Source organism: Triturus cristatus, chromosome 11 (genome assembly GCF_964204655.1).
Source record: "Triturus cristatus chromosome 11, aTriCri1.1, whole genome shotgun sequence".
In the NCBI taxonomy this organism is placed as follows: Eukaryota; Metazoa; Chordata; class Amphibia; order Caudata; family Salamandridae; genus Triturus; species Triturus cristatus.
In genome coordinates, this window is record NC_140594.1 from 686,201,038 (window position 1) to 686,345,216 (window position 144,179).

Consider the following 144,179-nt stretch of genomic DNA (forward strand, 5'->3'; position numbering starts at 1 on the left):
ATAATATTAAACTGAAAACCGGTGTATTGTGGTGAACGTTTGAGTTTTTCTAAGAAGGGTTCTAAGGCAGGAATAAATAAGAGAGGGGAAAGAGGAAAACTCTGCCTAGTCCCCCTAAGAAGCGGTAAATATTTGGATTGGCAACCATTTACCCAAATGGAAGTAGTGGGGGCGGAATATAGCAACTGGACGTATTTAATAATAGGAGGGCTAAAGCCATGCCACTTTAATGCGCCAAAAATAAATTGCCAGTTAACCCTATCAAACGCCTTTTCAGCGTCTAATGTAATAGCAGCAATAGGTGAATCTAGTTTAGAAGCCAGATGGATAATATTAAGAAAGGTTCCTGAATTATCTGTGATAGAAAGTCCTTTGACAAAGCCTGATGAGATCCGGGATTACTTTATTGATGCGGAGCGCATGTAATTTAGCAAAGATTTAAAGTCGGTGTTGATCAAGGAAATGGGCCTATAGTTTTTGCAAAGTGAGGGGTCTTTACCTTTTTTAGGTATTAGACATTGCATTGCCTGAGTGAAAGAACTACGTGAGGCACCAGTGGTGAGAAAATGATTAATTAAGGAGAGTAACTGAGGGATCAAAAATTGTTTAAAATTAAGAAAAAAACGGATGATGAAACCATCAGGTCCCGGTGTTTTGCCTTTGGGCAAAAGGATAAAGTCGTCAATGATTTTCTGTTCTAAGATGGGGGCATTTAAAGATGAGAGATCAGTATGATTCTCAGAGGATTTGGGAATAGTTTGAAAAAAGGATTTCATTTGATCGGGGGAAGGGATGGACACTGGAGTGTAAAGGGAAGTATAATATTCAGTAAAACAATCAAGGATTTGGTGTCAGAAATATGCCTAACTCCAGAATTGTCTGCAATGTCCACAATTTTGGATTTTTGTTTTTTGATTTTAAGATAGTTGGCTAAAGATCTACCTGCCTTATTCCACCCACCATACATCTTGGTATTACATTTGAGGAGATTATTACAAGCAGAATGCCAAGACTGTTTATTATATTGAATCTTTGCTTTGATAAGGTTGGACAATGTATCAGGGCAATTGGTGGTGAAATACTTGTGTTCTAAAGCTTTAATTTGCTTCAGGATGGATGTGGAGTCTAAGAAAGCCTTCTTTTTTTCCAGGTCACAAAATCTATTATGAAGCCCCTGGCAGTAACTTTAAAGGCATCCCAAATAAAAGGCTATTGAGAGGCAGAAGGGAGGTTATGTTGAAAATATTCCTGAGCAAAAGACGTGAACTGTTCAATGAATTGAGATTGTAAAAGGAGTGAATTGTTGAAACGCCATCGCCAGGATGTAGGGGGTATGAAGGAAAATCCATATCTAAAATGACGGGATCTTGATCTGAGATGAGAATGGAGCCAATCTCTCCATTAGTCATGAATTGCAAGACTGGTTGTGTAAGGAAAATATAATCTATGCGAGAGTGAGATCTGTGTACGGGGGAGAAAAAGGAAAATTCTAAGACGTCAGGGTGAGAAATTCTCCAGGTATCAACGAGTCCTCTAGAATTCATAACCTTATGAAAAGTCTTTTGCATCTTGTTAGGGATATATTTCATTTGAGATTTTCGGTCGAGGAAGGGATCCATAAGTTGGTTACAGTCACCACCCACAATCAAATTCTCAGCAGCCTGTGAGGAAAGAAGAGTAGAGAAAACGTTCCAAAAAGATAAGTCAATACCATTGGGGCCATACACATTGCAAAAAGAAAATTTAATGTTAATAACTTTGGTGTTCAAGAACAGCCATCTACCATTAGTGTCTTTGAATTCATTTTGTAGGAGGACATTTAATGACTTATGAAACAGAATATTTACACCATTCTTGTTATTCATAGCCGGGGAGCCACCCATTGTTTGAGCAAAGAAGGCAGATGTTGTATCTTAAGGTGCGATTTTTGTAACAACGCTACATGACATTTCAACTTAGCAAGATGAGACAATACACGCTGTTTTTTAACAGGATTGCGAATACCTTTAACATTCCATGAAACAATACGGAGATCTTTAATCGAGAAAACGTATTAAAAAATAGACGAGAAAAAATATAGCTCTTAAAGAAAAAATGATAAAAAGGATGTATAAGACCATTCAAAAAAGAGATACACAAAAGAGGAGCAGAAACAAAGATAATTGAAAGAGAAACCTGTAAAAACCAATATGGAACAAGGAATATATAAAATGACCAAGAGGAAGGAAAGTAAAGTAATTAGCTTGATGTAATCTCTGAAGTAATGTAAGGAAAGAACAACAGATTACCAAAAAGTAAAGGTAGACAAAAATGAATGGAATGGAATCAAAAACGGGACAGCAAGGGAATAAGGGGGAGAGAGAAATGAAGAGAAAGAGGCAAAAAAAAAGGGGAACTTAATTGCCCTGTAGGAGCTATCAAAGAGAAGATGACAGAAAGCCAAATGACTTTAGTCATAATGAACAACAACAAGGAGAACAGTAATGGGGGGGTGAAAAACAAGACGGCCACTCAAAACGGGGGACGTGGAGAGGAGCAGATTTACTACTATAAAACAGACAAGAAATGAGAGAAGAAATCTAAAGACAAAGTATTGGAGTGTGGCTCAATGGTTAGAGCGGCAGACCCTGAAGCAGAGTTCTGGCCAGGGACCAGGGTTCGATTCCCGCCTCGGCGGGGCTCGGGCTCAATTTCCTCGGACCTGTCTATTCTCGCCTCGGTGCTTCTTCTAATCACGGGCCCCACGCTGCAACTCTGGGCAATAGCTTGCTTAGCCTCCACACCGGCTCCAACAGCGCTAAGGATGCCTGGCTTCACCCTGGGGGTGCCCAGGAGTGGACACTTCACAGGGAAAGCCAGGAGGGGTTCCACAGCGGTATGAGCATCAGCGCCAGGAAACCGCAAAAGGCGACACCGCAAGGTGGCCGTCTGGTGACAGTGCGCTCTATAAGTACCTTGACATTTACATTGACATTTAAACAAATGAAACAAAAGGAAGGGAACTTACCTGACATTAGGGAACAATGCAACGGAGTGAATTATACATAACAAACAAACAGAGAACTCGGGTATAAACATCAGCTTCGAGACTGTACAGGTAAAACCTAAGAAATAGGGGAGAGAACAAACAAGAAAACAGTTAAGGCTTGCTCAGTTTCATAGCTTCTCCCTTATGTATATGGATGAATTTCCGAACTTCAGCTGAGTCCTCAAAGGTAAAAGTCCTGTCCTTATAAGTCACTTTAAAGAACCATGGATGAATAAGGCCATAACGGGCGTTCATGGATCTCAATGTTGGCCTGAGGTCTAGAAATTCCTTTCGAAGGTTAGCGGTTGGCTTTGAGACATCCTGACTGAAAAAAACCTTGTGACCGGACCACAACATCTGTTTGTGCTGTTTAGCAGCATTGAGGATTGCCATGAGGTCCGAATACAGTAGAAAATAAGCAATGATGCCCCTTGGTTTGGTTGCAGAAGATGCGCTCGAAGGGCCTAATCTGTGCGCTCTTTGAATGTTAAGTTCCATGGGTTTTGGCAGACCAACAATTTGCAGAACTTGAGTTTTCAAGAAGGAGATGATGTTCGAGCCTTCAGAACCTTCTGGATTACCATAAATGTGTAGGTTGTTGCCCCTATTATGATTTTCTAAGTCCTCTGTAACCTTCTTAAGTTGAGTAACTTCTTTAGTGAGGATATCGACTTTGGCGGCAACATCCTGTGCATCACTGATTTTTTGTTCCACATCTGAATGTCTTAACTCAAGCCCGGATCATTTATCTTCAATCCGCGGAAGTGGGGCAGTAGTTTCCATCATGAAGGGTCTGATATGGCACAGTTCTTCCATGATGTCCTCTAACATCAGAGGTGATTTCTATGGGGAGAACGGGTCTTTTTTGGCACGATTATTAGTATTAACAGCTGAATCTTTGTGGCCTCCAGCAGCGGACCCAGATGCCCCATGGGACTTACTTGAACTTGGAGAATCCATAGCAGGGCACAAACTATAGCAGGCAAAATGTATTCGTAAGGCACAAATAAATACAAGGTCACAGTCTGTACTGGCTAGTGTAGAGGAATGCCAACAGGCTGTGTGTGAAGAAGGACAAAAAGTTGCTGAATAGCCTTAATGACGTAATGGAGATAAAAGAGAAAAAAAGAAAAAGTCCAATAAAAAGGAGCAAGGTATCATTTAGTGATTACGTCTTGTTAAAAATGACCAAAAATTAGGAAAGTTATACGTTTTTAGACGCGTAGCAGCATAATAACCGATAAAGCAGACAGTTGCGGGAAGGCAAAATGGCAGCCGCAACAAAAACTGAATGAGGCAGAAGAAAAAAGGTGTTGAAAAAAGACCAGAGGTCTAGAAAAAAACTTGTCTCAACATGCAGCAGAGTCTCCGCGGGAGGAATTCATCATTTCCCCCTCGCTCTGAGCCGAAAATCAAGCCCTTCAATGAAAGAGGCTTCTCCGTGTCACGGAGCCGAATCCCGGAGTGGCCATCTTAAATCGCCGCCATCGCACGCCCCGTAAATTCTTTATCCTTTGGGAAGGCTTCTGGGCGGGACAAAATTCCAATCGAGCTTTATAAGCTATTTCAGTGTATATTGGCTCCAATTCTGCATGATCTTTTTTTAGATGTCCAATACTGAGGAATCCCACCTACATCTTGGCAGGAAACGGATATAATAATCTTTCCCAAGAAGGGAAAACTTCCTGAGCTGCCTGGTTTATATCACCCCATCTCTCTGATAAACTCCGATGCTAAGATTTATTCAAAAGCTCTAGCTAACCGGTTGCAGAGGGTCATTGCCAAACTAGTCTCGCTATGGCAACATGGCTTTATCCCAGGTAGGGGAACTGTCGATTATGTAAGGTGGTGATCTCGCTACTGGATATAGCAGAGGCGACTGGGGACAGAATGGCTGTGATCCTCTTAGATGCCGAGAAAGCTTTTCACTGTGTGGCTTGGCAATATCGGCAGGATTCTTTATCGGAGAGGGGGTTCGGCCCGTGACTAATAACAGCTATTCGAGCAATGTACTATAGACCCTTTGCAAGATTGAAGGTGATGGGGAATTGATCATGGGCAATAGAAGTAGCTAGGGGAATGAGACAGGGATGTCCGTGCTCCCCAATTCTTTTCGCCAGATATATGGATCTTTTTATTAACCAGTTGATGCTAAACCCTAGGATCAAACCAATTATAACTAACGGATATGAGACCAAGGTACTGGCCTATGCGGACAACATTGCTATCACTACGTCCGAGCCAGAGATGGCCATTAAGGAAATCGAGAATATGGCAGTAGAATTTGGGAGCAGGTCAGTATATCTGCTTAATAAGGGTAAGACACAGATAATCTTTACAAGTCAATGTACCATTCAAGACCAGCGTCAGACTGAATCAGCAGTATACTTGGGGGTTAGGATAGGTTCTGATCTGGATGCGCTATGGTCAAATAATCTGGACCCAGTGCTGGATGATATAGGCTCAGAGCTAACACGGTTAGATAAAATGCACTTAACAATAGTCGGGAGGGTTAACGTACTTAAAATGAAAGTTTTCCCTAGAGTACTATACTTATTCCGCTCTATTCCATTATGGAGCTACGATCTGATATCACCTGTGCCTCATCGTAACTGGGGTCAGTGATCTATTCAGGTGCACAGTCACTCCTAGTAATTAGAACAAGCATTTTGCAAGGTCTATTTGCCGCCCCATATCACTTCGCCAGGGCCCCATGACCAAAGTATAGGATTTCATGCTCAGCTTCAACTCTGTGCTCCTTCAGTGTCTCCTGGGTCAACAGTTCCATATCTTTGGTGGCCTATTACTTTTCTCCAGGAGCTGTAGCTCAGATTCGAAGCAGGCAATAAAGTAACGGATCAACTTAAGCATGCCTGCACTCTTGGATATTCACATGCCTCAAATTAATGCTTTCCCTGATTTCTATGCAAAAGACCTTATTTCATAACTTAGTGGCCTCAAGTGTCAGCTATAAAATGTTGATGGGGGTGGGATTAGGTAAATACATTGCCACTGGCGAGTAGTTGGATAGAATACAGGGGAGTGTGTCAACAGTTTTAACCTTTTGGAGGAGTGAATAGGATACTAAACGTGTCAAGACGTGAGGACATGTCATGCATAGGAGAATAAAATGTATTTTCAGTGAGTGAAAGGCGGAATGCCCTCCAGATGTCTACAGGATCACAAAGCTGCATTAAGGGCCTGATTACGATGTCATTCGGAAACTCTTCCGACTGAATCTGCTGACCAATTAATTACGATTCTTCCCAACATCGTTCGGTCGGACTCGCATTGAGTTCAATGGGAGCCTGTGTTCCGAACGAGAACACAGGCTGCCATTGAAAAAAGGAGTGATTGGGGAAAACCATGCACCCTGTGACGTGCATCCCTTGGTGCCTGCCACACTGTGCATGGTGGTAAAGAAGGGTCCCATGGGTTGCCCCAGGAGCCCCAACCAGAGGCCTCTGGGTAAAGGGGGCCTGCTATGGGCCCCCAAAGTCATATTCCAACAGCCGTTTTATGTTGGGCAGACCAACTTGGAATGGCTGTCCGAATCGTTCATCGTAATCGCTCGTTCAGAAACCTTGTCCATAGAGCTCTACAAATCGGCTCTGAATGACTTGGCTGTCTGAATACCGTTCGGAACCGATTCAGACAGCCCGAACGGTTTCCTTGCATTGCAATCGGTCGTTCGGAAATGTAACCAATTTGATCCGAAACATAGGTTCCGAATTGGATTTGCCGAATCCGAATCCCATTTGGAGCCTTTCCAATCGACATCGTAATCGTGCCCTAACTGTCTGAATGCTAAACTATCTTGTAATGTAGGTTGTGCCGTCACAGAGTTTCTATTGCTTTCCCATATTGAATGTCGGGTTGAGGTCACCTCCCCAAATCATTGGCCATTCATTGTGTTTGGAGCACAGCCAAAAGGTTTAATGTTCCTCACATAATATGAGATGCACTGCAAATTGATCTTTCACCAAGCCTGCACACATGTGCATGCAAGCACAAGTTATGCAATGCATATTTTACTATCTACTTGTATGTGTGTGTGCGCACAAAAGGTGGAGATTTTCTTTTATTAAGAGTTGTTTTTGAGCATTTGATATGGAGAATCTTCCCTATTGTGTGTTCATTGTTAATGTACCGGTGGCCAGTGATTCTCTTTATGCCAATAGATAGCCAGGTCACTGTTTGTGGCTTTTATAGAACTATCAAAGTGTCATTAGTCTATGACAATACCCACGGAAAAACCTGCAAACACACAGCTAAAGAATAGATAGTTTTCCTAATGTGTTCCTTCGTGGTGAGCATGCAGTAACTTTGGTGTCCCGGAGTGTATCTTCAATGTCATTACATCGTTTCCAGAGTTTCTGCGGCTTTTGCTGTGCAACTATTTTGTACCAGCACTGCGAGTAGGCGTTGCATAGTTACTCTGCAGAATAATGATTAAGCAGCTCCGATGCAATGATAGGTTGTTTTGGATGTGTGCAGTGCAATTACAAGCAAATGGCTATTTTGTGACAACTTCTTGCAATACTAAGCTCAATGAATAGCCCATCAATCATACCCCATGTACTCGTAGTTTAATTACGATATTGTTTATTATTAACTACAAACAAATCACATCTCAAAAACCTTTTAGGACTAAATTATAAACCATGTTTGGATGGCTGAGCACATTTCACTGCAATCTTCCTTTTCCTGGCAGGCTTCGGCCCTCTATGCCCTGTGTACTTAGGCGCGTTGCCACTGTGTTGGCAGGCCGTGCAGCAATCTGTCAGTCAAGCTGCTGGAAAGGGGCGAGGGCTTAGCGGAGCATTACTTCAGAAAACACACCATCCCCACCTCAAACGCGCAGGAGAGAGGATGGTGGTAGATAATCATACAGGGCATGGGACTGCATGCAGTTTTAACTGCTGATTAGCCTTCCTGCCAAGCCTTTCAACATGTTCCATAAATAGACTTTTAATGGAAGTGAGAGAAAAGAGGTGTCTTTAATATTTTCTTAAATTCACTTCCAATACTGAACTGCTGCAGAGAAAATTAATGAGAGAATTTGTGCAAACAATGAAACAGTATTCTCCCTATAATGGATAATTATTCCTTTAGATCTCCTCCCATTCCATTTCTGAAGGTGGCGATTGCCCAAGAGTGCCAATAGTTTTGCTTCTATTCCAGAGCGAGGGGAAATTTGCATGGAGCATGCCACATACAAATCTCCTTCTCATTCACCCTTTCACCCATCCCTACGGCCACTGGAGCAGAGGCAGTGGAGTACCGGCAAGCATCAGAAGAGTCTCTTTGTGGCCCTGTATGTGTTGGCTGTTGTTGCTCTTCTGAAGGTGAGGTGGCTTGCAAAGCCTGCTTGATGTTAGAGTCCTACATCATTAGGCTACCTACATCACTCATGTGGGGATTCTCCATATTTGAGCATTTTAGCCAATAGTAAGTGTACTTCCAGTGGAACTACCATGACACTATGAGGCAATTGGAGTAGGCCAGGATGGAATTTCCATTACGTGGGCGTAGTCTTGCATGATTTAATTAATTTTGCATTACGTTTCCTATGCAAAATTTCTACTATTACAGCGTTACACCACATACGAATTCTAGTGCAAGACCAGGGGAATAACGTGAGCGACTAGAACGTAAATGACTGCTGTTTGTAGCAGTTGTATCTTTAGAGCTATATTTTAGTGCAAAATGTGTCCCCCGCGTCCATTTTGCACCCGGGATGCAATTTATACTTAAATTATAGTGTTAAATGCTGATTTTACATTTTGTGTAATTTTACATGAAATTTCACAAGCTAATCACTTAAATTTCGCACACAACTTGGGAGTCTGGCATATTGTTTTTACTGAGACCACTAAAATGGAGTTTACTCCTTGTAGTACAATTGTTCGGTTGGCTGTACCGCAGGACTCACAGCATTGAAAAATACCTCTTCTCAATGGATAGACCATATAGTACAGATTCAATTCCTTTTTGTAAAGTAACAGGTCTATGAGTGGCATCAGTTGGAAGATGGGCGAGGGTTTTCATGGTTACAGAGCCAGCCACCTTTCAGTTGGGAATGGCCCAACTTTTTTTTAGAATTCTACAGCAGTATATCTCGTACGCATTTACTTTGTTTTGGAACATACTGCAACCATCTTTCCATGCTTATTCTCAATAATGACAACTTTCAAAGAAAATCAAAGCTTAGCATTTTGTTCTATTTTTAAATATAACCTACTCTAGGCATTTGTTGCTCTTTTAATCAGATTGTCTCGCTTTTCTTTGTTCTATTTGGTTTTACTGTAATGGCATTTTCGTTACAGTAGCATAATCCTGCAATATTTCTGGCATTTTACTCTTGATATGTGAAATGCCCCAAATTGCACAATGTTAACTAATTTTACGTTCTTTTAGGGAAAAAACGCTTTTACAGGAGCATGGGAACAACGCAAACGAGCCGAACACGAGGAGCTGCTGTTTGTTCAAAAATACAGTGTTAAATTTGACTTTCCGTTCTTTGAAATTTCACATCATTTTTGTGGAATTTTGCATAAATATGTAAAAGCAAATGTGCAGAATTTCGCACATACCGAAGGAAGTTGGCATATTTGTTTTCACTGACGCCAGTAAAGTGGAGTTTACTGCCTGTAATACCACTTTTCTATTGCCTGAATTGAAGTGCTCACAGCAGTGGGAAATACTTATGGCCTGATTATGACTATAGTGAAGGTGGCGGTCTGTGGACCGTCAGATTAGTGGTCCACCTGTTGTATTACAAGTTTGGTGGTCAGACCCCCACAGGACCGCAGCAACCACTGGAAATCCTGATCCTGAGGCGGTGGCGCAGCGGCTAGAGGCTGCAATATGCTGGTGGTGCTGCAGTGGCATATTACGAGTTTCCTCACCGCATTCCTTTTCATGGTGTGAGCACGCCTTGGAAAGGGTACCGGTGGGATAACTAGGAGGTGCATGCAGGGAGGCACATGGTGTGTCCCCTCTCTTTCTGCACCCCTGTTCCTGCATATGAACAAATGCACAACATGGTGCTTTTTTTCCAGTCACAGGAATGTGCTGCAGTGCTGCACGTCTGTGCCTATCTAAGGCTCTCTTTTGAGCCTTAGAAACGCACTACCGTGGGACCACCGCAGCACACACCACCCGCCAGGATTAAACCCGTAATCCAGTAGACTGACTTTGAGTTTGTAGGTCTTCCTGCAGGGCGCTGGCGTGGCGGTCCACAGTAAGACCGCCAAACTCGCAATCAGGTCCTTATTCTAAATGTATAGGCTATATATTACAGAACCAAAACCCTTTCAGTAAAGTAACAAACAAATGAGTGACATCCTGGGGCCCTTCTGACCACTATGAGTCTTGAAGGACCATTGGAAGTGGTTGGGGTTTTATATATTTGGCTCGAAACAAAGGTAGAGCTAAACCCATTAACAACATTTTTCGATAGACACATAGGCAGTCAGCTTTCACATTGGTAGGGCACACTTTTTTTTAGAATCCTGATGTAGTATATCTCGTTGGGCTTTACTTTGTTTTGGGATACATTGCCACCAAATGTCCATGCAATTTTTAATTGACAACTTAAAAAGAAAGTTTAAGTCTTGCATTTTTTTCTCTTTTTAAATCTTTTCTTGTTTTGGATTATTGCCCTTTCTAGTTGGATTACCTTGTTTTTGTTTGCCGTGTTTTTTTTTTTGCCAGGGTGAAATTTGCGTTATCTGCTTGTTGTGTTAATGCCTAAAAATGTGCAATGTTGCAATATTTTTTTGTCGTTCGTGGAAAAATCCTTTTACTGGAGCACAGGAACAACACAAATGTATTGTGCATTGTTCATTGCATCCCTCAATGAGTCTGTTACATGCCTATTTCCTGAAACCATGGAAATAATAGTTAAAGCTGCTAGAACCGTCAATGACAATTTAAAAAAAATAATTACATTTTGTATCCCACCTGAGACAGCAACCCTATTTGGTTCATTTCATTTATTAATTTCATGATATCACTAACTGAAATTAAACCTTTCATTTCAGATTCAACTAGAGAAATATATATTTATGAGCTTTGATAAACATGCCTCAAAAATGCCAGGCATGCTTCCCTGGTTAGAGCCAAGTCAGGTGTTAATTGTGATGTAGCCAAAGCATTATTTTCAAAGTGCCTAAACATTATACAATTCCCCACTTCTGTTACTTGGCACATTATTTGTCAATATCTGATGTTAAAACTTCTGCGTTTTCCACTAACTACATATATAACATTCAAGTGCCATGTACATTAATAGGAGGCCAGTTTAATTATAATTCAAATAATGCGCATTATGTCAAAGACAATGCTTTAAGTCGTTTCCAAGATTAAAAATACATAAGAAATATCAATGTCTTTCTGGGTTGTTCAATTTATCAAATCGCTGCTCTACCAACTTCTCTGCAAGATAGTTCATGGAGATGAACCATCGCTGCTGTGATCTGTAGCTTACAAATAGCATTCGCCTACCTGTGAAAATGGCAGAAGCTGCCTTGTTCAACAGTGGCGTATATGCCCACTGAAAAACCTCCAAAATCCTCTTGAAAGGTGGAGTAGAAATAAGAGCCGATGCTTTGCCCAGTCAGAAGACAAACACTCTTATTTAGGTTGTCTACTCCCCCTGGATAAAAAACAGTTCATCGAAGTATTACCTTCCCACTGTTAGTCTGATTACATTATCAGTAGCCAATCAGAAAGGTCTAATCAAACACGTCCCTTCTGGTTGGCTGATGACAGACTGTTCAGCTCTTTTTGGTGGGTTTCCCCCACCAATCAGAGCTAGATTTTGTAGCTAAGTCCTCCTGATTGGCTTCTGGGAGCTTATTCACATGTAAGCCTGTCACTGCCTACTCATGGAATCACATGCTGCCTGAAAGAAAAAACATCCCTCTCACCTAGTTGTGGGTGCTGCCAAATACAGGTTTCCGTGCTTTTTTACTTAATGCCCTCTAAGCAGAAGTGAATGCTAAATAGGTGATAATAAAACTGCAAAAGCACGTATTTAACGTGCAGAATTTGGCGCACTGCTTTAAATGGGACCATTTCCCTTACCAGTCCATTAAGTTCATTCATGTTTAATCCATAACTTAACACCTTAAACATCATTTTTGTCCATCTCTTGCTTGTAAATATCACGGAGACAGCGAAATTCCATTTAGATGTTTATTTGAACATTTTCAAATGTGACTGCTTTCCATTCCAGGCTTTTAAACAGCAACACGTGTAATCTAATAAACACCAATGTCAGCCCTGTGTCTGTAACCCAATGCATTTCGAGCCGAAAGCTCTTCGTCAGGGGTTTCTGTAAAATACAACAAGACAAGCTGTACCAACTGCACCAAACAAATATACTGTTAAACATGAGAAATAAAGAGAAAAAACGCTATTAAACCCAAACCCCTAGTGATGTACCATTCAAGACGTAAAATATTGCAATCCCACTCCCACCCCCATAAATCACTAGTTGCCAGCCCGTAATTATCCCTAACGCCATCCCAAGTAAAATGAACATTTCTCTGATATTTCCCAATTGTTTACCTGTAAAACACAAGCCTCTCCTCTTACTCCAACCGTTGTTCCCCTCTCAAACTGTCGAACAGACTGCTCTCTCAAAAAACGCCCTCCCACACCAACCGTTATAACAGAAAAAATGTTCCCCACAGGTGACATCAATTAGCCTCAATTAATCAACCGCATGATTTCATCCCAACTCCCTCCTAATACTCCAACACCCATAATGCACTCACGTAACTACAAGAAAAAAAGAAAAAAAGAAGAAGAAAAAAACCTCCTACCGTTACAACCCTCTATACCATGCTTGATAAGCAAAACCTACTAAAACCCAAACTGAACCCTGTATAAACACACCCACCCTACAAAATACAAGTAATCACAAAAACAAGCTGCTGGTAAAACAAAATACATTGTGAAACAATTCAAATACAGCAATCTCGCGTTGTACACGATGTAACGTCCTTATGCGATCAAGGCGCTCTCTGATGTAAATTCTTCCGGTGTCTCCGATGACAACTTGTTAATCATTATACTCGACCATTAGACTTTGGGGTGCACCCTTCGTTGGGACGGATATATTGTAAACAACAAAGGATTTAAGTGAGAGTGCACTCCTTCCCTTTCGGTTAGTCCTTGATTAATGTATATTCCAGCTTGCGTGCGCACAATTCAATGACCCATCCCAGGTCACTCTTTACAAAGTAAAACTGCAAAAGCACGTATTTAACGTGCAGAATTTGGCGCACTGCTTTAAATGGGACCATTTCCCTTACCAGTCCATTAAGTTCATTCATGTTTAATCCATAACTTAACACCTTAAACATCATTTTTGTCCATCTCTTGCTTGTAAATATCACGGAGACAGCGAAATTCCATTTAGATGTTTATTTGAACATTTTCAAATGTGACTGCTTTCCATTCCAGGCTTTTAAACAGCAACACGTGTAATCTAATAAACACCAATGTCAGCCCTGTGTCTGTAACCCAATGCATTTCGAGCCGAAAGCTCTTCGTCAGGGGTTTCTGTAAAATACAACAAGACAAGCTGTACCAACTGCACCAAACAAATATACTGTTAAACATGAGAAATAAAGAGAAAAAACGCTATTAAACCCAAACCCCTAGTGATGTACCATTCAAGACGTAAAATATTGCAATCCCACTCCCACCCCCATAAATCACTAGTTGCCAGCCCGTAATTATCCCTAACGCCATCCCAAGTAAAATGAACATTTCTCTGATATTTCCCAATTGTTTACCTGTAAAACACAAGCCTCTCCTCTTACTCCAACCGTTGTTCCCCTCTCAAACTGTCGAACAGACTGCTCTCTCAAAAAACGCCCTCCCACACCAACCGTTATAACAGAAAAAATGTTCCCCACAGGTGACATCAATTAGCCTCAATTAATCAACCGCATGATTTCATCCCAACTCCCTCCTAATACTCCAACACCCATAATGCACTCACGTAACTACAAGAAAAAAAGAAAAAAAGAAGAAGAAAAAAACCTCCTACCGTAACAACCATCTATACCATGCTTGATAAGCAAAACCTACTAAAACCCAAACTGAACCCTGTATAAACACACCCACCCTACAAAATACAAGTAATCACAAAAACAAGCTGCTGGTAAAACAAAATACATTGTGAAACAATTCAAATACAGCAATCTCGCGTTGTACACGATGTAACGTCCTTATGCGATCAAGGCGCTCTCTGATGTAAATTCTTCCGGTGTCTCCGATGACAACTTGTTAATCATTATACTCGACCATTAGACTTTGGGGTGCACCCTTCGTTGGGACGGATATATTGTAAACAACAAAGGATTTAAGTGAGAGTGCACTCCTTCCCTTTCGGTTAGTCCTTGATTAATGTATATTCCAGCTTGCGTGCGCACAATTCAATGACCCATCCCAGGTCACTCTTTACAAAGTAAAACTGCAAAAGCACGTATTTAACGTGCAGAATTTGGCGCACTGCTTTAAATGGGACCATTTCCCTTACCAGTCCATTAAGTTCATTCATGTTTAATCCATAACTTAACACCTTAAACATCATTTTTGTCCATCTCTTGCTTGTAAATATCACGGAGACAGCGAAATTCCATTTAGATGTTTATTTGAACATTTTCAAATGTGACTGCTTTCCATTCCAGGCTTTTAAACAGCAACACGTGTAATCTAATAAACACCAATGTCAGCCCTGTGTCTGTAACCCAATGCATTTCGAGCCGAAAGCTCTTCGTCAGGGGTTTCTGTAAAATACAACAAGACAAGCTGTACCAACTGCACCAAACAAATATACTGTTAAACATGAGAAATAAAGAGAAAAAACGCTATTAAACCCAAACCCCTAGTGATGTACCATTCAAGACGTAAAATATTGCAATCCCACTCCCACCCCCATAAATCACTAGTTGCCAGCCCGTAATTATCCCTAACGCCATCCCAAGTAAAATGAACATTTCTCTGATATTTCCCAATTGTTTACCTGTAAAACACAAGCCTCTCCTCTTACTCCAACCGTTGTTCCCCTCTCAAACTGTCGAACAGACTGCTCTCTCAAAAAACGCCCTCCCACACCAACCGTTATAACAGAAAAAATGTTCCCCACAGGTGACATCAATTAGCCTCAATTAATCAACCGCATGATTTCATCCCAACTCCCTCCTAATACTCCAACACCCATAATGCACTCACGTAACTACAAGAAAAAAAGAAAAAAAGAAGAAAAAAACCTCCTACCGTTACAACCCTCTATACCATGCTTGATAAGCAAAACCTACTAAAACCCAAACTGAACCCTGTATAAACACACCCACCCTACAAAATACAAGTAATCACAAAAACAAGCTGCTGGTAAAACAAAATACATTGTGAAACAATTCAAATACAGCAATCTCGCGTTGTACACGATGTAACGTCCTTATGCGATCAAGGCGCTCTCTGATGTAAATTCTTCCGGTGTCTCCGATGACAACTTGTTAATCATTAATCATTATACTCGACCATTAGACTTTGGGGTGCACCCTTCGTTGGGACGGATCTTCTTCTTTTTTTCTTTTTTTCTTGTAGTTACGTGAGTGCATTATGGGTGTTGGAGTATTAGGAGGGAGTTGGGATGAAATCATGCGGTTGATTAATTGAGGCTAATTGATGTCACCTGTGGGGAACATTTTTTCTGTTATAACGGTTGGTGTGGGAGGGCGTTTTTTGAGAGAGCAGTCTGTTCGACAGTTTGAGAGGGGAACAACGGTTGGAGTAAGAGGAGAGGCTTGTGTTTTACAGGTAAACAATTGGGAAATATCAGAGAAATGTTCATTTTACTTGGGATGGCGTTAGGGATAATTACGGGCTGGCAACTAGTGATTTATGGGGGTGGGAGTGGGATTGCAATATTTTACGTCTTGAATGGTACATCACTAGGGGTTTGGGTTTAATAGCGTTTTTTCTCTTTATTTCTCATGTTTAACAGTATATTTGTTTGGTGCAGTTGGTACAGCTTGTCTTGTTGTATTTTACAGAAACCCCTGACGAAGAGCTTTCGGCTCGAAATGCATTGGGTTACAGACACAGGGCTGACATTGGTGTTTATTAGATTACACGTGTTGCTGTTTAAAAGCCTGGAATGGAAAGCAGTCACATTTGAAAATGTTCAAATAAACATCTAAATGGAATTTCGCTGTCTCCGTGATATTTACAAGCAAGAGATGGACAAAAATGATGTTTAAGGTGTTAAGTTATGGATTAAACATGAATGAACTTAATGGACTGGTAAGGGAAATGGTCCCATTTAAAGCAGTGCGCCAAATTCTGCACGTTAAATACGTGCTTTTGCAGTTTTACTTTGTAAAGAGTGACCTGGGATGGGTCATTGAATTGTGCGCACGCAAGCTGGAATATACATTAATCAAGGACTAACCGAAAGGGAAGGAGTGCACTCTCACTTAAATCCTTTTAATCCTTTGTTGTTTACAAAATAGGTGATAATGGCATGGGAATTGGAGTGCACAGAGGTGAAAAATTGATTATCGCTGTGTTATAGATAGCAGAGCTACGGAGGCACCAAACGTCGAGAGGATCACAGTTTGCATGGGTGTTAGAGCTCTATTCACTCAATGGAACGTCACTAGCATGTGTGCAATGAGTCACAGTTTGCAGGGGTTCTCAGGTATTCAATATACAATGGGACATATTTCACAGGATGCAAGGTCATCTAAATATTTAATGAGTCAAAGTTGACATGGATGCTAAAACATCAAAAGTCCATTTCTGTGAACCTGGCTTCAGCCACTTTTAATACTTCTTGAATCTATACTTACCAAAAGTTTGTGCAGATGTAAACTCAGTGCTAAGCAGACCAGTGATAAACTCTGCTCTGCTTGTGGAGGTTACGGAATTCGGGCACTCCGCAGTCCGTGGCAAAGCTCGGAGTTCCTGAATTCCTCCTTCCTGGGAGCAGAGCAGAGTTTTTTTTGCATTTGCGTGCTCGAGATTTGTTTTGGTACTCCACGACAATTTCTGGCCACTAGCAAGCTCGGGTGATACTTTGCACTCACTTGCATGACTTCCGGCCGCGCCGTCGCCCATGTAGTGCCTATCGTAATTGCAAACACACCCCTCAAGCAGCTTTTATGCTCGAGAAGTAGCTGAGAGACTTTTCTAGTGGATTTCTTCACCAACGAGCTGTTGGAGTTGGCTTTTTTTTGAGTGAGAAGCCTTTTTTTTTTTAAATTTATTTTTTGAACTGGAAGGAAGTGCCCCAGAGACTTCAACTTCCTGTTCCTATTCAGCAGGTTCCTCCCAGTGCTTTATCCATCTCCTGGTCACTTTTCATTTGGATTTGGAGTTGGAAGGATTACTCTCCTTGTCTGCTTTATATATACCATTGGATTTAAAGACTTTGTATTTGAGATTTCACAAGTAAGTTAAAAAGACTGGTGTATAAGAGTGTTGTTTGTTTGATTAGGGGAATGCACCAGGATTTATTTGTACTTTTATTTTGAAAATGGAATTGTGGTGGATGGCCTGCAGTTTCAGTAGGGGGCTAATTATTTTTTTGCATGTCATTTTTTGTTGTTTGGAAAAGGAAAATGTGGCACGGCTTAGTACATTTTCTCCACGCTTTTAAATAAATTTGCCATATTAATTTAATTCAGTATGTGGCCTAGTCTGTCAATGGGCCTTCCAACCAGTAGACCCAGTGGTAGTTATGAGTGTATGAAACAGCTTTTCCTGTGGTGTCTGTTGAATTGAAACATCATTTAGGCCATACATGGCATTGGATTAAATTGCAAAATGTGTCTTTTTGGGGGATTTCATGTTTTTTTCTGCAACCAGTTTATAGGTGGGGTAAAATATTTGATGCCTTTGGAGGATGTTTGTTGTCGTAAACATTTTTAGCACAGTTAATTGATGTTTTTGGCAGTGCTGAAGTAATGTTGTTTTCTCCTGTGTTACCATGCCTTCTTTGTCTGGCCAGTGTGTAAGTGTGCTTGCCATAGGCCACCATTTGTCTTTGACCCCCATGCCATGTGGTCAGAGACCATCTTTTGTATAGTCAGTGCCCATTAGCCTGTATGTGTTCTTTGTTTTCCATTGCTCCTGCTTGTTGTTTGACCATGTGGCTGATAGCCATTTTGTCTAGGCAGCCAGAGTGCTTTTGCCTTATGCCTGCATGTGTTCTTTGTTGTGGGCGTGCCTCCTTGCTGGTTGTTGTGACCATGTGCCTGGTGGCTATTTAGTGTAGGCAGCCTGTGTTCTTTTGCCATAGGCCTGCATGTGTTCCTTGTTGTGGCCATACCTCCTTGCTGGTTGTTGTTGGTGTGACCATGTGACTGGTGGCAATTTTGTGAAGGCAGCCAGTGTGCTTTTGCCACAGGCCTGCATGTGTTCTTTTTTGCGACCATGCCTCCTTGCTGGTTGTTGTTGTTCTGATCATGTGGCTGGCTGGAATATTTTTATAGGTAGCCAGTGTGCTTTTGCCTTAGGCCTGAATGTGTTCTTTGTTGTGGCCAAGCCTCCTTGTTTGTTGTTATTGTTATGACCATGTGGCACTGGCTGGCAGCCCTTTTGTGCATCCATCCAGTGTGCCTTTGCCATAGGCTTGCATGAATGGATGAAATATTAGTTTAATAATATGCTTGAGGGTCATTGTACGATGAATATTAATAATATTAATAGGTTTTTCCTCATCCTCCCATATAAACAAACATCTGCAATTACTTATTTTTTCTATTTATAATTTTTATTTTATCTTTTTTATTTTTTATTTCACTTTTTTAGTTTGAATCTTGATCAATTTTCATTTTTATTTTAATATAATTTTTGTATATGTTAATTTGTTGTTAAATTATTTTTTTATTTGTAATTTTCAAAATTTGTTTTCAATATTGATTTTTTGTATTTTATTTTTTTTAATTTAAAGTTTTTTCAGTACATTTTTTCCCCATGTTGCCTCAGTTGATCCCTCATACATCCATCCACCATAGGTGCACAGCCACGCAACTTCATTGGAGACTGTTTTGTTTCCAAATAATTCTTCTGCTGCTGCCTCTCTTTCTCTTAGCGCTCCCTCTGACATGTTGGTAAATGCGTGGGTTCACCCTGGATACAAACTTTCTCCTCGGGTGATTATAACACTCTGGCACACCTCCCAACCTGCTTACGCCTAATCTGCTCACCACTTGTAAAGCCGCTGCGCCGCTTCGAGTCCTCCGACTCGCCGCTCACTGCTGCTGTCCCACATTTGAACACATAGATTTCCGGCGTGCAGGGGGTTACTGCGGTTATCTCCTTTTCAGAGTTCAAATTGATGTAGGCTGAAAATACCGCTCGACCACAAATAGGGAGGGGATCCGTAATGCGAAAGCAGCCTGCTTTCGATATTGAATCCAAAAACCAAGTTCCCCCACCGTGCAAACTCCAATGGAAGGAAAGGGTACAGACTCCTCTTTTCGTGCCAAACTTCTGTTTTATTCTATTTACTGCTCCAGCTTGTTTTGACGCGTTTCGGTCACTGCCGTGACCTTGATCACATAAGGAAGCGTCTACACAGCAAAGTTTAAAATCATTTAATTTCCTGTCACATGGTAGTAACTCGCAGTGAATATGGACAACAGACTATGCACATACATATTTTTTTGCTCATTTCATTGTGTATTATATGTGAATAAATAAGGGTTAACCCTGTTGTTTAAATACATTAATTACCATAAAGTACATTCAAATTGACACTTGTTGCTTATGACATTTTCTATTGTCCACCCTATTGGTGTTGACATTCGCAGTAAACTCAAGATTAAAATAATTCTCATTGATAGTTTTAACAAATTGCTCGGCACTCTCAATGTCACCCTGCCAAATTACAAAGATGTTGTCTATAAAGCGCATCCATTGTATTGCATGCTTGTCCATAAGATCAGAGTGTGTGCTCCTGAGGACCTGCTCCTCCCACCAGCCCACATGAAGACATGCATAGCTGGGAGAGAAGCAGGCCCCCATAGCCACACCCCTGAACTAATGATTATCTATGCATTTTCAAGTTAAAAACCTGGATATATAAATATATATAATATATTTTATTTAGTGCTGCTCTGGTGTTAACAAATGGGACACAGAGTACCATGTAAATGTCATGAATATTGAACATATTGAAACTATTAAGCAGAAATTTGAGACTTCAGTGCTAACAGTAGTTTGCGGATAGTGATCATAAATGTGTTAACATGGAATTCAGTTCTTTGTAGCCTTCCCTTGTTGTTGTGCATAAAAACGTCCCACTTTCTTGATCGAATAATAACCACATATCTCCTTGCTGAAGATAGCCTGGGCGGTGGTGGCGCCCACAAGGTAGACAACCCTCTGCCGTGACACTGGGTTGGGTAAACAAATATGAGAGAAGAAGGAAAAGGAAGGAAATTAAAGAAGAAATGAGGAAGAAGTAAGGGGAAAAATAAACAAAATAGAAAAAGTCACAAAACACCAAAATCCTTACAAAAACACATTAATTACACAAACACAAAGACACACATTAATATACTAAATAACAATGAGGGTAGATAAGTTTGATAGGAGAGGATTAAAAGATTAAAGAGGTATTGAAAATCAGGCCGGTACCATAACAGAGTAGAAAAACAAGATGACCTTGCCCATGTGAATCGCGTGGTGCCATTCACATGTGATTTGAAACACGAGGACGCACATGAGAACTGCATGGTGCTGTCCACGTATGATTTGGAATGTGATGATGCTCTCTGTGGTGCGCATGGCAACGTGAATGGGAACCTGGCAAACTCCACCCACACGTGGAACTCCACGTAGCACTGCAGTGTTTTTTAGCCCCTCCATGTAGCGCAACTCCACAAACTCCACCTGGGCATACTAATTTGTAGCAATGATCAACTTTTCTGAGCTTGAGATTTTTAACCTCTGAATGCTGACTCTCACTCAGCAACAAATTGAGTTATCAGTGAGAAGGGCCATTAATCTGTGCAAAAGAGGGGTTTCTTAAATAGACAATAGCAAACACAGATTTTATGCAAGGGCAGATAAACTAAAGTATCCGGCTATGTGTAAAATGATTATGCCATGTCAAACCAGGTGTAAATATGGGGTAAGCGGTACATAGCAATATATACCTACGTGCAAAAGTGATTTACATGAAATCGCACACCACACACCCTAGTGTGTGTGTTTGCCTGTCAGTATTTATTTTATGGAGTATACCTCGAGGACAAATCCTACACTTGACACTGTTGTTAAATTCAGCATCACAGAGTTTTTGTGCTAGTGCCACTGATGACATCATCAAACTATACAGACCTTTATAAGTTTGGTGCTGCACAATCTTTTTTCCTTAATGTGACACAGTGAAATTACAAATCATGAAGTACTCCTTTGGGTGAACGATAATAAGTCCCTCAGTGCTTTGTATAAAAGATATACATATTGACATAGATTATATATGCCCAAACATATGGAACAGTATTATCATATATATCAAGACACACGCAGACCAACACTATCCATGTGCACAGACCAGTAGACTGACAAGCAACCTAGCACATAGATCTATAAGCATTATGCACACAGACATCATGTGATCATGAGCCACAATGGCCCAAAGTATTTAAAAAAAATGAAGGCCACAGGCATTAATGATCATCAATACCTCCAGTCAGTAAAAATCATCAATGCCCCCAGTTAATCAGTAAACTCAGGCAGAAAGAAATCATCCATGACCTATGGCAGTAATAAAACTCAGAGGCCCAATGCAGTAATGAGTGTCAGTGCCCCTGGCAGTCCTTATCATCAACAGCCCCAGTCACTAATGAACATCAATGAGTCCAGGCAGTAATGAATATGAATGAGATAAGACAGTAATGAGCCCCATTTATGTGGGAGACAAGAACTTCACGTCTATCTGAGGATACTGAGACCACACTTTTTCAAGTTTCTCTTTAGCAAAGAAAAACTGCTGTCTGCATTGCTCACACCTGTGTTGTGCTGCCTTGATAATGGGACATTTGGGGTTGCTTCCTGATAGATTTTTGTGCCTGTCCACCCCACCCCACCCCACCCCAAGATTTATGAGAGGAAGGGATGGATTGTACAATACACCTTCCAAATTAAGAAGAATAAAGTGATGAGTAAACAGTGGCAGGCACACCATGTCTCTAAAAATTAATTTTGCAAAAGTCCTAGGTCTCCTTGAAGCCCAATAACATGAAAAGGAAACTCTTTTGCTGTCCAAACACCTCTTTGTTTCGTAAGTTATTTATCTGGGGTCATTGGGGTGTTGAGCCACTCCTAAAATCATTCTGTTTGTTAAGCCAAACTAACCAGCAGAGTAATGGATTGAAAATTGTACTATTTTAAATTAATATTACTACTGGCCTGGATGACTAAGCAAAATAACAATTTTAGAAGAGGCTCAACACCTCAATGAATGCAAATAAATAGTTAGCAAAATACAAAGAGAACTCAGGGCCCCCGCAGAGTTTGCTCCTTAGTTTACAGCTCTTCAAGGAGGCTCTTGCACTGTTTGACCATCAGTGCCAGAGGAAACATTACAAAGGAAAATCACACCTTTAAACCTCATGTGTGTGGTGTGAATTTGTTTTAAGGTGTGAAAAGTGTATTCTTTTAACTCCATTTCATAACATTAATTAAGTACCAATAATTTAAAAACTCAACACAAAGCACTGGCATCTGTTGTGAAAGGGAAGCGAGAAGGTTGTATTCATACAGTCATACAATCATCCAATCAGCAGTCCTGAACCTAAATCTCTGCTTCTCCACTCGACCAAAATGCCTGATCCATGGTCTGTTGCTATATCTCACTTTGTATCATTGCTGTTGACCATTCAGATTGAGAGCACGTTAAAGTAATTCAATGCACGTTAAAGTCTACGAGCTACAAAAATATCACCTATATGGCTAATCTAAAATAATCTTGTTTCATACTTCTTTATATCAGTGTGTATATCTATATATATATATCTATATATATATATATATATATATATATATATATCAATTCACAAAGGTGCCTGCAGAGGAAAGAGGCCCACAGCGGGTGAGTAATGTCCACAATGGTTTATTCGAGACAGCGATGCACACATCAGCAGACAAGCCCACAAAATAAGTCAATCCAGCCCAACGCGTTTCGTAGTCCATACTTCATCAGGGGTACTGGGCATAAAGTCTAAGACACGGTGAAAATGGCGGCAACTTAAATATCAAACAACCTGCCTCAGTGGGCGTGGCCACAACTGCGGCCCTCTGGTAGTTGTAGTGCCGTCGTGTTGCTACAGTGAGCTCCCAGTCTTAAACTTTAAAATTGTGCCATATTGAACTCCATGTGGAGTGCGGTGCTTTGCTTAGCTGTCATGCATTTGCTGGTTTCCTCGGTAAATGGCATCCGCTCCCTACTCGGTGCCGCTGGTTGACGACACAGCAGGGCTGAACACAGCACGGGGCTCTCCTCCGCGGCTCAGGCAAGCCGCTAAACATCAATTCACAAAGATGCCTGCAGAGGAAAGAGGCCCACAGCGGGTGAGTAATGTCCACAATGGTTTATTCGAGACAGCGATGCACACATCAGCAGACAAGCCCACAAAATAAGTCAATCCAGCCCAACGCGTTTCGTAGTCCATACTTCATCAGGGGTACTGGGCATAAAGTCTAAGACACGGTGAAAATGGCGGCAACTTAAATATCAAACAACCTGCCTCAGTGGGCGTGGCCACAACTGCGGGCCTCTGGTAGTTGTAGTGCCGTTGTGTTGCTACAGTGAGCTCCCAGTCTTAAACTTTAAAATTGTGCCATATTGAACTCCATGTGGAGTGCGGTGCTTTGCTTAGCTGTCATGCATTTGCTGGTTTCCTCGGTAAACGGCATCCGCTCCCTACGCGGTGCCACCGGTTGACGACACAGCAGAGCTGAACACAGCACGGGGCTCTCCTCCGCGGCTCAGGCAAGCCACTAAACATCAATTCACAAAGGTGCCTGCAGAGGAAAGAGGCCCACAGCGGGTGAGTAATGTCCACAATGGTTTATTCGAGACAGCGATGCACACATCAGCAGACAAGCCCACAAAATAAGTCAATCTAGCCCAACGCGTTTCGTAGTCCATACTTCATCAGGGGTACTGGGCATAAAGTCTAAGACACGGTGAAAATGGCGGCAACTTAAATATCAAACAACCTGCCTCAGTGGGCGTGGCCACAGCTGCGGCCCTCTGGTAGTTGTAGTGCCGTCGTGTGTATATATATATATCCACCAAAGTCTTTGGCTGTTCCCGAGCCTCTTTGTTGTGGCGGGCACACGGCAGGGGTAGCCACCCCCACGTATCCACAACAGAGCCACTGTGTCAAACTCCTCGATGCGGGCGAAAGAACAAACAATGGAGCCGTGGCCTCAAATACAAGTGTGTTTATTCGTAAACACTAGGTCCGGCGAGTTTCGGAGTTAACGGCACTCCTTCTTCACGGGCAACAGACTGTGTTACGTTAGAATTATTTAAAGTGCAAGTGCTGGTCATGTGCTATAAACATAAAAGAAATACTTCACATTGTTCATCCTCTTTACTGATAAAGTTCAGACAGTTCAACGTTTGCATAAATGCATGGTGTGCAGATTTCTTGTTCGTAATTTTAACACATGATACAAACATTGTTATTTATATAAATGTGCGGAAAAACGCGTTGCGCTCAACCGCAGCTTTGTAATTAATAGTTTTACGGACTTAAATGCTCAATCGGAATTGTCATCAGAAGTGCAAAACACGTAACTTCTTTTTATAAAACAAGCTGCTTTTTTAGAATGAATGACAGTGCTGGTGCAGAAATGGTATCATCATCAGCTCATATTGTTGCACTTTCAGTAATGTACTGCAGAGATAAACACTTGATAATATCAGACGTCAACATGTGAGATTAACAATTAGATTTCAATATAGAGTTCATAGAGATGCCCAAGTGGGCTGTATCATAGAATATGTAATCATCATCAAAAGAAATCACTGTCAATTTGACATAGCATGATGCTGGACACCTAGTCCTGAAAAACAATCCTTGATGATACTTTGGTAAGTATCAATATGCTCACAATATTAAACGGCCAACATTCAAATCATGATAGCAGCGTGTTTGAAACACAAATATATGGCAGTATCTCAAGATCCGTTCAAAAAAGTCTGCAATCAATTTTCTTTAACCAACTTTGATACGAACGTTTACATTCATGCTTTTCATTACTCCAATATGTCATCTGAAAAAAATTAGATAGAAAGATGTTGGTGTAAGACCATTAAAAACATGAAAAAGTGCATTAACCAAATATATTTAAACTAAACACAAAATCTTAAAAGACAGAATCAGGAGAACAATACCAATAATTAATGTATATTGTAATTTAAAAATGTACAGACATCTCCTCATCAAGGTTTAAACCCACAGGGGCTAGAGTGTTGAATTTAATTATCATTTTTGACTCCAACCTTGTGAGCTCCGCCGTCCTATTGCTACCTCTCGACTTGGATGGAATACAGTCAAGCACAACGAATCTCAGAAGGTTAGGATTCTGATTGTGATACTCATGAAAATGCTGTGGGATCTGATACGATCTATCATTTTTATTGATTGCTCTGTGGTGTTCTAAAACTCTTATCTTGCTTTTGTGGATAGTACTGCCCACATAAAATTTATTATACGGGCATCTTAACGCATAAATCGCATATTCCGTGTTACAATTTACATGTTTTTGTATGACAAAAGGAGCTTGATCACTGCAAAGTTTAATCGATTTGCAATTACTGCTAAATTTGCATGCCTTACATTTATTACACGTAAAGAATCACTTGGTGTCACTTTTTTTGATATTGTCAGGTAACATATTTTTACATAAGACATCACAAAGTGATCTCGGTTTTTTGAAGGTGAGAGATGAATATTCACATACATGTTCTTTAAGGTCATATTCATTTTTCAATATGTCCCAAAACTTTTTAAGGCTTTTTCGTATTTCCCAAGACTGATTATTGAAAGTAGTGATAAACCTTAAAGGTTCTTTTTTCACTATAATCGTATTTTTGTCTGGAAATAACAACTCATCTCTATTCATTTTGTCCACCTTGTCTATAGCCTCTTTGATTAAGGTTTTGCCGTATCCACGTGTCAGGAATCTCTCAGTCATTATAGATTTCTCAGCTGAGTAATTTTCATTGTTGCTACAATTCCTCCTGGCCCTTAAAAGTTCTCCAAAGGGGATACTGCGGATGAGATTTTTAGGATGGCAGCTATTAGCATGCAACAAACTGTTGCCGGCAGTGATCTTCCGGAACAATTTGCTACTAAGTTTTTTATCTTTCACTTCAAGTTGTATGTCCAGGAATTCAATGGTGTTAGTCTTGATAGTACTGGTAAAATGCAAGTTGAGGTCATTCTGGTTGAGAACATCTACAAACTCCAGTGACTGGTCCCTTGTGCCTTTTCAGACACAGAAGATATCGTCTATATATCTCAACCAGGGGACGGCGTGGTCATTGAATAATCTGGTCTTTTTGACTACCTGTTCCTCCCACCAGCCGAGGTACAATCCTGCAAAGCTGGGGTGAAGCAGGTTCCCATAGCCGTTCCTTGGATTTGTTTAAACATTTTATTGTCAAAAAGGAAAAAGTTGTTACTGAGACATAACAAAATCATATCTAATATCATCTCAGTGTGAAAAAGAATTGATAGAGATCTATTTGTGAGAAAAGATCTGCAGGCCAGAATCCCTAATTCCTGTGGGATACAAGTATAGAGACTGCTACCATCCATACTCATCAATAATTAATTGCCATCCCAATCAATATTATTGATGAGTCTAAAAAAATCGCTAGTGTCCTTCACATATGGTGGAAGTGATTGAACGAGTAGCTGCAAAAAATAATCCACATATTTGGATGTATTTTCTAAAAAACAGTCACTTGAGGACACTATAGGTCTCCCTGGTGGTTTCGTGGCATTCTTGTAGATTGTTGGAAGGAGGTAAAGAACCGGATTTTGGATTCTTACAGTGTAGAAATTTAAATTCATCATCGCTTATCAACCCATTGTCCCTCCATCCCGTTTATTGACCGTTTCTGTTACAGCTTTGTTATATTCAGTTTTAGACGAAATCCTGTATCTTGCTTTATCTGACAATTGTTTCCTGCCTTTTTCTAGGTACATGGCAAGTGGCCAAATCAACACATTCCCACTTTGTCGGATTTTTTGATGACTGTGTCAGTGTTATTTTCAAGCTGTCTTATGGCCAATTTTTGGGATTTACTTAAATTGGATGTTACTTTGGTTTTACGTCTAGCCAGTTTTTTAAACTCATTAATCATGCCTTTTTCAAAACAATTGATTGCTTCATTGTTAATTTGTGGTATGAACACCAACTTTGGTCTAAAATTAGTGTTGCTTCCCATTTCCAAATTAATATCAGTGTTGGCTAGATTGACATACTGGTCTTCAGAGTAACCTGTTATGTCTGCTAACTCATGAACTACCTGTAAGGTTTCAGCATCATCAATATTGAGCTTTGATGCTGCCACTGAGACATCAATTTGTTTTTTGCCTTTGCTTGCTGCCAACCATTTCTTAAGTTTCAGTTTTCTGATAAAACCAAAAAGATTGATGCGAGCTTCGATATAGTCAAAATAAGATGTGGGACAAAATGATGATCCTAAAGATAAAATATCAAGTTGATCTTGTGTCAATACATAATCAGAAAGATTTACCACTGTCATATTATTCATTTTTTCTTGGCAAATCGGCCCCTCGTGCGAGTTCCCACTGGACTGTCTGTTGGATTTGTCAATTTTAGTCTGCTTCCTCCTCTGCCGCCTCGACCACGATTTCTTCCTGGACTTGCGCTGTGTACCTGTGTATATATTCTTTCCTTGGCCATCAGCGTATATTCCTTTAAAAAACGTGCTTTTACTGCATTTGGTTCATTCATCACCAAACTTTCAGCATCGTCCATATCAGATGTTATTTCAGTATTTGATGTGGTCGCTCTTTCCTCTGTACTAACTGCAGCTTTGGCCATAGACGGGTCTGTATGTACTTTACCCAACTCAACATGTTTGTTAGTTTCATTACGTGACATCTCAACTTTTTTGCCAAAGGTAAGGATTTGCCCTTTGCTGTAATCAGCTTTGTCTCGCTGAAATTTGCTTAGTTTTTTAGTTTGATTTCGTCTTCATTTTTTTCCAACTTTTAATCCATTTTGGCCATTTCCAAATCGAATTCCTCTTTGTTTACATTTCTTTCAACTCTGCAATGATCTCCTCGCTTTCTTCTGTCAACTTACGACTTTCTTTTTCCGCATATTTTATTAATATTTTGAGCATGTTCATTGAGCATCCATGATTATTAACCATCCACTCTTCAATAATATCGGGATCAGGTTGCTGTAAATTAGGGGTGATGAATATTCTAAGTCCCCTTGGTATCCTGTCACAGTTTACATATTGTTGCAGAGCTGTGGCTTCCCACCACTTAGATTGTTCCTTCTTAAGAACTTTCCAAAGTTTATCCCATAATTTCTTCTTATCAGTAGTAGTATTTACAATGCGTTGTTGTGCATTGTCATCACCTTGAATTTCTAGTATTTTAGTGAACAGCTTCGTCGCTGCTTCACGCTGTCTGTTGTCTCTAGTGTTCGACATGTTAAGTTTTTCTGCTCAGTCAGAGCAGCAACTAACAGCAACAAATTATACTGTTTAAACACAATGTTCACCTCTCTCGAGTACAGCTAAATAATTGCTGTTCGCGGTATTCGTCTGGCGCCTCAATGGTGCGCCAATGTGTGAAGGCAAACCCTCACAAGTCACGGCTTACCTGATTACGAATCGGGAAGCGGTTCCGTCCTCTGACTGCTCCTTTTTCCACTCCTTCGGCTCGAAAAACAGGCAATTCCGGATTACGAGGTTTCCGCCTAAATTCACATGGCGTCAGGGGGCGGGCAAGGGTTTTCAAATTAAATCCACCAAAGTCTTTAGCTGTTCCCGAGCCTCTTTGTTGCGGCGGGCACATGGCAGGGGTAGCCACCCCCATGTATCCACAACATAGCCACTGTGTCAAACTCCTCGATGCGGGCAAAAGAACAAACAATGGAGCCGTGGCCTCAAATACAAGTGTGTTTATTTGTAAACACTAGGTCAGATGCGTTTAGAACTTAATGGCACTCCTTCTTCCCGGGCAACAGACTGTGTTATGTTAGAATGAAACCTAACTGTTAATCTCACATGTTGACATCTGATATTATCAAGTGTTTATCTCTGCAGTACATTACTGAAAGCGCAACAATATGAGCTGATGATGATACCATTTCTGTACCAGCACTGTCATTCATTCTAAAAAAGCAGCTTGTTTTATTTAAAAAAGTTACGTGTTTTGCACTTCTGATGACACTTCTGATTGAGCATTTAAGTCCGTAAAACTATTAATTACAAAGCCGCGGTTGAGCGCAACGCGTTTTTCCGCACATTTATATTAATAACAATGTTTGTATCATGTGTTAAATTACGAACAAGAAATCTGCACACAATGCATTTATGCAAACGTTGAAATGTCTGAACTTTATTAGAAAAGAGGATGAACAATATGAAGTATTTCTTTTATGTTTATAGCACATGACCAGCACTTGCACTTTAAATAACTCTAGCGTAACACAGTCTGTTGCCCATGAAGAAGGAGTGCCGTTAAGTCCTAAATGCGTCGGACCTAGTGTTTACAAATAAACACACTTGTGTTTGAGGCCACTGCTCCATTGTTTGTTCTTTCGCCCGCATCGAGGAGTTTGACACAGTGGCTCTGTTGTGGATACGTGGGGGTGGCTACCCCTGCCGTGTGCCCGCCGCAGCTAAGAGGCTCGGGAACAGCCAAAGACTTTGGTGGATTTAATTTGAAAACCCTTCCCGCCCCCGACGCCATGTGAATTTAGGCGGAAATCTCGTAATCCGGAATTGCCTGTTTTTCAAGCCGAAGGAGTGGAAAAAGGAGCAGTCGGAGGACGGAACCTTTGATCCGCTTCCCGATTCGTAATCAGGTAAGCCGTGACTTGTGAGTGTTTGCCTTCACACATTAGCGCACCATTGGGGATCCAGACGGATACCGCGAACAGCAATTATTTAGCTGTTCTCGAGAGAGGTGAACATTGTGTTTAAACAGTATAATTTTTTGATGTTAGTTGCTGCTCTGACTGAGCAGAAAAACTTAACATGTCGAACACTAGAGACAACAGGAGGCGTGAAGCAGCGACGAAGCTGTTCACTAAAATATTAGAAATTCAAGGTGATGACAATGCACAACAACGCATTGTAAATACTACTACTGATAGGAAGAAATTATGGGATAAACTTTGGAAAGTTCTTAAGAAGGAACAATCTAAGTGGTGGGAAGCCACAGCTCTGCAACAATATGTAGACTGTGACAGGATACCAAGGGGACTTAGAATATTCATCCCCCCTACTTTACAGCAACCTGATCCCAATATGATTGAAGAGTGGATGGTTAATAATCATGGATGCTCAATGAACATTCTCAAAATATTAATAAAATATGTGGAAAAAGAAAGTCGTAAATTGACAGAAGAAAGCGAGGAGATCATTGCAGAGTTGAAAGAAATGTATAACAAAGAGGAATTCGATTTGGAAATGGCCAAAATGGATAAAAAGTTGGAAAATATTGAAGACGAAATCAAGCTAAAAAAACTAAGCAAATTTCAGCGAGACGAAGCTGATTACAGCAAAGGGCAAATCCTTACCTTTGGCAAAAAATTTGAGATGCTACGTAATGAAACTAACAAACTTGTTGAGTTGGGTAAAGTACATACACAACCGTCTATGGCCAAAGCTGGAATTAGTACAGAGGAAAGAGCGACCACATCAAATACTGAAATAACATCTGATATGGACGATGCTGAAAGTTTGGTGATGAATGAACCAAATGCAGTAAAAGCACGTTTTTTAATGGAATACACGCTGATGGCCAAGGAAAGAATAAATACAAAGGCACACAGCGCAAGTCCAGGAAGAAATCGTGGTCGAGGCGGCAGAGGAGGAAGCAGACCAAAATTGACAAATCCAACAGACAGTCCAGTGGGAACTCGCACGAGGGGCCGATTTGCCAAGAAAAAATGAATAATATGATAGTGGTAAATCTTTCTGATTATGTATTGACACAAGATCAACTTGATATTTTATCTTTAGGATTATCATTTTGTCCCACATCTTATTTTGACTATACCGAAGCTCGCATCAATCTATTTGGTTTATCAGAAAACTGAAACTTAAGACATGGTTGGCAGCAAGCAAAGGCAAAAAACAAATTGATGTCTCAGTTGCAGCATCAAAGCTCAATATTGATGATGCTGAAACCTTACAGGTAGTTCATGAGTTAGCAGACATAACAGGTTACTCTGAAGACCCGTATGTCAATCTAGCCAACACTGATATTAATTTGGAAATGGGAGGCAACACTAATTTTTGACCAAAGTTGGTGTTCATACCACAAATTAATAATGAAGCAATAAATTGTTTTGAAAAAGGCATGATTAATCAGTTAAAAAAACTGGCTAGACGTAAAACCAAAGTAACGTCCAATTTAAGTAAATCCCCAAAATTGGCCATAATACAGCTTGAAAATAACACTGACATAGTCATCAAAAAATCCGACAAAGGTGGGAATGTGTTGATTTGGCCCCTTGCCATGTCCCTAGAAGAAGGCAGGGAACAATTGACAGATAAAACAAGATACAGGATTTCGTCTAAAACTGAATATGACAAAGCTGTAACAGAAACGGTCAATAAACTAACGGGATGGAGGGACAATGGGTTGATAAGCGATGATGAATTTAAATTTCTACACTGTAAGAATCCCAAAATTACGGTTCTTTACCTCCTCCCAAAAATCTACAAGAATGCCACAAAACCAGCACGGAGACCTATAGTGTCCTCACATGACAGTTTTTTAGAAAATACATCCAAATATGTGGATTATATTTTGCAGCCACTCATTCAATCACTTCCATCATATGTGAAGGACACTAGCGATTTTTTGAGACTCATCAATAATATTGATTGGGATAGCAATTACTTATTGATGAGTATGGATGTTAGCAGTCTCTATACTTGTATCCCACAGGAATTAGGGATTCGGGCCTGCAGATCTTTTCTCACAAAAATATCTCTATCATTTCTTTTTCACACCGAGATGATATTAGATGTGATTCAGTTATGTCTCAGTAACAACTTTTTCCTTTTTGACAATAAAATGTTTAAACAAATCCATGGAACGGCGATGGGAACCTGCTTTGCCCCCAGCTTTGCAAGATTATACCTCAGCTGGTGGGAGGAGCAGGTAGTCAAAAAGACCAGATTATTCAATGAACACGCTGTCCTCTGGTTAAGATACATAGACAATATCTTCTGTGTCTTGAAAGACACAAGGGACCAGGCAATGGAGTTCGTAGATGTTCTCAACCAGAATAACCTCAACTTGCATTTTACCAGTACTATCGAGACTAACACCATTGAATTCCTGGATTTACAACTTGAAGTGAAAGATAAAAAACGTAGTAGCAAATTGTTCCGGAAGATCACTGCCGGCAACAGTTTGTTGCATGCTAATAGCTGCCATCCTAAAAATCTCATCTGCAGTATCCCCTTTGGAGAAATGTTAAGGGCCAGGAGGAATTGTTGTAACGATGAAAGTTACGCAGCTGAGAAATCTATATTGACTGAGAGATTCCTGGCACGTGGATACGGCAATAACCTTAATCAAAGAGGCTATAGACAAGGTGGACAAAATGAATAGAGATGAGTTGTTATTTCCAGACAAAAATACGATTATAGCGAAAAAAGAACCTTTAAGGTTTGTCACTACTTTCAATAATCAGTCTTGGGAAATACGAAAAAGCCTCAAAAAGTTTTGGGACATATTGAAAAATGAAGATGACCTTAAAGAACATGTAGGTGAATATCCATCTCTCACCTTAAAAAAACAGAGATCACTTTGTGATGTCTTATGTAAAAATATGTTACCTGACAATATCAAAACAAGTGACATCAAGGGATTCTTGACGTGTAACAAATGTAAGGCATGCAAATTTAGCAGTAATTGCAAATCGATTAAACTTTGCAGTGATCGAGCTCCTTTTGTCATACAAAAACATGTCAATTGCAACACGGAATATGCAATTTACACGTTAAGATGCCCTTGTAATACATTTTATGTGGGCAGTACAATCCACAAAAGCAAGACAAGAGTTTTAGAACACCGCAGAGCAATCAATAAAAATGATAGTTGTATCCGATCGCACGGCATTTTAATGAGTATCACAATCACAATCAGAACCCCAACCTTCTGAGATTCGTTGTGGTTTCCCTGCTCTCGCTTCAATGAAGCAAAGCAGTTTGCAATGACAGGGCGGGAGCCGCGAGGCTCCCGCCCTGTGATTGCAAACTACAGTGTCCCGGCGGTGGGCGTTCCCCAGGCCCTATACAAGGCTCCAGGAGGGGGGCCGTGCGGCCCCCCTCCCACATTTTGAAGTTGCACTGGGGGGTCGCGGTCCCCGGGGCTGGGGGGGCCTGAGAGCCCCCACCCAATTTTAAAGAAGCCCCGGGGGTGGCGGTCCCCGGGGCTGCAGGGGGGCCGTGAGCCCCCGCCTATATTATGTTAGAACCCCGGGGGTGGCGGTCCCCGGGGCAGTGTGGGGGGGGATTGGGCTCCCCCACACTATTTTTAGGTCTCGGCTAGCGTAGGCTGTGCAGACATGCAAAGTCTCCCTGGCGAGATTTTATGTTTTTGGGTAGCTTTCACTAGCGGGGTTTAAGTCCCGCCCCTCTTTTCCATTGGCTGCGTCACCGTTTATTCTAAACGGTGGCCAGCCATTGGAAAAGAGCTTCCAGTGACGTACACTTTTCTCTTTTGGAGCCGTCCCAGTTGGACAGGCTCGTTTGACTTCCTGCTGGCGTAAAAGGTTTCTTATCTTCTTTATGGGGCCAAACACATGGCCCTATAAAGCAAGAAACCTTTTAGCAGGCGAGGCCATCCAAGTGAGATGGCAGAAAAAGGCGATGAAAGCGTCATGGCACTGTAATCCGTGATTTATCTGCAGGGAGTCCTTTTATGCCACTCACAAGCACCTTCATGGCATTTTGTGCCACAACAGTCGTTACTAAACATCTCTAGCTTCCTTGCGTGGAGACAGTACAAGCAATTTCCTGGCATTTAAGATCCGCAGAGCCGTGTTTTTTGTCTCGCAGTTTTATATAGCTCGAATTCAACCTGAAGGTATCAGGGCGCTTTACAGGAGCACCAGCTGTTCCAGACGGGCACATCCATGTTTTGTTAGACGCGGGGAGATGAAGTGATTTGCCCAGAATCACAAGAGGTTGAGCCGCAGAGACTCGAACCTGGTTACCCAGCTTCGAGGTCATATGCTCTAACAGTTAGGCCACATCTTAATGAGTCCAGCCTGCAGGGACAGGGGCCCCTGTATTCTTACACTCCAGAGTGTGCCACTACTGGGCGTGTCACTCTTGAGTTTGTCAATCCTGTGTGTCTCTCCTGAGGTTATTACTCCTGGATGTATCACTACTTGGTGTGTCATTACTAAGGGTCTCACTCCTGTGTGTCACTGGGGAGTGGGGGAGAGCAAACAACCCCATAGTGGTCACCATGTTCTATTTGTATATTGATGCTTGTTTAAACCAGAAATGCGCTTGGTGGGCGCTATACCCCGACCTTGTCACGTGAGAGCTTGTGTCTCACTCTTCGTCAACCAGCAGGAAGTGCGTGAATCTTCTGGGAGAGATAGGCACTTATGGAGGGGAGAGAGTGCATCCCCCATGAGCACGAGATTACCTCTGAGGCACGTGACAGTGAGTGCATGTGTGAGGGCGTGTAAGATCTGCAGAGCCGTATTTTTTGTCTTGCAGTTTTATATAGCTCGAACTCGACCCGGAGGTTTCATGGCGCTTTACACGAGCACCAGCTGTTCCAGATGGGCACATCCATGTTTTGTTAGGTGTGGGGAGATTAAGTGATTTACCCAGAATCACAAGAGGTTGAGCCGCAGTGACTTGAACTTGGTTACCAAGCTTCGAGTTCGTACTCTCTAGCCGTTAGGCCACATCGTATTGAGTCTAACCTGCAGGGACAGGGTCCCCTGTACTTACACGCCAGAGCGTGTCACTCCTGGGTGTGTCACTCTTAAGTTTGTCACTCCTGTGTGTCTCTCCTGAGGTTATCACTCCTGGGTGTATCACTACCGGGTGTGTCATTACTGGGTGTGTCATTACTAAGGGTCTCACTCCTGAGTGTGTCACTGGGGCGCAGGGGAGGGCAAACAACCCCGTACTGGTCACTATGTTCTATTTGTATGCCGGTGCGTATTTCATTATGCCCCCGGGATTTGGCCCCCCCGGGGGCAAATTAGCATATTTAGCATGAGAGCCCACGCTGATTTGTTTTTCTATCGGCGGGATGCACGCATCCAGCGCGCATCCTCCCATTTAAAAAAAATTGGAGCCTTGGGGGCAAGCCTAGGGGGTCAGGGTGTTTCTACCCTGCCCCCTTTTCGCATTTTGTGATGTTTTTGGTGGGTTTCTTGTGCCTCGGTTCTACCGAGGCACACGATGGCTGCCAACACTTCCTGATTCAGAGTGTTGCCAGCCAATTAAAATTCAGCTCGTGATCGGGAGGCTGCGCGGATCCTGCGAGGCCATGGATATATATGTACTTTTAACTGTCATTTTCTCTGGAACTACTGAACGGATTTACAACATTTAAGCAAAAGGCATGAGTCTGAACTAAGGACTACCTCTTTGCCAAACTTGGTGTAATTCCGTTCAGCAGTTCGGGCTGTAGCTGCGGCTAAAGGTTCTAAGGGAAATTGCATGGGAAAACGCGTATTAGGACCCCCCTTTTTTCTCGGCCCCCGCTTGACGAATCACCGTGAAACTTTCAGGAGAGGAGCAGACCTGAGCTGGCCAAAAGTTTTGAAAATTTCGTGAAGATTCGTCAATCGGCACCAAAGTTATTCAAAATAGAATGTTGCGGATTTCCTATGGAAAATAGGTCCTAACTATATCTACCTACTGGTGACCGCCAGTAGGTTTGGAGGGTGATCTATAGGCTAAACTGAGAGCATATTTTCTGTAAATTCACATTATCTTTCTCAGTCATGTGAGAATGAAGTCTGACATTCTCAGTAAAACATGTACATCCAACAAGGGCAGAGACTGTCAGTTGATTCCTTTGTGTTCTACTGCAGCTTCCCAGAGTGTTCTAAAGAACAACAAGAGCGCTAACAGTCCAACTTATGACAAACGTATTGCACACCTGAAGCCATCTTGATTGGAATAAAGTGGTAACTCTTAAAACACTTAATTTAAAAAGGAACAAAATGAGGGGGTTCATTTTGCCAAAGAAAGTATGATTAGTGCTGCAGAAAGAAAAATGAGGGCACATTTTGAGTGACTTCTCAAATCCTATTCTATTTCATTAAAAAGTTCTGACATGCAGACTGAAACATGCACTTTCAATACCAGCAGCAGACTTCCCTGGTGAGCAGTAGCTTTACTACAGTGATCTAATGAGCAACTAGAGTGCTAACATTCTGAATTTATGGTAAATGTGTGACACATCTGAATGCCTCCTTGATGGAATTAAAGTAAAAAAATGAAAGTATTTCCTACTGAGGAGACTGTAGTAAATGAGGAAATTAGGAAACTTCATAACAAATAAGTCTCCCAAGATGGCCACCAGAGACAAAAGAGCCCAAATGCAGCACAAATATCACCCAGATGTAGCCCAAGTATAGCCCAATGACAGAATGTTCCAGAGTGTTCTAACGAACAACTAGAGCGCTAACAGTCTTACTTATGACAAAAGTATGGCACACCTGAAGCCATCTTGATTGGAATAAAGTGGTAACACTTGAAACATTTAATTTGCAAAAGAACAAAATGAGGGGATTCATTTTGCCATAGAAATTATGATTAGTGCTGCAGAAAGAAAAAGGGCACATTTTGACTTCTCAAATACTCTTCTATTTCATAAATAAATTCTGACATGCAGACTGAAACATGCAATTTGAATACCAGCAGCAGACTTCCGTGGTTAGCAATAGCTTTACTACAGTGATCTAATCAGCAACTAGAGTGCTAACATTCAGAATTTATGGCAAATGTGTGACACATCTGAATGCCTTCTTGATGGAACCAAAGTAAAAAACTGAAAGTATTTCCTACTGAGGAGACTGCAGTAAATGAGGAAATTAGGAAACTTCATAACAAATAAGTCTCCCAAGATGTCCACCAGAGACAAAAGAGCCCAAATGTAGCCCAAATATCACCCAGATGTAGCCCAAGTATAGCCCAATGACAGAATGTCCCAGAGTGTTCTTAAGAACAACTAGAGTGCTTACTGTCTTACTTATGACAAAAGTATGGCACACCTGAAGCCATCTTGATTGGAATAAACTGGTAACACTTAAAACATTTAATTTAAAAAGGAACGCAATGAGGGGGTTTGTTTTGCCATAGAAATGATGATTAGTGCTGAAGAAAGAAAAATTAGGGCACATTTTCAGTGACTTCTCAAATCCTCTTCTATTACATTAAAAAATTCTGACATGCAGACTGAAACATGCACTTTTCTTACCAGCAGCAGACTTCCGTGGTGAGCAGTAGCTTTACTACAGTGATGGAAAATAGGTCCTAACTATATCTACCTACTGGTGACCGCCAGTAGGTTTGGAAGGTGATCTATAAGCTAAACTGAGATCATATTTTCTGTAAATTCACATTATCTTTCTCAGTCATGTGAGAATGAAGTCTGACATTCTCAGTAAAATATGTACATCCAGCAAGGGCAGAGAATGTCAGTTGATTCCTTTGTGTTCTACTGCAGCTTCCCAGAGTGTTCTAAAGAACAACAAGAGCGCTAACAGTCCAACTTATGACAAACGAATTGCACACCTGAAGCCATTTAGATTGGAATAAAGTGGTAACTCTTAAAACATTTAATTTAAAAAGGAACAAAATGAGGGGGTTCATTTTGCCATAGAAAGTATGATTAGTGCTGCAGAAAGAAAAATGAGGGCACATTTTGAGTGACTTCTCAAATCCCATACTATTTCATTAAAAAGTTCTGACATGCAGACTGAAACATGCACTTTCAGTACCAGCAGCAGACTTCCCTGGTGAGCAGTAGCTTTACTACAGTGATCTAATGAGCAACTAGAGTGCTAACATTCTGAATTTATGGTAAATGTGTGACACATCTGAATGCCTTCTTGATGGAGTTAAAGTAAAAAAATGAAAGTATTTCCTACTGAGGAGACTCTAGTAAATGAGGAAATTAGGAAACTTCATAACAAATAAGTCTCCCAAGATGGCCACCAGAGACAAAAGAGCCCAAATGCAGCACAAAAATCACCCAGATGTAGCCCAAGTATAGCCCAATGACAGAATGTTCCAGAGTGTTCTAACGAACAACTAGAGCGCTAACAGTCTTACTTATGACAAAAGTATGGCACACCTGAAGCCATCTTGATTGGAATAAAGTGGTAATACTTGAAACATTTAATTTGCAAAAGAACAATATGAGGGGGTTCATTTTGCCATAGACATTATGATTAGTGCTGCAGAAAAAAAAATTAGGGCACATTTTGACTTCTCAAATACTCTTCTATTTCATAAATAAATTCTGACATGCAGACTGAAACATGCAATTTGAATACCCGCAGCAGACTTCCGTGGTGAGCAATAGCTTTACTACAGTGATCTAATCAGCAACTAGAGTGCTAACATTCAGAATTTATGGCAAATGTGTGACACATCTGAATGCCTTCTTGATGGAACCAAAGTAAAAAACTGAAAGTATTTCCTACTGAGGAGACTGCAGTAAATGAGGAAATTAGGAAACTTCATAACAAATAAGTCTCCCAAGATGGCCACCAGAGACAAAAGAGCCCAAATGTAGCCCAAATATCACCCAGATGTAGCCCAATTATAGCCTAATGACAGAATGTCCCAGAGTGTTCTTAAGAACAACTAGAGTGCTTACTGTCTTACTTATGACAAAAGTATGGCACACCTGAAGCTATCTTGATTGGAATAAACTGGTAACACTTAAAACATTTAATTTGAAAAGGATCGCAATGAGGGGGTTTGTTTTGCCATAGAAATTATGATTAGTGCTGAAGAAAGAAAAATTAGGGCACATTTTGAGTGACTTCTCAAATCCTCTAATTTCATTAAAAAATTCTGACATGCAGACTGAAACATGCACTTTTAATACCAGCAGCAGACTTCCGTGGTGAGCAGTAGCTTTACTACAGAGATCTAATGAGCAACTAGAGTGCTAACATTCAGAAATTATGGCAAATGTGTGACCTATCTGAATACCTTCTTGATGGAATCAAAGTAAAAAACTGAAAGCATTTTCTACTGAGGAGACTGCAGTAAATGAGGAAATTAGGAAACTTCATAAAAAATAAATCTCCCAAGATGGCCACCACAGACAAAAGAGCCCAAATGCAGCACAAATATCACCCAGATGTAGCCCACATGTAGCCCAATGACAGAAGTGTGCAAAACACTTATTTTTGTGTTTTTGCAGTTTTATATAGTGCAGACTTGTCAGGTATTGGAGTGCTTTACATGACCATTGGTTACTTCACACAAGATCAAATTCATTTGGTTGTAGACATGGGGAGATTAAGTGATTTGACCAGAATCACAGAATGTTGAGCTGAAGCAGAAACTCTAACCTGGTTGCCCAGTTGCAAAGTCTGCAGCTCTGGAAGTAACACCACATCCTCTCCCCTAAGTGCAACATTTAATCAAGTGGTCAACTGGATAAGAAAACATAAAGATAACAAATAATTTAAAAGTGCTTTGTCGCTATTTGAAAACTCAGAAAATATGTCCTCATTTTAGTTTTTTAGAGCACTAACCATAATTTTGATGCAGATAAGACCCTCTCATATATGTAATTTCTAAAGGAAAGGCTCTAGGTATTACAGTTTTGATTACATCAAGATGACGTCAGGCGTTCCACACTTTTGTAATAAATATAGAATGTTAGCAATCTAGTTGTTCATTAGGATTCTGTTGAGAGGCAGAGGCCCGGGGCACGGACTCTGAAAATTGAAGGTAGGTAGGAGGGTGCAGAGGCAACAATTTGACCACACTGGGCAGGCAGGAAGGGCAGTGGCAGCACAACAGACTATGGAGGGCAGTGGAAAGGGGGGCAGGGGCAACAAACCAACAATACAGGCCCGGCAAGAGAGGCTGTGGCAATATATTAGACCATTGTAGGCAGAAGGAAGAGGCAGTGGCAGTGCAACCGTACAATGCCAACAGACCCGATTCAGCCAGGAAACGTCCAATGTTTTTAAGCTCAAATGGGCTTTATTTGATCTGTCTCCTGTCTACAAACTCCTCTTTTTCAATGTAACTCAAAGGGGAAAATCAATACCCCAGTTTTTTTTCAAAATCTCCCTCTTACCAAGTTCAAAATGTTCGCAAGTATGGTACATTGGATCATGGAAGGCAGGAGGAATTGGGGTAGGGACATGGACTCGGATGACAGAGGACAGGAGGGACATGGAGAGGTGCACCAAACTGACCCTACAGGGCAGACATCAGGGTGTGCAGCAGCACAATACACAACAAAGGGCATGCGGGACGGGAGTGCAGCACAACAATCCATAGAAAGCAATAGGGAGGGGACAGGACCATGCACATGGACAACAGAGAGGAAAGAGGCAATGGTAGCTAGCTGACCATAATGGACAGACAGGAGAGAAAGCTGCAGCATAACAGACCATAAAGGGCAGGAGGGATAGATCAGGGGCATTACAATGGAACAGACAAGCCAGGAGGGACGGAATAGGGGTCTGCACAAGGAAACAGAGGGCTGGGGGCAAGGGGGCAGGGCAGGAGCAGCAAGCTGACCATGGAGGTCAGGCAGAATGGTCACTAGAAACAAGACAACCCATGGAGAGCAACAGTGAGACTATGATGGCATACACAGAGACCATGGAGGGAAGGTGGGAGGAGGTCAGGGGCAGCTAGCTGACCACACAGGGAAGGTGGGAGGGGCCGTGGCAGCACAGAAGACCATGCATGGCAAACAGGAGGGTTAGTGGCAGCACAATGGCTATGATGGGCAAGAAGGAGGGTGCAGGGGCACGCACAAAGGACCGTGGAGGATAGAAGGGAGGGTCAGGACCTGGGCACAGACAAGAGAGTTCAGGGGAAGGGGCCTCACAACAGACCACACGGGGCAGGCAGGAGGAGCAGTTGCAGCACAACAGACCAGGGAGGGCAGAAGGGTGTGGCAGTAAAATGGACCATGGAGGACAGGGGGAAGGGGATAGGGGCATGGCATGTGGACAGGTAGGATGGAGGTGGCAGGGACAGGTTACAATCATCTGACAATGCTAGGCAGGTGGGAGGGGAGTGGCATCTCACCAGAACACTCAGAGTAGATAGGAGTGGCAGGTCCATGGAAAATGGTGGGCAAAAAGGATGGAGCAGGGGCATGCACAAAGACATCGGAGGGCAGGGGGGAGGAGAATAGGGGCAGCAAGCTAAGCACAGAGGGTAAGCAGGAGATCAATGATGGGGCATAGAATTGGGTAATGAAGGGCAGGAGGAGTGGACTGGTACATCATGCTAAATGGAGGGCAGTGGCAGCACATCAGACCATGCATGGCAGGAGAGAGGAGGCTAGTCCATGGATTCAGACAACAGAGGATAGGGAGGAGGTGGATGGGACAGCAAGCTAACTGTTCAGAGAAGGTGGGTATTAGGAACTTTATTGTTTTTAAAATGTGTGTCTGTGCGAACTACTTAAAATATGAACAACAGCATAATCTCACTTTTATTCAGGAAGAAGAAGATGTTTGTGACTGTGACTCCAGGCTACCTTGGCAGAAACACCCCCTGACCCTCCACCACCATTGCAAAATATAATGCCCGTGAAAAGGGTAGGTGAACGCAGTGTTATATAGCACATAGTCCTGAGAGCACGATTGAAAATGAAAACTAGATATAGTGTATGGTATAAACTATGCACCAAAAAGTGTTATATAAATTGAACCGGAGCGTGAAATATAATATGCAATACATTGTGCGCAGTGACAGATTCATTGGAGAGCACGAGATAGCACAGGCACTAGCGCGTGCTATGCGATATGCACCTTGGAGTGTAATATGCACAGGGTAGTGTTGTGTAAGCTAACTAGTCTCTAAAGTTTTAATATAAAATATGTGCTGGGGATTGTAACGTTGCATATGCACTGTGACAAAGATATGGATCCCGGATTGTAATATGTATGGCATAGCGCTGTGCGTTATAACATAGGCATCGAGGAAGGCACGTTAGATGGGGCAATATAACCCGTGCGAAGGCAAGTGTGGCATGACATTTTCATAGGGTGGTGTTATAGTGCACATGGGCTAGAGCGTGTCATAGCATACGCACTAGCTGGTGGAATACAACACAGAAGTGTGTGGCACTCGGCGGGCACTGGCGGGTGGAACACAGCATTGGGCTCAGCCAGGAGCGCTCTGTGACTCTCAAGTGAGGTTCGTCTCCTTTCCAGAGAGTAAAATAAAAAGTATTACACATCCGGCGATGGATGAGTGTTTTATTAACCGTGAGGGTGGTTTCTTGCATAGTTTTGGTCGAATTTTTATTGAATCCCCTTTGAATGGCTTGGTGTGCGTGTGTATTAAATGTGCCCGTCAATAGATACCCATGTTTGTATAAATAAACGACAAGGGTGTCTACTTTGAGAGTACCCACCAGCGGGGTTGCCGGGATTAGGCACGGTAGGGCGTCAGACACGTCAGAGCTTCACTAGCGGGGAAAATACATTCCACGCGTATTCATTGTATGCCTTTTAATGAATATCACGCAAATCGTCATGGTGATAGGTACATATGGTTTGTCCAGCATGTCCTAGGTGTTTCTATAAATATATATTTTTTAAAATAATAAAAAACAAAGGCCGGTCCCGGGGGATGGGGTCCCCGGGGCCATAAGTGGCCTGAGGAGGGGGGCAACGCACCCTCATCCTAAATATATATATTTTTTTATAAAGGCCATGACCCGGGGGTTGGGGTCCACGCGGCCCCCTTCCAAATTATATTTTTTCACAAAAATAATTTAGGGGGCAGGCCCTGGGGGATGGGGTCCCCAGGGCCAATATATTAGAAAAAGAAGGGGGGCCACACAGCCCCCTTCTTAAAAAAATAAAATAAATAAAAGACAGACATCACGCCGGAGGCCATGCCCCCTCCTTGCAGCACTCTGAAAACACGCCCCCTGGCCAGTTGTAAGTTGGGGAATTAATTCCCCTTCAATACTGAGGGTCCCTGAGGGCCAACTAGCCCAACAGGTATTTCCAGTATGTGCCAGGGAGCTGCATTGCAGACAGGTGTTCTGAGGCCACGCCCCTTTTTACACCTCTCTGCAATGCAGCTCTGCGCTTACTGGAGATACCTAGTGGGCTAGTTTGACCCTAGGGACCCTTAGGATTCAAGGGGACTTAATCTCTCAACTTAGAACGGCCACAGGGCGTGTTTACACAGTGGTGAAGGGAGGGGACGGGGCCTGAGGTGACGTGTGCAAACACGCCCTGTGGCGCGTTTTAAGAGGTAGTTTTAATCCCCTGCCCTATTATATACTAGGGGCTTACAGAGGAGGTCATGCTATTCACAGGGGGACCCCAACGCATACTGTTCCCTAGTGTATGTAGGTGACTTCGCTGTATTCTGAGTGTCTTTTAACATAGCACTGGCTCTAGGACTGGTTAGTCAGACTCAGTTACCACCAGTATCCGTCTGAAAAAGTTGAGGGTACAGGATGATTTTACAACAAGGCTTCTTTCTGCTCTTCTGTTTGTTCTTTCTGCACGTTATCCTTCTTCCTGCACTTTTCTTCGTCTTTGAGGACTTCTGTTGCTTCTTTCTGCATTTCTTTTTTTTCTTTCTGTGCGTTTTATCTTCTTTCTTCACATGTCCTATCTCTGTAGGCATAGTTAGAAATTAGCATTTAAAAAACCTTTGAAATTCACTGAAAAAACCATAGGTTTCAGGCACGTTATAGTTAGGAATTAGCATTTAAAAAAACCTTAGAAATTCACTGAAAAAAACATAGGTTTCAGGGGCGTTATCGTTAGCTGGACTTTTCACTCGTACAAAACCATTGAAATTCCCCCGTCATAGTTAGTTCCGCTAACTATAACTCGCGGGCCCGCAATGCACTGCTGATGATGTCACATATTACATCACTCATGACAGGGTCAGTGACATCACTCATGACATCACTGATGACATCTTAAATGACAACACTGATGACATCATCCTTGTGATAGAGTGGCAGACCTCCTCTCACCCTAATATAACCATTGATACACACATTCAAAAATAGAAACTAAAATTTTCAAAACAATGGACATACCAATACCAGTTACAACAACCTATTCAGTAATTCTAGGATCCACATACACATCCACTCATTCACCAACAGTCCTATACAGTCACTCATACATGTACTCACTCATCATATGTACTCATACACCTATACATCCTGTTACACAACGCCACTCATCCATAGAGTTACTCACACACATAGTAACTCATGCTAATAAAGAATCAAACATCCATTTATTTGCATATACAGTTATACACACACCATCACACTTACTTCTACAGAAACGTACACATACTTAGTCTTTTCAATCATTTTCCTCTGGCACGGCAAATGGCTTCGCTGTAGGTTGGCAGACAGCGTGTCAAAAGCCGTGGCATGACCAGTTAGACGGGGGACATGTATCATTCCAGAACAGGCTAAATTGAGACCGATTTCGATGGGCTTGTCTGCCTTCCCATCCCTCCCAAACAGGGGGTCTGACTGGCATGACAGAGATTTTTTGGGGATAAAAATAGCTAAGGTCATACATACCAATACCACCACTACCTCCAGTTAGACTACCCTCTCTAGAGGGGAGACTACATACATAGCTGGCAACCCTAGGGTCATCAAAATTAATTATAATGCAGTCCCCCCTAAAATCTTTCGGCCTAGTGCCTAACCAACTAACCCTTCTGACATGGAGAACCTGTCCACCCAATGCACTAGGCAAAGGTCTATTTTCCTTAAGCCAGAATAGTATTTTGTTTCTAAGTTCAAAGTAAGTCTCTTTATATCCTGGTTTAAGGACTGGGACCCCAGCAAGGACTGCCACATAAGGCTGGCAGTCAGGTGGTAAATTAACAGTAGGGACCGGCCCCGCATCCAACTCCATTCCTGGGAGTGTGGTCTGAGTTGTCGTCAAGTCACCAATATTGGCATTGATCGACACAGGACGAATACAATTTATAGGGCTCAATGAGGTCACTGGACAACTACTAGCAGCAACATTTATCTGCACAGACCCTTTTTTATTGGGTAGAACTGGCCTTGGGCTTCTTAGGTCGCACTATGCCATCTGTATTATTCGGCCCTAACTTCCCGGCGGTCCCGGAGATAACCTCACGGTGTACAATGGGAACATTATCCACGACCACACCGGGAGCTGATACGGCTACAGTGGTAGGACCCTGTAGGGATACAAATGACCCCCTGGGTACAAGTTCCCCCCCAAGATCATCATCCCTAGTTCTTGAAAATAATTTTATAAGAGATTTTATGGAGAAAAAATTGTCCAGGGTTGCCTGTTCAAACCTATCTAGCCGCTCTGAGAGCCCCTTAACACTCTCAAAAAGCGGCAACAATAATGAGTTCATCATTTTCTCTAAACCAGAATCATAGGGTGAAGCCTCAACAAGACTAGCCGTCAAGTCAACACAGGAGTTCTGTGCTATGCTACCTTGGGATACCTCCCCTTTCTCCCCCAGTGGGCAACTAATACCCTGCCCCTCTCTCTGTAACCCACCCCCCCTGGCACCTGACCTCCTAAGCTTCTTGTGAAGTTTAGCATGGCAACTTTTGCGTGGGCTAACAGTTCTTTTTCTTTTATTGAGGGCTGGGTTATTTACTGCCAGCGTGGTCAATACTGGCTGAGGAAGGGAGACCCCAATGCTGGGAGTAATGGCAGGAGGGAGCTCGAGAACAGGGGGCTCACTAAGAGGAGGGACTGGTACAGCATTCTCATCATTACGCTGTATGGTGGCTGTTAGATCCTCCAGCTTGTCCAAACTGACCCTTAGAGCCGGCACCCGTGGGTGATCTAGAAGGGGTGAGGCAGCCACCAAAGGATCCAGTGAACGTACTGGGGATGGAACCAACGCCAACGGCCCCAACGAGGACCGTTTGTCAGCAGGAAGCCCCCGAGAAAGGCGCCGCTCTGTCATGGCAATTTCCTTCTCAATTACAGTAACAACACGGGTGATGAACTGGTCCATGGTACCTGCTACACACCCAGGGCCGCCCCCGCCACTCCCTCTCAAACTCTAACCCGAACGGGTAGACATTAACCTGAGCACTCTGAACAAAAAAGTGAAATACACCTATGGACATACAACCTAAATAAAACAATGCAAACCCCACCGGCACAAGATACTTATCAAGGGGGCGGCCCAGCCCAGCCGCCTTCAGCCCCTGACGGCCACAGACGGCCCGCCCTTTGCCCGGGCTTAGCCCGGCGCCACCCGCGCGCGTCCCGCTCCACCGAGGGAGCCTCCTCGAATTTAGCTCCTCCGGGCGCAGAAGTGGGTGTGTTAGGGGGCGGTGACACTGCCGGGGATTGTGGGGGTTGGAGTCTGTTCCCTCCGCACAGCGACCGCAAAGGGCTCCTGTAGCGGCGGCGGAAGGGAGCAACAAGCCCAGACACTGGCGTTCACCCCACACGTCCTGCCAGCAACCAAAGCGTCTCTGCTAATGTCCCAGGTGAGCGCAAAACACACGTGAAAATTCTTAGGTTCAATTGCCACGCTTGCGATGTCTCTGGTGTCTTCTGGTAGTGGCAAGCCAGGGACAGGTGGTGAACAAAGCGATGGGCTGCGGGCTACGGGTCAGGTGAGTGAGACACACCTAGTTGGACTGCTAACCCCCGGTCCGCCCAGGTCTTACCCCAGCTTACAAAGAGAGGTCCCCTGCACCCCCTGCACCCTGCGCCTTGCACTTCCCACTGGAGCTATGCGTGCTCTTTCTTGTACCCCTCACAGGTGGTGTAACGTGGTCTGGCGTGACTCAGCAACAGTAACAGTAATAACTAGTTACAACATGCCTGCTCTTCCTTTCCTGGGGTCAGTGGTCAGCAAGACAACAGAGTCCAAGCGTAGGCGAAGTGGCAGCAAAAGCACAGTAAACGCGGTAAGGCAGTGTTCAGTAAAAACTAGTTCTAGCACGCCTCCTCTCCTTTTTCCTGGGGTCAGTAGTCAGCAAAACAGCAGAGTCCAAGTGTAGGCAAAGTGACGGTAAGACACGGTAGACAGTGTTGAGAGTGGCAATGGCAATGGCAGTGAGAGATGGTAATGGCAGCTGGTTTGGACAGCTGTCCAAGGTGAAAGAAAGCAAGCAAAAAGAAAGCAAAAAAAAAAAGGAAGGCCACACCAGCAATAGGCCGACACCACCAATGCCGCCAACCTCGAGGTCTATCGCCTACCTCCCCCCAGCCTCACGCCTCGCGCCGGCCGGCGCCTTCCTGCAGTCTGCCGTCTGAGCTGCGGGGACCGCTGGGACCGATGGACTGAGAATCGGGAGCCGAAGCCTTTCTCACCAACTCGGCGTTCCACTGCGAATTGCTCCCGCTCCCCCCGCTGCTGCTGCTGCTCGAGAACAAGCCAGAACTGCCAGACTGGCGACGTGCGGTAAGCCAAAAAACCTGGACTGGACTTCAGAATGAGTCTTTTAAACAATCACTTATAGAAACACATACTTATTCATACAGGAACTCTTCCAAACTCTCACATATACTCACTTATATATACCAATAGTCACATATACTAGTTTAAAACATATGTAGTTACTCATAAAGACACAATTGAGACAGTCATTCACTCACTAACACACCCATGCACACACTCATCCACCCATACAGTCCTCCACACATGCTGTCTTCAACACATACAAACAGTGAGTCACTCATTCATGCACCTATGCACTACGTAATACCCCCCACCGAACCATACAGACACTCACACTCATACTCAAAAAACCAACTAATAACCTATATAGACACTCATGTAGCTACTCACCAACCCATGCAGCCACTTATACACAAAGTGACAGACTGATACAGATATATACATATTTATACGTTACTCACTAGGCCATGTATTCACTAAGATACACTTAATCAGTCAGTTATACAATCAATTTTTCAAAAACAAATCATCCATTTAGACACCTATATACCCATTTATTCTTCCATCGACCTTGAGATATACATATATAAAACATATTTAATTTTCAGAAAAACACACATTCACTGGATGATGTCATCAGTGATGTCATCAGTGATGTCATTTGAGATGTCATCAGTGATGTCATCAGTGATGTCACTGACCATGTCATGAGTGATGTAATATGTGACGTCATCAGCAGTGCATTGCGGGCGCGCGAGTTATAGTTAGCTGATCTAACTATAACGGGGGAATTTCAATGGTTTTGTACGAGTGAAAAGTCCAGCTAACTATAACGCCCCTGAAATCCATGGTTGTTTCAGTGAATTTCTAAGAGTTTTTAAATGCTGATTCCTAACTATAACGTACTTGAAACCTATATTTTTTTCAGTGAATATATATATGATGATAGACACGTTTTGGGTAACTTGTGGCAACATTGTCAGAGAATGGGGTTAATCTTGAAGTTTTTAATTAAAAAAAATATTACATCTGATAAACGTTGTTCACTTCAGTCATATAGTTGTATGTTCTTAATTAAGTGATGAAAAATATTATATATTATATGAGACCTTGAAACAACTATAATGAGTCTCTTTAAAGTTACATCAAAGGCAGTGAAGAGTGCTGCTGCTGCAGAGTTAAGATTTTTTTTTTACCCTGAGGGTGACGGCAAAAATGTCTCAGCACCTTCTTTTTAGAACTGCCGGTGCCAACCACCGGCAGGACCCGGGCCACTTAAAGCCCTGAAAATATATATTTACATATTTCATCTTGAAGTTTTTATAATAACATTTGATGCTTGCTTTACAGTTTTGACAGCTCGGCTCATGCTTTGGCTCTCAGAGGCAAGACAGACTAGGGTGACCAACCGTCCGTAAATTTCACGGACTGCCAGTTATTTGGGCATCTTGTCCGTTGTCCATACGGATTTCTTTAACAGATGCCTTTTGTCTGTAATTTTGGGGATGGCAGCAAGCTATGCTGTTCCCCTGAGACAATTGGAGCCAGCTTGCACTTATCTTTCGAACACATGAGGCCTGCAGCAGCCCCTCCCTGACCTTGCTCAGGCTGTGGACTGGCCCATTGTCATTCTGACTGCGACTGATCATCACATAAAGAATGACAATGGGCAAAAGGCGTAGTGAAGCACCTGCTATATCTGCTTAAGTGGGTGTGTCACGGGGTCAGATAAAAGTGTTTCTTGGTCCTTTCTGACTTTCATCTGTGGCTCGCAGCTCAGCATAAGACAGAATAACAAATAAACACAGCAGAATAATCACCGTGATGCAACTGTGGGAAGGGGGCTAACGGGTGCCAAAGTAGCCAAAAGTAGCGACAGAAAGTGAAGTGCATGATTGTGTTACCTAATATAAACTTAATTTGATGTGTACTTATGTTGTCTATTCACTTACTTATGTACTATTGTGCGATCTCCTCTGATGTGTCTGTAAAACATACCTTTTGTCCCTAATTTTTGTCCTGAATTTTGACCTCCTCTCCTGAATTTTTGTCCTGAATTTTGACACTTTGTCCTGAATTTTTACACTCACTGTCCTGAATTTGCGCCTATGCCAGTTGGTCGCCCTAGGAAGACTGACACCTGGTTCGGCTCTCCGCAAGGCTGTTCGTGTCTCCCACACACCCCAGGAATTTGCTTGTAGTAAACACCGCATTGAGGAAGAAATGGACACAAACAAATGAACATTTTGGTTGTTTAAGACCAATTCCGTGCTGGCGTGACCTACATGACGTGCGCCGCGTGATACAACTCCCAAATAAATACACGAACTACGCAAGACGCGTACATACGATCACGCACACAGAAATATACATACAAATAAACGTGATCATGCACGAACAGAAACATATGTACCTATCATACATATTTATAAAAAAAACTATACATCGCCCCATACACACAAAAATTTGAAAAGAATAAAAATAGAAACGGATGCAGTGGCAAACAAGGGTACACAAACACCCACACATTCGAGCAAGGACACTCACAGGAAAAAAAAAACCTGAGTAATTTTGAATTGGTGCATTATTTCCAATAGAAATGATCTTCTTGGAATTGGTTGCGAGGCTCGCCAGAAGCTGCACTTTGTCTGCAGAACGCCTCGCTCGTGGTGGAATTAAATAGCATTATGGGATGTGATACAGTTATTCCTTTTTTCTTTCAATAAAACATAACAATAAACGGAGCTGTGAGAGATCTGGTCAGGGACTGAGGGATCTCGGTTGCTGTAATAAAATCGTGCTGTAGGTTGTAATGTTCCTAAGGCAGCTTGCGGCGCATCATTCTACACTGCAGCTTACATCGAGTGCATCAGTGGGGTTCCCGCCAGGGGACAAGGGATGGGGTGGAGAAAACGAAAATAAATCAGAACCAGGCAGAATTGAAAGGGAGAGGAAAAGAAAGGCCATTATAACCCATGCGTTGTAGATCATAAGTAATGTAAATATCTCTTTCAATCTCTGCAAGGCCCTTATGGATTCCAGGCTCTTGAGCTGCATATTAAAGAAGGAATTGTGTTGATGTCGAATGACGTAGGTTCATGCGCTTGCTCCCCAGGGCAGGCCCCAGGAAGTAGTGTATTCACTTAAGCTGCTGTATCTGAAGCACTCACGTTGAAGTATTGTCTGTGTCTCGAGAGTGATAGGGGGTGAAACTGAGAGCAGGGGTGGAGAGCTCCAAATAATGCACACCACATGCATTGCAAGGCCATCGTCACATTCTTCAAGTCTCCGGGCTGAGAACGGCAAAGGTTGCCTTACGGTATAGGCCACTGCAATGTGAGAATCAAATTGTGCACCAGGAATAACTAATCTATGCGCCAACAAAAGGCACAATTACGTGGTATAATGCGGATAGTGTATTATAACACAAGTACAGTAAATCCACAATCAGGCACAGTACAAAGCGTCAGCTGAATCTCATAATTCCAGACTCCCTGTTCTGGAGTAGAGCCCCAGTTACTGACCAGTAATCTTTATTACCCGTAGTCTATCTCGTCCTTTACTACTGAGGTGATGTTGCCTCACAACAGGAACAAAGGAGGAGTATCCCGAAAGCCAGCCCCACCCACCATACCTTGGGGCCATAAAGGGGGCTAGAACTCTTAACCCCTCCTATATATCTCAGTCTCTTTGTCAAAGGACTGAAAGAAGAGAGGGTACGTGGGATGTAATGACTGTGACAAGGACAAGATGGACTAAGGTTAAGGACGCTTAGCCGCAAGTATCTGGGGCCTTACCCCTATGTCCCTCACCCTCATCCCAGTCATTACAAGTGAGGTATACCAAAGCTAAAGTCCTTTGACCCTATAAAGAACCCACACCTTGAAAATGCAGAGCACAACATCTTTAATAGAAAATAATCAGAATAAATTAAATAAAGAGTACAGAACCAGTACTCATAATGTACTCATAAAGGTGCGTTCAGCACAGCAGTACCAGCTTCAACTGACAATCTGAAACAGAATTAGAATAATAACGCCTCATAAAAGTATGCATTACAGCCTAAGAGGCTGCTGTATACATTTCTTGGATTGATACTCCCTGAAATTCTGCTCAGCATGTGTCTATCCCTCTTCCCTTGATAGGAAGCTCGGAAGCCAAATCCTGCAATGCCAAAAGGATAGCAGACTTGATCCATCTGCTGAGAGTGATGGTCGATGCTCTCTTACCCCTTCCAGATTGTACAAAAATCACAAAAAATAAATCAGTCTTTCAGTTTTGCTGTGGCTTGTCAACATGAATCAGAACAGCCTGTTTAACATCCAGAGGACTCAATAACTGTTTTTCTGCCATAGAAGGAGAAGGAAAGAAAGAAGGTAGAATTCTCTTGAGAACTATTAAAGACAGAATTAACCTTAGGCACAAAAGCTTCATCCCAAGATGGAGAGATATGACTTCTTCCAGGTCTAGTAACCAAAAACACTTAAATAATCTAGTATTCAAAAACTCAATCATAGATAAAGGTTCAGTGAATTCCCTAACAGCTTTGATATCAAACTACTGAGATTTAGGGATCGAGACAGAAAGATTCAAACAAAACCCCTTCAAAACTTTAAGACAGACGAGAATTGACAGACTGGTGCAGATAGATTATGAGAGGAGTACCAAGTACTCCTCTCAAAGGATTTCCAGTGTTTAGAGTAAGCCTTAAAAGTGGAAGGCCTTCAAGAACACTCAATAACCTCCACCAGAGAAAAGGAAAGCCCTTTCTCTAGGAGGTTGGACTGTTCAACGTCCAAACCAACATTGTGAGTTGAAAAATGAAATGGGAAAGGAGAAACTTTGAGAGGAGAAGGAAATATCAGAAGTACCCAGGAGGGCAGAGGTGCCGGGGATTTCAGGAGCAGAAACCACGATCTCTTAGGCCAGTTTGGAACCACCAAGATTAGTTTGCTCCCCTCCAGCAAGAATTTCTGGAGAACCTTCTGGATTAATGGAAAGAGAGGGAAGGCGTAGAGAAGTCGTCTCGGCCACCTGATCACCAAAACGTCCACTCCCCATGCTCCCTCTTCTTGATACCTGGATCAGTATCTGTGAAGTAGGACAGTGCTCTTTGATGCAAATAGAGCCACATAAGGGGTCTTGTAATATCTGCATATCCTTCAAAAAGGTTACTCTGGACAAAGCCAGATCCTGGGATGAGGGAAATTTCCTGCTCAAAGTGTCCGCTGTAAGATAGTCAACCAGTCTGACGTGGACTGCCAGTATATCAAACAAGTTTGTCTTTGCCCACTGTTGGAAGGCGGACCCTGGGGAGTCGGAGAGACCACCCAGAGGGGCCCCCACACTGTACGAAGGAGCCGAGCGCTGCTGAGAAGTCTCCGGGGAGATCCTTCTCCTATCATGCACTAGCACAGTAACACCACCACACCGGACTCAAGGAGGTTGTCTCAAGACGAGCAATTCTTTATCAGCACTTAAAGGTTACGGAATCAATATTTACACAACAGGGATCAAGGGATCCACAAAGTCTCAGTGTCTCTTTAGAAGGGAAGGGGGTAGCGGGACAGTCTTTGGTCGGAGCTTGGTACGAGGGTACCTGGGGCCCAGTTCTTGTCCTCAAGCTGGAGGGCCTCTGGATCTCGGAGGGGTCGAGCCGCGACGGCGTCAGCAGGGCTCTGGCGTTCAGTTCGTGGAGAGCCGCGACCCGGTCAGCGGGGCTCTCAAGATGGTTTCTGCTCAGCTCGAGCCGCGACGTCGTCAGCAGGGCTCCGAGGGAGGGTTCAGCGAGGGTGGGCCGCGGCAACGTCAGCAGGGCCCCGATGTTCCGGGGGGGCTTCAAGGTTTCCGCAAGAAGGAGCCGCGACGCAGTCTGCAGGGCTCGTGGTGGTTTCAAGCAAGAGTTCTTCTCCGTAGGTTCGTCCGCGATTCTATCAGCAGGGCTCTCCACTCCGGGATACAACTGCCGGTCTGTTGCGGGGTCGCCCCAGATATAGGCCTGGGGCCCTTTGATGTCCGGACCCTTGCGCCCGGGGGGCGGAGAGGCCGGGTTGGGAGCGGCCAGACGCCCAGCAGGAGAGGCGCCCGGCCCAGGAGAGATGGAGGTCGATCGCACCTCGGTGTGTGGGGACGGTTGGGGGTCCCATCAATACCGCCCTCCGCCAGGGGCGATGAGGTGTTCTCGTGATACCCCCTGGCCAGTTCTTGGTGCCTCAATGTCTGGGCCTTGCTGGGGCCGAGACCGGGTTGAGCGGGGTCATGCGGGCTGGTGTGCAGGGTCACGTGGCAGGCAACAAAATGGTGGAGCCCCGAGGTGTATGTGACCTCGTGCGGCTCGAACGGGTAGCCCGTGGAGGCCAGGGCGGGGAACGGGCCCAACCCCAGGGAAGTCAGGACCACGCCACGAGGCCGGGTCCAACAGGCGTCCCCCCCAGCCGAAGGCAGGGAGAGTCACCCATCTCCTTGGGGATTCTCCTCGTCAAGGCGGAAGAAGCGGGATAGGCCGTCAGCGTTGGCGTGGTCATTGCCGGGCCGGTGCTCAACAGAAAAGTCCATCCCTTGCAGGGCAATGGACCACCGCAGCAGCTTGGGATTCTCGCCTCTCATTTGCATTAACCACCGCAAGGGCCGGTGGTCGGTCTGGACCCGAAAGTGGGTACCGAAGAGATAGGGCCGGAGCTTCTTAAGGGCCCACATGACTGCGAAGGCCTCGCGCTCGATGGTGCTCCATTGTTGCTCCCGGGGCAGCAGCCGTCGGCTGATGAAGGCCACTGGTCGGTCGAGTCCCATCTCGTCAACCTGAGACAGGACGGCCCCGATCCCATATTCGGAGGCGTCTGTCTGCACGATAAACTCTTTACTGTAGTCAGGGGCCTGGAGCACAGGGGCAGTGCACATCGCTGCCTTGAGAGTCTCGAAAGCTGATTGGCAGCGGAGAGTCCAGTGCACTTTCTTGGGCTGTTTCTTCAAGGTGAGCTCCATGAGAGGCCCAACAATGCTCCCATAGTCCCGGATGAGCCGCCGGTAGTATCCGGTGAGGCCCAGGAAGGCCCGTACAGCGGTCTGGGTAGTGGGGGGTTCCCATGCCTGGATGACATCGACTTTTGGCTGGAGGGGGGCCACCTGACCGCTCCCCACCTGATGACCCAGGTAGGTCACCGATCCTTGGCCGATCTGGCATTTGCTGGCCTTGATCGTGAGCCCGGCCCTTTGGAGGGCGGCCAGGACTGCTTTGAGGTGAACCAGGTGCTCAGCCCAGTGGTTGCTGTACATGGCAATGTCATCCAAATAGGCCGCGCTGAAGGCCTCGAGCCCGGCCAAAACCTTGTTTACGAGTCTCTGAAAGGTGGCCGGGGCGTTCTTCATGCCGAAGGGCATCACCCGAAAGTGGTAATGCCCATCAGGGGTAGAAAAGGCGGATCTTTCTCGGGCGCCGGGGGTGAGCTGGATCTGCCAGTACCCGGCGGTGAGGTCCAGCGTGCTCAGGTAGTGGGCGGACCCCAAGCGGTCGATGAGTTCGTCGGCCCGGGGTATAGGATGGGCGTCCGTCTTGGTCACAGCATTCAGGGCTCGGTAGTCTACACAAAATCGTAACTCCGGGGGCTGGCCTGGTGCTGCGGCCTTCGGTACCAGGACGACAGGGCTGGCCCACGGGCTGTCGGAGGGCTCGATGACCCCGAGGCCCAACATCTTCGCTACTTCTGCCTGGATGCATGCCCGTACTCGGTCGGGTACCCTGTAGGCTCGGTGTCGCACGGGGGGACTGTCCCCGGTGTCGACGTCGTGGACGCACCAGTGGGTCACCCCCGGGGTGAGGGAGAAGAGGGCTGCGTAGTCCTGCAGCAGTTGTTGACAGTCGGCACGCTGTTCCGGGGCCAGGGAGGGGGCGAGTTGGACACCCTTGATGGATCCGTCGTGGACGTCGTTCTGCAAGAGGTCGGGTAGGGGCTCGGAGTCGTCCTCGCCCCCGCGTCGGTCGCCAGCAGTAGGCTCAGTTCGGTCCGGGCAAAGTGGGGTTTGAGCCGGTTAGCGTGTAGAACTCGGAGGGGGTTCCGGGGGGACTCTAGGTCGACTAGGTATGTGACGGGGCTCTTCTTCTCCACCACCTTGAAGGGCCCGGTCCACTTGTCCTGGAGGGCGCAGGGCTCAACAGGGGCCATGACCCAGACTCGCTGACCTGGCTCGAACTCGATTGTAGAGGTGTTCCGATCGTACCACCGCTTCATGTCCTCCTGGCTGGCCTCGAGGTTGGCTTCGGCCATGGCTCGGAACTTGCGGGTCTGGTTTCGTAGGGTCAGGAGGTATCAGTAGACGTCCGGAGGGGCGCCTTGGAGCTTCGTCTCCCAGCCCTCCTTGACCAGGCTGAGGGGTCCGCGGACCGGATGCCCATACAACAGTTCAAACGGGCTGAACCCCAGGGACTTCTGCGGGACCTCCCGATAGGCGAACAGGAGGCAAGGCAGTAGGACATCCCATCTCCGCCGGAGGGGCTCTTCCAGGCCCTGAATCATCCCCTTTAGGGTTCTGTTAAAGCGCTCGACCAGTCCGTTCCCCTGAGGGTGATAGGGGGTGGTGAACTTGTACGTGACCCCGCACTGCTGCCACAGGGACCGCATGTACTTGGAGATGAAGTTTGTGCCCCGGTCGCTCACCACTTCGCGGGGAAATCCCACTCTTGAAAAGATGCCCATTAAGGCCCGGCCCACCACGGGGGCCGTGACAGTTCTCAGCGGGACAGCCTCCGGGTACCTGGTGGCATGGTCCACGAGGAACAGGATGAAGCGGTGGCCCAGGGCGGTCCGGGGGTCCAGGGGCCCCACAATGTCGATCCCGACCCGTTCGAACGGGGTGCTGACGGCTGGAAAGGGCTGGAGGGGGGCCTTGACCCGACCCCCGGTCTTCCCGCTGGCTTGGCAGGTCTGGCAGGACCGGCAGTGGTTGTCCACATCTCTCCGCATCCGGGGCCAGTAGAAGTGGGTCACCAGACGGCTGTAAGTTTTGTCTTGCCCTAGGTGTCCGGCGAGGGGCACGTCATGTGCTAGGTTGAGAAGGAACTCCCGGAAGCGGAGGGGGACCACCAACACGCGGCTGGCCCCGAGCTCTGCCACTTTCTGCTCACTGTACAATAGGCCCTCGGCCCAGTAGACCCAGTGGGTGCCGGTCTTGTCACCGTTGGCTTGTGCGGACGCCTGTTGTCGGACCCCTTCGAGAGAGGGACAGGACTGCTGTTCTTGTTGGAACTGTTCTCGGGTGGGGCCCCCTTCGTGGCGCCATTGGGCAAGTTTGGGTAGGACGCCGAGGGAAGCGATCTCTTCGGGGGAGGGTTCAGTAGGTCCAGTGTCGGTGTCCGCCTCCCCCTCGCTGCAGGCGGGGGGTGGTGCGAGCCCCGCGGGCGGGGCGGAACCGGAGGCCAGGGACGAGCGGGGGGCCTGGGCGGCCATGGACCGGGTGATGGCGCAGGCCCATTCGGATAGTCCCAGCATTCGGAGGTGCTCTCGTCGCTCCACTTGAGCCCAGGGGGAACTCTCTAGGTCGTTCCCCAGGAGGCAGTCCACTGGTGCGTCGTCGCGGACAGTCACTTTTAGTAGGCCTGTCACCCCTCCCCACTCTAAGGGGACCAGGGCCATCTGGCACAGGCTTTCGCTGTTGTCGGCCGTCCGGACGGGGCACAGCACATTGGGTAGGATTTGTTCGGGGGTCACCAGGTGGTAGCGGACAGCGGTGACACTGGCGCCGGTGTCGCGAAGGGCTTCGGCACGTCGTCCATTGATGGTGACCTGCTGTTGGTATTTCTGGGTGTTGCTTGGGATGGGTGTGCGGGGCACCATTTCTCGGCTGCCCAGGCAGACCAGGGACATGGCCGCCGGCTCCCACTCGGTGGTCCCTCGTTCGAGGGGTTCTTCCTCTTCCTCTCCTTCCCCCAGGGCGGCGGCCGCCAGCTGTCGGGGCGGGGGCCCGCCGGCTCCGCTTCTTCGGTTCAGGGGGCAGACCGGATCGCTGGCATAGTGTCCGGTTTGTTGACAGCCGTAGCAGGTTACTGGGGGCCATGGTCCGGTTCTGGCTGGGGTCGCCCCTCTTCAGGCTAGGCTCGGGGAGAGGTGTTGCTGAGGCGGCCCTCGAGGTGGGCTCCGGGGGGCCCCGGCGGGGGGGTCCCGGTTCCGGTTCGGCCCCCCCCCCTCCACCGCGTTGGCGGGGAGGTCCGGTGGGGTTTCTCTGGTACTCCCCCATCGAGTTCCGGGGGACTCGGGTGTTGACCCATCGATCGGCCTCGACGGCAAGTTTTCGGGGGTCGGTCATCTTGCTGTCGAGGAGGTGTTGCCTTAGCTCCACGAAGCAGTTGTTGGAGAGATGTTCCCAAACTATGAGGTCGACCAGCTGCCCGTAGGTGGTGACCTTGCTACCCTTGATCCACCCTTCCAGGGCCCGGCTGAAAAAGTCCACATATTCTACCCAGGTGGTACCAGGGATCTTCTTGCAGTCTCTGAACCGCTGGCGGTACATTTCCGCAGTTAGCCCGTAGCGGGTGAGCAGGGCCTCCTTCATGTGGTCGTAGGAGGTCATCACCTCTTCTGGTAGCTGGAGCAGTGTGTCTCGACCTTCACTAAGGAACCGACCCCACAGGCCGGCACCCCAGTCCTTTCGGGGCACCCGATGGGAGGTCATGGCCATCTCGTATGCTTTGAACCATTGTTGGATGTCGTCATTTTTATAGTACTCCTTGACGACATCTTTAGGGATATGTACCTTGGCTTCGGCAGGCGGTAGGGGGTCTCTATTACTGGGGGTGTCGGTCCCCCCTTTCTTTGCCTTGAGCTCGAGCTCTTTGAGACTTCGCTCGTGCTCAAGGGTCAGTCTCTTTTCTTCCAACTCTCGATGCCGTCTCTTCTCTTCTATTTCCTCTTGTAGCCGTAGCTGCTCTAGGGCCAGTTTCTTTTCCGCTAGCTGGAGTTCGCTGTCCAGCCGCAGTCGTGCGAGCTCTAGTTCGTGGTTCCGGACCTTCTCCCGTTCTCGTATCTCCTCTTCAGAGAGGCCGGTTTCTAGGCTGTTTCTTCCTCCGGTTGCCGGAGTCGGTGCGGTTGATGTGGCCATAGTCAGGGGCAGGGGACCTTCGTCCTGGGAGGGGCCTGCCCCGGCCTCTAGCCAGGTCCTCAGGGCTTTCTGCATCTCCTCTTTGGTACCTAGGCCGGTGGTTGCAATGCCCTTGTCCTTGCAGAATTGTTTCAACTCTTTGTGCGTGTATTCCTCCAACCGTTCGGGCTGGAACTCCGTGGTCGCGTTGTTTTCTTGGGTGCTCATGACTTCCGTTTGTCTGGATGGGTAGCTAGTGGGTTACTGGCTTGTACGTACCGCGTTTGGCTCGGATCCCGTCGCTGGCCACCAAATGTTGGAAGGCGGACCCTGGGGAGTCGGAGAGACCACCCAGAGGGGCCCCCACACTGTATGAAGGAGCCGAGCGCTGCTGAGAAGTCTCCGGGGAGATCCTTCTCCTATCATGCACTAGCACAGTAACACCACCACACCGGACTCAAGGAGGTTGTCTCAAGACGAGCAATTCTTTATCAGCACTTAAAGGTTACGGAATCAATATTTACACAAAAGGGATCAAGGGATCCACAAAGTCTCAGTGTCTCTTTAGAAGGGAAGGGGGTAGCGGGACAGTCTTTGGTCGGAGCTTGGTACGAGGGTACCTGGGGCCCAGTTCTTGTCCTCAAGCTGGAGGGCCTCCGGATCTCGGAGGGGTCGAGCCGCGACGGCGTCAGCAGGGCTCTGGCGTTCAGTTCGTGGAGAGCCGCGACCCGGTCAGCGGGGCTCTCAAGATGGTTTCTGCTCAGCTCGAGCCGCGACGTCGTCAGCAGGGCTCCGAGGGAGGGTTCAGCGAGGTTGGGCCGCGACAGCGTCAGCAGGGCCCCGATGTTCCGGGGGGGCTTCAAGGTTTCCGCAAGAAGGAGCCGCGACGCAGTCTGCAGGGCTCGTGGTGGTTTCAAGCAAGAGTTCTTCTCCGTAGGTTCGTCCGCGATTCTATCAGCAGGGCTCTCCACTCCGGGATACAACTGCCGGTCTGTTGCGGGGTCGCCCCAGATATAGGCCTGGGGCCCTTTGATGTCCGGACCCTTGCGCCCGGGGGGCGGAGAGGCCGGGTTGGGAGCGGCCAGACGCCCAGCAGGAGAGGCGCCCGGCCCAGGAGAGATGGAGGCCAATCGCACCTCGGTGTGTGGGGACGGTTGGGGGTCCCATCGATACCGCCCTCCGCCAGGGGCGATGAGGTGTTCTCGTGATACCCCCTGGCCAGTTCTTGGTGCCTCAATGTCTGGGCCTTGCTGGGGCCGAGACCGGGTTGAGCGGGGTCATGCGGGCTGGTGTGCAGGGTCACGTGGCAGGCAACAAAATGGTGGAGCCCCGAGGTGTATGTGACCTCGTGCGGCTCGAACGGGTAGCCCGTGGAGGCCAGGGCGGGGAACGGGCCCAACCCCAGGGAAGTCAGGACCACGCCACGAGGCCGGGTCCAACACCCACAAACCCAACTGTACAGCCCTCAGATTGAGGCTCCCTAAACGAGTGCTCCCCTGATGATTGATGTAGGAAACTGTGACAGTGTTGTCCGTTTTTACCAGTACATTCTTCTGTACCACACTGTGATAGAACAATTTTACTGCCCTGAAAAGTGCCATGAGTTCCCTCGAATTCAAAGATCTCCATTTTTTTAGAGGAGACCATCTGAACAGGCACGATATGTTCTACAGGGTCGCTCCCCAGCCCAGGGTACTGGTATCCATAACGATCACTACAGAAATCGCTTGATGCATACTCATGCCCTTGGAGAGATTTCCAGTGTTTAACCACCAACTCAAATTGTCCCTGATCTCCTGACCTACAGGAACAAACTAGGTTAGGGGATCTGAAGTTGAAGACCAGTGACTGTTGAGATGCCATAGTAGAGGTTGAAGGTGCAATCTTGCCCACTGAACTGTATGTGCTGATGCATCCGTGTGACTTTGACCTTCTAGCCAAAGACTGGCCAGAGCCTGCTGCCTCACCATGTCATGAAGAACAGACTGAAGGTGAATGATTCTCTCCACTGGGAGAAAAATTCGGGCAAAATCTGTTTGGAATCAAGCTCCTATAAACACAAGGTCCTGAGTCGGGGTCAGTTGGAATTTGGGAAAATTGAGAAGGAGTCCCAGCCAAGACAAAGTCAATGTCGTCTGCTCCCAAAACCTCAGAATCTGATCTCTTAATGCAGCATGGAACTTCCAGTCGTCCAAGTATTGAAAGACCGGAATCCAAAATAAGCAATGATGCACCACCACTGGATTCAACAGTATGCAGATAGGGCGGTGTGTAACAGAAAAATGTAACCTTGCAGAATGATTATGTCTTGCATTTCTTCAATCAGTGTTGATGTGTGCTTTTTGATGGGCCTCCTGAGCCTGTCAAATAATATTCTTAGCTCTCTTTCAAGCCTTAGCCATCTCGAATACCACTGCAGCGTGGTCTCATTGAACATTTCACCTGGACTCTATCTAGATGTTTCTGATCCTTTATGCCCTCTGGGACAATCCTGATGCCTGGCAGTTTCTGCCAATCCTGAGCCTCTGCTTCTACTTTCACGTGCGAATCAAGAATTATCCAGATCATTAGAAAAGTGGACTTCACTGCTGTGCTGTAAAACCAACATCCCACTGAAAGCACCCAGGGTCGGCTTCTGCTATTTACAGCTCAATACAAAACAAATAATATAAAAGATAAATATATAACAAATCTTGGTCCTCTGGGTACTGATGAAGATTCGGTCTTTCAACCTTACCCGTCCTCTTAAGTATATGGTGCAAATCAGCAGCTGGATTTTTCTCCCATAAATTTATCAATGGCTTATTATCCAAATAGTAATAGAATTTACATCATCCCGAGAACACTACATGGCATTAGTTTAAACTTTTTAAGTACCGAAATATCAAGTCCAAAAAACACACTAATCCAGTAACGGTAAGCAAATATGACCAGAACACGAATGCTTCCACCAATGACTGTATTTCACAATATGTCTAGATATAAGACAATGGTAAATACTTTTTTTCATTGAAGCATTAAATATGCATTGTTAAGCAATTTATTCTCTAGAAGCTATCTCATTACAGTTGGTCATTTCAGAGGCTTTTTCAGTAGAATTAATGAATTCCTGGTACTCCCTGCGGTCCAACTGAAATATTTAAATAAATGGTCTAGCTCTCTTCAACAACAGTTGGGTGCATTTATGTGGGTCTCATTTTCTCAGTTAAGGTACCACTAACGAGGAATATCCTCAATCTCTATATTACATCATGAAAAAAGAACATTATTTTCATATGTTCAAGCAATTCTTAAGATTGCATTCAGGATTATCAGAATAAATTTTAAATGCCTTGCTGGCATCACCTCAATCTATTTTACTGCTCAGGTTGAGATTTACTTATCAACACACACTGTCAGGAGCAAAGTTTGTTGGCTACTAAAGGCCCTGCTTTTTACACTTGGCTCTAAAAAACAAAGTTGTTTTGTCACTGAGGTCAAGAGACCTAGTATACGTTGTGCAAGCTGTATGTGCAAGTGTGCGGAATCAGCTATCCGGGATGTTGGTTCTCTCTGAATGTATAGTGTTTTGGGGTTTTCTATGTTGACTTGTATTGGTGGGATGTTCTAATTAGAACACTGTAATGGTGGTAGTCCCATCAACCACAAAAGAATGGCATAGGGCAATAATGAAATAAATTATTTAGCGACAATCTCCATTACCCTGAATTATAGTGCTTCTCGTCCAAGTCCTTACCACTTGAGAAGTCCCACAGAAAATTAATAACATGCATGTCAACTGAAATACAACTTTTTCTATGCTTTCAATCTAACAATTTGCATAAAGCCTCTCACTCCCCTCCTCCCATCCTGTTAATAACAATTAGAACACCTGGAGGTGAAAACAGAGGAAGAAAAGGAGAGGAACTTTGAACTGGGATTTGGGGGACTATGATTCAGAGTAATGACAATTATCGGTAACTAATCATTTTAGATCCTGACACTCCTGAGGCACAGCCGGGAGCTTAGCGCTAGAAACACGCAAATCAATCAAGCCTTTTTAAAAAATTGTGATTGTGTTTTTTTTATTCTTACCTTGCCCGCCCTTACCTGCTACTTGGGGCTTCATTTTGCTTCCTGGCCCCCGCGCAGTCGAGCTGAACGCTGCTGCGGGTCAGGCTTTCCCTCTCGCCGCCATCAGCGAGGCTGCCCCAGGCCACGCCCACCTTTGCTAGGCCACGCCCACCTGCCTATGTAAACGGAGCTGACTACGAGCTCTGCGATAGATCCTGACACTCCTGAGGCACAGCCGGGAGCTTAGCGCTAGAAACACGCAAATCAATCAAGCCTTTTTAAAAAATTGTTATTGTGTTTTTTTTATTCTTACTTTGCCCGCCCTTACCTGCTACTTGGGGCTTCATTTTGCTTCCTGACCCCCGCGCAGCCGAGCTGAACGCTGCTGCGGGTCAGGCTTTCCCTCTCGCCGCCATCAGCGAGGCTACCCCAGGCCACACCCACCTTTACTAGGCCTCGCCCTGAACTCCCCTACAAAACAAGTGCTTCCCACGTACGCGCAGTGGACGAGCGCAGCGGGCGCGCCTAAGGCAAGCCCGTCTGCACCCGTCCGCGGCCGACCGGGGCTTGGGGCACGTCACTCTGCCCAATTCATCACCTACACTTCCTCTCAACTCCGTAGTCTCCATGGCACGTAGCCCTTGCCTACCCCCACTTGTTCTCGCATATCTTCACTTGACTTGTCCCCTGTCTCTTTATCTTCTCGCCCTCTCCCTCCCCCTATTCCCCTTCATTTCCCCAGAGAAGATGCCAGCCCAGTATCATCTAGGACTCTCTCGGCCTATTATCTTAACACTCGGTCAGCAGTGGCCCACTCACACGAACTGTCGGTGCTGCTGGACCTTCACGCACCGGATCTTCTCTTCCTAACAGAGACCTGGTTTAGTGATGATTCTCTCCCTATCTTATTGGCCACTCTCCCTGCTCCATACTATGCTCTACGAGCAGACCGCTCTGCTGGTCGGGCTAGGGGTGGCGTAGCGGTCATTACCCGGGCTGACCTCCCCTTCCAACTTCTATCTTTGCCAGATATCGCCACAACAGAGTACCTTGCTATTCGTACTACATCTACCACCCCCCCTCTCACTTGTGTTCTCACTTATCGTCCCCCACAGTCAGCCTTACGGTTTCTCTCTGATTTTCAGGAGGTACTGGCCACACTTACGGTCAATAACTCTTCCATCTTATTATTGGGAGACTTTAATTTTTGGCCTTCAGATCCAGCGGAATGTCCGTCCTCAAGAGAGTTTTCAGTTACCCTTCAATCCCTCAATTTTGTGTCACATGTTCATTCTCCCACTCATGTCAAAGGTCACATCTTAGATCAGATTTGGTCCCTGAATTGTCCGGTGGACTCTTTGTCCATCTTACCCTGCACCTGGTCTGACCATCATTTGATTTCGTTCACCCTTCCCATTAACCCTACTGTTAGGCCCCCGCTCCCAAAGAATGTTTGGGTCCGCTCATGGAGCCGAGTGGATCCGGCGAATCTATCCGCATTACTAACCTCTTCCTACCCTACCCTACAAGGCCTATCCACCCTCTCTCAGGCCGTTGCCATTGAACATTGGCTCTCCTCAGGCTGTGATTCCATTGCCCCGCTGAAGCGGGTCACTTCAAAGCGGGAGAAGGATGCCAACTTGTGGTTTAATGAGGATCTTAAGACCATCAAATTAGCGGTACGCCGAGCCGAGCGTGCCTGGAGGAGGAATTATTGTCCCTTACTCAGATCTGAGTTTACCACTATCCTGGTTCAATATAAGAAGGCCATCTTGGCTGCAAAAACGGCCTACTTTTCCTCAAAGATTCTTGCAGCTGAGAATCAACCGAGGGAAATTTTTTCGATTGTCCACAATTTGGCATTCTCCGATAGGACATCTCTTAAGCCCTCCCCTTCCCAGGACCTTTGTCACTCTTTAAATAATTTCTTTATTGAGAAGATTGCTATTATTAAAGCCAACATTCCCTCACCTTCCCTCACTTTTGTTGACCCTCAGTGTCCTCCACCTAAGGGACAACTTGATGCCCTTCCCCTCTTGACTAAGGAATCCTTGACCTCGATAATTCCCCGTGTTAAATCCGGCTCTCCACTGGACACTTGCCTCGGGCACATCCTTCGCCACATTTATACAACTTGTCCAGACCCCCTTCTTCACTTCCTCAACAGTTCTCTTTCCCAGGGGGTTGTAGCCAATTCATTGAAAACAGCTGTTATTGTTCCCATCTTAAAGAAGCCCGGCGCTGACCCTGCGGTCCCCGCCAATTATCGCCCAATCTCCCTCCTACCATTTCCGGCTAAGGTGTTCGAACGCCATGTTACCAGTTCTTTGAGCACTTTTGTGGAGGAGTATGGGGCCTTGGCTCCCCGCCAGGCCGGCTTCCGCCCAGCACACTCTACGGAGTCCGTAGTACTTTCGGTCCTTGACAACCTCAGGGAGGGAATGGACACCAACCAGGCCCAGGCTTTGGTCCTCCTCGATCTCTCAGCCGCCTTTGACACGGTTGACCACACCATCTTGCTCTCCCGTGTCAGGGCGGCGGGGATCGGGGGTACCGCCCTGGTGTGGTTATCCTCCTTCCTGATTGACCGCACCCAGGCTGTTCGCCTGGGTGACTTTTCTGCGGACTTCCGGAAAGTTCAGTGCGGGGTTCCTTAAGGTTCCTCCCTTTCACCTCTTTTGTTTAACCTCTATATTGCCCCCCTTATTTTTTCGTTGCAGCAAATGGAGGTCAGCGTATACAATTACGCGGATGACCTCCAACTTGTTTTCAATCTCTCTTCTTCTTCTGCTTCCATCTTAAATTTCCAGTCTGTTATGATTTTTATCCGGGACTGGATGAACCACAACCACTTGAAACTTAACCCGGACAAGACCGAGTTGGTGTTGACGGGTGGTTCCTCCAGTCCCTGGTCTTCACTTTTTTGGCCCCCTTCCCTTGGTTCTTCCCCCGTCCCTTCTACCTCAGTTAAAACTTTAGGTATCAAACTTAATTCTCAGCTCAATCTTCACTCCCAGGTTAGCTCTGTGGTGTCTTCTTCTTTTCTGTCACTGCGCACCATCCGCAAGGTATCCCGCTTTTTTTCTTTTGATGCCTTAAAATTGATCATCTTGGCGATGGTTATCTCCCGCCTGGATTATGGCAACGCCCTATATGCAGGTATACCTGCATATAGTTTAAGGCGTTTGCAGCTGATCCAGAACCAGGCGGCACGGTTGGTGTTCAATCTTCCTAAATCCCATCACGTAACATCCCTTCTCAAATCCTTACACTGGCTCCCTGTCCGTGAACGCGTCCAGTTTAAGCTTGCTTCTATCATCTTTCAAGCAGGACTGGGCGTGGCCCCGGCCTTTATTTCATCTGAGATTGTCCCCTACGTTCCAACTAGGGAACTACGCTCATCCACGCAATCCCTGCTGTCAGTCTCCCGCTTCCGGAGGAAGAAGTGGGGAGGATCGAAGTTTGCGACCCTTGCCCCTGTCCTGTGGAATTCCCTGCCTTTAGAGCTTAGATCTCTAACTTTCTACCCCCAATTCCGGAAAAAGCTCAAAGCTCATCTATTTGCTAAAATTTGTAACTAGATCATTTGCTGTTTTGTCTTCTGTTTATTATTTTCCGTTATTTCTACTCTGGGGATGTCTGATCTGTTGCAGCGCCATGAAACCGCTGGTGAAAGTGCGCTATATAAATACTTTTAAACTCAAAACTCAAACTCTTTACATGTTATCTTTCATCTTTGTCCCAGTCCTTACCATATGAGGAAAAACCAAGCAAAATTAGTTTGCACTAACCACAAAGTGATGCAGAAACTGAAAAGGTTATTGTGAGCACAAAAAATACTTCATTGCTAAATCAAAGACAATAGAACCAAAACCTTTTTCTGGGGGGTGACCAAAATCCAACCTATAGTGTTTAACAAATGTCTGCGGGGTGGACCAGGTTGCTGTCCTGCAAATCCCTAATAAGGATGCTCCAGCAGCATCTGACCACAAAGTAGAAACTGCCCTCATAGAACATCCCTTAACATTTTTCCAGAACCTCTGAATTTGCAGATCTTTATTCCAGTACAATTGCCTGCATAACACATCTGCTGAGAGTAGGGGAACATTTTCCTCTGTTCACAGCACAAAAAAAGCAAACAGAGAACTGTAGATTTTAAAAGACTTGGGGGCATATTGTCAAGAACGGCGTTAAAATTAACGCCGCTTTAGCGGCTAGAAACTGCTGCTAAAGCGGCGATAATGGGTTTGATAATATGCCCTTGAGAATTTCAATAGGAGCCCAGGTTCTGCTGTCAAGGACATCAAGCTGGGCTGTTATTGGAATTCTCCAAGTGCATATTATCAAGCCCATTATCGCTGCTTTAGCGGCAGTTTCCTGCTGCTAAAGTGGCGATAATTTTAACACCGTTCTTGATAATATACCCCCGGGTGTGTTTCATGTAAATTAATAATGCTCTTTTAACATCTAAAGCAAAAGGAGTATCAAATCTCAAAAGAAAATCTAAAACTGGCAAAATAATTTTTTGAGACAAGTAAAGTTTAGGAAAGATCTTGGGAACAAACTTTTGATCAGGTTTTAAGACCACGCTGTCATAGAAAAATCTTAAATAAGGATAAGTAATAACTAAAGAATCTAGTTTTCTCAATCTTCTTGCAGAGGTGACTCCTAATAGAAATGTTACTTTCCCTGGTGACAAGGGCAACCTTGCTGTTGAAAAATGTTCATCTTTTCCCTGGACAGCTTATTTAAAACCCAGAACATTTTTAATATATACTACCATCTCCTGAAACTGATGCCCTTGTACATATTTCCCTTTTTGCCCCTGCATCCTGTTCACCATCAGAGTCTCCTCTCTGTCTTTTAGCTAAGTGCTCCTACAAAGCAGAATCTCCTGATTGTTTAAGATACCAACTCCAGGTTGTCTCTGGTAAACTGGAAAACCTCTACCTCTAGATGGTCCACATTATGCTGCTTAGTGGTAGACTTGCTCCCCTCCATCTTGCAGTAAAGAACTGACCCAGCAATATCAGCAGGATTTCCTGATTTTATGCGGTTGTTTTGGAGACAAAATCTCATTCATGCAAAATTAGGGCTTCCAAAACAACTATGCAGTCATTTCTAATCACATGCCAGAAAGGAGACGCATTGGCATAGGTCTCTCCTTTGGTACCTTATAAGAGATTACAATGCAAGGGCTAAGCTATTAGTCAATACATCTCTCTTAGCATCACACAAGATCCCCTCTTCCCCTAGTTATGTTGCTTCAAGAGAACCATGAGAGTTTGAATTACACTTTTCAAGCACTACAAAATCAGTAGAAACATTTAGGATGTAAAGCAACTGCCTCACTTCGGTACTGGCTTCCTTCATGGCCCCAAATATATAAAATATTTGGAATTTATTTAGCAATATATCATTAAACTGCAGATATTTTTTAAGCCTAAGAATGACTTTCCCCAAAAGTGTTTAAACACTCCCCACACAGAACTGTAGCTGTTGGTGCCTAATGAAATATAGGGACACCAATTGAGCACTGGACTGCCTCCCAGTGAGTTTCTCAATTCTGGAGGTTGAGGCTGATCACTGCTGCTCGCTTTGAGAAAGTTGCAGTTCAACTGCTGATTCTACAATGAGAGACAAGCTCCCAGTGCTAAAAATCATCACGAGTAGTGCAACAGACTGGAGTTCGCCACTTGTGGAACTCTGCTGAATCTTGTGGTGTTTTTAGGTAACTCTGCAGAATTCCAGGGAGTAAAACTAGGTGAGTTCCACCCACACATTGTATACAGTGTTGTAGAGTCAAGTGGAATACAGTGCCCTTGGGTGCAGTGGCATAGAGTAAGTACTGGAGTGAATTAGCAGAGTGGAATAGTGTGTTACAGATTAGAGTGGAGTTAATTCTAGTGGTGTGACTTTCAGGAAGTTGAGTAGAGTGGAATACAGTCTGGTATATTGGCATAGTCTGGAATACAGTGCTGAATAGTGACATCGACAGTAGCACAGTGTTGTACATGGGAGTAGTTTAGAGTGAAGTACACTGCAGGGTTATAGAGTGTCTTACAGTTAAGTAGAGGTTCATAGAGTGGATTAGACTTGAGTGGCATAGACCAGAGTAGTGTGATGTGTAGTATCATACAATGTTTTACAGTGTCATATACAGTGTCATGCCACAGAGTGCTGTGGTGTACAGTGGAGTGGAATTGTTCGAGGGGAGGGGAGTGGAGTGGAGTAGCGTACAGCGGAATAGTGTATAGTGGAATGGAGTACAGTGGAGTGGCATAGTAGAACAGCATACATTGGAGCAGCATATAGTTGAATATTGTATAGTGGAGTGGCATGCAGTGTGGTAGCATAGAGTGGAATAGCATAGAGTGTAAAAGTATACAGTGGAGTGGTATATAGTGGAGTGTCCTAGACTGGAGTGGTGTACAGTGGAGTGGGGTAGAGTGGACTAGTATACCGTGGAGTGGTGTACAGTTGACTAGCATACAATGGAGGGCCATATAGGGGAATAGCATAGATTAAAGTAGAAGACAGTGCAGTGGCATAGGGAGAAATAGTGTTGAGAAGCATACCAAACAGAGGAGTGGCGTACAGTGTAGTGGGAAACACTGTAGTGGCGTACATTATAAGAGAGGCAGAGTGAATTGGCATTGAGTGGAGTATTGTAGAGTGGAGTTGCATACAATGGAAAAGCATAGAGTAGATTGGTGTAGAGTGGAGCAGTGTAAAGTGGAGTTGAGTAGAGTAGAGTGGCATACAGTGCAGTGCCATTGAGTGGAGTAGCGTACAGTGGAGTGGAACACAGCGGAATGGCGTAGAATGGAGTGGCATGCAGAAGAATATTGTAGTGTGCAGTGTTGTTCAGGGGAGTGATGAAGAGTGGAATAGCGCAAAGTGGTGTAGCAGAGAGTGGGTATCCTTACCGTGCCCATATATATATTTATTGTTTTGCAACTTTAGGACAGGGGACTTAGAGGCACATGCATCAATCATTTTTGCGAGCGCAAATGATACGATTTGCAAAAATCGGCCGTTTGCGCCTGCAAAAAGGGCATTTGCGATGCATGAAGGGTCAAGGCACTCGCAATTTGAGAATTCACAATTAATTGCGAGTTCTCAAATTGCGATTGCATTTAAGGAATCGCAAATTGAGGTTCCTTAAATGCAATGCATTAAAGTAAAATTATTAGCGATTTCGCTGATAAGGGGCGCAAATTACCATGAAGTTGAACTTCATGGTAATTTGCAAAAACTTTGAAAAATGCACGAAAGTTCATTTTTCAAAGTGGTAGGTTACACACACACATGTCCTTTGGACATGTGTGTGCGCAACATTTGTACACAGATCGATTTCAGGGGTGCAACAGGGTGTCGCTTTGACACCCGTGCACCCTTGAAATTGCATTCTCAATTTGCGATTCTCTAATTGAGAATCGCAAATTGAGAACGTCCTCCCATTCATTCCTATGCGCCTCTAGGCCCACAGGAATGAATGGGGAGGTATTCCTTAATTGGGATTCGCAATTTGCGACTCGCAATTAAGAAATATTTAGAAAGCGCTATTTTGTAAGCGATTTCTACATGCATAGGCTTTTGCGATTCCTTATTAGCGAATCCTTATTTTTCGCTAATAAGGAATCGCAAATGGCATTTTTGATGCATGTGCTAGTAAGTCGCTAAGTCCTATAATGACTGCCAGCAGTATTTTTTTCATGTTGCTGACAGCCAATCAGAGCGATCGGTCTTGCAGGAGTCTGACTGCTGCAGGAGCGAGATGGTCTAGAGGAAATTAAGCTCCCTAGGCCAAACTGAACACTCTATTTTTAGATTGGCTCTCCCACGAGAGTCTCTGAGACTCTTGTAAGCCCAACCATCCAAATATTTATATTTGTTTGACCCATAATATCTCAAAAACTATTGAAAAGATTTACATCAAATCACAAAAAGCACATTCTGTGGGCCAAGATCTAACTTCCTGCCGAATTGGGTGTAATTCCATTCAGCAGTTGTTGCTGTAACCTGTAAGGTTTGGTAAAGATTTGGCAGACAGGGTAAAAAGGTCTCACACCTTGAATTGCAGTCATACCACAGTGTGTTGAGACATGGCCCTTCATGATAATGTTTCTGGTAATGATCTAGAGAGATTAAAATGTCTTTACCAGGCATTGTTCCTCTCTAGATAATTCAAAATAATTTTGATTAATTCTACTCTGTAGGCCCTGATCGTGAGGTGCATGGTACTGGCAGGGTGCAAACTCTGCATGCGCAGTTTATGTTACAGTACAGTAACACCGCACCAGTATTTTTTTTTTTCGTCCTCATTCACCTCAGAAAGGAAGACAAAACAAGGAGTTCATTATTTCTGCCCTTATTTTCAAAAGAGGATGCTGACCATTAATGGGCATACTATAATAGACACCCGCCCTTCTACAGCTTTCTCTCTCACACGGGGTTAACACCAGAACTGCTTATAATTTTGAGAGTGTGACCAGACCCTATAGCAGTCCAAGAGTTTGTTTGCCGGTATAATCATTGGACATTATTTCAGATCTTATTTGCGTAATTTAGGGTATTAGTAAGACACTTATAGCAACCCTTCTGTGCTCTCCAACCATAGCTGTAATAAATTCCACAAGGCTTTCTTTTTTGACTTTTTTCCGGATAGGTCCATACTGGACATATATATGAGAGACTCCAACCATTCTGCATGTTGTGGTGGTATATTGCTCACCCACTTTCGGCATATCTCTCTCCTGGCTAAAAGCATTGCATAAAACAACATGTCTCTAAAACTACTCGTGTATTCATCAGCAACACCAAAAATAACCAGGAGGAGGCTTACCTTTATATGCCGACCCAATATACCTGATATTGTCGTTTCCACTGTGCTCCCAAAATCATCAATTGCGGGGCATTGGTAAAACATGTGTACATCCGTGGCATCTTTAAGCCCGCATTTAGGACAGCTGGTTCGACTTCCTTTCCCCATCTTTGATAACTTTTCCGGTAATATGTACGCCCTGTGGAGTGAAAACAGGTGGTTTCTTCTTAAAAAAGCAGGTTAACTATTTGGTAAAGTGTGCGCATAGATACTTGCCAGATATTCTGCAGCTTCTCTCTCGGCAAGTAATTTCCCCACAGTTCTTCGGCTAAAGTGAACTCTCTGTCCATGATGTCGTGTATATGCCAGTACCTTAGTGCTACTTCCTTTCTTCCTGGTGGTTTAGTTACCAGTTGATCTTCTAGGGAATTTCCCATTCCTAATGTCATTTTTTTGCTTTGCTCCCAGCTTTTCAGTTGCAAATATTTGAATTTAGAGAGAGTCCCCGTCATTATCTCATTTAAATTGTGCCAAGATAATAATTTGCCATCTTTTGTCAAGTCACCCCAGATTTTAATGTCAGCAACTTTGATTGGTGTTGCCATTTTGTCCTTAAGACACTCTGGGGTACCTGGTGACTCCCAAATGGGGGCAAAGTATGAATAATAATCCAATTTCATAAGATGTCTGATTTGATACCATAATCTTGCCGTTGACTGTAGCACCTTCAGTTTAACTTTTTTTTAAATTTGGTATCTCCACATTTAAAAAGAAAACCGTCTGATTCTATCTGGTACGCCTTTAACATAGCTGTATACATTCAACCTATCAGACATGTATCCGGAATTTTTGTAAGCATTCTAGAATTCTTTAATTGGAAAACCCATGCGTAGTATTGGGTGTCAGGCAGGATTAAGCCTCCCTTCTCCCTTCTCCTCCACAATGTTTTCCAAGAGATTCCAACCCCTTTATTAGCTCAGATAAATGAATTTATGTCCTGTTGTATTTTCTGTATGGTTGTTTTTTCAAAATAGAGAGGTATGGAATCGAATATAAAGGTGAGTTTTGGTAGAATAGACATCTTAACTAAACTAACACTACCTAAGATGGTTAATGGGAGATGTATCCAACTCTTCATTAGTTTAGCAACTTCCTTAAACACCCTTTTTAAATTATTCTCTGCAATTGCATTTATATCCTGCGATATCCTGATACCTAGATAACACCGCACCAGTATTGTACAATAATGAGTTACTAGATGTAAAGCTTCAAATCACAGAGAGCTCCCAATCCAGAGGGTTAGCACTCACTTTTACCTCCTGGTGTCAGTTTAGGTGCAGTGGAGTAAATGTGTGTAGACTGGGAGTGTGGGAAGTGGTGGAGCAAAGGGCCAAATAGAGTCTGGCATGGGAGAGAATTGAATACTTGGCACATTGCTGCTGCCAATGTCTCAGGCAAATTTACCAGGATGAAGTACCACCTGGTAAAATCAGATCTAGTGTTCCAACACAAAGGAAAATTGGGTGCGGGTACATGAACTAATCATGATCAGTCCAATGAATTCCATGTGTTCGTTCTGCTCCGCCTGACTCATAATTAAGACCAAAGCACAGTAATGTCACTTTCAAATCAGTTACCCCAGTAACCCTAGTAACCCCAGTTACCAGTCATCTTTACAATTTTGCAGAAATGGCCGTTTGGAACCTTAATACTGAACCTACCATTTGCAGAGTATTTTACAGTCAAGCTATGCACCTGGGCCAGTGCCAAGTTTTACAGCATCTGGGCCATCCTTTGTACTACACACTGTCACAGAGATGAGTGACCTTTTAATCCCACATGAAAGAGTCCTGACCCACAATTTCAGACTGGACAGCTCCTTTATAGAGCTCATCCCTTCCCTACCCTCTCATTATGACTGTCCCAGAGAGCTGAAAATGGATTCCTCTCAGGGGTTGAAAACTGCAGTAGGTGCATTATGGCCGCTGGACCCTATTCTCTTTCAAGTATCTGTCAGAATGGATAGGAAATTCGGGTTATTAAGGCATGTGCTCCATTGGAGTGAGAAAGATGGACCCGATGATCTCCTCTCTTGGAATTCCCTGTTCCATTTGGGGCCTTTTTGAACTCCTTGCATTCTTGCCAAGCAGGGATAACGACGGTGGTAATTGACACATTGATTGACAAATTACCAAACGATATCTCAAATCAAATCCTAATATCCACCTGTACTATTCTCTGCGACTCTTAAATAAACAATTTCTATTAGGAGTGACCACAAACCATAATATTTATGCATTTGAATCTACGATTGTATACTTTATCCAAGGAAGTATATTAAAATGAATGAGTGTCTATTCACAAAAACAAATTTAAATAACACAGTAACCTCATGACAAAGCATTTATAGGATGCAACTTAACGTGTACCAAGAGGACATACTGTAAAAGAAGCCTTATTGAATTCAGTCAAACATCATTTACAGGCTTGTGCCCTCTAAGAAACAAAGCAAACACAAGGAGGAGATGGAAGGAGCGCTGAAACATTTCAGATACTCACCCAGAGTTGCAGATCTGGGTTGAATCCATCATTGTTCTTTAGCTCACTTCTCCACCCCAGTTCAGACACAGCTATATGCAAATCAAGCTTGACCCTGTACCTCATAGGAACAGTCCAGCCCGAACTGCCAAGCCATGTCTTCCCTGGACCGGAAACAAGCATCCTGGGACCGGTTTCGGGCTAACAGCTCTAATCAGCCAGGCTAGATAGAATCCAGTGACAAAGTGAGCAAGGGGCACAAGTCTGGGCATACCCTACCAACTTAAGGCTAACAAAGGAAACACAAGGAGATGATGGACGGAGTGCTGAAACTTTTCAGACACTCACCCCAGTCACAGATCTGGGTCTAATCCATTATCGTTCTTTAGCTCACTTTGCCACCCCAGTTCAGACACAGCTATAGGCAAATCAGTCTTGACCCCGTGCCTCATGGGAACAGTCCAGCCCGAACTGCCAAGCCATGTCTTCTCTGAACCAGAAACAAGCATCCTGGGACCGGTTTCGGGCTAACAGCCCTCATCAGCCAGTGTAGATTGAATCCAGTGGCAAAGTGAGCGAGGGACCCACGCCTGTGACTGGGGGTGAGTGTTTGATGAAAAGTTTCAGCACTCCGTCCATCATCTCTTTGTGTTTGCTTTGTTCGCCCTAAGTTGTCAGGGTATGCCCAGATGTGGGTCCCTTGCTCACTTTGCCACTAGATTCAAGCTAGCCTGGCTGATGAAGGCTGTTAGCCCGAAACCGGTCCCAGGATGCTTGTTTCCGGTCCAGGGAAGACATGGCTTGGCAGTTCGGGCTGGACTGTTCCCATGAGGCACAGGGTCAAGACTGATTTGCATATAGCTGTGTCTGAACTGGGGTGGCAAAGTGAGCTAAAGAATGATGATGGATTCAACCCAGATATGTGACTGGGGGTGAGTGTTTGAAAAGCTTTAGCACTCCGTCTATCATCTCTTTGTGTTTGCTTTGTTCGCCCTCTAAGAAACGAATGTAGAAAGAATACATATTCAGACAGAAAATATCCATATGGTGCGCTGTATTATTTTAATATTCGCCATGATTCATATAATATGAAGTTTTCAACAGGAGCTAAGAATAAAGTGGTGGTAGACTGCAATAGTTTAAACAAGAATAGGCAAAGTCAATAGGTTTTACCTATGTGAGACCTATTGGTTTTGTCAATGTTTTTCTTAAAGAGGTTGCACAGCAGCACGGCTGTTGTGCAATTTGGCTTAAACTAAATGAAAATAAATGCTCCACTCTCTTTCTTTGTGCAAAACGAGAATCTGAGGGACCTTGTGAAAAACCCCTCCCAGGGGGGAGCCTTTCTCCGCCTCTCAGCACCCAAAAACTGCGCCCCCATCTCCCTTAATCATTCCAGTGACAATATGATATGGTGCATAGAAAAGGCCACAGTTTATTCAAGCATAACATGGTTGTGCCTTTCGCAATTTTATTTGGTCATTCATAAACATCCATGTCTTTGTACATCCTGCATTGACTTTGTAACATTCTTGTAGTTGTTCACTTCCTGAGAGCACATTCTTTGCTCAAGATGCCCCTTTGCCAGGCCTCTAAGTTTGCAGTTCCAGGCTTCCCTTTCTACTGATTTTTTTGGCATCTGTTAGGACCGGCCCGGGCTGCAAGTGCCGTTCCGCTTGCCCTGGACCCTTGTTGGCTACTTGCCTGCTCCTCAGTGCCCCTGCCTAGTGGCATCTCAAGGACCCTGTGCGATCAACTCATCTATTCTACCTGTGGCTGTGTGCTGTCATTTGCTCACTCAGTGCCCCTGCAATGAGGCGTCCCAAGGTCACTTTGTGAGCCACCCATCTACCACTAGTAATTTACTCTTTTGTGTACTTTTTCTGGGTTTCTTCCGCCCCTCACCACGACCTCATGGCTACAGTACTCGCTTCCTTTGGCGTGGGTGGGTGGTTTTCCGTCTTTGGCCAGGGGGGGTTCGTCTGCAAACTGGGGCCCTGCGCCCCTTCCTATCCCCCCCCCCCCAAAGCTTGCCACCTCGTCCCCAGATTGGGGGGCCAGTGGCTACCTAGGGGGCGTCCAATCCTATGGGGCCACCTTTTCTGTGGGCTTTGCTGCAGAGGGGGGGCCACCTCTGGGTGGCGTTTGACTCCGGCCCCTATTAGGTCCGTCTTCGCCTCCCCAGGCCACTGTTTCGTACTCGCTCTGTGCAGTACACCGAAAGACTCAAGATTACATAATGGAAAGAGAATGGGTGTACATCTCCCCAGGGGGACTTCAGGAAGAAAATGCAACTTGCTTCTCAAAAACCCTGTTGCACTCATACTGAGAAATATGCTTTTGCCTGATGATTCCCATTGCATGCGCTGATGTAAGACATACGAATTTGGAAGTCCAATTTGATTATTACTCCTGTTTATCTAGAGATTGAATATGTTCTTTGCTGGTGTGTGCTATTAATATGCTTCACCTCCAAGAGGTGGACTGACTATATGAGGTAGGGATACATTTAGGGGCTTACTTACAAGCTCCCATCGCCGCTGGTACGTCTCTTTTCCCATATTAAAAGTGACGCACCGGTGGCGCAAGGGGTTTGTAAATAAGCCCAGAAATGTGGCCAGCGGTGCTGAAAGGTTTGTAGTCCTGCAAAGTCAACCCCAGGAGGGCTCTGCATGACATGTGGCTGCATCCATCAGCTTTTTCAGTAGCTTTTAGAAAATGAAACATTCGGCCAGGCAGCTTTGAACCCAACAATTAACAGGATTAGGCCACTGACTGACAAAGATGTAAGGTCGAGTTTAAGTAAACTCATAAGGAGAGTAAGCAAATGCCTCAAATAGGCAAGAGACAAAATATGATCCTAGCTCCCGCTAAAGTTAAAGCACATGATTGCTCTAACAGCAACTACTTCTTGTGCTGCCAGTCGTATCTTTAAAACTGTGACTTCCCTTTCAAGTGAAGTTCCGTCCAGTTAACGTGTAGAAGCTAAAACATGCCCACACCCAGGTGCCCTGCCGAAAAAACTTAACAGGTCAGAATAAGTGAGGAAGGTGACTGAAATCTAAAGCGACTGAAGTGGGCGTATCCGGAAACAATTGGAATATGCTCAGAAAAAAGACGCCAAAAGCTTATGGCAACTTAAGGCTGTTCAAAAGATGAAAGGCAGTGAAGTAAATAACTATGTTTCGTAATAGGCCTTTCAACGTGATGTCATTGCGCTGGAATACAAGGGGACTAGAACCCTTAATATTGAAGACTTGAGCTCGAGACCTTAACCACTACACAGTTTCCTAAGAGTGACCAGCTTGCCATACATAAAGACATTAATAATTTGCAAATACTCAGCTTGGGCCCACAATATTGCAGCAGAACAATCAATTATGGTAACCTAGTGACCATCTCATCTTCCAAATGAAATGTTGATCAGAAATTTAGTAGTGATACATGCAAATGAATTATGGTTAATTAACCTAGAATACACTGTTTTTCTAATACTGCCTACCTGATGTTTTACAGGCTCAACACGCCTAAATTAAATAAAGTTTGACTTCTGTAATAATAGCGGTAGAACAGTTCGCATCTTCAGGGGAAGGAAATTGAACACATATAAGTTCAGTTAAAGTCTTTCTCTTACATTAGTTATGGAGGCTTTTTAGGTATATTGCATCAAAAGTAATTACATTTAAGTTTCAGTTTTAACAAGGCAAATCAGCCAGAATTTAACTTTGAATAGTCACTCAGTGATATATAGAATAAACAGATGTACCTATAAATTCATTGTCTGTAGGCATTCCTACTACCTGCTAAAAGCGCATGGTTTGCCAATGTGCTTGTGGCTGTTCTTCGAGCTTTTAACATGGCTGGATGGATAAGACCTCAATTATAGTTATCCAAACTCAGCCAAAGGGATGTCAAATGAACCATACATTAAAAATAACAAATATTCTGTATCATTTAGTGGGTGTGTGACTGACTATATAAGTGAGTGATTAAATGTGTCTTAGTGAATGCATGGGTGAATGACTAATCTGTGTGAATGTCTGTATCAGTCTGTCAGTTGGTGTGTAAGTAGCTGCATGGTTGGTGAGTAGCTACATGACTGTCTATATGGGTTAATGAATGGTTGTCTGAGTACCTGTATGGGTGCCTGAGTATCTGTGTGGGTGGGTGGGGTGTGTGTGTGACTCCCTGCATGGATGTGTGCGTGGGTGATTCACTTGGTGTATGGGTTCATGAATACATCTCCAAGGGGCTGTATGGGTGAGTGAGTGTGCCTATGGCTGTGTTGGTGAGTGAATGGATGTCTCAATGGTACATGTTTGAGCAACTATATCTGTGAAAGGCAGTATATGTGAGTGTTGGAGTATATAAGTGACTATATGTGAGAGTGAGTGATTGTGAGAGTGACTGTATAGATGAGTGTGTGCTTGTGTCAGTGATTGTAGAAGAGAGTAAGGATGCGTTGGTATCTGTATGAATAAGTGAGGTGGTGCGAGTATAACTGTATAGGTGAGTAAATGGCAGTGTGATTGATTCTTTTTTTATTAATAGTTTTTATTATAACTTTAACTTTATATGTGAGTGGAGGTGTGTCAGTGTCTGTATGGGTGTATGAGTGCAGATATCAGTGGCTGTATTGATGAATGGCTGTTTGTATAAGTGAATGTATTGGTGAGTGAGTGGATGTGTGTATAGACCTATGAATCTGTGAGTGGGTATGTACTAACTGGTATTGGTGTGTCTATGGTTTCAATAATGGCAGTCTGTATTTTAGAGTGGGTGTATGAAAAGTTATATTGGGGTATGAGGGGGTGCATCAGAGATTAAGTGGATGATATCATCAGTGATGTCATTTGTGATGTAATCAGTGATGTCACAGACCATGTTATGAGTGATGTAATATGTGACGTCATCAGCAGTGCATTGGGGGTGCGAGTTATAGTTAGCTCAGCTAACTATAATGGCTGAATTTCTCTGGTTTTGTACGAGTCAAATGTCAGCCTAACTATAACGTCCCTGGAACCTTTGTTTTTTTCAATGAATATCTAAGATTTTTTTCATGTTAATTCCTAACTATAACTTCCCCGAAACCTGTGTTTTTTCAATGAATTTCTAAGGTTTTTTAAATGCTAATACTAACTATAATGTCCCTGAATTTGTGGCTTTTTCAGTGAATTTCTAAGGTTTTTTTAATTCTAATTTCTAACTATGCCTACATAGGTAGGACATGTACAGAAAGAGGAAGAAAGGTGCAGAAAGAAGCAAGAGAAGCGCAGAAAGATGCAAGAGAGGTACAGAAAGAGGAAGAAAGGTGCAGAGAAAGCAAGAAAAATACAGAAAGAGGCAACAGAGGTCCAGGAAGAGGAAGAAATGTGCAGAAAGAAGCAAGAGAAGTGCAGAAAGGAGCAAACGAGGTGCAGAAAGAGGCCTACTTCGACTATACCTTTCCACAGACTCATACAAAGTATCCTAATCACTCATCCTTCTCCCAAGATGTCTTAAACCTCACTTGTCTCTTGAAGGTTTACTATTTATCAACTGCTCAGAATGTTAAGCCCACCAAATGTAAAACAGCAATCCTAACCATATCACTGTTGTAAGTCTCAGAAAGGTTGTGAAGGTATGCATGCATGTCTCTCTGCTTTTACCTAGTGACGTTACATAAAAATAAATATACAAAACTTAAAAACCTGTCTTTCAAAGAGCATACTCTGTAAATGTGTGTACAAAAAGGTGTATGTATTTCTTTCTGCTTCTAATACAGGGCACATGGGTATTCAATAGTAAACATGAGGGGCTCTATAATACTTGTATGCATAAGACATATCTGGCTGCGCAACCGAATGACAGAGCAGAACTGAGAAGATTTGACCACCTGTAGGATAAAGCTAACCGCTGTTTAAGCTACCATCTTCAGATGCATAACACATGTGAGAATATATGTGCAAGTAGACATATACCTCAGTCATGAGAACACGCAGACCTTTAGAATTGACAGCTTGCACTTCCCATTTGAGTACAGAAAGAGGCAAGAAAAGTACAGAAAGAAGCAGGAGAAGTGTAGAAAAAAACAAGAGAGGTGCAGAAAGAGTAACAAATGTGCAGAAAGAGGCAAGAGAGGAGCAGAAAGAGGTAAGAGAGGTGCAAAAAGAGGGAACAGGGTACAAAAAGAGGCAAGAGGGGTGCAGAAATAAGCAGGAGAAGTGCAGAAAGAAGCAAGAGTAGTGCAAAAAGAAGCAAAAGAGGTGAAGAAAAAAGCAAGTGATGTGCAGAAAGGTGTAACAGATGTGCATAAAGAGACAAGAGGACTGCAGAAAGACGAAAGAGAGGTGCAGAAAGAAGGAAGAGGGTGCAGAAGGAGGCACGAGAGGTGCAGAAAGAAGCAAGAGAGGTGAAAAAGAGTGAAGTGGGCTACAGAAAGAGGCAAGAGGGGTGTAGAAAGAAGCAAGGAATGTGCTGAAAGAAGCAAGGAAGTGCTGAATGAAGGAACAGAGGTGCACAAAGAAGCAAGAGGCCTGCAGAAACAGGCAAGAGAAGTGCAGAACGAGGCAAGAGAAGTGCCAAAAGAAGCCACAGAGATGCAGAAAGAAGCAAGAGGAGTGATGAAAGAGATAGGAGAGTTGCAGAAAGAAACAAGAAAGGAACAGAAAAAAGCAAGAGAAGTGCAGAAAGAGGCAAGTAAGGTGCAGAAAGAGGCAAGAGAGGTACAGAAAGAGGCAAGAGAGATGCAGAGAGAGGCAAGTGATGTGCAGAAACAGGCATGAGAGGTGCAGAAAGAGGGAACATGGGTATAGGAAGAGGCAATAGAGGTGCAGAAACAGGCAAGAAAAGTGCATAAACAGGCAAGAGGGGTGTAAAAAGAGGCAAGACAAGTGCAGAAAGAAGCAAGAGAAGTAATAATAGAGACAAGAGAGTTGCTGAAAGAAACAAGAGAGGTGCAGGAAAAAGCTGTAGAAGTGCAGATAGAGGTAAGTGAGGTGCAGGAGGAGGCAAGAGAGGTACAGAAAGTGGCAAAGTGGCAAGATAGGTGCACAAAGAGGCAAGTGAGGTGCAGAAATGGGCAGGAGTATGCAGAAAGAGGCAAGAGAGGTACAGAAACAGGGAAGACAACTGCAGAAAGAGCCAAGAGAGTTGCAGAAACAGGCAAGAGAGGTGCAGAAAGAAGGAAAAGGGGTGCAGAAAGAGGCAAGTGAGATGCCGAAGAAGCAACAGAGGTGCAGAAAGAAGCAAGAGAAGTGATGAAATAGACAAGAGAGTTGTCGAAGGAAATACGAGAGGTGCAGACAAAAGCAAGAGAAGTGCAGATAGAGGCAAGTGAGGTGCAGAAAGAGGCAGGAGAGGTGCAGAAAGAGGTAAGAGAGGTACAGAAAGAGGCAAGAGAGGTGCAAAAAGAGGGAAGAGGGGTGCAAAAATAGGCAAGAGAGGCGCAGAAAGAAGCAGGAGAAGTGAAGAAAGAAGCAAGAGAAGTGCAAAAAGAAGCAAAAGAGGTGAAGAAAAAAGCAAGTGAAGTGCAGAAAGAAGCAACAGATGTGCATAAAGAGACAAGAGGACTGCAGAAAGACGAAAGAGAGGTGCAGAAAGAAGGAAGAGGGTGCAGAAAGAGGGACGAGAGGTACAGAAAGAGGCAAGAGAGGTGAGGAAAGAGTGAAGTGGGTTGCAGAAAGAGGCAAGAGGGGTGTAGAAAGAAGCAAGGAATGTGCTGAAAGAAGCAAGAGAAGTGCTGAATGAAGGAACAGAGGTGCACAAAGAAGCAAAAGGCCTGCAGAAACAGGCAAGAGAAGTGCAGAAAGATGCAAGAGAAGTGCCAAATGAAGCCACAGATAGGCAGAAAGAAGCAAGAGGAGTAATGAAAGAGATAGGAGAGTTGCAGAAAGAAACAAGAAAGGTACAGAAAAAAGCAAGAGAAGCGCAGAAAGAGGCAAGTAAGGTGCAGAAAGAGGCTAGAGAGGTGCAGAAAGAGGCAAGAGAGATGCAGAGAGAGGCAAGTGATGTGCAGAAGCAGGCACAAGAGCTACAGAAAGAGGCAAGAGAGTTGCAGAAACAGGCATGAGAGGTGTAGAAAGAGGGAACATGGGTACAGGAAGAGGCAAGAGAGGTGCATAAACAGGCAAGAAAAGTGCATAAACAGGCAAGAGGGGTCTAAAAAGAGGCAAGACAAGTGTAGAAAGAAGCAAGAGAAGTGATAATAGAGACAAGAGAGTTGTTGAAAGAAACAAGAGAGGTGCAGGAAAAAGCTGTAGAAGTGCAGATAGAGGTAAGTGAGGTGCAGGAGGAGGCAAGAAAGGTGCAGAAAGTGGCAAGAGAGGTGCAGAAAGAGGCAAGTGAGGTGCAGAAATGGGCAGGAGGGTGCAGAAAGAGGCAAGAGAGGTACAGAAACAGGGAAGACAACTGCAGAAAGAGCCAAGAGAGTTGCAGAAACAGGCAAGAGAGGTACAGAAGGAAGGAACAGGGGTGCAGAAAGAGGCAAGAAAGATGCTGAAGATGCAACAGAGGTGCAGAAAGAAGCTAGAGAAGTGATGAAAGAAACAAGAGAGTTGTCAAAAGAAATAAGAGAGATGCAGACAAAAGCAAGAGAAGTACAGATAGAGGCAAGTGAGGTGCAGAAAGAGGCAAGAGAGGTGCAGAAAGAGGTAAGAGAGGTGCAGAAAGAGGCAAGTGCGGTGCAGAAACAGGCAAGAGAACTGCAGAAAGAGGCAAGAGAGTTGCAGAAACAGGCAAGAAAGGTGCAGAAAGAGAGAACGGGGTGCAGAAAGAGGCAAGAGACAGACAAATATCTTTTGGATTGACAGACTGGTCAGAATGAAATGATGTACTTTATCAACTTGAGGAAGCTAGGAATGATTAGGCAAACATGATTAAAAAAAACATACAGTGAACTCAGTCACAACCATGGGGACATTCCAGGTGGATTACTGGCATGGTTAGTCAATCTGAAGTGAGGTAACACAGTGTTTGTAGCGATACGCAACAATGTGGGTCAGGTGGTTAAATATTAGGAGTCAATCATCCACAGATTTGATTATTTTATGCATCATTTTATGAGGAATATCCGGGGGGGCAAAAAGGCTTGGGATGGTTATTGGAAGAAAGCTAGGTTACTACAACTGGCACCTGAACTCAAAGAGATGCTAGAAACTATGATAGCTGAGGACAATATAAAGTGGATGAACAAAAACATGGAGGGTGGGGAGACAGGTTATTTTACCAGGGGTAGGTGGAAATCCTCACAGGCCCACTGCTGAATATGTATAAAGAAGTTGCAGCTATGGAAAATCTTCCGGTCACGATACATGAAACACAAATAGCAATACTCCTGAAAGCTGGGAAAGACCCACTTGACTGTAATTCTTATGCAACACTTTCAATAATAAATTTGGATGTGAAAATACTGGGGAAAAGTTTAACGGGGAGATTGGCAAAACTGTAGAGATTTTATACATCATGATAAAGCAGGATTTTTAGGTGGGGGAAGGACCGTGACCAACATACGTAAGGCAATTTTAACTGTGGAATTTGTCACTCACACCAGAGATTACACATTGGAAAATGTGGATGTCCACAAAGCATTTGACACAGTCTGTTGGGTTTACATGAAGTAGGCACTAGTTATGGCCTGGGAGAAGTGTTTTCAAAATTGGACTTCATCCTATACTAGCAGAGAATGGCACGGATAAGAATAGGTAGCAGATGGTATTTGGCACATTAGAAGGCAGACAAGACAAGGATGTCCACTATCACTGCTGATCTTTGCACTGACTATTAAACCTTTAGCACAATGTGGTAAATATTTCTCCTTTACCGGGACTGAATTTGGTACAGAAACATTATAAAATAGCTCAGTAAAATGAGAGGCAGAATCCGTGATATTAGAGTTTCGGAATGGGCTTTATTCCAATAAGCGATTATAATCGGATGCCTCAAGTTCCATCACCACGGGGGTTCAGGAAGTGAAGTACATACTTTATTGACAAGCAGTAACTTTTATAATACATACATTATAATGAAGTGAATACAGTAGGCGTAACAATTGATAAGGACATTGACGTTTGGTTTGCGTAACCGAAAATGGGTGTAATAATGAGTAAAAAGGAACATGATTGGTTGTGATGTCATGTATAGGTGGATCTATAAGATAATACTTGTCATGGATGCGCGCGCAGCAGTATGACGTGTAATTTGACGTGTAACTAGGGGGTGACGGGGACTTGACATTTAGCTCTATATGTGGAGACGAGAAGTCTGGGAGGTCAAGTCAACCTAATCCCAAATCATATCTAACATCCTATGTTTAAAGAACTATGTTATCCAAAAAGGAGGACTCTCGGACAGAATCTATTCTATACTGACTGTGCGTGTACAAGCGTCTAAGTGTCTACACTGAATGCGAGGGGGTAGGAATATTCCATGGTAACAAGGCTATGAATTACTTGCATGAGGACAGAGAAGATGGGTCTTTTTGCTTGGTAACTGGAAGAATGTTTACTTAAACTACTAGGCAGGAATGCATCGGCTGAGGGGGAAGCAGATAATTCGAAGGTGAAATACAGTTCTTGGCAGAGAGTAAGCTGATGTCAGGCTTCGTGAGCAGCGCAGAGAATGAGACAAAGTTCATGGTCACAGATGCAGGCTCGGGCTGGAGCTTTTAGAGGCAGAAGGCAAGAAGAGTTTGATGACAGAATCAGGGCCTACTTGCCTGGACTGAAAAGTGGCATAAGTGAACCATATAAAGCCGGTGGCCTTTCATATTTAAGAATGGAATATCCGGCCTATTCATGGCGGATCTGGCAGAGGACATGTTGACGGTGGACACGCATGTGTTTGCGTCATCAATACTGGAACTGGAGGGAACATACATGTACTTGCGACATGCACATAGAACCGTTGGGGTCCAAGATAGGGGACATAACTGACCAGGAAAATCCATATTTCCACATTCCCTCCTTGTCCCCTACTTGCCCTTCAAGAGATATCAATCTTCATCAATCCATTGATCTGTTCATATAGCATCATTTGTTCTTCTTTCTTCTTCCGGGATCTTGAATGAAAATCTTGATGTGGGATACACGATGTGGCACACAGACCACAAATCGCTGGTCCACATTGTAGACATAGACAGCAACTGAATAGTATGAGAAGGCCAATACCTAGGAAGGATAGAACTCTCCATCCCCAGGCTGATACCGCATTCCAAAACCAACTGGACCAAGTCCAAGTGCCTGGGTTCTGGTGTATCTGGCTTACAATCTTATGAAGGCGAGTGATGGCTTTATATACAGATGGCGAATTTTCTGGTATGAATACGCAACAGCTTGATCCGATGACCCTACAAGCTCCGCCCCTATCAGCCAGGATGACGTCAAGGACAAGACGATTTTGAAGCACAACAATCCGCATAGCAGACTGCTCTTCCGTTAAATTGCCTAAGGCGGAAATAGTCTCATTCACTACTGCTTCAAGGGTTCTAGTTAATCTACGTATCAGCTTACTATTAGTAACAGTACCTATATAGGGAAAGACGCCTTTATTAAAATCTACATACTTGTCCCATGCCGTCTCAGTGTAATCGACAATGGGGAGATCTCTCCGTTTTCTGTTGTGTACTAAATGAATATTTCTATAATAATCAGGAGGAGCTAGGAAAACAGGTGGCAAAAGGAATGCAATGTAGCAGGTACCATCCCAATCTAGGGGTAGACGCATATATGCAGTCTGACCACATATAAAGTAGGAGTGGCGAGAAGCTCTGAATGAAGATTTGCCTTGGTCACTGAATTCTACGGTAGTAGTGCATTGACTGTGGCCCATATGTATGGAACCAACCTTTCTTACACATAATTCACCTTTTGCTGGGAATACTGACATGGTGGGTAAGACTAGCTCAACTTCGGATACGACATTTAGAATCATGAGATTAGGTGTAAAATTACCTAATCCATATACTTCATTTTCTAGATCAGTTCCTGTTCTTTTGGGGCGACCCTCCTTGTCAGGGTAACAGACTTTGAATAAAACTAGGTTCAGGTTTCCCCATATCCAATGGTCTTGGTAAACTGCTGTGTCTGAGTCTATGGAATTAATTAAACTAAACCATGCTCCACAGGAGCCATTATGTGTAAATGGATGTGGAAAGAAAGGCAGGACTCCTTCATAATTCTGGTAGGGAGGGAGTCGGCCACACACCCAACAATTGGTGGCGTTACTAGTCTGATGGGAATGATGTAACATACTAATGAAAGTGTTATTGCGCAGCGCAAGTCTATAAGACAATTCATGCGGAGGTAAGTCACTAAAAGAATGTTCAGCAGCAACATTATAAACATGTCTAGAAATAGGGTAATATATGTGCAACAACATACTTGTAATAATTATTAAAAGACTCAATAAAAACAAAATTAATAATGTCACTATGCAGTGGCTACGCAGTGATTTACAATACGCCTGTCGTTTCAACATTTTTCGGGTATTTTCTCTACTCAGGTCCAAGGGATACATGTCAGAGACAATTCAACCGCTTCACCTTGGAGAGGACTTAAACAATCAAATTGCTCGACTTGGTGGGCCTAAGCTTTAGTTTGTAATTTTCAGATTTGTTCGGTTCAACAAAAGGAAGCTTTGTATCAGTCTGTGAGGGAGTGCAGGGCACAATGTCTATATCCGAAGATAGTCCATGAAATTTCTTGATGTGGCTTGAATGAATCCAGCCCTTGCGGCCCTCGATCTTCACGGCTGTTCTTGTGGTCAACAGGACCAACTTGGGTGCTTTCCACCTGGGCTCCAGTTGAGTCTTTCGGTCGAAATTTCTCACAAAGACAAGATCCCCCGGAACCACGTCATGGGGTTTCACCTCAGTGTTGTCGGGAAAGGCTGCAGCTACCTGTGAACGAGAAGATTGTAGTGCAGACATCAAGGAAGCCAAGTAATCTGTCAGCATATTACAGTCAATATCAGTTATTTTGCGTGGTATAGGCGTCCCCCACATATTCGGTGGTCTACCGAAGATCACCTCATACGGGGATAGCCCTGTTCTAGAGTGTGCTACCATTCTCATGTAAAAAAGTGCAACTGGTAATGCTACTATCCAGTCGACCCCTTTCTCTCTGCATATTTTGGACAGTCTGATTTTCAGTGTCTGATTATGTCTTTCTACGAGACCTGCTGCCTCGGGATGTCGGACACAGTGGAATTTCCACTGATATCCTAGCAGAAGTGAAACGTGTTTCATTAATTCGGATGAGAACGGCTGGCCGTTATCTGAGTAGACAACACGTGGTAAACCGTATCGTGGGAAGAATTCTCGAACCAACTGTTTGGCAGTAGTCGGGGCAGTGTAATCTGAAACCGGGTACGCCTCTGTCCAACGGGACAGAGCGCAGACAACTACGAGAACATATTTGAATCCTCGACCTCGTTCCATCTGGATATAATCCATCTGTAGGACTTCAAAAGGGTGATCAGGAGGATGAAATCCACCCTGTTCTACGGGAACACTTTTTCCTGGGTTGAACTGGCAACAGATCATACAGGTACGGACCTTTTGTTTTGCTGCTGCTCGTAAATGTTTATTGAACCAAATGTGTTGAACGCTGTCTAGCATAGCTTTTTCTCCTAGATGTGCCGGACTATGTATAGTGTTAATTACGACTTGGACCATTGAATCAGGAAGGAACCATACAGACCTTTCCTTCATCATCCATCCTTGGTCCGTTTGGATCCCTCCTAACTCGGTCCATTTCTTTATTTCGTCTGGTGTAGCATGTGTCTGTATGTCAATTACGTCAAGAGTAGGATCTTTAACGGTCATACAATGTGTCGGTGTCGGGACTATTGTCTTTGTCACGTCGGGGGTCTGAGCTTGAGCAGTCAGTTTAGCTGTTCTGTCGGCTAGATCATTGCCTTGGGAAATGATATCAGTAACCCTCGTATGGGCCTTACATTTCATAATTGATATTTCAGTGGGTAGATGTATTGCATTTAATAATGCGTGAATGAGGGGTCCGTGCTGAATGTGGGCACCGTGGGAAGTTAAATAACCTCTCTCTCGCCACAGCACGCCGAAGTCATGTACAACTCCGAATGCATAACGTGAATCAGTGTATATGTTGACTTTTTTATTCGTGGCTTGAATACAGGCTTGCGTCAGAGCGATGAGCTCTGCGGCTTGAGCTGACAAAGTATTTATACGATTAGTTTCAATGACTTCAGTATCTGTTGTGACTGCATAAGCGGCTACTAACTCTCCTGTACTTGTTCTCATGCATGAACCATCGACATAAAATGTCAAGTCTGGATCTGACAATGGAACATCGGTCAAGTCTTGTCTGGGTTTTGTCGTTACAGTAATAACTTCAATACAGTCATGGGCTAGTGGGTCTGTTCCGGTTACTGGCAAAAGTGTGGCCGGATTCAATGTGTTACAGCGTCTTATTTCTATATGTGGCTGAAACAATGTAAGTTCATATCCTGTAAGTCGCGCTATAGTCAAGTGTTGTGTTTGCGTTCTATTTACAAGAACCTCTACTGCGTGGGGTACTTGAACTGTCAATGGATGTCCTAACACTATGGCATCGCTTTGTCTGATTGCTAAAGCTGTCGCTGCTACTGATTTCAGGCACGCAGGCAGAGCCTGAGCTACGGGATCTAATGTACTAGAGAAATAGGCACATGGTTTGTGTGCTCCTGCTTGATCCTGTGTGAGTACTGACAAAGCAGTACCTTCGCGTTCTGTAACAAAGAGTGTAAACTGTTTTTTGTAACATGGCGTTGCTAAAACGGGTGCTTGACATAAAGCTTTCTTTAGGCTTTCAAAAGCTTGTGTATGTTCTTGAGTCCAAGGGAGAACAGTCGATGTGGCTGCCTCCTGTGTGGTTAACTGAATGAGTGGTTTTGCTAGAAATGCATACTGAGGGATCCACTGCCTACAATATGAAGTGAGGCCTATGAAAGCCCGTACCTCCTTTTGTGTCTTGGGTATTGGCATGTTAGCTATTAACTGAATACGGTCGGGTGTAAGCTGCCTTCCCTCCTTGTCCAGCGAGTGTCCAAGATAAACAACTTGCTGGACACAGAATTGCAGCTTAGAAGGGGACACCTTGTGCCCTTTTTCGGCTAGAAATTGTAAAACTGTCAGTGATGCTTTTTCACATTCAGGTTCGCTTCGGGCGGTGATCAGCAGATCATCGACATATTGAAGCAAGGCAGTGTTGACTGGCATGTGGATACTGTCAAGTTCTCGTTTCAGTGCTTGGCTATAGATGCTGGGGCTTTCTGTAAATCCTTGAGGTGCGCGTGTGAATTTAAAGCTACGCCCATTTAAACTAAATCCGAACAAATATTGGCTTTCCGGATCTATTGGGACGCTGAAAAAGGCATTCTTGAGATCAATTACAGTGAAGAATGTCGCTTCGGAATCAATGGCTGTCAGTAATGACGAGATATCTGGGACCACAGGGAATTGTGGCACAATGCATTTGTTTAATTCGCGCAGATCAATAACCAATCGATATACTGGCGGCGCTGTAGGATCTGTTCGTTTAAGAATCGGTATTATCGGTGAATTACATATATTGGAGTCTGTTTCCACAACTACTCCTTGGGCAATGAGCTCGTCAATGATTTGTAGTAAAGCCACTACAGCATCTGGTGGTAACTTGTATTGTCGCATTCGTGGTAGCACCACTCCTGCCTTTAGTGTGACTCGATATGGTGTAATATTCATGCAACCAACATCAGTAGGGCCTTGTGCCCATAGGTGTGTAGGTAAAGTCTGCAGTCGGGGATCCATGTCTCTAGATACATAGTGACCTTTAAAATCACGTAAAAACAACCTTACTCCTTCCGGAGAACAACATATTATGGCTCCTAGGGCTTTCAACGTTTTTATTCCTAACAAGTTTTCTGGACATGATTTAGTAAGCAGTAAATCTGTAGTTCGGGTCAGAGGTCCTATCGTAAGTGGCAAAGGCTGTGACACTTCATTAACAATAGGTTTTCCTGAAAAACCAAGGGAAATATTCTGTGAGCCTGAGAGGGGTGCCCCTGGAACTTCACTACGTTTTATAGTTGTTCGACTTGCCCCTGTATCGAGTAAAAATTTTCTATCTTGACCTAATAATTTACTATGTACATAAGGTCCTTCTTGATCTACAGGAATCTCGATAAGGGGTAAGTCAACTTCCCTCTCTAGGCTTGTTCATGCGTAACGCTGATACTCGGGATATTCATACTGTGCGGTCTGATACATTTGTCGTGTTGTCGTCTGTGTGGCAGCAACAGGCAATGGGGGTGCAGCTGGCACAAACTGTATTGGCTGTTGTGCGGCTGGCATGGCCTGGGCATGCTGTATAGCTCCTTGTTCATTCTGATCTTGTCTGAGTGGCCGTGATCTTTCTTGTGTTTTACCTATGGCGATATTATGTTTTAAAACTGGACAATCGTGTACGTAATGGCCTGGCTTTTTACAATAATTGCATGTCCCTTTTACAGGTCCTGCTGAATCGGACTGTGTCATACCCTTTTTATGTCCTTCAGCTGGAACTGTCTGGGAAACTAGCATCTTCATTTTTGTGTCTTTCATGCGTCTGTGTTCATGTTCTTGTTCCTCTTTAATTCTATTGTGGTGGTACTGTAACATTTGTAACATTTGTGTTGGAGTGTTACCTTGCCAGGTACTCTCGAATTTTAATACTCTATTCTTTACTGGGGGCAGAGCATTTTCTACTAATTTTGTTACAAACAGATGTGGGTATGATTCGCTACTTGCTTTTAAGCCACTATTTATACCAAAACATTTTTCAAAACGGGCATAGTAATCACTAGTGTCTTCGTCTTGCTTCTGTTTACAGGCTGAAATTGTACCCCAATCTTCCTTTTTCGTAGTTAATAAACGTGGCAGTACCTGTACTAGTAGTCCTGGTAATGCCTTAGTTTTGTCCCCAAGCCCCGAACCTGGACCTCGGGCCCTTTCTTCTGCTTCTAATGCTGACCATTCTATCTTTTGATCACCTACCTCCCACTCTTTTTCCTTGAGTTTCTCATAAAGGCCAGCAGGCATCAACACCTTTAATATTGTCATAATGTCGGGGTAGGTATATTCTCCCATGAGTAACATGTCTTTAATTTCTCGGTGAAACCCCGCTGGGTCCTTGTCATGACTGGGTACTACTTTCTTCATTTCTAACAATTCTATTTTCGATATAGGCGTATATACAAATACGCGTTTAAACTCGTTGTCCTCACCCTTTATTGGGTGCACTTCTCGTAAGGGATTCTGTCTATCTATGTGATACGTAGTTCTTTCCTTGACAGACAATGGAACATGTTCTGAACATACAAAAAGAATATACTGCTTTCTTGATTCTAGAATTTCTTTAATTAATTCAGTACCTGGACCTCTCCATTTATTCATAAGTAATTCAGTCAGTATGTCAGGCAAGGGACCAGGGTCCGAATGCTGACTCCGATATAGTATAATGAGTTGTTGAATCATATAAATCCCAGCTAACCTTTGTTCATCTGGGGTAAGATTCAAAAATGTGCGTACTACTGTATCATCACTGTATTTTCCGGGACTGTCCACCCAATGGACAGCTGCCCTGGCTAAATCTTGTTCATCCATAGAATCGAGGAAATGATAACCCCTTCGTTCTTGTAGTAGTTTGTCGGCGGTTTGGAACGAATGCTCGTTAGACCTTATGTTAATTATAGGTATTTGAAAATTTCGGTTATTATCTGGACATATCGGATGTATTGAGTCAGTGTGATATCTAGTCTTACTCCTATTACAAGATCTTCCTCTACCTACATAGGCTATGGTGTCCGACTGTCCTGTGGGCAGTCCTGACCCTTCTTCCTCGTTTTGTTCGAACTCGTCTACCTCTAATCGCTCTTCGTGTAGGCGTTCTATTTCTTTACGGATCTTTCGGCACATGGCTATTATACAGTTTTGTTTATCATGTCTCCCTTCCGATATATTCTGGCTCCATCTTGTAAGAATTTTCATGGCTTCCGGGTCTACCCCCGGTCGGTCTTGATTTCTGATCACACAGTTTATGAGGAAACGTAACAGTTCCCCCTGTATCTCTACTTTCTGGTATTCCATAGCTCTGTAAATACATTCTGGATCTCGCCCTGTTTGGACAAAATGATATATATTATCTAGATGCGCAGTCATTCCTGGTAACTTCGCTAAATACACTGCGGCTCGTCTGATACGCAATGATGCTAGGGTCATTTCGTCCTCCTTTCCAGGCACCGGGTCATATCTACAGTCTATAAGAAGTTCCTTAAGCGTACGGGTACTAAGGAGTTTGGGTGTACGTGAATGCGCTGACTTTTGAAAAGTAAGTTTATTTATTCTGGGTGGCGTAGAAAAGACATTGGTAGCTCCTCCCGCGGCCCCATCTGGGGCGTCGGGTGTAAAAGGATTCGTCGAACGTGACACAGCAACTACAGGTGTGGACACAGCCATAGAAGTAGCTGTAGGAGCGGATACAGAAACAGATGTGCTTGCCGGAACTTGTGACTCGATTTGTTGCTGCAGGGATACGGGTACTGGATCTTGGCGTTGAACCTCCCTGGTATGCGGTCTATGTAGGGCAGAGTTAGCATACTCGGGAGCTGCGTCATCTAAATATGAGGAAAGAAAAACATCTTCTGCGGTCCTAGGATGCCCCTTAGGATGTACCTTTATTGGGAACAATGGGGTTGGCAAGTCTTTTGGTGTCTCTGGAGTAGCCTTAGGTAATCCTTCGGCCAGGAGAGGATACATACCATTCATAAGGGCATTTCTTTGTCTGTCTACTTGTTCTGATTTTACTCGGATACCTTCCTCAATTAATAGATTCTCTCGAACTTTATTGGAATTCTCTTTACTCTTCTCCTCCTGTCTACGTGCTTTTTCTGTTCGTCTATGTGATTCTTTACGCCATAATTCAACGGCGTCTTTCTGTGACTGTCTGACTTTTCTTTTCCATAACTCTTCCTCGACTTTCATGATGCACTCTGCATCCCAGGTCCCCGCTGTGGGCCACCTTTGACTTTCTGGTAATCCCTTGGTATAGTCTACCCATAAATCAAGAAATAATATAGCGTCTAAGCCATGTTTGTGATACATAAAGTGCCCTGGAGTGTCCCTAGGAGGAATAGGGACGGCTTCTTCGAGAACCCCTTTTCTGGTAGTGATCTGTCTTAATTTCGAAAAGAGCGGCATATTGAGAACTGACCTTATACATGATTTTGACCTGATACTTGAATTTGAACAGACTTAATACAATAAACACGATAATGAACAGTCATTCATACCACGATATTCAGAACATACTTAAACACTTTAAACATTTAACATTAAACCATTAACTGAAACAACAATGATGATCGTCTGCATAACTAATCACCAAGCTTAATTCTCGACAATAACTAGACAATAACTAGACACTTCGGAATACTTCGGAATACTTGATATACTGCTAAACAGTACAGATACACTGCTAAAACAGTGCAGACCGGATTTGTGTACCCAAACCCGTCTTGACCGGCACAACCTATGTGCACGTCAGAAATGCCTCCCCAGCAATGGTACTCACCGGGTAGCTTCGGAAACGGAAGGCCTCAGTAACTTGAACTTGAACCGGACCGGACTCGACTTGACTCGACTCGTCGGACACTGGGCTTGACTTCGGACTGGTGGGTCTCTGTATACCTCGGATCTTGCTCTCTCAGCTAGGCTCTGGTCGGGATACTTCGCACTTCTCACCGCCTCGTCTGGGTGTTGATTGCAGTCTCAGTCGCCCCCGCTTGACCGGAGGGAGATACAGGAAATCCTGCTGGTACGCGTTATTGTCCGTCCAGCTGTGGCAGGAGACCGGGCCTGCAACACACCGCCGGCGCGTGAGATGAGAAAGTGTCCCTGTTCGGGCGCCATCATGTGGTAAATATTTCTCCTTTACCGGGACTGAATTTGGTACAGAAACATTATAAAATAGCTCAGTAAAATGAGAGGCAGAATCCGTGATATTAGAGTTTCGGAATGGGCTTTATTCCAATAAGCGATTATAATCGGATGCCTCAAGTTCCATCACCACGGGGGTTCAGGAAGTGAAGTACATACTTTATTGACAAGCAGTAACTTTTATAATACATACATTATAATGAAGTGAATACAGTAGGCGTAACAATTGATAAGGACATTGACGTTTGGTTTGCGTAACCGAAAATGGGTGTAATAATGAGTAAAAAGGAACATGATTGGTTGTGATGTCATGTATAGGTGGATCTATAAGATAATACTTGGCATGGATGCGCGCGCAGCAGTATGACGTGTAATTTGACGTGTAACTAGGGGGTGACGGGGACTTGACATTTAGCTCTATATGTGGAGACGAGAAGTCTGGGAGGTCAAGTCAACCTAATCCCAAATCATATCTAACATCCTATGTTTAAAGAACTATGTTATCCAAAAAGGAGGACTCTCGGACAGAATCTATTCTATACTGACTGTGCGTGTACAAGCGTCTAAGTGTCTACACTGAATGCGAGGGGGTAGGAATATTCCATGGTAACAAGGCTATGAATTACTTGCATGAGGACAGAGAAGATGGGTCTTTTTGCTTGGTAACTGGAAGAATGTTTACTTAAACTACTAGGCAGGAATGCATCGGCTGAGGGGGAAGCAGATAATTCGAAGGTGAAATACAGTTCTTGGCAGAGAGTAAGCTGATGTCAGGCTTCGTGAGCAGCGCAGAGAATGAGACAAAGTTCATGGTCACAGATGCAGGCTCGGGCTGGAGCTTTTAGAGGCAGAAGGCAAGAAGAGTTTGATGACAGAATCAGGGCCTACTTGCCTGGACTGAAAAGTGGCATAAGTGAACCATATAAAGCCGGTGGCCTTTCATATTTAAGAATGGAATATCCGGCCTATTCATGGCGGATCTGGCAGAGGACATGTTGACGGTGGACACGCATGTGTTTGCGTCATCAATACTGGAACTGGAGGGAACATACATGTACTTGCGACATGCACATAGAACCGTTGGGGTCCAAGATAGGGGACATAACTGACCAGGAAAATCCATATTTCCACAACAACTGGGGAGGTGGAGTCACATTTGGAACAGTATATGCTTGAAGGACAAATGAAGTGTAATCACACTCTATGCTGATGATATACAACTAAGGATGCACCATCCTTTGGATACATGGCCCAATACAGAACAGACGTTAACAGAGGTGGGACAACTGTCTGGTTTCAGGCTGAACATGACTAAATCTATCATGTACCCAATGAATGGGGCTGAGGAAGGGGATGCATCTACTATGCAATTACAATTGGTCACTGTGTCTTTCAGATACCGGGGAATCATGCTCATCAAGGACCAGGGAGAAATATATGAACACTAAGTGGAGGCAATGCTGCGTATGCTTGAGGTTAATGTAAACACATGGTTATGAATCAGAATCAGAAAATGCTTTATTTGATTTTAAATACACGATAAAATCATAAAAGCAGAAAGTACAATAAAAAGAATTCATTTAAGATAAGCATTAAAAAGTGCCTTAGTATATACAGTTGATCCAATGATACATAATTTTACTATGTAAAAACTAACAGGTTATACTTCTCCTTTTCCTCAGTATGCTTTTCAAAAGCCCAGACATAAGACCAATACAGTACACATTATCCAATAGTTTTAAAAAAAGGAAAGCCGGGCAACATTGCTGCCATGCTCCCTGCTTTAAAAGAGGCATAATCCATCTGGCTCGTTCCTTAGCATAGAATTTACAAAAAAGGACAACATGCATTGTAGTTTGTGATGCTAGATTATCGCACGGACAATGGCAAAGATTCCTGGACCAGTCATTTATTGCTGGAAATGAAACCAAACGATGAAAGCAATCAAATCTGAACCTAGTCAGTATATATCTATCGTAATCCCCTATGCACCACACTAGATAGGGTTGAATAAAGTTACTGGCCAAACTCAATTGGTGCTGGATCACAGAGTTTTTATTTATTTCCGCTGCCAGTCTGAGGGTCTAGAAATGATTTAAACATAGGGCTTTAAGCTCTTTTTTAGGTAAGGTTCATGGTTATGATTCCGGATGTCGCTGATGGGAAGGATATCCTTAACCAAGGTGATAGACCTTCCCAGGGTGCTCTCTATATGTGCACACATGCCTATGTAAATCAAGCAGTGGTGTTTCCTTAGACTGGATAACCTACTGAGGCACCTATACTGGGGAGACAGTAAAGCCAGGATTGCAGTAGACATACTTAAACAGCCTTGGAAGAGTTGGGGGATGATAGTACAGAATTTCAGGAAATACTACCAAATTGTGCAACTTCAATATGTGGTACTCTGGTTAGATAACGGAACGCGAGACCCAGTATGTGACACAACTAATTGAACCCAGAGAACTAATGGCCATTCCACTAGTGTCAAAGAAAACACTTAAGTGCACACCTGCACATCTCCAACTGCTGAAAACAGAATGGAACACAGCAACAAAACTTGAGGGGTATAAATGCATGTATATGCCATAGTTAGCACTATGGAGAACCATGCTGTGCACATACCTACCCAGTTTTATGAGAGAGAAGTCTCAATAGGATAAGCCCAGAAAGGTAGCAAATATCTATGAAGGGGAATGTTGTTGGGATTCCCGCATTCTGTGAAAGGCTGAGTGCACCAGATAAGACCTTCCTGATGTGTACAGGTTCGGGATCCACTGTATGGAAAATATGGCCATACTTGCCACAGGAACATGACATGGTCAGGATGACGCAGATGCTGTTGTCTTTTGTGGATGGAGGAAAGCTTCTATCCACCAAATGCAGGGCATTACTCCCACTGGCGGATAAGAGAATGGAGTGTTTTAAAGATCAATGGCTTAGAGACCTAGGAGAGGAACTGGAAGGAGCACAGTAGCAAACAATTTTAAAAAATTGTAAGACTGATACACGTAATGCGAGATTGAAACTTATTCATATGGAAGCGTACACAGAGCATACAATACTCAGGTGATGTTACATAGAATGAACCCAGACTACATAGATACCTGCCTGTGAGAAGTTGGCCTGGCATATGCTGGTCACTAGTTATAGTGGCCACCTTGTACCAGTCCAATTCGACTCTTATGGTAGATAGGTTTAAGACAACCTTTTAAAGAAAGCTATCCGAGTGGTAGCTGTGGAGAGCAGCCTTCAGGCTAAGTCTCAGAAGAATGTAAAGCAGCCTGTTTTACCTTATAATCTCTTGAATTACCAAATGAAAGGACACCACACAGGTTTATATATCAAATATATATGTATTTATTTCTAGACACACTCTACTAATCTCTTTATGAGATTAGAAGCCAGGGAACACTTTCAAATATCAACGTTTCACAATAAGTTAAGCACAAAAATGTCTGGGGCCCTAGGGGCGTACCAGACCATATACTAAAAAAGAGGTTTAGGAAAGTTGACTTGCAGAATGACAAGGCCTAGGGCCTGTAGAATCGCTGGGGCTTCACTACTGCAGTGAAAGCAGGTAAGTAACAGACCCACGGGAGACGCATGCAGTGTGAGAACACAGGTGCGGGTTCCCTATTGATTAGAATGGCACAAGTCGCGGTTTGATTTTTAAAGTTTTCGGGTACTTCGAGGAAGTCTACAAGCAAGCCACTTACAAGGTAAGTAATTTGAGGGCCAACACACACTAGGGCACCAGAGTGCACGAGTTACCTCACCCAGGGAAGCCGGGTGCACAGGTGTCTTTTGGTGTCGGGTTGCGTCGCTGTTTTCTATGGAGACCAAAGAAGATTTGCTGCTTGCGAAGACTGAAGAAGTGTCCGGTGGAATCTAAGGCTGGATTCGAGATGTAGTAGACCTGAAAGTTGAAGGGACAGTGTTCACAGTCACTTGCCAGCGACCCGGGGCCAGGAAGTTGGATGCCCACGGATGTCGGGTGATTTCAGGAGATCAAGGGTGTGTTGACTCTTCGCTCACGAGATTCAGGAGAGATCGACGATGACCAGAAGCTGGATTCGGAGTGTGCCACAACGTCTCACAACAGCAAATCTTGTGGAAAGTTTATTGAGTCAATGGTGCAAACCAGCAAGGTCTGAGGGACTCACCCAGCAAAGGTAAGTGAGGGCAGGCCTGGAGCAACCAGGGGAGCCCTTTGAGTTGATAAGAAAGTCTTCGGGGGACCCACAAGCCAACGGGCAAGGGATCGCAAAGATGCCTCTTGAGGAAATGCTTCACAGGAGCCCACAATCACTCGGGATGGGGTAGGCCTCTGATTTTTACTGCAAAACCTGCTGGAGGCTTGGGCCAGAAATGGTCCAATGCACAAGTTCTTAGAACGTCGTGAAGGGGTTGTACTCGACCATAGTGCACGGTACCTGGGTATTGCTGTTCATCGTCACTCGTGGGGTCCACTCACCTAAGCTCTGCTGGAGACTCACAATAGCCATCGAGAAGTTAGGAAATCCACTTTTGGGGCTGCAGGGACTTCGAACTCTGGCGGGAGCAGGAAAGTTTGCGACTGTTGATTAGAGTTTCTGGTGCCTGCCAAGCAGGGGAGTCACTCCTTGACTCCAAGGGAGATTCTTCTGTCTTCCAAAGGTAGTGGAACGTCAAAGAGCCAGGATTCTTCTTTGTAGAGCGACGTCCAGGATTATCTACACTTATAAGATAGGGGAGGGACTAGCTCTATGATCACTCCTCTTGGAGGGTCAGGGTAAGGGGTGGTTACACCCACTTCCCTTTGTCCAGTTTCGTGCCAGAGCAGGGACAGGTAGCCCCTGAACCGGTTTGAGCTGGCATATGCACAGAGGAGCCTACTGCTCCCCCAGTGCAGTACTTCAAAGCACTCTGGGAGTTCACCCACCCAGCCCCAATACACTAAATCCTGTCTGGAAGGTGGTGACACCACCCTGTGACAGGATGCCTATTGTTGGGCCTCCTCCACTGCGAATTTCGGTCAGCAGCAGGAGGGCAGCCCAGTGTCTGTGCTGGTGGCATCCATTTTGTGATGCCAGGGCTCTTTCAGATTTCTACCATGTCACCACAGTAGGCACATGTCGTCCACTCTAGAAGGGTGGGATCATACTCCAACACCAGTTACTGGTGTGGGGGTATGATTCCAAGTTGTTTGACACCAAACACAACATGTTTTGATGCAGCCATCCCAAAGTTAGCATTTACCGCTAGGTTATAATGCACTTAAGGGTATATGGTTTAACCGCATCCACTAACAGCCACAGAGAATAGACTCTGCCAGCTGCAAAGGGGTCCTGCTCATGCAGAGGCACCCCCTTACACTGTAAACCAAGCACCCTGCCCTCAGGATTGATAGGGCCTGCCATTGGGGTGGCTGATAGGTTTATATGTGTGTGTATGGTGAGATATAGGAACCTATACCTCAGTGAGGAGTGCTAACACTACCTCACCCAGGCTGCAGTAGCAGGGCTGTGGTGTCAGATTGATTCTGCTTCCCAGGGGTGGCATAATACATGCTTCAGCCCCTGGTAGGCCTGTGAAGTGCCTATGCCCTAGGTACCTAAGGTACCATATACTAGGGGCTCATAAGCTACCACAGTAGCTAATCACTAGTGCATCTAATTTGACCTCCAGTCATTTAAGGGAGTAAGCAGAGGCTGGAGTCCTGGATAGCAGGATCCCAGCCAGACTAATCAAAACCATTCAAACACCAGAAAAAAAGTGGGGGCAGCCATGTAGTCAGATTCCGCCTTCCTACACTGCCCTAAATACAAGGCAATAGCTGGCGCGTATATGTATATGTATAGTGGTGGGAATGTGTAGCAATAGAGCATTCTGGCAATATGTAATTGCAAAGTTAGGGCCACTGACACAAATGACGCTAACATTTGATATTCAAACATGCATACTAGGAATGCTGCCTAGGAATAAAAGCACAAAAGAGTATGTAAACATAAAAAAATTGGGGCTGACCGTTCCAAATAAATATATTGCTATAAAATGGAAACAGCATGTAGCCCCTAACATGCAGCCATAGAGAAAGAACTATTCAAATGGATTACTGTGGGATTTGGGGTTCTTAAAGGACTCCAGTGCAGAGTGGACAATCAAGGAGGCACACTAGAATGGGATCTTGTGGCACTTGTAGTAGAATGAACTGCGGGAAATGAGGACAGTGTAGTAGATTATGACGCAGACACTGAATGAAACATGGAGGATACATGAGTGTAACCTGAATGCCTATGTAGAGGCAGGTGCATGGAAGCAGGAAGAATGCAAGCAGTTGATATTTGGTCGTTGTGAAGTTTACTGGGGAGAAGAATACCTACTCATGAACATTGGGGAGGGAGGGAGGATTGTTTTGTACCTCTTTTGTGATGCTGTAATCACTCGAAAGCCAGTAGGGAGAGGATGTATCCTTATAGCTTGAGCAGTCGACATCGAAGCTGGGGAGCCGGGTTCGAGTCTGGGCAACGACGCTTAACATCGTGTCATTCTGGGCAAAACACTTAATTCCCCAGTGCCTAATAAAAATGAATGTGTCCATCTGTAACGAAACTGTTGCTTATGTAAAGAGCTCCGATGTCTTGGGTCAAGTACCGCTATATAAAACTCTAAAAAAATAAAGAAACATTTCAAATATATTCTCTAAGGAATCTAATTACACTGGATGTGTTTGATTCCACTATAAACGGCCACTCAAACCATTTACAGAATTAGTTATGTATCTGTTTTGAGATCTAAATTTGGTGAATAATAAAATAATATATATCCCATGGGTATTCCAAGATTTTCTCTAGGTACCAAAGATGCCTCCTGTCCTGAGTATCCATGGTTTTGTATGCATCACTAAAGATGGCACCGCTTTTCAGTAATACTTCCACACAGTTGCCTGTGCCTGGCAGCCAGGAAGTTTGTCTCAAGTGCTTGCCTCATGTGCAAGGACGGGCCATTTGTGTCTCATATTACATGGAGGCATATGTTTAAACTTTCTACACAATAAACCATCTTTTGGTTTAGCAATAGACCATCTTTGGTGTAGCAAAGCATTTATCTGTATTTTCGTCCACATGTACCAGCTGTAATTAAGTCTCCATGTTTATCATCAGCTGTGTGAAATAGGTGGCCTGGACAAGCAATCTGAACAGGCATTTGTTTATATTGTACATCTCATTGTTATTCGTTCATGAATGCATCTAGACGTGTGAAATGTGGAGAGCAATTGAAACTGTTACCCGCGGACTAAATAACAAAGGAACCACAAAGGGTTTATGGTCTGCATGTGAAGTGAAACTGTTTCCCCATAGAAATTGACTACATTTCTCTACTGACCAAGGACATGTCAAAACGTATTTTTCTATTTCTGAAAAGTGATAGTTAAAACCGTTCAACTGTGCCAGCACTGCTCCCATATCAAATCTGAAGCTTTTAAGAGGTGTACCTGACACAATCAGCTCTTGGACCATATCATTTTTTTTGTCCTTCTTAATTCCAAATAAATGTGCCTTCTGTTTTGCAGCAACCGCTTAAGTACCTCAACTTTGTGTGCAAAATTAGGAATACACCACGAATAATATTCTCATAAACCTAAAAAGTACACTGGCTGATCCTGTTCAATGAAAACGGTCCTTTAATAATGACTTTAATAAAGATGGTTTTTGGAAATGCACCTTGAACAGTTATAACATGTACCAAATACTCCACCTGTGTCTTTCTAAAACACAGTTATCTCCTTGGACATTTAAGTCATTTATCTCCCTTTTCTTTGAGAATTGTAAGTGTGTTTTCTACTGTTTGGTCCTATTCATTTTTATTAGAGAGATCCCTCAACGAGAACGGTTTCCTGAAGCTTCTTAACCACCTGGACTTGCCTAAAGAGTTGATGCATCAGTCACAGAAATACTATTGCAGCAGAAAAAGTCTAAAGGGCAATTTCCTACACTTGAAAATCTCAGGGGTGATAAGGGCCGGAAGATCATTAAAACTCCTCCCTAATTCTAGCAGCTGATAGACATATTTTGGATCCAAAGATGTCAGAATCGTCAAGGGTATCAATGAGCCCTTTAGTTATTTCATAAAGGGTGGCAGTCTAGCTCAATGTTACTGTATGATGATCTAAAATCGGTACAAATTGTCACATCCTCTTCTTTTAGTGCCACAGTAACCGGGGTGAGACATAAAGAAGCCTTGGTATATTTTCAACTTCCTTCTAAATACATGAGAATATTTTTCAAGTAAATATATATTGAATTTAGTAGTTGTGCAGCTGAAAGCTGTGCTTTTGTGTAAGGATCACATTCAAATTTGAGTACTGTCAAATTACGTCTGCCTAAAATATTTTTACTTCCTTTAGGAACATGCACTTTGCCTACAGTTCTTTTTTTTTCAATATAGATTTTTGCCTAAAGTATCCCCAAATATGTGAAGAAAATGTAGGACAAATGTCTGAAAATGTAGAACTCTACACGAGTAATAGCTAAAATTCCAGGATGCAAAGTATTCTAACTTTTCAACAAAACCTGTGTATATTGGGCCTTCAATGACACTCTCTACTCATGAAAATCACACTCGATTAATTACTCGATGTAGGAGAGTAGGATCTGCCTCTTATGTTGCCCCCACTTTTTTTCTGATGTATACACTGGTTTCTGGCTATAGTCTGGCTGGGACCCTGCTAATCAGGGTCCCAGCTTCTCTGTTCTCTCTAAACAACTTGGAGTGCATATTGGGTGCACTGGTGATTGGATACCGTGGAACCTTATGAGCCCCTAGTATATGGTACCTTAGGTACCAAGGGCATAGGTACTTCACAGGCCTACCAGGGGCTGAAGCATGTATTATGCCACCCCTGGGAAGCAGACTAAGGTGCCGATCACGATCCGGTAAAAAATGTCCCCGTACGACTCGTATCGGGTCTTTTTACCGTACGAATCGTACAAGTGCCGTACGAACTGGCAATCACGATTCGCATGGTAAAAAGTCCATACGAACCGCACTGGGAATATTTCCCCACACGTCCTCGGGTCGGAAAATGTGTCCGACACGTCCTCGTACGATTCACCGTACAAACGTGAAAGGTGAACTCCGACCGGGGAATCACGATCCATCCCGGGCGTCCGAATGTACAACCGTATGGTGAAAAGACCGTCCGCACCGAACTCCCATAACAACCATGGAGACGTCCAAACAGGTGCCCGGTACGTGCCGTACCCCCCCCAGCCCCCGTAGGTACGGGCCGACCCCCCCCCAGCCCCCGTAGGTACGCGCCGACCCCCCCCCCAGCCCCCGTAGGTACGCGCCGACCCCCCCCCAGCCCTCGTAGGTACGCGCCGACCCCCGCCCAGCCCCCGTAGGTACGCGCCGACCCCCCCCCAGCCCCCGTAGGTACGCGCCGACCCCCGCCCAGCCCCCGTAGGTACGCGCCGACCCCCCCCCCAGCCCCCGTAGGTACGCGCCGACCCCCCCCAGCCCCCGTAGGTACGCGCCGACCCCCCCTGTGTGTACACCCGTGTACGGTGCGTACCCCCCCGTGTACGCTCGAGTCGAACCCCCCCGTGTACGCTCGAGTCGAACCCCCCGTGTACGCTCGAGTCGTACCCCCACCCGTGTATGTACGGTGCGTACCCCCCCGTGTACGCTCGAGTCGAACCCCCCCGTGTACGCTCGAGTCGAACCCCCCCGTGTACGCTCGAGTCGTACCCCCCCCCGTGTACGCTCGAGTCGTACCCCCACCCGTGTATGTACGGTGCGTACCCCCCCGTGTACGCTCGAGTCGAACCCCCCCGTGTACGCTCGAGTCGAACCCCCCCGTGTACGCTCGAGTCGTACCCCCCCCCCGTGTACGCTCGAGTCGTACCCCCACCCGTGTATGTACGGTGCGTACCCCCCCGTGTACGCTCGAGTCGAACCCCCCCGTGTACGCTCGAGTCGAACCCCCCCGTGTACGCTCGAGTCGAACCCCCCGTGTACGCTCGAGTCGAACCCCCCCGTGTACGCTCGAGTCGTACCCCCACCCGTGTATGTACGGTGCGTACCCCCAGCGCTACGCAGTAGGCTCCTCTGTGCATACACCAGTTCAAACCGGCTCAGGGGCTACCTGCCCCTGCTGTGGCGCGAAACTGGGCAAAGGGAAGAGGGTGTTGCCACCCACTCCCCTGACCCTCCCATAGGTGGGGTCATAGAGCTAGTACCTCCCTTCCTTCTAGTATAAGTTAGGGAACCCTTGCCATTGCAAACTAGATATCCCTGGACGACGCTCTGAAGAAGAATCCTGGACCTTCGACTTTCCACTACCTCTGGAAGACTGAAGAATCTCCCTTGGAGTCAAGGAGTGTCTCCCCTGCTTGGCAGGCACCCAATCTTGCAATCAACAGTCGCAAACTTTCCCGCTCCCACCGGAGTCCGAAGTCCCTGCATCCCAGGAACAGGATTTCCTGACCTCTCCAAGGCCATCGTGAGTCCCCAGTGACGCTGAGGCAAGTGGACCCCACGAGTGATGAGTAACAGCAATCCCCGGGTACCGTGCACTATTTTCGAGTGCAACCCCTTCACGACGTTCTACGAACTTGTGCATTGAACCACATGTGATCCAAGCCTTCAGCAGGAATCTCTCCAAAGATCAGAGGCCTACCCATCCCGAGTGACCGTGGGCCCCTGTTGAGTGAATCCTCCTGAGGCGTCTTTGTGATCCCTTGCCGGTTGGCTTGTGGGTCCCCAGAAGACTTTTCTACAGTTCCAAAGGGCTTCCCTGGTTGCTCCAGATCTACCCTGACTTACCCTTGCTGGGTGGGTCCCTCAGACCTTGCTGGCCTGCACCGCTGACTTTTTACACTTTCCACAAGACTTGCTGTTACCAAGGCTTGTTGGCTCCAATCTGGTCACCGACACCACAGTGAGCTGCAGACTTTGTGGGACACGCCAAATCCAGCTTCTGGTTGTTGTCGACGCCTCCTGGACCTCGTGGCCGAAGAGTCAAGACACCCGTGGATCACCTGAAATCACCCGACGACTGTGGGCATCCATCTTCCTTGCCCCTGGTTACTGCCAAGTGACTTTGAACACTGTCTCCTCCGTTTTCAGGTCTTCCTTCTTCTGAATCGAGCCTTGGATTCCACCGGACACTTTTCCTGTCTTCACAAGTTGCAAGTCTTCTTTGGCTTCCATTGGAAACGACGCCGCGACCCGACACCAAAAGACACCTATGCACCCGTCTTCCCTGGGTGAGGTAACTCCAGCACTACGGTGCTCCTGTTGGTGTTGGGTCTAGAACTACTTACCCTGTAAGTGACTTGCTATTAGACTCTCCCGAAGTATCCTTAAACTAAAAATTTCCAATTGCGACTTGCTCCATTGAAGTCAATTAGGATCCGCGGCTGTGTTCTCACACTGCATGCATCTCCCGTGGGTCCTTTACTTACCTGCCTTAGGTGGATTAGTGAGGCCCCAGCGCTTGTGAAGGCCCTAGGCCTTGCCCCTTTGAAAGTCGTTCTTATTAAGTCTCTTTTTTAGTATATGGTCTGGTACGCCCCTAGGGCCCCAGCCATATTTGTGCTTAACTTGTTGTGAAATGTTGATTTATGCATATGTTCCTGACTTCTAATCTCATAAAGAGATTAGCAGAGAGTTGTTAGCAATAAATACATATATATTTGATATATATACCTGTGTGGTGTCCTTTCATTTAGTAATTCAAGAGATTATAAGGTAAAACAAGCTGCTTTACATTCCTATAAAGACTTAGCCTGAAGGCTGCTCTCCACAGCTACCACTAGGATAGCTTTCTTTAAAAGGTTGTCTTAAACCTACTACCATAAGAGTCGAATTGTACTGGTGCAAGGTGTCCACTTTAACTAGTGAACAGCATATACCAGGCCAACTTCTCACACTTGAGACTCCAAAATTGCTGAACGGTGGCATGTTCTTATGATGCAAAACAAATAAGATAAGTACACAAATAGATTAATTTCTCAACATTCTTTTTGTTCTTAAAAGAACCTTAGATCACAGAATAACTTCTAGTGCATTTCTTGATCTTTTCACACAAAGTATGGCAGGATGATACTGTTCCCCCCACTGGATTGCAAGAGGTCTTTGGCATCCTTAAGGCAAATGCCCAGTCATCTGTGACTTTTAAGAGGTCTTTGTCATCCTTAAGGCAAATGCCCCGTCATCTGTGCCTTTTAAGAGAGTAACATCCATCTAGCATACATCTAAATAATCATTTGATGTTCTGGGAAAGGATTAGGCTCAGGCCAACATAAGTCTCAGCCTACAGCTTTGCGGCACCCTCTCAAGTATGTTAAGAAAAATCTAGGACACTCTCTAGGGCGAGGACACACACATATATATATATGCTTAACTAAGACCGCCACAAGATCTTATTCTGTTAGAATGTCTGACAGAATATCGACGGACAGAAAATCGACCTACAATAATATCGACACAAAAATATCGATGACAAGAATATCTAGATCCTATCTACAACATGGTAAGTACAAAAATATCGAAAATAAAATATAGAATGTCAAAAATATCGTTATTAAAAATATAAAGTATTTTTTAGTTAAAAAAATATGTAAAATAAACCAAATAATACTTATAAATAAAATAAACATAATTAAATATATTTTATAATGTTTAAAATTAATAATTAATATATATAATGTAATAAAACATTAATTAAACATATGCATATAATATATAATATATATATACTTAATAATAAATTTTAATAATTGTTTTCATAACTTATAACTTGTTAAAAATTATTATAAATTACAAATATATCATATACATAAAACAATAACATGAATAAAAATTAAATAATTATATATAACACATTCAAAAAATTACATTTAATTTGAATATTGTTAAAATTAATTATATATTACATTAGCTAAAATAATACAAAAAATATTAAAATTACTATTCCCACTCCAGAGAGTGCAACAGTGGGGAAAGTGTTGGATAGCGTGAGGGTAAAAATTACTATTCCCACTCCAGAGAGTGCAACAGTAGGGAAAGTGTTGGATAGCGTATAGGGGTAAAAATTACTATTCCAACTCCACAGAGTGCAACAGTAGGGAAAGTGTTGGATAGCGTAGGGGTAAAAATTACTATTCGCACTCCAGAGAGTGCAACAGTAGGTAAAGTGTTGGATAGCGTAGGGGTAAAAATTACTATTCCCACTCCAGAGAGTGCAACAGTAGGGAAAGTGTTGGATAGCGTAGGGGTAAAAATTACTATTCCCACTCCAGAGAGTGCAACAGTAGGGAAAGTGTTGGATAGCGTGGGGGTAAAAATTACTATTCCCACTCCAGAGAGTGCAACAGTAGGGAAAGTGTTGGATAGCGTAGGGGTAAAAATTACTATTCCAACTCCACAGAGTGCAACAGTAGGGAAAGTGTTGGATAGCGTAGGGGTAAAAATTACTATTCCCACTCCAGAGAGTGCAACAGTAGGTAAAGTGTTGGATAGCGTAGGGGTAAAAATTACTATTCCCACTCCAGAGAGTGCAACAGTAGGGAAAGTGTTGGATAGCGTAGGGGTAAAAATTACTATTCCAACTCCAGAGAATGCAACAGTACTGAAAGTGTTGGATAGCGTAGGGATAAAATTTACTATTCCAACTCCAGAGGGTGCAACAGTAGGTAAAGTGTTGGATAGCGTAGAAGTTAAAAATAACATAGTTATAAATAAAATAATTATTTAAAATAATTAGTGATTTAATTATTAAATAACTCAAAATTATTTACAAATACCAATAAATAATTATTACGAACATAACTACCAAAGAATAATTATTTAACAATACATTATTAATAAATTCCAATAAATAATAATTAATCAATATTAATTACCAAATAATACATATTAAACGATAAAATATTTTTCATAACCAAAAACATAAGAATTATTAAAAAGTAAATACCAAGTAAAATATATTTAACAATTTAAAAAAATATATACCGCAAAATAATATTATGAAACATTAATTACCAATTAAAAAATATTGAACTAATAAATATTTTTCATACGCCAAAATAATAAATATTACACATTAATTACCAATTGATAATTACGTATAAATATATTAATCAGAAATATCAATGCATAATATTTAATTATATTTAATTCACAATTAATGATTAATCAACAATTAATTATTTTTCATAACCAAAATATTATAATTTAAAATATTTACCAATTAATAATTACTGTCCAATTAATTAATTATCAATACCCAACAACTAATTTAATAATTACTTAATTAGATTTCAATTACTTCCAACACTATTCCCCTATAAACGCACGACACACTCCACTAATAAAATAATACACTTAACATAATTATCAATTAATCAACTAATTAAAACTAATTGCCAATTAATAAAAATTAATTACCAATTAATACTTAATTAACAATAATATAATTATCAATACCAATAAATGAAAATAAATTATTAATTAATTACAATTAAATTACTTCCCACCCTATTCCCCTATAAACCCACAACTCGCTACAGAACTTAAACGCAAACATTTATTAAAATCAATTTATAATTCCTAAAAATGTATAATTAATTCCATATAATTAAATTATTTCCCACCCTATTCCCCTATAAACCCACAACCCGCTACAGAACTTAAACGCAAAAATTAATTAAAATTAATTTATAATTCCTAAAAATGTATAATTAATTCCATATAATTAAATTACTTCCCACCCTATTCCCCTATAAACCCACAACCCGCTACGGTACTAAAACACAAAATTGACTTAAAAAACCATTGTTAACATATAAAAATTGTATACATATATGTTAAAACCAGTAGAACACTTAACTAAAAACATATAACACATACATATTAAATACATAATAAAATACATAACAATAATATAAATATCGATATTAGTAACATCAATATTAGTAAAATCGATATATTTGATGTCGATATTACTAACTTCGATCTAACTAACATCGATATTAAAATACTTACCTTAGGATCGATATTCTGTCCATAGATATTATTGACATCGATATTCTGTCCCTTCGATATTTAAAACTCGATATTAGTGTAGGTAGATATTTTAGTTTCGATATTTTGGCTGCTCATCATTCTGTTACACATGTTCTCAAAAGTTCAACTCATCAAACTCTTTTGCCATTGTTCAGTGTTAGATGTCATCCCATTTTCTGAAACTCAAACCTTTTGAAATGTATTTTCTTATTACTAAGTATAACCTAGACAAATGGAATCCAGATGTTTGTCCCCAGATTTACGGCCCCTGGCCTTGAGAGCTATCTAAAGTCTTGCACAACCTTGAAATCCATATTTATGCTTGGTTTTCCCTAGACCACCAGGATTCTTGGTATCCAGCTTCTAAATGATTATACCTTTTGGCAATGTTGAACACCATTTGCCTGTGGCTAATCTGTTGATTAAGTCTCTTACGTCTATGGCAACACAGTTTATCTTGGACTTCTTGACAAATTGTTGAAAATGCTTCAGAAATTCCTAAACATGACTGTAAGACTCATTACTGGAATGGGAAGGAGGGATCACATCATCCAGTTCTTGAATTTCCTACACTGGCTCCGGATTCGAGAATCTATGTTTTTAAGGCATTTGTTATTGTTCACCAGGTAATAGAAATTGTCATAGCCTAGCTCCCTTACTTTTCTTTTATGCCTGTCAGTGTCAGTTGAATTGTGTTGTTTTTTGATAGTGCTAAAAAGCTGTTGTGTATGGCGTGCTTCATAAAAATAAATAACGTAACATGACTAAGCCTATATAATGGCTCATATATATCTGTTCTGCATTCTGTCCATCAATTGTTGTTTTTGCATTTGTCACCCCGAGTGGGACGGGTATGCCCAGACGTGTCCTAGGATGCTTGTGTCCAGTCCAGAGAGGACCTGGCCTGGCAGTTCGGGCTGGACTGTTCCCATTGGGCGCAGGGTCAAGACTGATTTGCATATGGCTGGGCGCAAACTGCAATGACATGGTGAGCAAAAAAACGATGTATTAAGGCCCAGATCTCTGTACTGGGTGAATGTACAACATTGTTCTGCATTCTGTCCATCAATTGTTGTTTTTGCATTCGTCACCCGAGTGGTACGGGTATGCCCAGACGTGGATTCCGTGCTCTCCATGCCACTGGAGTCAAGCTATCCTGGCTGATGAGGTCTGAAAGCCCGAAACCGGTCCTAGGATGCTTGTTTCCAGTCCAGAGAGGACCTGGCCTGGCAGTTCGGGCTGGACTGTTCCCATTGGGCGCAGGGTCAAGACTGATTTGCATATGGCTGGTTCCAAGCTGGAATGGCATGGTGAGCAAAAAAACAATGGATTAAGGCCCATATCTCTGTATTGGGGTGAATGTACGACATTGTTCTGCATTCAGTCCATCAATTGTTGTTTTTTTCAAATATATCTGAAGCCAAGCAGGATTTTTAAAATGAAAAGGAATAAAGTTAAGAAAATTATCCATAGTTTCTACAAGAGCTAAAATATGCCGCACAAAAGCAGAAATGAGGGGAAAAAAGCAGAAGATCCTAAAAAAATATCTGTAGCCTCCGTAAGACCACCAACACAAATCAATATGAGATTTGTTACATGGCCATAGCTACGTAGAAACAAATAGGACATACATTCGAACATTCTTTTGCTTGCTGCGTGTTTAAGCCACCATTTCCTGTTTCTCTAAACGAACACAACTTTAGTACACAGATCTTGGGTCTTTAGATTTTGGTACCTAAGGGATTCAGGTCAGGCATGAGATGGCCAAAAGCTTGAGGTCTGTAGCAGACCACTTGAGGGCATCGGATTCCTTCCTAAGCCCGCTAGGGGGCCTATGGTGGCTTATTATCAAACTGCATTTTGTAGTATTTAAAGTAATACTACAGTAATAGTACAAATTGCTATTCACAAATCTACATGTGGAAACTCTGCCTCTTTTATCTTTTCTATGAAGAGATCACCTCCAAATTGGCAGATAACTCCTCACATGTAAGCATATGATTTAGGTGCAAATGTGAGAGGGACATGGTGGAACGGCTGGAAAAGGGGATTACTAGTAAATGGTAGGGTTTTAGAGAGAAATCTGGAGGTGTAATGATGGGTTTACTGGCAGACATACTAACACAAACACACAACAACAAAAGAGTAAGAAGATTGCTGCCTACAAACTATGCGTCCAAGGTTTAGGCAGTCCAAATGGTCATAAAACAGTAGTAAATGTAATCCAGCCCAGCCATAAATTAAGGCTAGCACTATTCGTTATTGTTCAACAGGTAATACATAATCCTGCTCAGACCATCTGACAACTAAGTTCACCCTCTGTTTTTCACATAGCAGAATGTCACTAACAAGTACTGCAACCCACTCCCGTAGAAACTAATGGAGACAGGTATTTAAAAACAATAATTTATTTAGACATCTTTCAGCTTTTGTTGGGTCCCATCCTTTATGTTCCTCCAATTGTCCAAGTGCAAAAAGAAAGTAGTATAAGGGCCAGATCTGCATTTTGTTGCTAAATCATAGTGGCTGTGGTATTAAAGGGGGTATTCTTCCAGTTATCATCACTAAATGTTTAAACTATAAGGATGACATACTTGTTTTTGGCAAAACACTACATCAAATTGTTAATGTCTGGAGCACATAATTATTTGAAATAAAATACAGTAACTTATGATTTAGGAAAGAAGAAACCCTTATTTATTCTCAATGTTGGTAAAATGCAATAGTGTCTGACAATGAGATTGTTTTGCAGCTTTGACATTCAACAAGAGATATTGACCACAACCCTTCAATTTTGCTGGTTGTACATATAATTAAATTAGCATGGATGAAATAATTGTTTTGGATGGAATCAGCAGAGCGAACACATGTTTCTTCTGAAACGACTTCTTCAGGGCCGCTGTTGTGTAGCACCTGATGGTTACTAACACTCAGAATATGTAACAACTGAAGATAAAGGGTGTCTTTGTAGCAAAACTTCTGTTCGGGTCAGAGCTCAGGTGCCGGCGTCCTGTGCATTATACATGAGATATGGCCTGACCATAAGTTTTGCTATGAAGACACCCCTTGTCAAGTGGGTTGTCTGTGACTTCTTCGTAAATGGTTCTAATTTATGACACCTATTGATCCTGGATTAATGGACATTTAAACCATACCAGTAACTCTATTTTTCTGTGATATAATTGTATTGAAGATACATGCATCTTTATCAGTTGTTTCACATCCTGCATGCTAGCAAGCAACGTCAGGAAGAGTATGGGTCTTACTGAGTGGAAAATCGAAAGAGAGTGGGAGGGGACAAACACAAAGACAGTTAGACACACACACACACACACACACATATTTTTCAACAGAGTTTCTATGCGTGTTAGTCCAAGTCTGTCAAAGCACATCTCTTTGTTGTATTAGGGAGTCTTCATTTATATATTTGTAGTGATGGGTAAACTTAATTTCTGTGGCTCACAAGTATGGTATTCCTTGACCAATGTATGCCAAATATTCAAGGACTTTGAAAGGCCTGATATAAATGCTTGGAATAGTTTACAAAGACTGGCACATGACTTGGGTGGGCACCAAAAGTGTGCTTTCCCTTTTTAACTTGTTTTGAGAGATTTTTGCACAAAAAAGTAAAAAGAAATCCACAAGGAGCAAAAGCAGGTCCTGTATGAATTATTTCATTTATTTGGTGCCTTTTGAAGATTTCAATATTTTTCATACAGTTGTTTTTGTAAGAACTCTTCTATGTATTCATTATTTCTATTAGCACAGTTTAGCTTAGCAAACACTTCTAAATGTGGATAGCACAGATTCAAACTGTTGGATGGCTGTGTTTGAAGGACATTCAGAAGGGGCATCCATTCACAATTCTCATATATGTTCAAATTGTTCAACAACATGAATTTGCTATTTGAGAATACACTAAGCGGTATATTCACAAGAACGTGTGATAACTACCGCAAGAGTAGCCTAACGCAACTCTCAACATCGCAGCCTATCGCGGGAGAATTTCACTGTGCCAACCAATTATTCAAATCGCGGCGGTAGCATGTGATAGTCACCAGATAACGCGTCAAATGTCAGCGTAAAAATCAATGCCACACTGCAAAAATTAGAAATGCGAACGCAATAAATCATGCGATGAGGCCAATCGCGGTACAAAAATCAGCAAAAAGCAGACACAGGCCCGCAAATCCCACACGTCTGGCGGGAAAATGCACTATAAAAGAAAGAGAAAAAAAAACAAAACCAATTCAAACTGCGTAGCACCATGGATGCACCCGGACCGAGTGCAGAGGACAAGCCAAACCCCACAAGCCCCACGGAGGGCCAGCCAGGAACCCCGTGTTCGGTGAAGGGCAAGGAGAAGAGGAAGACGGGGTTCAGTCTGCAGGAAGACTGGATAATCGTCATGGAGGTGACAGAACACCATCACAACTGTTTGGCACCACCACTGCACCACTGGCAACCCAAACAGAAATATGTCAGGCCATCGTCACCAACGTCAATGCAGTCAGAGTGTCGAGGAGGACAATGGAGGAGGTCAAGAGGCGCTGGCATGAAGTGCACAGCCAAACCAAACAGAAACTCACCACCAACAGGAAGGCAGCAATGGCGGCAGGAAGTGGGAGTCCTGCGACACAGGAAGAGCTGGATAAGCTGGATGAAATGGTGGCCACAGTCAGCAGTGTGGAGACGGTGGCAGGATTTGGGGCCCTGGACACAGCTCGATACAACCTGACCCAACAGCAACAGAGTGAGTAACGACCAGGACTAGGGGAATGGGGGAGATGGGCACAATGGCACACATGCACAATTATGTGTAGCAAACTGCACACCCACAATGATTGTGTCCCTGATAGCCTTGGCACATTGCAGCACACATAGAAACACCAAGTAGGCCCCCGTCCACAATGTGCACAAAGGGGACCCACTCCCTATCACCAATATCACAACCGACCCATGCACATGTGCTGAATCCAGCAAAGCAGCGTCTCTGTGACCCATACTGACTATGCAAGTGACACTGCATGCCCAATAGCATGGCAGCAGCCAAAAAACATGACATGGCCCACGATTCGACATGGAGGGGGCCCAGTGCGGATCACACCCGTAAAGGAGCAGGTCACACTATGACATATCCACGTGCACCCACAACACATGCCGTACAATACAAAATCTGTCCAAGAGCACATATGACCAAGTCAAAAACAAATCAGCCCCCGAAAAGTGCACGATTCAAAGGCACTCCACCTCAAACGGAGAAGGCTACATGAAATCAGAGCTGCAGGGGCAACCCCCTCACAATGCAGCACACACACATAGCAAGCACAGAACATCAGCAATGACGGCAATGTGGCACAAAGTGCAACACCAACACCACAGGACAGGGCTCACAACAGGTTCTGCACATGCATAGTAACCGTCCACTCACATCTTGCATTGCCTGACACTGTATGATTACAATCTACTGGTACTACCACACATCCGTCATGTTGTCGAAAAAGATACTGACTGCCATCAAATAGCCAGCTCCACCAAAACAGTCACCAGGTACATTGGCATGCAGTCTGAATGTAAACATCTGCAAATCTTCAACCTACATGTGTAACTCTGTTAACCTGCATCTCCCCTTTACATTGCAGAGGGACAAAAAACACCTCCTGCAGAGCATATCACACTTCCCACCATTGATGATGAAGAGGACAACCTGCACATATGTCAAGACACCCTCAAACGGATAATGGACAGCCTCTGCACCCCATCCCCAGGAGCAGCGCAGCCCAGCTGCCCCGAGGTGACCCCACCACCTGCACAGACCACACAGCAGGCAACACACACCACCACGGCTGTCTCCCAGGACCCCCCGACCAATACATGGAGTTCCAACAGCGTGTGTGGGCTTACCAGGTGGAGTTGGCTGAACAGCTGCGGGTGGGTTACGAGCTCGTGGCAGCCAAACTCGATGCAATACGTGGGTGTCCGAGTCCCATCAGGGACCACGTGCAGGCCCTATCGGACAGCCTCTGCACGCACCATGCTCCACCACAGACCTAACCTGACCTCGCTGGGGCCATTAATCGAATACAAGTACTGTCTGGTCAGACAGGCACCGGCGATGACAGCACAGAGTTGGCACAGATGCAGAGGTCAATAGAGACCATGGAGCAGATGCTGGCTGGAAGCATGGCTGCCATGGCTGGACACCAGCAAGTAGTAGCTGGGTACTTCAATGCCCTGTGGTTCATCATCTTGCCATTGCTGCCACTGAGTCTGTCCCAGATGACTGAAGCGGGAACATCGACACACACCTCTCCCACCCCTGATGTGTCAGTGGCACACCGTGATGCTGCCCATCACATTCGCAGTGTGATGTGTCAGTGGCACACAGTGATGCTGCCATCACCCTGCCACACACACCTGACACCTCGGACACGGAATCCATATCAGGGGTGGTAGATGGGGATGGTACTTACTGTGTGAGGAAGGAGGCAGTAGCATCCACCACCGCCAAATGGCCTGTCCCTGCCTGGTTGTGCCCTATGCATCATGCCCTGGGACAATACCTCCCACTGACCCCCGGAACACTCTGCGACATTCACCCAGACCCCGACACGGAATGCCATATCTTCACTGCTGGACAATTACACAGCAATCCTGCTGTGAACTGCACTTTCCCTCTTCCTAATCACTACTCAATCCCCAAAGGACTCTGGTTGGCCCACCACTGGGCTTCCATGTAATGTGGGCTAGGATGGCCATGCACATCTCCAGCACCGTCAATCACCTGAATGTGAATAAAACATTCTAAATCACACAGATGTGTCATGACTATGTTCACTCACGTATGGAAGTATGGCTAGATGTAGGGACAATGATTTCACATGAAGGTTCACCCTGGTAACTGACATCTATGCGCATGTGTATCCCTGAGACACATGGCCAATTGGATGACTGTGAAGGTGAGTACTAGCTGTGTCCCCATTGCACATCAACAACAATCTCACAACCCCCAACGTAGGCACACGTCCATGTATTGAATAGGGCTGTGTGTAGGAATGACCAAATCGGTAACAGGCCAGAAGTGGTGTCCTACATCCCATGAGATAACCGAACTTCACGTCGCATACCTACCCACACACATCTGTGTGGACACGTCCTGTTACATAACATTTCTCCACATGGTCTGAGTTTGGACATCATACTCACATTGCTGAAGTCACGTAAGTGCACAGGTCGGCCAGCAACTATCTCAAAACAATGTCTGGCTCACAGAGGTGGAGCTTGCAAAAGGGAGCCACCCCCATTGCACATGCATCAGTCAGTTCCTCCCTGCGTAGGGACGATGCTCATTGTGGCACACGAGTGGAAAATCTAATCAACACACATCACAGTTAGACACCAGTGGAGTGGCATAGACTTTTTTGGCATGTGCGTGTCAGTACGGACAAGGCTACAGCCACAACAGGCAGGGACATGCTTAAGACACTTACACGCAGAATGGGAACACGTCGAAGTTCAGAAAATGGTCATTTAAAATGGATAACAATCATCACGTATGGCAACGGTCTCAGCCCACCTTGCCTTGTTGGATGAGTCATGTGTTGTTTGGCGTCTGCCCATTGCCCCATGTGAGGGGGCACGACTCACTGCCCATGGGATCTGCATAGTGCTCTGCCACCAGGTTGCGCAGATTGTCTGCTCTGCTGACAGTGATCAGGTGAAAGGGTCCGACAGGTTCACATGTCGTGCTACAGTGCCATGTGTGTACTCTTCCCCCAGAGGTGTGTCCGAATTGGTAACATTGCCAGACGACACTGTGTTGTTCTGACCATGGACCTGCATCACCTTGCACAGGTGTGTGTACACACGCGTAGTTCCACGCACATGCATCCAGGGTCCTGACGAAGGCAGACACGTGCTCTGTTGTGGTGGGATATGTGAGCATTCCCCACGATGCAACAAGTTGTTGGGACCTGTGCTGTGGGTGACAATCCGATGTGGCTGCAGGAACGTAGTTACTCATCCAGGAATGCCCGTGCAGCTTCATGTGCAATGTGTTCCAATAGTACATCATTGTCGTGTTCAAGGAACACCAGGGTGAGCTAATCCATTAACTGGTCCAGGCAGGTATGCTCAGCGCACTCCGTTTCACCGATCCGCCACACAGCCCAAAAGGTGAGCGCCTCGATGTGGTCACTGCACACGAGGAATTGTGCAATCTCCCATGCGCAACTACCAATACATACGCAGTATGTCAAGGCATCCCATGCACGGCTGTCTCGGTTACACTCCTGTTCATGATCCAACAGGGGGCACAGACACATGTCATGATCCAATTCATCTACTGTTGTGTTGGATAGGCAGACATCCATGGGACACTCGAAAGTGCACGTTCGGAAGTGGATCCAGGGCTGGACGCAGGAGACGTAGGCCAGGCGGAAGCTCAGCCGGTAACTGATCTGCAGCACTGCCAGTGGCAGTGCACCAAGTAAATGCAGCATACGGACACGGTACTGTTCCACGTGACGGGGGTTGTGCATGTGCCCGGGATGGCCTGCCATTGTGTTGGTGCGTCTCGTGGAACCGGCACTCTTCTGTAATGTGGCAGTTGAGTGGAGGATATGCCACAGCTCTGAGCAATAATTTGAATGTGTGGGCAATGTTGGGGAGAATGGGTTGCTGTTTCCGTGAGTGTCAAGGGCATCCCATGCGGGGGTACCTCAGGCAGGGGCTTCTGTGTGTGGGATGTGGATAAGTCGGATAGTTCATTGGCGCAATACGTGGTGTGGGAGTCGTCCCCATCTGCAATGGCATCTCTCTCAGGGTGCTCCAGCCGCGTTCTGGACCAAGGTCAGAGGTGCAGGTGTCCTCCCGCCTTCTGCATTGGAACAACAGAGCTTTCATCCCTGATGTTTGTCTGCCTGCTACTTGTGTTTTCGTAATGTGATGTGGCTTTGGCGCTGGGAGTGGGACAAGGCCTTGGGCTCATGGTGTACGGATGGTGATACACACACACATGTTGGCATGTGGAGCCAGGTGCCTGAGAGGCCTTGCGCTGCTTGTGCAATCTCACTCCGTCTCTCTCCCTCCCTCTCTCCCTCTCTTTCCTTTGTTGGGCGCATGGCACACCTTTTTCTCTTGGATTTTGTCTTCCAGGCAGTGTCCTACAGATTGTCCAGTGGGGACTCGCTAGGACTCATCCAAATGGTTGCTTTGGCTTTTGTTTAAATGTTGTTTTGTGTTGGTGATTGCATTGCTGTATGACTGATTCTCCATTTTTCTGGCCACGCATGTATGTTGATTTTCCTGCTTGTGCGACATCAGGCAAAATATTTGCTTTGGGATTCGTGGTGTTGGTGTGCAGTTTCTTTGTCCCTGGTTGGGGGTGCCCGGGGGGGTGTTGCGGGCCTGGGGTGGTGTCGGTGGGTGTTGTGGCCCTCTTGGGTGTCCGTGCTGCATGTTCAGTTGCTCGGGTGCATCTCTTGTTCTTCATGTGTGGCCCTGGGCTGTGCTCCATTGTCTGGTGCAGGTTGTGGTCCGACTTTGCACCAGGTCTGAGCAGGTGTTAATTTCCTAGTGCTAACGTGCCTTATCACCTGTTTTGTGTTCCTATCGCAGATCGGTCGTTGAGAATGTTGTGGAGTGATGTTGTCGCTGCTTTTTGCTCGTGAACGCCTACTCTGCATCCCATTTGCGATAGTTGCTGCGGTCCTCCGTGGCGATGTTTGTTGCAGATGCTAACGCGGGAAAAGTGGTGCTGTCGGCTGTTTGCACCAGCTTGCGAATGGGAAGGTAATTTATTCACGACTTTGGCTGCGCTAAAGTGCCGTTAAATCGGAGATAGATTCTTGTGAATATCCCCCTAGGAGTTAACCAAGAAAAACACGCCAGGCAGACATCAGATACCTAAGAACTGCAGGCTAAGTGCAGGAATTACATCGACATAGACAGCCATCATTTGCAAAATAACTACCTTTATAAGCCCAGGTTTTTCCATCTTTAACCCTGGTCGTACCACAGTTTGTCATTGTTTTGTAATCGTTTGCTCATCACAATCATCATTTGTCCTGGTACTGCCATGACATGTTTATGTTTAGTGTGGTTAGCCAGGAACCACCTTTGTATGTCCAGAGATTGCATTAAATCCCAGCTACAGTAAGCATATGTGCCATTTTCACATGTTTAGGCATTTTTCATCATAAACACAAGAAATGTAATTAAATCACCAGAATCATTCACTGAATACCTAGGTACTGTCATCAAATGATGAGGTACATACAGTGCCTTTGTTGGAGGAACAAGCTCTCTTTTCTTTGATTGACTGGAGATGGTATTAGTCTTCCTGTGCCCTGAAGAAACAACAACGTTTAGAGATTGTGAGAACATTTTACTTTTGTTTGGACTTTAATTCTTGCACTCTCTGTCATTTTTTTAAAACCCCTTTATTCAAATACTATGAATATAATACATTGGATTATGTAATCCCTGTATTTTTGCCAGTCTAAAATGTATTTATAATCAGTGACTTCTGATGCAACCAGTCTCCTATGATAAACAACAGGACTATTATAGGTTATTACACTCCAGTTCTGACATCACAATGCCTGCTGCAAAAGCCAGCTGCCAAGGTGAAAGGCAGGTCAGTTCGTGGAGCATAATTGAAGCAGATGTTTAGCAACAAAAATGGAACTTTGCTTTTCTTTCTTTGGCTCTATTTTTCTAGTTTACAATGGCGAGCAGAGAGAACATGCTTATTTCTGCACTCCTCAGATAATTACAGAAAAGCTAGAATCTTCCTGCATGTTTCTTCACAATCTGAGACTGCAGCTTTTTTTTTAACTGGCTTGTATTGAACTGTTCTGAAATCTCTTTGCAACAAATATCTAACATGTTTTTGATGTGTTTAATGTTGCACTAGAGGGTTTATCTTTAGCCTTCATTTTTGCAAACATGCTCACTCTTTCATATGAAAGAGCTATGTGCCAAGCATTCAAGTGGTTTGTGGGAAAAGTGATGGTGTGACCATGTTTTATATGGGATAAAGTGCCCCCTGGCTTACATGATAAGGATACTGCAAGTCATCCCGGAGTTCAATAATCTTATGAAGGAACTCCTCAGTAACCTGCAATATCTTTCTAGTGTGCCACAGGGGGTACTTATTTTCTAGTCATAAAAAAATACTCTGAATTTTTGTTGTCTATCCCCAAAGAATGACTGATTGTGTTTGTTTGCATTTGTAAATTTCAGCCAATCTCTTATTTGTGTGGGAATGCTGAGACACTTACTGCATGTGGACTGCACCTATATGAGTCAATATCACTTTTGTGGCCAACATAGAACTTTGCAGATGACATCCTAACGCTCATGCATCACAGGGGCTTCCAACTGAAAATACACTTCACATTGGCCCCAAAACATGTGATCATGAGTTAGATGTGTTAGTTGCATAAAGTGTGCAATTCACTTTTACAATGATAGATGTAGTGTGACATCAAGAGGTGTCTTTACCTGGAGATGTGCTGAATGTGAGGGAAATGAGCAAGTGGAAATAAAGTAGTGTAATTTTGATGTTAACCATGTTCATTGATAATGGGAAGTCTTTACTGTGTGATTTAACAGCCACACCTCTCATCATTAGGACATGGGATGGACCAGGTAAAAAAATAGCTTCATCAACGGATATTTTTGGGGAAAGCGAGCTATCTAGGATCAAGACGTGATGCTACAGATGCAAGTGCTGCAATGCACAATCATACAGAAAGCTGCAGTTGTTTGTAAAATGACTGGCAGGCAGGCTTTAGCTCAAATGTGAGTAGCATATACCAGCTTGTTCGCTTTACTTGTATTTACTGGAGGGAAGTGACTTTCAACAGGGGCAATTTGTATGTTGCCTTTGTTGATCTTTGAGCAGCCCTCGACATGGGCTCCAAAGACAAGCTATGGGGAGTCCTAGAAGGAATAGGAGTTCCGGCATCCCTTCTGAACATCTTAAAAAAACTGTATGCTGACACCCTGGCCTAAGTGCGGTGGGTGGAGGATGGGGCGCTAACGGAAGCAGTTCATTATGATAAAGGGGTAAGACAGTGGTGCGTATTAGCGCCCACACTGTTCACTCTGTATATAAATGGCGTTATAACATTTTTGTGCAGGGATGTGTGCGACACACCGAAAATAGGAAGGCAGAGGGCCATCTCTGCGAATGATACTCTGCTTATCACTAAGTTGCTTCAGGGGCAACAACTGATAAACGACTTCCAGACTTTTTGCCTGGAGCGGGGATTGGAGCTTAAGAGCTCCAAAACCAAAAGTATGATCTTCTTCTCCAGATTAACAAACCAGTGCAAGAAGCAGTTGCATGTGGGTGATGTCCCTTTAGAAGCAGTGGCTGAGTTTGACCATCTTGGCATGAAACTTACAAAGAATTTATGTTGGGCTCCACAGGAAGAAAGGGCACAGCTAATCCTGGTGCAACAAATGGCCAACATAGTAAAAATCCACAGCAAAACCATATCCAGAAGGGTCGCTCCTGCGTTAGAGATCTAAAATGTTAAGGCTCTAGGAGAAGTTTTATATGGTGCAGAGCTATGAGGTTGCTCAAAACTCATTAACTTGTCAGTAATTGAACACAAATATTTTAGATCTTTGTTAAAACATCCGGTGAGTACACCCGTGACTTCACTCTACTTAGATTTAACCCAGAAAAAAATTACTCATAAAATCAAACTCAGAGTGCTTATGTTTTGCCATCGTCTACGGTCGACAACAACACTTGAGTCTTATATGGTAGGCCTTTGTAATTTAATCGCACCAACGTGTGTAAGTAAAATCCTGCGGCTCCGTACTCTTAAGAATCTGTTACAGAGGTTAAGCCTTGACATATACTTGGACCAACCAGAAACCATGTGTCAGAAGCACAAAACTAGTCTTGAAACTGTTTACTCGGGTAGTGCTGAGACTGATAACATACAAAATTTTAAAGGATCACTCTCTGTGGTTTTTATTAATTTTAAACCTACCCCGTTATTTGAGACCACTATAGATTTTCCCTTCACCAGCAAGGAAGCTATACTTACAGTTCAGGTATGGTTGCCTACCTGTAAAAACATTTAAAAGGAAATGGTGTAAAGAAGTGTTTATGGTGGATGAAAATTGTACCTGTTGCCAAGGTGGACCAGAGTCACCTGAGCATGTTCTTTTTATTTGTCCGCTGTGTAGACATTCTCAAGCTAAATGGATAGTTCCACTTTGCAGAAACCTGGGAGTGAGAAAGTACCAGGAGGCGTATAGAATACTGCAGTCAGATACATCTCGTATTGTTGTATTCTGTATGGTCAAGTTCCTAATGGCAATGTGGATTAGGCGTGCCAAGTGTTCTCTTCATAGTCTATAGGCTGTCACTTATTGAAGCGTCTTTCTATACTGTATTGTGCCACTTGGAGGAGCTCCTGAAGACTCATGTCTTTTAATATTTATAGAAGATATTCCTTGTATTTTATTCTTTGTTTTTAAAAAAAGGAAAGCATTTTTATGGTGATTTTTTCATGGTCTTTTTAAAATGACTTTTTTCTTCTTTTTAGTGTGCCTGTTATTGAAATGGATCAACAAATGAGTATTTTAAATGTTTTATGTTGTTATTTGTGTTCGTAAGTGTTTTGTTTTGTGTTGTACTTTTTTTCATCTACAGTGATCGAAATAAAGTTTTACTGAACTGAACTGAAAATGAATTCTCAATAGCTGCACCAGTATTCATTGTCCATCGGTCATTACTACAGCTCCCTTATTGCCCAGTGCATTTTGGTCCTACATGTGACTGTCAACAAGCCTAAAATACTCTTGTATAGCAATGAGTGCCTGCTCCATTGAAGCTTGGCTTTGCCTCTCTGACTCCTGCTGAGTGGATTTTTCTATTCCATAGTATATCGAGGTCCATGGCTAAAATACCACACATACTTGGTTGATGCTTCCCAGTTGGCAGCATGCAGAGGTGGGCTAGCCACACTTATAGGTTGATTATGTGCAAAATGCTTCAGAGATGAGAAATCTATCCAAGAGTCATGTAGGGACAGATTCAGATTTAATGGAGTAGACTCCTGGGGAAAGGGCGAATGCACCGAAGTAACCATTGCCCAAACTGTGTGCATAGAATTATCAGGTTTGTGCTCACTTCTGGGATGAGGACCTCTGACAGTGTTCCAAGCACCAAGATCCAGGAAAAGTTACATGAATAGAGTCATGTAGTGAGTACCTGCCCCATCAGCAAATTATAGAGTATTAGACTTCTGTATCATTACCATCATCCTGGGCCTGGTAAGGAGAAGGCTTTCCATCCTGATCTTAATGCTGGGTACGAATGGCCACCCTAAGGACATGCAGATTTTCTCATGCAATGGTGAAGCATTCCCAACAGAAGAGAGGTACACAGGTCAGGTCATAGCTCCTCCGTGGATGAAAAGAATTACAAATGACAACAATGGCTAACTTTTCTAGCAACATTGGAGGAACAGTACTGTAGTGTGGATAAGGTGCAGACAAATTAATGTGGTGAAATGTGACAACTGGTGATCGACGGACACGCTGATAAACAGTGTCAGTAACAAACAGGAGAATGTGTGTAAACATAAGAGGAGTTAGAAGAGACTTAGGGAGACATTTTTGATGATGCTGCAAAATGTATTGGTAGGTGTAGGGGTAGGAGAAGAATTTCAATAGAGAGTTAAATTGGAAGAATACATCATTTTTTAGTTAAGCCTATGTGCATTTACCAAAAACGTACAGGCTTACATTACGAGAATTCCTCACCAGAGGTTGTCTTTATTGTCACTCTCATTTGCTTGATTATCATTCTACAGCTTTCCTTGTGCTAGCTTTTACATGTTGTGTTTATCCTCCTGGAACATAGCCTATTTGCCATCTCTCAGATTGGCTGACTTCTATCTTTCCATTGCTCACTTGTAGAGAAATACTTTTTCCTTTTTGCTTAAGCACTCCATGACAGTGCATCAGTGACCACAGAGTAGCATGGGGGGTGGGGGGAGGCAGAAAAAAAGAATAATTACTTACCTTGCTGCCAGACTGCCGGACCGCTGCCTCCCATCCTCCTCTTCTGTTGCTGCTGAAAGTAGGAAGCACAAACAGGCTCCCCTAGCCAATCAAAAAGGTTGCAATGCAGCATTGTGATTGGCCTACGTGCCATGGTTCGGCACTCAGACAGGCAGCGGGAGCCTGTGCATGTTCCCCACCAGGCTGTGTATTATGAGGCGGACGGCCAAACAGTCATATGCACCTAAGTGCCCACCACTCCTCCCCTTGCTGTGTGTGATACAGCCAAGCCCTGCCCCGTAAACTGGAAAAATAAAATGATAATATCATAATATTATAAAAAACAATTTCCTTTATCCACTGCTCAAAATGCAGCGGGGTGGCACTCCTCCGCCTTAGCGGAGGAGCCATCAATGCAGTGTATGTGTTTTTCAGCTCTTGCCCTCATGTGTTCTCCCTCACACTCAGTGTGGCTTTCTCCTTTGTATTGCAAGGTCTCTCATGTGCTTTTCCTCTGCCAAACTCAATCCAATCTCAGTGCTCTATGTTGCTCTCTCGCTTAGTAGCTTTTTTCCACCCCCACGTTGCGCTACCTTGTGTGGTGCATTTATCCTCCACTGTAAACTCTCTGTTGATTCCCACCATGCACTCTTCCATTGCACCTCAAAACCTCATTTTTTGAAAAAAATATATATTTTATTCTTGGGGGTGGAGGGATCAAGCTCCTCTGACTTAAAAAGGAGTTTTGTGCTATTGCTTTTTCTTTTTTTTTACTGGTACATCTCAGATTGTAAAATTAAAAAGAATGGCTCCCAATTCATTGTGTAATCGCAGTAAATAATGACACATGCTCAGACATGTTATCATGCATGCATGTGTCTACGTAGCGATGTTGCCACTGCGGCCTCTTCTCCTCACCTTCATTAGCTTTTCCCCATGCCACAGACCATCTTCCTGTTGCAGTACAACATCGTCAAAAGGCACTGGCAAACACAATATTTCCCAAAGGCGCGACTGATTGACTTTTCCAAAGCTTATTTCTTTCTGACTCTTGTGTTGACCCATTGCACAAAGGACACTACAATTTATAATGAAGGGAAATGAATTCAAGTGTACTGTGAGCAGAAAGCCAACCCAGTCAAAGTCCCTTCATCAGACAGTTGAATTATCCACCATCATGTGATGATGAACGGCCCCAACATGGGAGGAAATTTAGTCAGCACTACATGCTCATAAATTAGACAAAAAGAAATATTTCACCAATGCATGTACCTCTGCAGCCAAAGGCAACCTGCAACATTCTGAGAGCAGCTGACATCACTGCTTTGTGGTATATGGAGGATATTGGTCAAGGGCAAGGGAAGCTACTGAGCAGCAGTACTTTGGTTCCCCATGGAAAATGTGGAGGGGTGGCACTGTTTTAAGTGTTTTGTGCGCTGAAGAGGAGACTCTCTGTGCCCAATTTGGTTCCAGTTAACAACAGCCATCTTGGAATATACCAAAACACCAAGAAGGAAACCGCACGATAGTGGATCTTTAAAAGGTTGTATGTCTCACACTTCACTGAAAAGGAGAAACAAATACGAGAGGTACTGGGGGAAATAGGAAAGTCACATGCATCACAGGAACAACAGAAGTGGTGGCCATCTTAGAACGGGTTGCACCTGTTATGGGAATATCTTAGAACGGTTTGCCATTATTATAGGAATGTGGCACAGATGCCATAGAGCTACAGTGACCCGGATCAAAAATGGGAGGCACACATATTGAAGTCAGGTGCGGTCAAATGGGAGTAAGAGAGAATTCCAATGCTGTCAACTATCATTAGATCAGAACAGGATATATTGTAAGCATTGGGGTCAGCTAATTCCATGCACAGATAATGACAACCTCAATTGTCGGCTATTCAAGTGTAAGGCCTGAAAACAAATCTTGAAACTACACAGTTAGCAGAGAGGCCACATGAAATGTCCAACGGTAAAAAGTCAAGAAGCAACATCAACACTCATGTTGAGGCACCCCCTTAAAGAGCAGTGCTAATTGCTTACAGTCTATTGACGTAGATGGCAGACAAATAACCTTGAATCAGAGCAAAATTCAAACTCCTACAAAATGAAGAGGTAACATAAGGCTTAACAAAACCCAAACATATACAAAACGAAGAGGCAACATATGGCTGAATAAGTGCATACACATCAGAAGTCGCAAGATAGTCAAATACAAGTTGATGAGCAGTGCATCAACCTGCTGGTCAAATGGTTGAAGTCAGGCAAGGCAAAAAAAACAGGCCGTCTTTTTGAGGTTGACAAAATGTGTACCAATGAAATGTAGGAAATACTGAAGTAATTGGAAATATAAGAGAATCAGCATTTGAGACAATCAACATGAAAACCAAGTGTGTGCATCATTAAACAGGGAAGCATACTGTAAGAGGACTCCGGGCATTAGCAGAGCACCTGTCAGATGTATGACGTTACAACGCAAACTATTACAACGCATACTTTTACAATGCTATTTTTACAACACACCTTCCCTTACAACGCATGCGATTAGAACGCAAGCCTTCACAATGCATGCACCATTACAACGTAATTTACTATTCGAACACCGCCAAGTATTTACCTCAGGGGAGGTGCTGGGCAGTGTTGTAATGGCAGGCGTTCTAATAGCATGCGATGTAAACAAACTTGCTTTGTATTGACTTTATTGTAAAGGCATTGCGTTGTAGTGCCTGAGTTGTAATGGATTTTTTCCATGCCTGACACCACACAGCCTTGCCCAACGATAAAGTCTCATAAAATTTGGCTCCCAATCTTGAACTGTCTTGAGCTGTCTACCCCAGACACTTAACTTGACTTAACTTGACTGAGTAGTTTGGGGACTCGGCAGAAGAGGTGGTTAGAGTGACTGGGTGACACTCTTGAAATGGAAGGAGGATCACAAGTTATGAAAAAAATAACATTTTTGATTGGTCTACTGGGACATGACACAAGGTGACTGATCAGGATCAGAGACATTTTAAGGCATGGGAAAACTGGGCTTGGGCCCAGGGCCCCAGCATGTCAGGAAGCCCCCTGATAGAGCCAGCGCTATTCTGCAGAGTCTTGCCCTGATGACCTTGAATACTTCTTAAATAGATTGATTGAAATACTGTTCTCATGCAACATTCCTAAAAAAACATTTTCCTAGATCAAAACAGGACCTCACATTTGAGAAATGAAAGGGTGACACAGAGATTATTTACAGTAATATTAGTGAGCTGCTGCTGTGTTACAATATTGATAACACATGTCACTATCCCTGAATACTAGATGTAAATACACTTAGAATATGGACGAGTATGCCTGTGCGCTGTCAGTGACAAGGGCGGATAGGCCATGAAAGAGCTGAAACTGTATCATACATTCAAAGCTGTTCTGAACAGGGGCCCCCAAAAAACTTTTGGCCCAGGGCCCCCAAAATCCTTAAGATGTCCCTGATCAGAACATTCCAACAAAGGAGATGGAGAAGGACAAAAAGTTTAAAGAGGTAAATGTGTGCAATTGAACACCTCAAACATTGAAGGCCAAAAACACCATATTTTCAACTGCGCGTGCCAAAAATGTGGTAAATCATTAATGGTGTTAGTTGCAATGTTAGAAAAAACTTTTTGTGCAAGAAAGATGCCCTTTTTTGCAATGCATATAGCTCTTACTGGTGCTTCACGGGGCATTCAGTGGGTGGTAGTTGGGCATTTCAGTGCTACAATCTATGGTTTTTCATCAGACCTGACTTTGCACCCAAAAATAATGTCTCTTAAGGCATGTTTAAAGTCAGAAAAATGTTTTAATTTCTCGTAACATTTCAAGCAATGTATGTGTGCTACACCATACAATGCACATCAATTGTGGGAAATGATACAAAAGATTGTTTAAGTAAGGGATTTTGTACCCTGAGCTAGACATCACACACACACCCCTTTGCAGTATTATGCGCTATCAATCAAAGGTTTGTGCATGGTGCTAGGAAGCCCTAAAGCATGCCAAAGCAAGTAAAGAGAGTACCAGCAGACCACATTTAGTAAAAAAAAATTGTACTGAACCTGCTCTCTCCCTTAGTGGAACCAAGCACAGAACCTCTGGTTGCGGCAGGACTCTGTTATTTCTTTGCAAATCTGCATCACTGGTTTCATATGCAAACAGAGTTATGTGACACAATATTGTGAGGATATACATGTCGAAGCAGAGGGAATTATTGTGGGCAAGTGCACTATATGTGTTTGTATGCTAATGTAAGTCCAAAGGGTATTTTAGGAAGAAGCTGGAGGAGAAAAAGAGGAGCCATTCCTTTCTTACTGTTTACCTAATTAATCTTAAAGGTGACAGCAGCTCTAGATGAGGAATGAGGAATACATGCCCCGGATAACATGTTTCCAGACTTATCTATCTCTCTGAGAAATGAGTGTTCATACAGCCGACTGGCGCACTGTGCTTCAGCAGGCCAGACTAGACAGACTGGGCCAAAGCAGAAATTAAAGTAAAGTGTCAAGGCCCTGTTCTGCGTATGCAGCTCTGTGCTTCCTGGCCCTCTGCTGTCTGCAGCTTATGTTCTACTGATCCTAGAGCTATAGTGCTGCATCATGCTTCTGTTCTCTGGACTGTATGACAGAGAAAGGGGTTTGTGCATCTCTTTTTCCTGTCTTCAGTGCATACAATAACTCTAAAACTCTTAGAACTAGCACATGGGCTACAGCTCTGCTGTCAGCAGCACGTAAGGCATCAAAAAACAAAGTGATGGATGGAATGCTTAAATTAATCTCAGGCAATGGCGATCGCTTGGGCTGCATTCCAATCCACTGTTTTTCACCTACTTCTCTGGCACACCTCAGTTTGGGCCCAGCCATTTGCACATCATCCTTGGCCCAGCCCCTATGGTAACAGTCCAGCCCGAACTGCCAAGCAGCATTGCGATGTGTCAAATATTGATAAATTTGCCTGTCAGTGTCTCACTGATCCATATTTTTTCTCATATATGGCAAAGAAATAACATCTCTGGAAGTAAATTTTATGGGAGCACACATTGGGCCACAGATAAAATTGGTATGGCCACCAACAATGTGTATGTGTATATATATATATTCCCTGAAAAAAACAAAGATTACACAGACGTTATAGTTAGGAAATTGAATAATGATGTCATTTGAGATGTCATCATTGATTTTATCAGTGATGTTACTGACCATGTTATGAGTGCTGTAATATGTGGGGCCATAAACAGTGCATTGCGTGGGACGAGTTATAGTTAGCTCAGCTAACTATAAATGTGGAGTTTCACTGGCTTTGTGCAAGTGAAACCTGAGTCTAACTATAATGTCTCTGTAACCTTTGTTTTTCTCAGGGGATTTCTAAGGATTTTCTATGTTTTTTTTAATTCCATTTCCTAACTATAACGTCCCTGTAACCTTTGTTTTCTTCAGTGAATTTCGAAGGTTTTTGTAAATGTTAATGACTAACTATAATGACCCTGTACCCTTTTTGTTTTTTCAATGAATTTTAAAGGTTGTTTTAAGTAGTAGTCGCATTTACTCTCAAGAATCCCGCTGTGTAGGACTTACAGGGGGGTACCAGGAGGGCTTCTTGGCTCCCAAGGACCCTCAATAGCCAAGGGAACCTCATCCCCCTCCTATTAGTGCACCAGGAGGTGTGTTTGCAGAGTGGTGGACAAAGGGGGCCTGGCCTCTGAAGAGCTCCTAGCAATCCCACTTTGTACAACTAGCAGTAGGGGTAGTTGGCCCCCAAGGACGTCCTTGGGGGGCCAACTACCCCTCATGTTACCTGCAGTAAGTCCCACACAGCAGGATTTCTGAGGGATTGTTGCCCCCTTTTTCCATCACTCTCCAAACGTGCCTCCTGGCACACTACTAGCAGGGGGATGAAGTCCCCTTTGCTATTGAGGGTCCTTGAAGGCCAACTACCCCTCCTGCTATTTTAAATTTTTAGGGAATAGGGGCTGCGTAGACCTCCTTCCTTGGGCCCATTTCATCCCAGACCCCATACCCCGAGGCCAGGCAATTTTAAAATGGGGGGCCCACCTCCCCTGGCCAATTTTGGCCCCGGGGAACCTTTCCCCAGGGCACCCTTTAAAAAAAAGAGGAGGGTGCTGCACTGCTCCCCTCCCCAGGCTGATTTTAGCCAAGGGGACCCCATCCCCCAAGGCCTGGCAATTTACAGATGGGGAGGGGACCTGCGCATCCCCTGCCCCAGGCTGAATTGAGTCCAGGGGACCCCATCCCCTGGAACCTGCCCATTTAAAGTGGGTGCCTCCAAGGTACCAACTCACCACTGGAACCCCAGGGGGAGCCTAAAGGCTAACATGCAGCCCCCTATGTGTAAAAGCAATTCAGCTCCACTTCGAGTAAGCAAGACCATTTTCTGCTCTCTCTTACTCGAAGCGGTGCAGTGTTTGCTATGTCATCAGTGATGTCATCAGTGATGTCACTGACCATGTCATGAGTGATGTAATATGTGACGTCATCAGCAGTGCATTGCAGGCGCGTGAGTTATAGTTAGCGCAACTAACTATAACGGGGAATTTCTCTGATTTTATGTGAGTCAATTGTCCAACTAACTATAACGTCTCTGAAACCTATGTTTTTTATAGTGACTTTGAAAGGTTTTTTAAATACTAATTCCTAACTATAACATCTGTAAAACCTATGGTTTTTTCAGTGAATATATATATATATATATATATATATGACGCTCCAGTGTTCAAAGAACAGAAGGACCAGCACTCGGATTAGGTTAAATCCCAGTTCGGATTTATTAGTGCAAATAAAGAAACAGACGTGTTTCAGCCGTAGCTTTCGTCAGTGTCGGCTCGCGTTTGGGGGCGGAAGTTCATATATACATTGTATTTCATTGACATAGACGAGGGACCCAGTAGTGTCATTATGGTCGCCATCTTTGAATGTACAAATCAAATTCTATTTACAAGGCATTGTACGTTTGTTTTGTCCTCAGACGTTTTCATCACAATTCATTACAATAATTCAAGATGTTGGACATATTATGATGGTTCTATAACAATCACCCAATCAAAATTAATTTTCAAACCAACATAATTATTCAAAAAATTCAATGCTAATGACAATGCCTATTGTTAACCCGGGTGAATCATCTAGTTTTTTTAAATAAAGTTTCAAGCTTCAATCCTTGAATTAAAGAAAATGAGGAGGGGATGACATTATAAAGCCCTGGATGGGCTGCGATCATTGTTTTTTCTCCCTTTTTAAACTCCAACAAAAGTAGTGCTGCACACAGTATACATCAATCCTTATTATAAAGGAGTTATTAACTCCTCCCCAGCATTCAAGCCATCAGGCGATTTCGTCTGGAGTTCAATGATATATCTGGATTCCAGACGTCGCAAAGCTTTTTCTCTGTCCCCACCCCTAATATCATCTGGGATGCAATCCAGACAGAAAAATTGCAGAAGAGTTCTGTTGCTATTGTGGTGTGTGGCATAGTGGCGTGCAACAGGGTAGTTCTCATCCCTGTTTACAATAGCTCTTTGGTGTTCCAATACACGCATTTTAACCGCGTAACGATGGCAGAGTGGAGGTACTCTCTCTGTAGTTAAAGTTAGGGTGACCAGAGATAGGGATTGTTTTCTGATATTTGTCCTTTAATAATTTTGCACTTGTTTGACGAATGTCTGCAAAACTTGGCAGACCTACTGCCCCTGTTTCAGTCTTAGGGTACTGAAAGTTTTGCAGTGTTTCATCAAGGGGGTGCAAAGAAAATCTGGGGACGTAAATTCCAATGCATTTTGCATAGACTTTTGTTTTTCGCACAGCGTGAAAACCGTCAGTCAGACTTTTATGAAATTTTGAAGAATCACATTTTTGTGTGCAGACGATTCTTTGGGGTGCAGCAGGTAAGCTGGGTAAGTATGTTATATCTCTTAATTGTTTCTATTTTGGCTATATCTGTTACCACAGTACCCTGAGGTATATAGCAATGACAAGTCATTAGCTGATTGGCTAATGACTACATTTACAAAAGTTAAAGACAGCCATGTTGTTTTGTGGTCGAGTTTCCCTTTGTTTTGCATTCTGCCATTCAATGTAGGTAAGTATTATGTTTTTCCCCATAACTATTACCATTTTAGCAAAGTGATAGTAGGTAGGGAAGAATATGTATAAGTTTATATATATTTTAAAAAATGGCAGGAGTTCCACAATACCAATGGTAATTACTAAACATTACAGTCCTACTTTACAAAAAAACGCAGTTCAGAGCACACTGCTATAAATATTTATAGAAATTAAAAAAGAAAATTATTAAACTTACAAAGTATTTTTGGGGTGCCACGGTACTATTGCACTCTTCATATTTTTTATAATAATATATAGAAATTTCGCTGAATGGAGAATACTGAAATGTATCTGAAATACATTGCAATTAAGCACATTTTGGGACACATCCTTTTTTCGTTGGACCCCTTGAGTAAATCCCACAAAACGTTTACTCCTTCCACAATGAAACGGGTGGAACAAGTATGCTAAATTTCTCCAAGATTCGGCAAACGGGTTCAAAATTATTAAGGGAGAAATTATTTTTTAAATCCATAGGTCGATAATATTTACATATGTATTTCTAAAAAGCAAATTATTACCACTAAAATAAAGTGGTAATAGGTTTTTAATAGCAATAAAACGTAATACTTATTTATATGTAACACCCTAAGCCATAAGTCAGCAAAACGCTGACCGCACAAAACTTTATGAGAAAACCAATATTACAGATTTTTACCTTTGGTAAACACAGCCATGAACTAATCACATACCCAGTTGTAAGCCCCATTTACCATAGTATACCGTGAACTTTGCATGGTACACCATAGCACAATATATTAGCATGTTTTATATAATGTATAAGTTTAACATTACTTACATTGTTTACATATAGAACCAGAGAATTTGCATTTAAATATTATAATATATAGATTGCGGATATAAAATCGATTTTTTTCACACTTTTTAACCTTATGTTTTCTTTAATATACACACTTCACTTTATGTTGTACGCTAATCTACTGAACGACACTCCAGTTTACCACACTGTACTCTATGTTAATATATTGCTCACCACTGTATTCTATTATACTTTTGTAAGTTTCTGGACCCCCAACACTGTCCTGCTCACAACTGTAGACTATTCACTGTAAGCAACTCTAGTTTACGCCATTAAACTATACGCTATTCAATTATGCCCCACTTCATAGTACAGTACTGGAGTGTACGCTATACCTGTGTACACTGCTCCACTCTGCCACACTCTATTGTAATGAAATGCAAATGCAGTATACACCACTGTACTGTACTTCAATCCACTGTATGCTATTACACTTTACAAAAGTACCTTCTCTGTCACTGCACCAAACAATATTTCATTGTACATTACTAGACTTTATGCTTCGATAATTTACCCTATTCAATTGTACAACACTCTATTATACTCCAGTATATGAAACTCCAATATATGTTTGAAAACTTCACACCACTTAACTGAACGTTATTACACTGAAGACTACTCAATTCTACGCTACTCCACTGAATGGCTATACACTTTATGCTATTCCACAATACACCACAACACTAAACTCTATTGCACTGTACCCCACTGTATTGTTCACTATTTTGCTCTGCACCACTACACTGTATGGCACTCCAATACATGCCACTGCACTTTATGGAATATTAATTTACAATACTGCATTGTACCACGCTCAACTTTACGTAAACAAACTGTACACCACTAAACTGTACGCCACTCCACTGTATGGTTGTCTGCGGTACTCCACTCCAGTGTACACTATTCCACCAGAGTCCACTTTATGCCACTCAATTTCATGCTTTTTCAGTACACAATATTCCAATATATGCTCCTACACTGTACTACACTGATGTTTATACCACTCCTCTGTATGCCAGCACAGTGGATGCAAATGAGCTCTACAATATTTACAAAATGTTACTCTAGTTCACCACACTTCACTCTATGCTATCCCACAGTATACCACTGTACAGTTCACCACTACACTCTATACCACTCCATTATATGCCACTGTGCTGTATCCTAATTCACTCTACGCCACTCCACTGTACGCCACTCCAGAATACCTGATTCCACTTTACTCCACTCCATTACACCACAGTATGATTTAGCATAGTAGACTTTACAACAAACTCCCCCAGTATACTGTGCCACACTCCACTTAATAACACTTCACTCCACAAAACTAAACTAGACGAACAGTCCTAATGCGATACTAAGATTAGAAAAACCATTGAAATTCACACAAAAAAACTAAGGTTAAAGATAAGTTATCGTTAGGAAAACTTTATGTGTGCTATACAAACCAAACATAAATTACACAAACATTAGATATTCTAAAATTATAGTTATATTTATTATTTATCATTTATGCACCACTTTCAAATCAATTTGTCCTACTTATAATTCACATTTATACTTACACACATCTTAAAATTCATATATCCCGCGGACCTCCGTACACAGTCTTCGCACCTCACTCGCCACACAACATTAACTATAACTCACCTCTTCTCAATGCACTACCTTTACCCTTGCATATTACAGATGATTGAGAATGTGAAATGGTTGTGATGGAGAAGGTAAAGCTATATTTGTATACCTTCTCTATTTTGCATGAAAATACTAATCACGTAATCATTCCAAATATTAACTCGTACTAATTGTGTGGAGTGTTATAATTAACCAACTTTCGCACCTTAATAAACACAAGATACACGTGGTGCTAAAATGCTAATTGCATGGCTAATAATTAAATGATTAACTACGGTACACAAACTAACTGTAGGATGTGTTGAAATAGAGAATTGCATGATTTATGTTTCTTTTGTAATGGTTTGTGCTTCCAGTGTTGCAGAATGGTGAGTATTATTGCTTTAAATGTTGCTGTAAGCTAGGAAAATGCTAATATATATTGGGATCAGTGTGTGTTTAAACATTAGAATCTTCATTTCCATATATTGATTACCTTTATGTTTGTTTTTGCTGAAATTGGCATTCAGGTCTACTAGGTCGCAGTACTTAAAATGGAGTTTGGAAGTGGCCACCGTCATGTGAGTGCGATACCTACTGCGCAGACTCGGATGGCTCTGAAGATCTCCAGGCGACCTCCAAAGAAAGACGAAATGTTCCTTGTCAAGGATAGGGACGTGAAGGACTGCCAAGACCCAACTAGTGTGAATGACTGAGAGGACAATAGCGACCTGTACACGAAGGTTTACATGTTGTTACTTCGGAACTTTCGCCTGTGAAACTATGAAAAGAATACAATTGGGGATATGTCATGCCCGGTCTCATGGGAAACAGGCAAACCTGGGAGTATTGAAAAGTATTACAAAATTCAGAGGATTTAGCCAATCAGAACACATCTACTTCTAAATTGTTGCACATTGTCCTAAAGGTTATGGAGGAAAGAGTATAAAAAGGGGGAGGTTTAGAAGAGGGTGCCATCTTCCTTCCTTATTGCTGCTAGGCTGTTGGTGTGAAGAATCGATTTGCTGGATTGTCAGTTCGTTGGTGCGATCCTTGGCTAAATTGTGTGGACTGTGTCGTGCAGAGGGAGATTTCCTGGACTTTCCTGGGTTTCTCTTTGAATGTATAAGGATGATTCCATCTAAAGGGATTTTGATTTATGCTGTGGGTTGACGGGTTCTTCTGTAAATGGTCGCCAATGTTCAAATTTAGGTAAATATAATTGTTATGTCAATTTATGATCAAGATCAAATGGTTAGAAATCACTCAATAGAAATCTGATTTGACTGTAATCCTGACTATGCTAACGAAGTGAATTAATTAGATAAACTAAACATTGATCAATAAGAAATGAGTCTGTGATTCTTTAATAAGGTATTGAAAGTTAACCAAAAGGTTCCGAAACTTTAAATGTGTTTTAGCTGGTACTAAATCACAATCAACCAGTCCAACTAATTGGTCCTTCGACCAAGTGGTGGAGTGCCTTGATGTTAAAGTTTGGATTCTATAGGTACTGATGTATAAAATGTATATAATGTAAAGAATTTTTCTCCCGATAGGTAACAAGGTACCCCATATGTCCAGCGCTCCTCCTCCTGTGTGCAGATTCGAGTGAGACGTATGAGTGTTGGTGTTATGGGCCCCACCAATGAATGCGTGTATGAATGAATAAGTGTGGTGACAGGTCTGTGACGCAGGGAGGATATGTAAATTTGCCTTTTTTCCACTGGAGCAGTTTTCTGGTAGCAGATTGATGGTTTTATTGCATTGGTTTGGTGATTATTGATTATTGATTTATGTTCTAACATTCTATGTTGAGTCGTGTTGCGTTTTATGTTGTCAAATTGTTTTAAAGACTTCTGGGACGTAGGAAGTTGGATATCCTGTATGTGGACGGGGAAAATGTGTGGCAAGTGAAGTCGCACAATGTATTGTCTGGTTGCCCTGTAGGTACACGGGGAAATGTGTGGCAAGTGAAGTCGCACAACGCATTGTCTGCTTTCGAGTTGGTAACATTGTCGTGTGTTATCGTTAGGGACATTTCTGTGTGAATGTGCGTGAGTGCAATAGCAACAGATTCTATCGTGACACTCTGGCCTTAATTCTCAGGAGCAGTGTAGTATCCACATGTGTTTTATCCCCAGAGAAACAGTTAGCCTTTTTGCTTGTTAGAAGGGTAAGGTAGAGGGAAGTGCTACTTTATCGGCGAAACAGAATAATTCTGTGGTAGGGTAGAGGTAAGTGCTGCCTACTGGAAATACAGGATTCTTGTATAAATGGACAAAACTATCCCTTTGGTTTAGCGAAACAGGCAATGGTGGTGTTTTTATGTTGTTACTAACAGATTTTGATTAAAGAAAACGTAAGAAAAGTTTGCCGATAATTTTTGTAAAGGAGGGGTCAGCAGAAGCAGGAGTAGTGATAAACGCTGATGTCAGAAAGACTGCGCTGGGATTGGCTAGCCATAGAGAGACAAAGCTTTCAAGGATTGATGCATTAGTGTGAGTGGCGCTGGGATTGGAGAGCTTCAGTGTGACATAGACGCCCCGGATTGGTGCGTTAGTGTGAGTGGCGCTGGGATTGGAGAGCATACGGAATAGTCGCAAGAGAAGTGATTTGAAAAGTCTAGTGATTCAAAGCTAAGGATAAATAAAAATGATGTATTACGATCCACCTGAGAAAGAGAAAAAGTCATGGTTTGGGAAAATTAAAAGTCTATTTAAAAAGGATAAGCCGATTGTGACTAGGGAAGGACAGATACTTCCTCCACCGAAATCGCCTGCATATTTTATGGTAACGAAATATGGGTACCATACATGTATTTGGCTAGAGAATTGGGCAAAGTATACAAAAGAAGATGGAGTCATAGCGTTTCCAGAAAGTGGTTCATTTAGTTTAGCTGTATTAAGAAACTTAAGAGAAAGAATGATGAGGTTAGAACCGAGACCTAGACCTACTCAGTTCGAGGCTTTGACGGAATGGGAAGAAGAGATGTATGAAAGGGAACGGCATTGGAGTGGAAGAAGGTATGATTACATGTTTGGTAGACCGTGTGGGCTGGAAAGTCATGATGACAGAATGAGAAGGTGGCGGAGTGCAAACATGACTGATGGTATGTTTCCGTTGAGAAATGTTGAAGAGACAAGTGGCAGAAAGTGTCCAGAAAATAGAAACAATACAGGATCAGAAGGTTATAAATGTGATGTGAATAATTCAGAGGATGAAGTGATAGAGGACATGTTTTATAAAAGTCCTCCCCCGTATCAACCAAATTCTACGTTGCTGACGCCGAGTGCGCCAGTAAAAGAAACCCTGCTAAATAAAGATTTTGAGCAAACGCCACCTGATTTAGGGAAAAATAATCCATTTAGAGACTCTGAAATGGCACATTCTGTTAGGACTGGAAATGAAAATTCAGCTGAACTAGCTACAACTACTCTGGAATTAACTGAGAAAATTAGGGAATTAACCAAAAATATGGAAGCCGTAACTGTACCTGTAACTATAGGGCCAGTGATGCCTGTCTTTGATAAACAGAAAGATAGTGAGCATTGTTTAACAGTTCCCTACAATAGTAATAAACGAATCGAGACAGAAAGAAGTGGATCTGGAGGAAATGCATGGGGAAAAATGGCAGGAACATCAGGTTTAAGTACTCCTAAAAATCTGACTATAAATCAAAGTCCAGCAAGTAAGACGCTGATGACAACAGAATCGGCACCAGAAACCCCAGAAAGATATACGGAGAGAATAAGAAGTGAAACAATCCCTGTAGGTCCCACTTCTGAAGAATTAAGCGATTAGTTAAGGAGTTTACAGCGAAAAGATACAGAACCTCAACCTGTAGATGTGGCAAAATTAAAAGTAACATTGGAAAAATTGATAGTAGGGACTATTCCAACTGAAAAATTAAAAGCATATCAGGACGAGGAGCTAATGTTTCTCTGCAAGAGTATAACTTGGAGAGCGAGAAGTTTGCATGAGAAACTTGAAGAGACAACGAGTGAAATGGGCATTGACTTTGAGAAAATAAGATCATTACAGAAGCCATATAGAATAGATTTTTCTGAAAAGGATATTGAAAATCTGAATACTGTAGGGAGATTGACTCAAATTAAAGAATTGATTGCCTTATTAAGGAAATGGGGTGATGTAGACAGGTGGAAAAGTAGGAGGTTTCGAAAGAGAGATGATACGATAGATAAGACCTTTTCGGCATTTCCGGTAAGAGAAAAGGAGACAGTAGTAACGGAATGTCCCATGAGAGAGATCCCAAGGGGGGGTTATGTACATGTTCCCTGGACTAGACAGGACATTTTGTCATTTACAAATGATTTCCCAAGGTTAAGAGAAAAACCCATTGAGTGGTATCGACAGGTGGAAAGTTTTGTTAAATTGTCAAAAGTGTTGTGGATAGATTTGAATGGTCTTTTTGATATAATTGTACCTGCAGACTTATCGGCAGAATGTAAAATTACAGTAGGTTGGCCAACTCAAGAGTATCCTAGGGATCCTAAGACGGGAGCCCCTGTTCCGGAGGTAATGAGAAAATATGAACAGGTAATTACTTTTTTGAAAAATAAAGTGCCGCCAAAAGAAACTGATGGGTAAAAATGTATAGAACTCACCAGGAGGTTAAGGAATCTGTCCACGCCTATTATGAAAGGTTACTTTTAGCTTTTAAGCAATACAGTGGTGATGAGAAATTGAGTGAGAAGGATTTAAGTCATTTCGTATATCGATTTGTTTATGGTTTAAGACCTGAAGTAAGCAAAATGATCAAACAACATACAGTGGATTGGCAAAATAAAAAGATAGATGAAGCGTTACAACATGCTAAATATTTTAGTGATGAAATCGAAGCAAAACAACACAAGCTGAAAGAGAAGGCAATGTGGGCACCAGTTAAGGTAGCGGAAAGACAAGAAACCCAGTTGATTGAACAGGCTAATGGCATGGGCCAAGTAAGACAAAAGCCTAATATTGGAAAAGGAAAGGGACAAATCAGCTTTGAGGAAGCAAAAAAGAAATGGCCATGTCATAATTGGGGAAAATTAGGGCATCGGAAATCCGAGTGTAAATTTTCCCCGAGTGCTAATGGTGATAATGCATCATTGAATCCACAGGTGCAGAATGAGGTGAGTTGTCAACCGCCGCGACAGCAGCAGGTTGTTGCCCAACAGTGTCAGGTGCCAAAGCCACCTATTCCAGAGAGCGTAATTCCTCAGAGATACAGTAATGAGACAGGATTCTACACTGAGGAACAGATAACGAAGCTACCGCATGCTAGTGCTGTTTTGCAGTATTGGCTGCAGTGCAATGAGAGCGAGTCAAAAGAGAGTTATTGACGGTGCCTAGGAGAGGAAGAGGAGTGCGTACTTGGCGCAACTCTAGAGGTAGACCAGACAGGACCCTTTGTGGATGGAAAGGTAAATGATGAAAATATTACTTTCCTAGTAGATACTGGTGCTAATCGTTCAACTGTCAGATCAGCTGATGTTAAAAATCTTCCTCTCTCGGGTGACACAATCCAAGTAGTTGGAGTCTCAAATAGACAGATAAAAACTTATCTTACTGATCCTGTTAAAGTTAAAATAGGGAAATTCACTGATATGCATCGATTTGTTGTGTGTGATACTAGCCCTGTGAATTTGTTAGGGAGAGATTTGTTGTGTAAAATAAACTGTACGATCTTCTGTACCACTGATGGCATAGCTTTTGAAACTCCTGATGAGGATGTACGGTATAGAATGACAATGGCAAATTTGGCACCTGAAACTACAGAGGAATTTGTTGTATTTGATCCAGAGGAATTGCCACAGGAATTGAAGAAAACAGTGGAACCCGAGGTATGGGATTTCACGGGAGAAGATATGGGCTTGATGAAAAAAGTAGATCCTGTGAAAATAACTGTAAAAGAAGGAGTAAGCTACCCGAATATTCCCCAGTATAAGTTGACACCAGAAATAATTGCAGGAGTGACGCCTGTAATAGACAAGATGATTGAACAGGGAATTTTGAGAGAAATAATGCGTAGTCCATGTAATTCACCGATCATGGGTTTGAAGAAGCCTAACGGAACTTTTTGGATAGTACAAGATTTGAGAAAAGTGAATAAAATTGTTGTACCCTGCTGTCCCATTTTACCGAACCCTTCGGTAATCCTATATCAGATTCCGCATGATGCGGAATGGTACACAATCCTCGACCTGTGTCATGCTTTCTTTTCTATTCCATTGCACCCTGATAGCCAATACATTTTTGCGTTCCGGTTCGGCAATATATTTAATCAGATTCTCAAGAAGTCCTTAGAAGATCTGAAAATGTCCGAAAGTTCAGTACTCGTGCAATACATCGATGACCTATTGGTGGCATCGAGGACGTGAGAGGCATGTGTGGTGGACACGGTTGCGTTGTTGAATAATTTGGCGGATGGAGGAATTAAGGTATCCCCATCGAAATTACAATTTTGTAAAAAGGAAGTACAGTATTTAGGTCATAAGATTGAGAAAGGCCTGAGAAAAGTGACTGCAGACAGGATCAGAATAATAAAGGGAATTAGAGCACCAATGACTCAGAGAGAAGCGAGAATGTTTCTTGGAATGGTGGGATATTGTTGCCAGTGGATCAGCAACTTTTCGCTGATTGCAAAACCTTTGGTACGCTTGACAAAAAGTGATGTGAAAGACCCCCTTGAACTTAATAAAGAGGAGATGAAGGCCTTTAGACAACTGAGAGACAGCTTGTGTGAAGCGCCAGCTCTTGGAATGCCTGATTACGAAAAGGAATTTGAGCTCTATTGCAGTGAAAGAGATGGATGTGCACTCTCTGTGTTAGTGCAAAGGCATGGAAAACGAAGACGACCGGTTGCATACTTTTCAGCTGCATTGGATCCTGTAGCCGTAGCGTTGCCTGGTTGTTTGAAAGCAGTGGCTGCTACCTGTAAGAGTTTGGAGCAGAGTGAAGGAATTGTGATGGGATGATATCCTGTGAGAGTGTTTGTACCCCATGATGTTGCAATCCTTTTGACAAGAAGCCGAACACAGTTTATGATGCATAGTCGTCTAACTAAATATGAGAAAGTCATTCTGGGTGCTACAAATGTGAGCCTTGTGAGGTGTCTTAATGTAAATCCCTCAACATTGCTACCTGATGCTGTGAATGTGGAAGTGAAGGATGACATGGATCATGATTGTCTGGAAGTACTTGATTTTTGCACTAAGCTATGTCCGGAAATAAAAGATGTGCCTTTGAAATAAAGTGACTATGTGATGTTTGTGGATGAGTCATGTCTGAGAACTGAAGAAAGAATTCTGAGTGCTGCATATGCAGTATGTACGGTAACGGCTGTGTTGGAAGCGTCTTGCTTGAAAGGAGTAAGATCAGCTCAGGTTGCTGAATTGTTTGCATTGACCAGAGCGTGTAAGTTGGGAAAGAATCTGCGAGTCACTGTGGTTACCGATAGTCAGTATGGATTTGGAGCGGTGCATGACTTTGGCCAGATTTGGTCTCAAAGAGGGTTCTTGACGTCGAGTGGAACTCCGATCAGGAATGCTGAAGTGGTTGGCAAGTTGCTTGAGGCGATACAGCTGCCTAAGCAAATTGCAGTTGTAAAATGCGCAGCCCACTCGAAGGGTACAGACTATGTGTTTGTGGGCAACGAATTTGCGAATGACATAGCGCAGTATTGTGCGCGAAACCAAAACTCAGTGAATCGGAATCGGGAAAAGGAAATAAACAAATGTCCCTTACTTTTTACTAACACTGTGAGTACTTGGGAGGAGGTGAGGCAGTTACAGGAAGAGGCAGGAGAAGAGGAAAAGAAACAGAGGATAAAATCAGGATGTGTACCACGCGAGGTAGACAAGGTTTGGGTTTAAAGTGATGGAAGATCAGTAATGCCTGATAGCATGGTCTCTACCATGGCACGATATACTATGGACAGGCACATGTAGGCAGGGATGCCATGATTAGACTTTTCAAACAGACCTGGTATAATGCCAAGTTCCGGCTTGTAGCTGAGAGCCTTAGTCAAAGATGCCTTATATGTCAGCAATATGATCCAGGAGGAAAACAGTGGTGAGTTTGGGAACAATAGGACGGGAGGGTGGTCCTTTCACTAGAATGCAGATTGATTTAATTGAAATGCCCCCATGTAATCGACTAAGATATGTTCTAGTAGTTGTTTGTCTGTTTTCACGTTGGGTGGAAGCGTACCCGTCTAGAAGGAGTGATGGGGTTACAGTAGCGAAACTCCTATTGAGAGAATTCTTTCCTAGATTTGGTTTTCCAGTAACGATTGAATCAGATAGAGGAAAGCATTTTTAGAATGAAATTATAAAATTGATTTATGAAGCATTAAATGTACAACAGAAACTACATTGTGCCTATCGTCCAGAGGCTTCTGGAGTAGTGGAACAGATGAATGGCACCATTAAAAACAGATTGGGAAAAATGTGTTTGGCCACAGGTTTAAAATGTCCAGATGTCTTACCTCTAGTGCTCATGACTATTAGGTCGATTCCTGATAGGAACACTGGCCTGAGCCCCCATGAAATTGTTATGGGTAGAGCAATGAGACATGTTTTCATTCCTATCAACAAACTACTGCCTATATCTGATGACTTCGTTTTGGATTATTGCAAGGGGTTGGCAGATTCCGTTCATTCTGTGTTTCATCAGGTTGGATCGGATGCAACCACACTTGAAAAGAAGCCAGCTCATGATTTGCGTCCTGGAGACTGGGTGCGGATCAAAGTGCATAGAAGGGGAAATTGTCTGGTCCCATGTTGGGGAAAACCACGTCAAGTGATTCTAACAAGGACGACTGCTGTGAAGTGTGCCAGGGTAAAGAATTGGATTCATGCTAGTCATGCTCTTCGAATCCCTAGTCCCATAAATAGACCTGAGGAAGAGTATTTGGAAGAGTCCGATACCAGTTCTGAGTCAGAATCAGAAGAAACAAGAATGAGACACAACTCAAGAGCGGGAGAATCGGAGTTGAGCCAAGTTGCGGAGCCAGAGAATATACCATTAAGGAGACGACCGGAAATTTCCGATACTAGCTCCGAATCAGACACTGAACAGGTGGGAATACAAGAAAAGATAAAAGAAAACAT